This window comes from Lygodium microphyllum, chromosome 6, assembly GCF_053477565.2.
Source record: "Lygodium microphyllum isolate KBCC chromosome 6, Lygodium_microphyllum_v1.1.10, whole genome shotgun sequence".
Lineage (NCBI taxonomy): Eukaryota > Viridiplantae > Streptophyta > Polypodiopsida > Schizaeales > Lygodiaceae > Lygodium > Lygodium microphyllum.
This window is the reverse complement of record NC_141140.1, coordinates 152,182,867-152,327,045: the sequence shown is the minus strand read 5'-3', so window position 1 is coordinate 152,327,045 and position 144,179 is coordinate 152,182,867. Positions and strand designations below refer to the sequence as shown.

The 144,179-nt window shown below is 40.6% G+C and overlaps 1 protein-coding gene across 2 annotated transcripts; it reads left to right on the top strand.

The window, feature by feature from the left end:
* Nucleotides 1–49,882: 49,882 nt before the first annotated feature.
* VIP4 (leo1-like family protein) lies at nt 49,883–121,012 on the top strand. 2 transcript variants are annotated; one of them, XR_015691181.1, is made up of 12 exons: nt 49,883–50,205; nt 110,045–110,559; nt 111,353–111,476; nt 111,569–111,766; nt 112,373–112,552; nt 118,113–118,244; nt 118,459–118,638; nt 118,775–118,909; nt 119,109–119,213; nt 119,313–119,567; nt 119,673–119,878; nt 120,572–121,012. XR_015691181.1 is itself a non-coding variant. In XM_087680302.1 (11 exons), exons 1-11 carry the CDS (start codon nt 50,101–50,103, stop codon nt 119,811–119,813), a joined length of 2,070 nt encoding a protein of 689 aa, XP_087536428.1. In that variant the 5' UTR covers nt 49,883–50,100; the 3' UTR covers nt 119,814–120,027. The 2 variants fall into 2 exon arrangements, 1 of the variants encoding a protein (XP_087536428.1); XM_087680302.1 differs by lacking the exon at nt 120,572–121,012 and having other exon boundaries at nt 119,673–120,027.
* The last annotated feature ends 23,167 nt before the right edge of the window (nt 121,013–144,179 follow it).

Here is a 144,179-nt window from a genome sequence, read left to right as displayed (position 1 = left end):
AATCTGATGTGAGGCATTATTATACAATGTGGACTGATCACATGCATGAGAGAGAGAAAGTGTGTGAGAGAGAGAGAGAGGGAGATAAACATGGATAGTGAGTGACTGACTAAGATTTATATACGTGTGTGTGTGTGTGTGTGTGTGTGTGTGTGTGTGTGTGTGTGTGTGTGTGTGTGTGTGTGTGTGTGTGTGTGTGTGTGTGTGTGTGTGTGTGTGTGTGTGTGTGTGTGTGTGTGTGTGTGTGTGTGTGTGTGTGTGTGTGTGTGTGTGTGTGTGTGTGTGTGTGTGTGTGTGTGTGTGTGTGAGGGAGAGAGAGACAGAGAATGTAGAGTGAGAGGGAGAAATTGCATGTACAACCCTGAACTGAGAGAGAGGGGGGAGAGAGAGAGAAAGAGAGAGGTGTGGGCCATGGTGTTTTATTCTTTTGGGGTGATCGTATGAATGAATTCATGTTACATGTTAGAGAGAGAGAAATCGTTTACATGAGATGGAGTGCTATTTGATCGAGTGTGCTAGAAAGAGAAAAAGAGAATATACACCTAGAGAGAGAAACTAAGAAACTAAGAATGAGAAGAATGAGACGAGAGAGACAGACATAGAGAGAGAGAGAGAGAGAGAGAGAGAGAGATAGAGGTACATAGAGTAAAGGTAGTGGTGGCAATCATGGAGGTGGTGGGGATAATGGTAGTGGTGGTGGAGGTGGTGACAGTGGTGGCAGCAAAGATGGTGATAGTGGTGGTGGATGTAGTCGTGGTGGTGGTGGCGGTAGTGGTAGCAATAGCGATAGCAGTCGTGGTGGAGGAAGCTGTGGTGGTGGTGGAAGTCAAAAAAATCAAGGGGTGGAATAAGTGGACTATGTGGAACATGGAGATTGCCCAAAAAAGCTCACTCAAAATATCAATCAAAAAGCTCGCTTCTCAGACGCACTCGTGGTACATTGACTCATGTGCCTCAAATCATATGACCCTACATAAAGAATGGTTTGATGAGATACTGCAAGCTCTCATGGCTATGTATTGGTAATGATACACAACATGACATCAAGCATATAGGTGTTGTCCCACCAGTCATGCATGACGGGAAGAAAAAGAGTCTATATGATGTGTTGCATGTACCATTTATCACTAAAAATTTATTGTCTATTGGACAAATGGTAGAGTAGAATATCTGCAAGTCTAATTTAATAGATATGTTTTTTTTATTGAAAAGTATGAAAATGGCTACAAGTTGATCGCTAAAGGCAGAAGGGATGGGAGAATGTTTACCTTAGATGCTTCTATTCCTTAGTTAAAGGCATCTATGTTTGCTCATGATACTAAAGCAGTTAGAGATGTGAAAATTTGGCATAAGCGCATTAGACATGTAAACATACAACGGTTGAAAACCATCCAGCAAAAGGAGATTGTACTTGGTTTGCCAAAATTCAAGTATATGGAGTTAGGACATGTATGTTCTGCTTGCCAGTTTGGGAAGCAAGCAAGACTTCTGTTTATCAAACATGTCAGAAATAGTACTAGACCATTGCAGTTGGTGCATTTAGATGTCTAGGGTTTGTGTATAACACATCCTTTAGTGGTGCAAGATATTATGACTTGTTTATTGATTATTTCAACACATATACTCGACGGTATATTCTGAAGCACAAGGATGAGGTGCTATATGTTTTCAAGGACTTTAAACACATGTTGAAAAAGAGTTTGGATGTTATATCTCATGCTTGTTGAGATCCAATGGAGGTGATGAGTATATCTCTCATGAATTTGATAGGTACTTGTTGAGTATGGCATTAAAAGGTAGCTTGCATACAGGTATACACCACAGCAGAATGATGTGGCAAAGGGGAAAAATAGGTGCTTATGGAAGCTGCAAGAGTCACACTAAATGAGAATAATTTATTGAACTATTATTGAGAGTAAGTAGTTGTAACTGCAGTATATGTCTTAAACAGAATTCCTATAGCTTGTATTCATGATCTTACACCGTATGAGAAACTATATGGACACAAACTAGATATTAGCCATCTTAAAGTCTTTGGATGTATTGCTTATGTACATGTGTCACATGAGAAGAGGGAGAAGTTAGGTCCAAAGGCTACTAAGTGTGTCTTTATTGGCTATGCATTGGATAGAAAAAGCCTACAAATCCTACAATCTGACTACCTGTGAGGCATTGGTTGGTAGGGATGTAGTGTTTGATGAGCTAGCTTCATGGTATGATGGTCCAAATGTGGTTGTTTTTTATGGACCAACATATGATACTCATGCTAAAATTTGTACTATAGATAGTATCACTATTAGTAGGCCTTCAGGAGACACATCCTCTAATGTTAGTCCATGGACAAGTTGCTTGCATAGTCATGGTTCTATGTCCACTAACACGGATATGTTAATGAGAGGGAGATTAAGTAAAGTCAAAGGGAAGATGTTTGAAGATCTTATTGGGCCACTTAGTTCTGTTTATGAGTCACCTGACAGTGACAGTCTTGACAATGAACTTGGTATACCATTTTTTTCTAGTATATATCACCTCATGAGAGGGAATCACATAGTGCACTATAGTTAAGAAGGCCAAAGACATTCAAAATGTTGAAATGCATGGATCTAGAGCATGGCTATGGTAGATGGAACACAAAGACAATGTTCATGATGACATAGATTAAATAGACCAATTGTTACTCAAGTGAATTAGGTTCCAAGATGGAAGCTTGGACTCATAAACACAATCTTGAGTATGACACTAACTATGACTGAAAGGACAAATTACAGTTATATTTCATCATTGAATGATAAGAAGATGCATCACTTTATAGGCTCATGATGGTTCCCTTTTTCTCCACTGTGCATATGGGATTTAGGACGTCTCTTCCTAGAGCATACATCATTTGTCATTTCTCAACACAAAAAGCCTATCAATAGACTGACTTATAGTGGGGTATTCAGCCAAATGCTTTGCTTACATGACTAAAGTGATGGGTGTCACAAAGAGCGTACAAAGTTTAATGAAGCAATTGTGGTGATGCGAATTGGTGTGCAGCCACGGATGTGGAATACGCAACACTGGTGGGGCTAAAAATCACACTTAGGATGTGGTCAGGTTGCTTGAAGGCAAAACACCCATTGGCTATAAATGGATTTACAAAGTGAAATGCAAAGCAGTGGAATCTCTAGAGAGATCTAGCTAGATCTCTAGAGAGATACAAAGCACATCTAGTCATAAAGATTATGCATAGTTGTATGGTCTTGTTATGAGGAGACTTTCAGCCCAATTGCGAAAATGGCAACCATGAGAACTGGCATTACTTTAGTAGCATCTAAGGGATGGAAGCTTTGACAGATGGATGATGTCAGAAATGCATTTCTAAATGGAGATTTGATTGAAACAACTTGAAGGTTATGTATGCCCTGATTACCTGAATCATGTGTGTAGGCTAAAAAAGGCACATTATGGGTTAAAACAAGCATCGATAGCATGGGATGCTCAAATCAACTCATATTTACAACAACTTGGATTTCAAATGGGAAATGCAAATCATAGTCTATTCACTAAGCAGACAAAGAGAGGGTATCTAGTCTTGGTTATTTATATAGATGACTTTATCATTATTGGAGATGATGACCATGGTATTGCTGAAATTAAATCCATGTTATAGGCAGAGTTCAAAGTGAAAGACTTGGGAGAGCTTAAATATTTTCTTGGCATTGAGGTAGTGACTACACCTCAAGGAATTTGGTTGCTACAGAAATAGGTTGCATAGAATATGTTGATCAAGTATAAAATGATGGATTGTAAGCCCATGAAAAATTCGCTAGATCATAATGTAAAGCTTGGAGTTGACATTGGTAGTGAGATAGAGAATGTTACAATGTACAAGCAGATGGTGATCTATCTTATCATAACTCATCCTAACCTCAATTATTTAGCGGGGCTGATTAGCCAGTTTATGCAGAAGCCACATAAGCCTACCTAGATTCAGTCTCATGAGGATTATGCAATATGTGAAGGGTACTTCTAATTATGGGCCATTTTATGAGTTTGGAAAGCGACTTGATTTGACACGATAAACAAATGCTGATTGGGCTAGTTGTGCATATGACAGACGATCAACTAGTGGTTATGCTTTCAATGTTAGAAGTAGTATGGTCAAGTGGAGTAGTAAAAAGTAACCTATAGTTACTCTCTCTAGCACAAAGGCAGAGTATAGAGATGCAGCCTTAGCTGCATGTGAAGCAGTTTTACTCTTGAAAAATTGTTACATGACTTGGTTATACAAACGGACAGAAAGGTCACATTGCATTGTGACAACATGAGTAGTGCATTGTTGGCTAGCAATCTAGTTTATCATTCTAGATCAAAGCACATAGAAGTTCATTATCACTTCATCAAGGAAATGATACTTGCAGGAAAGATAGATATGCTTCATGTGAAGACTAAAGACCGGGTAGCTTACATATTTACCACATTACTTGGTAGAGATAAGTTTTTTCACTTCAAAGAGCTACTTGGAGTACAGCAACAGTTGACTTGAGCTTGAGGGAGAGTGGTGAGATTCAAGTTGAGTATCTACACTAACTTAGTTATACAGATGTATCTAGTTGTCACCGTCTTGTATGCCGTAATAATGAGTTGATAACTTAACTCAGATTAGAGGCATTTTATTAGTTAATGACCTTTTTTCATATAGTATATATTGAAAGGTAAGTGGAACCCAAGAGGAAGAAGCTTGGCGATGAGAGCTATGGCGGATGGAGAGCAAGAGCCAAGAGAGAGAGACTCAAAAGTGGGAACTCCAACAACCACAATGTGTGGCTGGGCCTTCCTTTATTCAAACTATCACTAAAAGAAGAAAGAATAAGTGAATTGTGACGGGCGCCCACCACCTGCAATGTGCAATGGTGGGTATTGTCAGTGTAGTAATACACAAGCAGCTAGGCGGAAGCGCCTTTACCCCCAACAACCTCCCACTTAAAGGCGAATCTATCCCAATGAGAGAGAAAAAAGAAAAGACTGTACAACATGTACACATGTACAACAGGATGAGGAAAAAGACGTCATCTCATCCAATGCCCATCAATCTCCTGAGGAAGGCAAAGCGCTCGGTAGTGAGGCTCTTTCTGAGCAAGTTTGCAGGATTCTGCTCAGTCAGAATCTTGACAAGGTCAACAGACCTGTCCTCAACGACCTCGCGAATGAAGTGATACCACATCTCAATATGTTTCGTCTTTGCATGGAAGACTGGATTCTTGGCCAACTGAATGGCACTCATAGAATCCGAATGCAGTGTAGGCATAGCATCTATCATACCAAGGTCAGCAATCAAACAACCTAACTAGATAGCCTCCTTGCAAGCCTATGTGGCTGCAATATACTCTACCTCTGTAGTAGAAATGGTTGTACACTTTTGCGCCTGGACATCCAAGAGATAGCCCCTCCAGCATAAGTGAACACATAGCTAGAAGTGGACGTCCTACTATCTGCATGTCCTACATAAACAGAGTTAGTGTACCCCACGACTCCTATATCCTGGCTGCCATAACAAAGACACATATATGCTATGCCCTTCAGGTACCTCATGATACCCTTCATGGCATCCCAATGTTTATTGCCAGGTGTAGCCATATAATGTGCCACAACCCCAACTGCAAAAGCTATATCGGGACGGATGGCTATGATGGCATACATAAAACTGCATGGCTGAGGCATTGGGTATCTTAGCCATCTCGGCCCTGTGTTCATCTGTCTGCGAACAATCAGCCTGTGAAACCTTCACATGAGAAGTTAATGGACAGCCAATAGGCTTAATATCCTCCATAAGGAAGTGCTCAAGGACTTTATGAATGTACTCCTTATGTGACAGATAGAGTAGTCCCTAAGATCTATCGCGCGTAATGCATATACCAAGCATATGAGAGGCATGTCCCAGATCTTTCATCTCAAAGCTCTTCTTAAGCTGAGCCTTAAGAGCATCTAGATCCTCATGAGCTATCCCTGCTAAAAGCATGTCATCCACATAGAGTACCAAAATCAGTAAAGAACCATCATGGGCTTTCTTCGTGTACAAGCACGAATCCATAGCACTATGGCTATAGCCTTGTGACTACATGAATGCATCAAACGTATGGTACCATTCTCTAGGTGCCTGCTTCAAGTCATATAGACTCTTCTTTAGCTTGCACACTAGGTTTTCCCTACCAGGGTCTGCAAAACTCTTAGGCTGCTCCATGTAAATCTCATCATGCAAGTCTCCATGTAAAAAAGCCGTCTTAACATCCATCTGGTACAAGTCTAGGTCAAGCTATGCAACCAAGGCCAAGACTAAGCATAGGGTGGTCATCTTGAGCACAAGAGAAAAGACTTCATCAAAGTCAACACCATGTTTCTACTTAAAACCCTTAGCAACCAATCAAGTCTTGTATGCCGGCTTGGGGTGTCGAGGGGTACCTTTCAGCTTGTACATCTACTTGCATGGCAAAGCCTTCTTACCCTAACGCAAGGAAACCAAATCCCAAGTATGATTCTTATGCAATGAGTCAAGCTCAAACTGCATAGCCCTCTCCCAAGAGTGACAATCACCCATGTGCATAGCCTCATCATAAGTGAGAGGCTCTCTTGTATCTGTAACCAGTACATAATCCATAGAGGGCGCAAAACGGTCAGGAGGTTATCTATCTCTAGTAGAATGCCTCAACTCAGGCTCTGCTGCTGACGGACATCCTGTCTAACATCAGCAAGTCTAGCATCTGGGCCATGAGCATCAGGTAATGCTGCACGCTGTCTAGCTAGCCGTGGAGCAGGCTGAACGCGAGCAGGTGGCTCCTCCTAAAAGATAACTCTGCGTACCTCGACCACTTTCTCAAGCTACATATGCATTGTCCACATGAAAGATGACATCATGGCTGCGGATCACTTTCTGCGCCTGCGGATCCCATAGATGGTAACCCATCTCTCCTGCATCTCCATAGCCAATGAAAATGCATTTGAAACTTTTAGGATCTAGCTTATTGTGTTTGTCCTTGGGCATATGGCAGAATGCCTCACATCCAAAGACATGCAAATGATCATAAGAGGGGGGCTTGCCTATCCATACCTGCTCTGCAACTTGAAAGTCAATGCCACTGCTAGGCAACCTATTAATGAGATGCATTGCAGTAGTAACTACCTCTGCCCAAAAGTGTTGCGGTAAGCCAGCCTTGCTAAGTATGCTACGGACCCTTTCCTGAATGATCCTATTCATGCGTTCAGCCATACCATTCTGGGGAGGGGTGTAAGGGGCGGTCAACTGACGCTTAACACCCCGCTCATCACAAAATTGATGAAAAGCATGTGATACATACTCACCCCCATTATCTGACCTTAGGCATTTTAGCCTTTTCCCAAACTAGTTCTCTGCCAATGCAAGCCAATGCTGAAATGTGTCTAAGACATCGGATTTTCTCTTTATGGGATAAGCCCAAACCTTATGTGAGTAATCAACTATGAAAGTAATAGAGTACTTTGCCCCACCGAGTGATTGACAGGGCATGGGCCCACATACATTTGAGTGCATAAGAGCCAAGGGCTTACCCATGTATTTCTTACCAGACTTTTTATGTGTATTTCTAGTCTGCCTGCCATACAAACAATGATCACAAGAATCAAAATTTGAAGAGTCAAAAGGCGGAAGATACTACAAAGCATGAAGCATTTTCATTCCTTTAAGAGACATATGCCCCAAATGAGCATGCCAAAGGGATACATGGGGAATAGAACCCATAGACAAAACATGATCCAATGTAGCTCCAGATACAAGTAAGGAATAGAGGCTGCCAGACTTGGCACCTCTTGCAAGCACAAGCCTGCCACGAGTAATCTTCCATGCAGAGTCTCCAAAAGACACAAAATACCCTACATCATCAAGATGTCCAGCTGACATAAGGCTGCAAGTCAACACAGGTACATGGCGTACATCATGCAAAACAAAAGAATTTCCAGAAGGAAACTGCAACCTAACATCTCCAATGCCCACAATGTCAAGAGATCTGTCATCACCAAGATGCATAGAACCAGACATGATAGGTGTCACATGAAAGGATGCACCCGAATCCAAGAGCCAGCACTGCGCATACATAGAATGTATCTCAGAAACCTGTAAGGCATCGCATGAAGAAGCTGCAAGTATGTAATCATCATCTAAATTAGTGGCCTGCATGACATTAACCTCTTCTATCTTCACACTAGACTTTGCATGGACTTTGCAAGTATAATATAGCGCTCAGAAGAATTTTCCTGCACTTTTTCTTTTCCCTTTTCCTTGCGCTTGTCATCGCGCATTTTATGGCATTGCGGCGTAATATGTCCTGCTTTCCCACAATAATGATAGGTAAGATCAGTCTTCCATCCACGAGACTTATTGTGACCACGTGACTTGGACCTGGACTTCTAAGAGTCCCTGCCCTTATGATCATTATTATGCCTGCCATGTCTGCCACCTCTAACAGTCAATGCATATGAAGAGCGGGAAGCATCATTGTTTCTCCTGTTGATTTTCTCAGTCAATAAAGCACTCTCAACATCTTTGATTCTCAGCCCATCAAGCTTGTTCGTGCATATGGTAGTACGGAAGACATCCCATGATTCAGGCAAGGTGCCAAGCAAAAACAACGAGTGCAAGTTGTCTTTGAACTCATTACCTTGTGACAACAAACTCTTCATGATAGCATGAAACTAACTGAAATGAGATGAAAGGGAGGTCCCCTCCTTCATGTGAAGGTCCATTAACTGCTTCAGCCAATACATCTGTGATGCAGGACTCTGCTGCACATAGAGCTCCTGAATCTTCTCCCATAAATCCCATGCACTCTAATTTTCATCTTCAACAACATTCCTCTTCTGCGAGTGACAAAATAATGGTAGACTTGCATAGCTCATCAACTTCCATCCAAACATCATCATCCATATCCTCAGGTTTAACACCCTTGAAATGCAAGGGTTTAATCTGCAACTTCTGCACCAAAACCTACCATATTTGGGAGTTCCAATACCCATACTTGGTACCATCCAACTTGGCAATGTTAAATAGAGCTGTGTCTTTCATATGACCAGCCATATTGTCCCAAATCAAAGCAAAAAAGCAAATTTGCATGTTGTTGTAATTAGCAGAAAATGCACTAAAACCACTGCTAAAACTGGCTAAAAGGGTGGATATCACCAACAAGAGAAGCACCTGTCTACCAAATATGACCAAGATAACATCAAATAGTAAGCATTACCCTCATAGAAATACTCAAAATCTATAGATTTCAGCTTGTTGTAATAAATGACTGTTGTATGTAAAACTGTCCCAAAATCAAGCAATCACTGATACATATGTCACTGCAACTGCCAGGTAGCAAGATACATCCAACAGTGAGTGTCCAGGGGCAAGAAGGTACCAAGAACTGTCAAATCAACAACCTGTCAGGCAAGAGACATCTCATAGGTCTAGAAGTCATGCATGTAATGGGTCTCGGGGTAAGAGAAGAGACCAAGCCAACTAATAGAGCAAGAAGCTCAATGCATAACCATCCAAGATGCATACAAAACTGACAAACCTGTGACAGAGATAGGTGCCTACCCCAATAGGCGTATCAAATCAGTCCACTACAGACATAAAGCTCTCAAGAGAGCAAATGCCTATAGCTATCCCACAAGCTCAAGCTCAAGTGTAAATAAGACTATGTGTACATCCGAATATACCAAGAGACTCCCACTGGAAGTAAATTCAGATGCAAAGAGAGCAAGCAACACTCGAATACATCAAATACATAGCATCAGACATGCCAAATCCCAGTAGGGTACATCCAGAGCATAAATCCCAAGCTATCTCAAACCCGTAAAGCATAAGCCTGAAAGCATTCAAAGAGCATGTAACTAACAACCAAATGTAATGCCCAGTAGATCCAAAATGCTCAAATATACCTGAAGACGAAGCTCCAAGTAATTGTCAAGCATGGGCAAACCAAGTGGCATCCATATCTGACCAAAGCATAAATGCAAGAAGCCTAAATGTCAAGTAGTGACAATAGGCATAAACCAGTCCAAAGCATGCCAACTAAAGCCAAATGCCAGTGATGACGACCAAGACAGATCCTATTCCAAGCTCAAAAGCATTTCGGAACCAAGAAGAAGCATTTGACAATCTCCAAATACATCGGTATGATCATTCAAACCTCCAGTAAGCACCCCGTATCCATGAACCAATGCATACACCAAGTAAATGAGCTTCAGCCCACTGTATTATAAAAAGAAATTTACTGTTAAATGAAGCTCAAATGGTGCTCAAATCTTCTTCAAATCAGTCCCAAAGCATAGACATAGCATCCCATAACATCCGAGCATCAATAGGCATCAAACGGGCAATGCCAAGAAGCATTAAATAGTAAATGTCAAGTGCTGCCATGTTTTGACAGTCCTGGGACTGTGTGTATACAGCAAGGGCTGAAGGGGGAGGCACTCGAATTGATCACTGGGAGCCAAGCACTAATGCCGGCGATTCCAACAATGATCGGGAAGGTTGCCAAGAGTGCCGGGAAGCCGAGGAAGAGCACAAAAATGCCAGGAGTAGGTCAGCCCAGCCCCCTAAAAATGTGCCGCAATTTGTGCTGGCTATTCTTAGGGGTTGGGGGGTCTTCAACAGTGCTCAGGGACACTTGGCAATATCGAGGGGGCTCCAATGCAGCCTGGGAAGAAGCCAATGAAGGTCCGGAAGCTCGAGTAGGAGGCGGGAGATCAAAACATACCTGCAAATGAAGGTGCCATGGCTACCATTGAAGCTCGAGTTGAAGCTCTTCTAATCTGGGTGACTGAAGAGAATGCTGGGCAAGCTCCAATGCCTTTGATCTGATACCAGTTGAAAGGGAAGTGGAACTCGGGAGGAAGAAGCTTGGCGGTGAGAGCTATGGCAGATGGAGAGCAAGAGCCAAGAGAGAGAGAGACTCAAAAGTGGGAACTCCAACAACCACAATGTGTGGTCGGGCCTTCCTTTATTCAAATTTTCACTAAAAGAATAAAGAATAAGTGACTGTGACGGGCGCCCGCCACCTGTAGTGTGCAGTGGCGGGTACTGTCAGTGTAGTAATACACAGGCGGCTAGGCACCCCCAACATATATGTGAATTAAACTTAATATCATTGTGTGTTACACAATGAATGAATAATGAAAGAAGAGAGAGTACACTGCTCTCGATTCATGGCTCCCATTTTTGTATATCTCTTCTCCTCTCTTTGAACACATTGCAACCCCAACTGCTAAAGAAACTCTTGCCAATGATAACTCCTATCTTAAGCCCATGTAGCAACTAGCCGACATCGACAAGGTTGAGGAATCGATGAGGGTAGCACATGAAGAACTGCACATCAATAAGACTGATGAAATCCTCAGCATTCTTAGCTTGTCCCCACTATCCCATGCTTCTCTCCCACTGAGGCCACAACAACCTACTGAAATCCCCATAGAGCCAACAATCAATTTGTAGCCCCACGAATAAGAGATTTCTCTCTCCTGATGCAAGTTGCTTGCTATATTGCTATAAATCCCTACTCAAAGATAGTCCTATTATTTGGTAAGCATTGAAAAACTCGATGGAAATACTAAACCCTACAAACCCAACCCGATTACACCATACAATGCCACTCAATGTTAGTGTTCCTCCAACTATCAATGCCTTAAGGATTAACACATTTTGAAAAGCAACCAAATGACATGTTGTGCTTCCAGTCGAAACCCTTGTCGACACTACACGGTGAGGGATAGTAGATACTCAAGTTGGTGTAAGTGTCATCAATCAAAGCAAACTCCAAGCCTAGGGAAATCTTAACACATTTTGGAAAGCAACTAAATGACATGCTATGCTTCCAATCTAAACCCTTGGTGACACTACAGGGCGAGGAATAATAGACAATCGAGTTGGTGTAAGTGTCATCAATCAAAGAATACTCCAGGCCTAGGGAAATCCATCGAACTAGTGCATTTAAATTTGACCATACCCAATGGATGTAAACAAACCCTTGGGAGTCTTAAGGTATTGGGTGATCAAATTTACTCGAGTACAATTCAAAGAAAATTTTATTGTCATAAATGGCATAGACTATGACATGTTGCATGGTCAACCTTGGATGCGCAAAGCACGTCTCATTGAAGACTAGGGCAATGGTTTAGTTTCTTGGAAATTGAAAGGAGGTAGTTTGCCGTCCCTATCGAGACCTAGATCCTACGCTATTGCAAGGTGATAATTAATGATCCATTGACCATGTGCCCAATGACCAAATACATTACCTCCCTCGAAGATGGGCAAGATTGGAAACACATATTTTCAACCCTTGAATTGCCATTCACTGGAATTGAAATATCACTTGGCCCATGAACACTTGAGTTAATAAGATTCACAACTTTCTATAGCTCTCACCATCAAACCTTCAATAAAGTTTGTTTCAATACCTCTTTTCATCATGACCTTGGACTCAACCACCGCTACTTTCAAAAGCTACCCAACCACAATAGACAAGCTACATTGTGAAAAATCCTTAGCAAGTGGTGGTACTACTTTCAAAATAGAATAGACACCAAGTTAAGCATTTTTTAAGAACTCATGACCAGCCCTACATGCCAATGGACTTGTACCCAATCCTCTTTGACTTCCACAATGACCTTTTTATCGTACTAATGCAAGACCAAGGAACTGATGCTAAGAAATTGAGTGACACCAAGGATGATCTGTCAATTTAGGACATTGAAGATTTTGATTCTGACTCCATAGATTATGACACTAATAGCTGCATCATTGAGCAAATATGCTTGGATTCCAAGCTCTCTCAACCTAAGACTTTGCTCATCGATATTGGGATCGTTAAGGTAATATCAAATTGGAATGGCTTGAATATCTCAAAGTTCTAGACTATGAACAAATGGGACATCACAACAATAATCCATGTTCAAACCTTTGGATATTGCTCATAGAAAGTGGCAATCATAAAGCTTGGGAGACCATCAAAGCAAGCTTTGACTCCAATACAAAGGTTGATAGCGATTTTGACCCAAAAATTCCCCAACCCACCCAGCCTATATACTCTAAAATGAAACTTCTAGTCCATTTGCCAAGAAAATAGTTGAAGAATGAGACATGTGGCACTACATTGGAATTTCACAATCAGAAGAAGCCTAGAGATTTACCTCCATGCTTCATGAAATCCAAGGAAAGTAATTGAGTAATCGTATTCCTTAGAGCTAAGCAATAAGAAGGAACATCCAATGAACCCATTGAGGGACAAAGAGGTGAACATCACAAAACTTGGGGAAGGCCCTAAACCTGTATATATATTGCGAAAGACCTCAATGAAGAGGATGAAGCAAGGCTTTTAGATTTGCTAAAAGAATATCAAGATGTTTTTGCATGGAGCTACTTTGACCTTAAGAAAGTCCCACTACAAGTCCTCACTCATATTAGGGGTAAAGGCACTTGTACCTAGCCGCCTGTATATTACTACACTAATAGTACCTACATACCTATACACTACAGGTGGTGAGCACCCATCAATATCACTTCATTCTTTATTCCTTCAATGACATTTGAATAAAGGGGAGGTCGGTCACAGATTGTGACTGTTGGAGTTCCCACATCTTCTCTCTCTCTCTCTCTCTCTCCCCACCATAGCTCTTGCTTTTGCTGATGTGCTTCCACTCCAGGATCACTCCCTTCAATCAGTATCAGAGCCAACCATTGGAGGAGCTTCTTCATCCTTTGCCCAAGCCCGGATTCAAAGCATCAACTCAAGGTTTCATGGCAACCATTATTTCTTTCTCTCGAGGTATGCATTGAGTTTTTCCTTCTTCCGAGCTTGTTCCAACTTGCTCCATGCTTGTTGAGGAGCTTCCCAATGCTTAACTAAGCCTTTTTGAATGCTTGTTGAACTAAGAAGCAAACATTTTATCCATTTTGAGTGGATATAGAGCATGCTGTAGAAGTTGTAGATAGCTATGGCAACTTTACAACACATCGTATTTTGGCCATAAATTTTGCATACGGTATCAGATTTAGGTGTTTTATGGCTAGAAACAAAGAGTGCGAAGACATTTGACTCAATTTTCTTGAAGATTTCATTGTTGTAATGACAAGGCTAAATGTCATTAATATGGAAAAAGCATATGCATCTTGTTATTCGATGCTTTCAGGGCTTGGTATTGATATCTGAATGTTTGCTTGACACATGTCTTGACATATGACTTGGACTGCTTTTGGGCTTGATTGAGCTTGCATTGGCTTAGTTTTGACAAAGATTTCAATGATGTGATATAATAGATAGTAAGATTTTCTCAAGAAATACTAAATGCCTATTGGTCTTCAATGCCATTCGAGTGTTTCAAATATGTATATTGATGCTTAGTATTGGTCTATGCACTTGAATATGCTATGGGATGCTCTTGAGATTTGATTTTAAGCTTGGTAATATTCATCTTGGCCTTGGTTGCTTCATTGGCTTATGTAGTTAAAAGCTTCAATAATATATTGGGTTTATGCTTCCAAATGTATGCTCTATGGATCTTGGATATCTGGATGTCATCATTATGATGTTTTGAGCTTTGCTTGCTCATTTGGCATTGGACTTTTGCTTCAGTGGGAGCTATTCAACTTTATGTATTGAGCCATTTGACACTTGGATATTTTACAAAGCATTTGGTTTATGCACTTGAGGATAATCTTATTATAGCGAGATAATGGGACTCATTATGATATGTACATGCTCTCTTGATACTTATTGGATGCAATTATCCTATTGTGGGCTAATTTGATCTCTTGGCTTGGACCTACTACTTATATTTGTCATGGTGTTGTCAGTGGTATTTACATACTTCTAGGTTATGTATTGACCTTTTACTCAATGGGCTATGTGTAATAGCCCCCCTTTAAAAAAATTTAAAATTAAGACAAAAAAAATTTTTCTCTCTCTCTCTCCCCGTCGACAGCACGTCGGGGAGAGAGAGAGAGAGGGAGTGAAGAGAGTGAAAGGGGGGGCATGCAGCCCCCAGGTGGATGGTGGCGGCCGTTAACGGCTGTCTCCCTCCCCTCATGAAGCCCTCCTCCCCCTCTTTAAAAGGGGAGCCCTCCCCTCCCTCCTGGATGGCAGCCCCCCTCCCTCGTTGCCTGCATCATCACGCCCCCTCTCCATCTTCGACAGAAACCCCCCTCGTCTCGTTAGGCAGTGAACCCCCCTCATCATCATCACGACAGAGAGAGAGAGAGAGAGAGAGAGAGGGAGAGAGAGAAAGGGAGAGAGAAAGAGAGAGAGAGAGAGAGAGAGAGAGAGAGAGAGAGAGATAGAGAAGCTTCTTCTCCCCCCTCCTTAAAGAGAGGTCACACTCCCCTCTTGAGATTTCCGAAAATATGCCCCTCCCCCCTTCATTGTCTTTTCTCCACTCAAGGAGAGGCAGCGAGAATCTTGCATAGGAGAGTGTGAGAATTCTAGCTCTCGTACACGTGCCTTCGAGTATGGCCCCGAAGCGTAGTTCCACAAGGATGGCCGAAAACCCTACAAGTGTGGATGGTGGCTCGAATCAAGATGGCACCGCAACCGCGAACGGTTCATCAGGCATCGATACCAATGGAATCAAGACATCACTCCAAACCCAGGTATGAACTTAGTTGCGATGTACGTAACAAGCAAGATAATTTCCATTGTAAGATGACATCATAATAGGTGAAATTGATTGGATAGTTGCATCGTAAATTACCAAAAACGTCTTGCAAGAATTCCTACGTAAAGTGCATTGCTCCTTGCACAAGTTCTTGCTTAAAATGCATTTCAGAGGACATTGAAAGAAACAAAGTGCATCTCCATATCGCAAGATGGATTCTAAGGTACATGTAATAATCAGCAGAAAAGATTAAAGTGCAGCTAGACTCATACCATGATCACATAAAGTTAGATCATTCAAGAAGGTTATAGATCGTGTAAATAATTACATAGAGAATAATGTTAAGATTGCATGCATAGAAGGTACCTTCACATGCGTGGCATAAAATAACATATGGATTATATCAAAATTGTAAGCATTGAAATGAAGGCATGGCATTACGTTGCATGCATTAAAGTTGTTGGGAAAATTCAACGTTGTTTGTAATCTACCAAATGGGACTGAGATCCAGGAGTCCCATGTCAAAGTCCTTGGTGACTTCAAGAGGGATAGATAAAAGCTTAACGCATGTGAGCATTATTAAGAGGGCTTAAGAAGATTATACTTAAGACGAAGTAGGAACTATTCTAAACAGAACCATCTTGACCAACCATGGTCAAGGGAATAGACAATCTTGATCAATTAAGATCAAAGATAAAGGTACATATGTACTTCAAGGGAACTAGGAGATAACCAGCAAGTTGACCAACCGAGGACTACAAGGTTGTCCATGATCTATCTTACGAGGAGACCTAAGGTAAGGATAATTAGGGTCAGTAGGGTACAAACCCTAACCCGAAGATAAAGGGGAAACAAGCAACCTAGCTTTCCAAGCCCCTGGAATCTCACCAAGTCGTGAACGACCCAGGACCGAATGCTGGCAGCATTTGGGAAGAAGGAATCACACCTTAGCAGTTGGTCGTATGAACGACCACTGAAATGATCGTGATTGTACACTTAGGTATATTGTTTGAACTTTTTTTCTCAAGGAACTAATTCAAGGCAAAACACTTAATGCTTCAGGTTAAAAGCCTGGAGAGAGTGGCAGGTTCAGTTACCTCTGCCTGCCTGGCCCTATCCAAGGGGGTTGTTAGCCGCGCTGGGTATATGGACGAAACCCGCCGCGAGAGGTCTCTCCGTGGGTGCTGCTTGGAGTGAGAGGATGCTTGGGTGCCAGAGGAGGCTCTGGCTGTAAATTCCTTGCCTTCGGATCCCGCACAAGAGGCCGACATGACTCGAGATGGGATCTCGAGGCCTGTGTACTAGTCTACGGGTGGAACTTAGAGCAGTAATCCTGTTGATTGCTGGGATAGCCTTCAGGCATGATACTTGATGTATTCCGGGATTATGATAAATAAAGAACAGATATTTGAAAAAGAAACTTGCTTGATATTGTTTTTGTGTCAGTGCCTAAGTTACATGAAGGAACCTATGTTTAAATTGATTAATTAAGGAAGCTGCTTTTGCATGTCAAACATAATGTGGTAGGTAATTAGATAACTAAGCAAACCGAGGAAAGTGCGGTGGACGTGACTTGGGTCCGTTCTATGGAAGGGTGGTCCCAGTTAGCTGGGAACTTTTCTCAAAAGACGTGAAAACGATACTATGAAGACCCTAGAGTCAGTAGAGTTAGAACCCCGATTTATGTTGTTTTAGGGGAGCGGAATGGGACTATGCCTTATGGGCAGAGAGGTCGAGCTTCGCATCCCTCTCATTTCCCCTTCTCCATGAACCAAGTGCAGCATAAATCCACTTCGACTCTGTTGTTCCTACTCAAACTGGGTCATCTGGAGCTCGACGCTAGCTACTTCCTAGAGACTTTGCTGATAGGAAAGAAACCCTGACTTCAGGTCGATCCTAAGTGGGAACGGCTAGATACTTCCGCTCAAGGCAGACTCAAGAAGACCTAGATCGCAAACCCTGTGACATTCCTTGCGAGTGCCAGGTGGCGCTTTCTAAAATCTCTTCCCGATGGGTTGCTAAGACGTGTCCCACAAGTGGATGAGCAGATACGTTACATTATGCATTACATTATGCATCTGGTAGTTCTCTTCATTTAGCCTTGAGAACTACCCTATTTATGATGTCTATGCCTATTACATATATGGTTTCTGACACATTGTAGTTGTGACAAGAATGATGATTCCAGCATTGTGCCTAGCAAGTCTAGTGTCAAGATTGAGGAGATTAATGTAGTGCAGCTTGATATATCTGATGATCTTATCTTGGCAGCTTCTTCTATGGATGCTTCACATCTTACTAATGCTTTGTCAGGATATACTCAGTGTTGGTTGATAGATTCAGGGGCTTCCTTTCATGTGATCCCTCATAGAAAGTGGTTTCACTCCTATCGCAATATGACTAGATCTATCCATTTGGATAATACCTAGTATTGGAGATAGTTGGTATTGGTGATGTCCAATTTCATTTTGGTTTAGGTAGCATGTTCACTCTTCATGATGTACGTCATGTACTGGCTCTCATAAAGAGCCTTACATATACTGATACCTTGGATGATACAAGTTATGTTGTCTGTTTTGGTGATTTCTCATGGAAGATTTCCCTTGTGAATCTTATTATTGCACGTGGTGCTAACTCTAGTACCCTCTATCCTTTGCTTATATCTCAGTCAGTTGACCATGTTTTGGCTATGGTTGTAATTCCACATGTATTTCTTTGGCATCATCGCCTTGGGCACATGTCTTTGAAAGGAATGAAAATGCTTATCAGCTTGTAGTATCTTTCGCCCCTAGACTATAAGTGTTTTGAGTCTTGTGATCATTGTTTATATGGTTGTAGTCTGGCATGAAGTGCATGGATGAGCCTTTGGCTCTTGTTCATTTGGATGTATGTGGTCCTGTGCCCTGTCAATCACTAGGTGGTGTGAGAGAAGTACTTTGTTACATTTATTGATGATTATTCACATAAGGTCTAGCTTACCCTAGTAAGAAAAAATCGAATTTCTTGTCTCTTTGGCATCGTTGCCTTGGGCACATATCTTTGAAAGGAATGAAAATGCTTACCAGTTTGCACTATTTTTCACCCCTAGACTATAAGTGTTTTGAGTCTTATGATCATTGTTTATATGGCATGCAAACACGTAGTATGCACAAGTCTGGTATTAAGCACATGGGTGAGCCTCTAGCTCTTATCCATTTGCATGGGTGAGCCTCTCGCTCTTATCCATTTGGATGTATGTGGCCCCATTGCCTATCAGTTGCTAGTAGGTGGTGCAAAGAACTTTGTCAGTTTAATTTATGATTACTCACACAAGGTCTAGGCTTACCCTATTAAGTAGAAATCAGATGTCTTGTCTACCTTTCAGTGTTGGGTTGTTCTTGTTGAGAAGCAATTTGGGTATAGACTGAAATGCCCAAGGTCACATAATGGGGATAAGTATGTCTCAAAAGCTTTTGAGGAGTTTTGCGATGAGCGGGGTATTAAGCATCAATTGACTACCCTCTACACCCCTCCCCAAAATGGTATTGTCAAATGCATGAACAAGAAGATTTAGGAGAGAGTTCATTGTATGCTTAGCTAGATAGGCTTACCACAACACTTTTGGGGTAAGGTAGTTACTACTTTCTTATACTTAATTAACAGGTCCCCTTGCATTATTATTGATTTCTAGGTTGTAGAGGAGGTATGGGCTGGAAACCCTCCATCATATTTTCATTTGCATGTCTTTGGTTATGCGGCATTTTGCCATGTTCCCAAGGACAAGCATAATAAGCTGGATCCTAAGTTCATAAAATGCATATTTTTTTGTTATGGGGATGTAGGTGAGATGGGTTATCAATTTGCATACTCACAAGGTTATCAGCAGAGCTATGATATTTTTTTTAATGACAAAAAGATGCATAAGCAGCATGAGCAAGTGGTTGAGCTATGCAAGGTGATATTTCAAGAGGAGCCTCCTACTCACGTATAGCTAGCTAGATAGCCTACAATATCTTATGCTTTAATGGCCCAAGCCCCATGCCTGTTGTGCAAGATCGGCTTGCTTTGAGACGCCCTATTAGAGCTAGGTGTCAACCTATAGACATCAACCTGAGAACTTTATGCCCTTCATGGATTATGTTATAGTGATAGATATAGGTGAGCCTCTCTCTTATGTGATGAGGCTATGCATAGAGATGATAGTTACTCATGGGACAAGGCTATGCAATCGGAGTTTAAACTAACCATACATGAGATTTGGTGAGGATTTAGTTCCTTTTCCTAGTGGCAAGAAGGCATTGCCATGCAAGTGGGTTATACAAGCTGAAAAGTATCCACAGACACCCCAAGCCCGATTATAAGGCTATATTGGTAGCTAAGGGTTTCAAGCAAGAATATGGTGTTGACTTCAATGAAGTCTTTTCTCTTGTGGTAAAAATGGCAACTCTATTCTTTGAAGAAAAAGGCAAGGAATGCATAGTGTCCAAGTTGAGAAAGATCCTTTATGACCTTAAGTAGGCACTTAGGGAATGGTACCACAATTATGGATTCGTGTTTATACACAAAGAAGGCTCGTGATGGTAGCCTTATGAAATTGGTACTCTATGTGGACGATATGCTTGATGGGAGGGCTCATGATCAGCTCGATGCCTTGAAAACTCAGCTCTAGAAGACATTTGAGATTAAGGACATGGGATAGGCCTCGCATATTCTTGGGATGCACATCATGCATGATCATGCTAAGGGGCTTCTTTATCTGTCACAAAAGGAGTATATTCAAAAAGTCCTTGAGTGGTTTCATATGCAAGATGTCAAGCCTAGTGGTTGTCCTCTACCTTCTCATGTGAAGGTTAGTCAAGCTGATTGTTCATAGTCTAATGAGCAGAAGGCCAAGATGGCTAAGATCCCTTATGCATCTGCCATGGGTAGTTTGATGTATGCAATGATAGCCACTCATCCTGACATAACATTTGTAGTGGGAGTTGTGGCACTCTATATGGCTACACCTAGTAGATGGCATGGGATGCCATCAAGGGCATCATGAGATACCTCAAGGGCACAACAGCTATGTGCATATGTTATGGTGGCCAAGATACAAGAGTCCTGGGGTACATTGACTCTGATTATGCAAGACATGCAGACAATAGGAAGTCCACCCTCTGGCTACATCTTCATCTTTGCTAGAGGTACTATTTCTTGGATGTCCAGGGTATAGAATTGCACAATTGTCTCTACTACCAAGGCCGAGTATGTTGCAGCCACTAAGGCTTGCAAGAAGTCTCTCTGGTTAGGCCCTCTTGTGGCAGACCTTTGTATTACTAATGTGGTCCCTACACTACATTCGGTTTCTATAATTGCTATCCAATTAGCCAAGAATCTAGTCTTCCATGCGAAGGTGAAGCACATTGAGGTGTGTTAACACTTCATTAGAGAGGTCATTGATGATAGGTTTGTTGATCTTTTCAAGATCTCAACTGACTAACCTACAGATCTGCGCATGAAAAGTCTCTCAGCAAAGTGTTTTGCCTTCCTAGTTGATGGGTATTGGATGAGATGATGCCTTTCCTCATCTTGTTGTACTTATGTATATTTGTACTTTATCACATTTTTCTTGTTCTCTCCTCACTAGGGGTACATTCATCTTGTTGGGGGGTAAAGGCACATGTGCCTAGCCGCCTCTATATTACTACATTGACTATACCCGCACACATGTACACTACAGGTAGTGGGTGCCCATCATTCTCATTCTTTATTCTTTTAGTGACATTTGAATAAAAGAAGGCTGGTCACACATTGTGACTATTGGAGTTCCAACATCCTCTCTCTCTCTCTCTCTCTCTCTCTCTCTCTCTCTCTCTCTCTCTCTCTCTCTCTCTCCTTCCACCACCATAGCTCTTGCTTTCACTCACATGTGTTTCCACTCTGGGCTCACCTTCAATGAGAATAGAATGAGGCTAGTGCCAATACTTGCTTTTCAATGCTTTGAAAAATCATGTATCAATTTTATGGGACCCATTAGCCCTGCTATAAAATATTCACAAGCAAAGTGCATCATAGTCGCCACAAACTACATGACTAAATGGATTGCAACATGCACCACAAGAAAGAATAATGTGAGGACAACTACCAACCTTTTATGGGAGCAAGTGATATCCAAATTTGGGCCTCCTATAGAGATCATGAGTGATCGAGAAACCCATTTCAATAATGAGGAAGTGGAGCACATGCTCTCCACATTTATAATCATTCACCACAAGTTAGCCCCTTACTACCCACGAGAAAATGGCCAAGCCAAATCAATGAATAAAATCTTGATCAATAAACTAATCAAAATAGTGTCAAGATCAAGATCAAATTGGGACAACAAGCTAATGGCAACACTATGGGCATACCCCACAACTTATGAGATGGCCACATATGACAACCCTTGTTTAGACTAACTTGTAACACATTTGCTATCATGCTTGTGGGATTCCTTATTCCTAGCCTGTGCATTGTGGTTCAAGGATGTTGGGAAGGAAACAAAGCTTGGATTGAGCATCTTTTGGAGCTGGAATGGCTAATGAAATCCAAACTCTTGGTCACTCATGTGCTTATCGTGGAAAAAGCCCAAAGGAAAGCATGGTTCAATAAACATATCCATCAAAAATGTTTTAAATAAGGAGACTTGGTTCTCCTTTATTCAAACAAAAGCTAAAGTTTAGAGGATTAGGGGCCTACTGTGCTTGTGCTATTAGTCTGATAGGAAATGTGGAGCTTGAAACTCTTGACAGTTGACCACTTCAATGGGAGCCAAATAAAGAAAGAATACACCCCATGTCATCCTCAATGTGAGAAATCTATAGCACCTCACAATATCGTGAAAGCTTAAAGCAAGAAAAATAATCCTTCATTGCAGGAAAATGCTACACCATAGCAAATCTTTCAAGTTTGAGTAGTCTCAATTAGCAAGCTAGATGAGGAGAAGGAGGACATCGTACCACCAGCATGCACTTCAAGCTAACTGCCACAAGGGAGATCCTAGTCAATGCTCTCATTGACAAAGGATCTAATTTTAACATCGTGTCTTATGAGTTTTGGAAGCAACTTAACCAACCCCCCTTAACACCATCAAATGCAAAGCTAAATCCCGATGGAGGCTCACTATACTTAGTGTTAAGCCAATGTAAATTGTTGGGGTAACAATTGAGGCTGAAAGCATCCCGATCCTTTTCTATGTTCTTTTAAATCGAGATGAATATAGAATGCTAGATTTTATTGGGATGCCCATTCAAATACAAAACCCAATGTCAAGTTGATTTTGTAGAGCATCACATTTGCATCTTCTTGAGAGAGACTAGAATAATCTCTACATTTAGCAAGAGAGACCTAACTGACAAACAATCGAGCTTAATTAAACCTAGCCAAGTAGTAACGTCTACAAATAAGAAAAAAGCCTATTGAAAGAGCTAGCCTTGGCCCAAAATTAATAGTTGAAGCCAATCAACAATTCAAGGAATCCATTGCATTATAGCAACACTCACAAAATAATCACAAAAACTCATTATAAGCCAAAAAAGAAGAATAGAAAGACCAAGCCAAAATCCCACTTCACACCCACATGGGTACCCAAAGCACTATTGAATACACAAGGCTATTAAGGGGGTAACAATTGCATTTGGATTCTGAAACAAATGCCTAATGCTTGCTAATGTCAACTCCAAAAACCTCCTCACATGTAGCCAAAACAAAACCATCCAATGATAGGCTGAGGATCCATGATGGCAAACCTGCATCCAATCAAACTATTTGGGTATACACACCCAATGTTGCCAAAAGTATCACTGAAATTCCATCCTGTACACTCGAAGAAATTGTGATGGAAACCCATAATCTTAACAATAAATCACCTTTGGGGACCGTGAACGAAAAACAAAAATGCATGTGTGATCATTAAGAACATGTATACAACATCAAAGCTATTACTAAAACCCAATCAATCCCTAAAATTGCTTTGCCCTTAATGAGTGTCACAAAATCACAACTACCAATTGGATTGAAATAAAATTTGAGTCACTGATCAATATATCAAATGGTGACATAATTGGCTAGTAAGATCAATCTTTTGGTGGCAAACTATTTCACTCAACTTAATACTACATTTGGAACACTTGCTTGAGCTTACAAGATGATTGATTTGGGCATTGCCAACCAACAAATGAAGGAACTTGTATCTCATTGGAAGACCATTTAGGAGGATATTGAATGCATCTTTTGCAAAAGTGAAGCTGTATGGAGAAATACCTCACAAAACTTCTAAGAAAAAGTATTAAAGACATGCAACTTATCTCAATTCAGGCATCGATAGCCCATGCAAGTATTCTTGCCAAAGTGGCTAAGATACAACAAAAGTATGAATCCAAAAATCTATTATTGAAGGTCTAGTACAGCCACTACCTTGACATTGCCATCAATCGTAGTCACTTAATGACCAATGCAACACAATGACATGTGGTGAGAACTATGCAACTTGACTTGACGCCCAAAATATGCCATACCCTTTTGCACTAAAATAACATCCCTTATTGGATTAAATGTTGCTAGAAGAAGAGCTTTATGAAACAACATATCTAGAAGTCTCTAATCGATTAACAAATGTGGTGGGCTATCTTTGTAAACTTCCATGCTGACCATTTGATTTAAATGTGCATGCAAAACTCTAGTTTAATCTAACATTCTATGACTAATGGCTTCCTCAAGCCACCATATCAATCAGTGCTTCTTAAAGCACATACACCGTAAACATAGCATTTTCAACTACTACTTAATTCTTCAAAAATAAAAAACACACACACACATACTCAAAACCGACCAGATCACAAGTAGGAAGCTGTCTATTACCACTCCAAAAAACAAAAAACACACACATACTCAAAACTAACCACATCATAGCTAGGAAAATGTATGCTATCACTTAAAGGGGGAAAACTCTAATGACATGGAGGATTGGATTTGAGATGACATGGAGTGGCATTGATTTCAATGAACAAAAAAGGCCTTGCTTTACACCCAGAGCTTGCTTAATTGCTTGAGTTGAATTTGAAATGACATGGAGTGCATAATTTGAATGAACCAAAAAGACATTGTCGAACACCCCAAACTTGCTTTGATTGTTTGAGTTGTATAAAAGATGTAAAATAGAAGTATGATCCAATGTCAAGTAAGTCATTCTACAATTGTGTTTGTATTGTATCAATGTTGTTTTACTTTCTTCTCGTTCTCACAAGTTGCTATTGTAATAATGTGCAGATCAAAATACTCTCTAGAAAATGATTGACCTTGAAACCCCCATTCCAATAAACAAACATAAAATAAAATAAAAGATGGTCCTTAGTGCTGAACACTTTGAGAAATGCGACTTGGAACCCACTTGTGGAGCCTAGGGGATCTTAACTTTAGGCTTATAACAAATTTTGAGGAGCTAGTAAATGATAACAAAATGATAAGGGAACTTGTCAAGTGTTGTGGTCTACAACTTCAAAAAAAAAAGTGTGCAATGAACCAAATCATCTACAAACATGTTAGAACTTCATCCTAAACTATGTCCCTACCACTAAAACTAGTGTGCTAACAAATTGAACACATGATAAAGGAGTAATTAGCAAGGTAACACTCACATCCATTTATAGATTTAGCCCTAGGAATACAATGGGAAATACAAGGGGCCCACAAGATTTCCCAATGTGCAACAACAATTTAAAAAATCAAGAGAGAATGCATAGCATGATGTGCAACTTGTCATCATGGACCAAGAATTGAGCACATCTACTAGGATCTTCCATCATATGTTCATTGAAAATAAATATTATTCTTCCAAATCTAGAGTTCCCAAACATCTATCGGAGGACATCCTTACTAATCAAATTGTGCGAAGAGACTTAAATGATGGAACTCATAAAGTCATCACAAAAGCACAAGGTGCACTCTTCGAAATTATTGATGTGAGTTCCTTGGAAAGTAGAGGAGTGATCATATGGATTCAAGTGTAGTAACAAGGGTAATTAGCATGGGACTAGGACTCCCACCTGATGCACCGCCTATTATGGGAGTTGCTACACTTCTTAGAAGAATCACTATCCCTAGAGACACCTCATAAGGACAATAAAAAATAAGAGGGTTAAGAGAGTAGGAGAAGCAACACATGGAGGAATTGAGGTGAAAAGAAAGGGAGCAAAAAGAGTGAGTTGAGAGAAGTAAAAAAGAATTATCAGAGAGGAGCCAAAGAGAGCAAGAAGAACAAGATAGGAGAAGTCAAACATCTAGTAAAGGACGAAGTAGACAACAAAAAAAAAGAGAGGGATAGAGAGGAGAGCATATAGAAGGTTTATCCACCTCATGCTCTAATGAAGATGACACTCCTGAGGGATGTGCAACTTTTCGACCCACCAAGAAAATGAAAAAAAGGAAGCAAGGATGATAGAAGCAAAGATAAGAGAACACATTGAGAAGGTTCATAAAACAATCTGCAGTCCTTGGTTAAATAGAAGCAGGAGATGAGAGATACAATCATTCAACATATCCAAGTATTCATGATTGAGAGGGAGGAAAGAGCTTAAGCAAGGGGAAAGAAAGAGGTTAACGATAGTTGTAAGAGCTTGGAACCATGAATGTTCTAGTAGTTAGTGACTCAAATGCAAGGTCTACAGGAGAAAAATGGCTAACTTGGAGAATATCACATCAAATGAATTAGCCTCTAACACTATGCAAGAGAACATGCAATGCCAAGAAGAATCCAGTTTGGGCTCAAGGGACCATGGTCTGCCACTAAGCATAGGAGAAGACTTAGATACCTTGGAAGTAGTATGTGAAGAACTTTAGAGGGACAAGCTAGAGGCACTTAATGGAAAATAAGCATCATCTTGGCTCTTGTTGTATCCAAAAATGGAGTTGCCACTAATACAACTAAAATCAAAGTCATTATGAACCTCTCTCCACCTATCAATCCAAAGGGGGTCTACTGGCTTCTTGGCCATATTGGTTATTATTGTTGTTTTGTACTCAATTATGTTGCAATCACTCGGCCACTTTATAAGCTACTAGTCACTTGGATATGGACTAAGGAATGCCAAGCTGCCTACAAAGCATTGAAGGAGGCTCTCATGATGGCACCTATTTTAAGAGCCTCAAACTAGATGATCATATTTCATGTGCACATCAACATATCCAAGATTGCAATTGGCACAATGTTGTGCCAGTCTGATAAATACAACATGGATTTCTCTATGAGCTTCACTAGCCAATAGATCATCGAAACTAAGATGAATTATTTGACCACAGAATGCAAAGGCTTAGCAATGGTTTATGCTGTAAAAAAGTTTTGCCATTCTCTTCTTGCTACACCTTTCACTTTCCTTGTGGACCATCAAGCATTGCTCTATCTTCTAAACAAACCCTGTGCTACCAGTCGTATTGCTCATTGTCTTATCTTACTATTAGAATTCAATTTTTCTATTTTTGTATGAAAGAGACAACATCACTTCATGTCTGACTGATTATCATGAGTGATTAGTAGTGAAAACGCCATATGAGTGATGATCAATTTCCCACCAATCGTATTGCTCATTGGCTTCTCTTACGATTAGAATTCAATTTTTCTTGCTTATCATTAGTGATTAGTAGTGAAAATGCCATAGGAGTGATGATCAATTTCCCAATGCTCACTATTCCATATTCATCAAGAAACTCAATTCTTTAAGGTCGATTGAATGCCTCAGTGGGCTGATGGCATAGTGCAAATCCCTAAAACAAGCCTACTAGAATGACCCATTGAGAAAGCATGATGTATGCACCTCTTAATTAAAGCCCAACCTTACCAATTAATTGTGCTAGTTAATTATATAGCCTAGGATAGGATTGTCTTCTTAGGAGATGCATTTACAGACAAGAGATTGACGTTGTGTTAGAAGAAGCTCACGGTGGCATTGCAAGGGGACACTTTGATGCAACCTCCATTGTAAAAAAAGTGCTTCAATCACAATTATGCTAGCCCACTCTTTTTAAAGATGTTGCCCAATTTTTTTAGCACTGTGATGAGTGCCAATGGACAAAATTTCCCACCAAGAAGGATATAATGGAACTTACACTAATAATTACATGCCAATCCTTTGAGAAATGGGGTATCGATCTCATGCGACCTATCAACCGAGTTGCTCAATACTCACATGCACAGTACATCATCATGGCCATGGATCATATGAAAAAATAGACAAAAACTAGGGCCACTCTAAAAATGATGCAAAAACCAATAGTCGATTTCTTTGGAAGTAGGTTATCTCATGTTTTGGATACCCCATCAAGATTGTTAATGAGCAAATGGCTAGGTATAAAGTATGAACAAGATCCTCATTAATGTATTGACAAAACGATTTCAACTTCACGATTTGATTGGAATCACAAACTCATGGCAACACTTTGGGCTTTTTGCATTGGCCGATAAGACTGTCACCAATGCCTTTTCACCTTACATATGACACTAATGCCATTATGCCAGTAGAGTTCTTAATTCCCAACTTGTGACTCATGGCAGCACTTTGGGCCTTTTGCATGGCCTATAAGTCTACCAAAAACTCCTTTTGCCTTACATACGGCACTAATTCCATTATGCCGATAGAGTTCTTAATTCCTAGCTTGTGCATTGTGGTCCAAGAGTGATGAGAAGGCACCAAGCCCTGGTAGCAATGCTTGGAAACACTCGAGTGCTTATCGACAGAAACATGACTCCTCACAACTCATGCTTTTTTCTACTGAGAAGGCATGATACAAAGCTTCGATTTACAAACACATCAAACAAAGATCCTTTGACAAGGATGTTATTGTCTTGTTGTACTCAATTGAAGGCCATAAGCAAAAATTAAAATTGCAAGGCCTTGAAGCTTTCCATGTTTGTATACCTAGCAAAAATTAAAGTTACGAGACCTCGAAGCTTTTCATGTTCATACACTTAGCAAAACAGGAATGTTGAGTACAACGACCAACCCATTGGACACTTTAATGGTAGCCAAATCAAGAAGTACTATCCACTTAGCCATCCATCACATGAACCACCCATGGAAAATAGCTTGTACTACGTCTAGAACAAATGCTCTATGAACAATTTGAGCGATGCCAACACCCGACAACCTTCAATTCATCAATCCACCGTCTTGAATGTTAGGGTTGTCACCATTAGCAACCTAGAGCCCACTAATGAGCCTCTAATCCCATCCTCATACCTTCGTATTCACCTCAATTCCACTTGCTCAATGATGGATAATGCTCACATTGAAGGATCTAACTATAATACTTTACCATACTACTATTGGCACAAGCTAGGGAAACTATCATTATAGCCAACCGATGGGAAATTGAATCCCTATGAGGATGACCTTCCACATCGTTGGGTCACTATAATTTAATGGTCATGATTGATACTAAAAGTATCTCGCTTCTCTTTTATGTTCTTATGAGCACCAAAGGAGTCGGTACTAAAATTCTCTTAGGGTGTACCTTCAAGTACTTGACCAATTGTAATGTCAACTATGTTAAAAAACACACTTATCTCCACTTAGTCAATGCTCGTGTTATCACCACCTTTTCCCTAAGGGAGGTACAACTTGAGACCACTCAAATTGAACATACCCTTCAGCCTAGCCAATTACCCCCAAACCATTTTCTTCTTGAACCAACTCCTCAAAGACCACATGTGTAACTAAGAACCTTTTAGCACACCATCATAGTGGTAGTGGCAACCAAAAATGTAATTCCAAGTCTCCACATCTCACACATCAAAAAACACCAGTGTCAACCCTCACACCAAAACTTAAGCTATGCTCCCAACCACGCATCACATTGCATTGGGTTCCTAAGATCCTCCTAGAAGTACAAGGCTACTATGAGAGTTGTCAAAGCCTTTTGTTACCTAAAGCACCCACTCTTGGATCCAAACCGACCCCTTCCACTAGCTCTTCTAGTCTAACTCATGCAAAGACCAAGCACCACACACTTATCACACTGAATAGGGCTCCCCTTAACCTTTCCTTTTCCTTCTCCTTCTCTATCTACTCTACCCCCTCAAGAGGACCAAATCCCCATCATTTGTCGGACTTGTTAAGTACCTACCATGCCTACACACTTGGAAAAGGATACACTATCTTTAGAAGAGGTTGTTTTTTCTAATATTCATATATTTTCCCCATATCAAATTAGTAGGTATCAACCCCAACTAGTAGCCACCCTTAGGAGACTAAACCATCAATCTACAAAATGCTCGAATATTTGTGGTAATCTCCAATAAGGCAATTATGGATTTCTTTATGTAGATAGACTCCATCTTTGGAACTTTTACCAAAGAGTAACCGACCCTGACATGCTCTTGCTAGTGTCTTAGTGGCATCCTACATGGAAAAAACATGAACACCTCTTTCACAAAAGCCTGACAGTCTAGGATTAATTAATGCAAGAGATCCATAGAAACAACTAGAAAACTGCCAAATACTTCTATCCTATGTGATGACTACGATTCTTAAGCACCCTCATTCTATCAACTATTATTTCGTAAATAAATGGTATTCTTTTCGACATGAAGTCATAATGCTTGGAAGAAAGATTGTCACTACTACTGAACATAGAAAGATTGTAAGCTTCCTAAAGTATGATACTGCAAGAGCACATCTCTTCGCACCATCATTGAGTCTCATCCACCACTATCTCCACCTTATGAGTTGCTTCACCATCCACTCCTCGACAAGCTACTATCTAAAGAAGAACTCTACATCATCAATCACTTTAGCTAATATTCACTCCTAAATGACCTCACATCATATCTTTGTGAGTTCCTTGTCTCCCCTAACAACCTGGATGCTCTTACCAACTTAGAGTACAATCCAAACTTCTACAACTGGTAGGTTCCCAACACTTCTATCCCTTAATAAATGGCTCCTATTGTATATACATATAAAACTGTCATTTTCATGATCCAAAAACCCAAAAATAACTGCACACACTAAACCCCAAGTCCCCAAGCTCAGAAGCTTCCCTTATTTCTATAGGAGAAGAAGTTTAACAAGGCTGGCCCTAAATCAAGCTTGAGAAGCACTACTCTCAATCAACCAATGAAAGAAGTCAACCAACAAAAGATCTAACCCACCCACAATAGAATTTCTTGTTATGGTAAAAGGCTAACCAAGTTTTAAAAAATATTGTAAGTAAGATTTTATTATAAATTCTTTCTGTGATAAAAATTAATATTGAATTTCCTATTTTGCAAATGGCATCCCAATGTCTCCCTACTATTAAACCTAACCCCCATAAGCATCAAGGATGCCCTTAATGAAGGTAGAGTTGTATTCTCTGCTCAAAAACTATGATATGGACATACAAAAATGGGATGTAGGACATCTCAAGTTCAAAGTACTGATCAACCTCATAAACTTGGTAACCATGCATCAAGTTTTTCTAAAATCTAGTCATCTAGTGTGGCCTGGTTGAGTATGTCAAAGCCATGGAGACACCCATTCATTTCCTGACTTGTGATGGTCTCATCAAAAACTACAACTTAGATATTTGAACTAACAAGTTTATGTACTCAATGAAAATAGGACAACATTGTGAAGACAAAGAAGCATCCATTGAGTTTACTCCATAATTGATTAAGGGAACCCTATGCATCAAGGCAAGTTCAAGAAAATATGTTAGAGCATCTCATGTGACTCAAGTAACTCAATAATTGGGGGAATCAATAATAGTTGCAGATGGGGTTAATTTGAATCATATCCTAAAGGAGGAACTTAGAGTCTACTATAAAGCCACAACCTACCCATCCAAGTGCCCAAAATGGTTCATGAAGGATATTTTGACATATAATCTAGTCAATCAGGACTTAAATGCACTATTCTAAAGTGCATCACAGAGTCTTTAGCGAAAGCCCACAAGTTCCTGCAAAAGAGCCCCACTGAAAAGCTCAACCCCACGGTCAAAATGAAAGTATGGTTTCATCAACTATGGAGGGGTCCTTACAAAAAATCTAACCAATAATTTAAGAGTTCCTCTCAAGAATGTTCTAGCTCTAGGATATGTTGATCAACCGCCACTGCCCCAAGGAAGTACTAGGGGGGAAATGAAAAGATACGCCAAACAAAATAAGAAAAGGAAGGAAAGGGAAGAAGTTGATTCTAGATCATAAACCTTTGACGAGGAGGTGACAAGCAAGCAAGGATCTATGATTAGGTTAGTTCATAAATGGTCTAAGAAGGATATAAAGAAGATGGAGGAAAGAATAGTACAATTTTTTCAAAGAGCTCCTAATAAAAATAGAACAAGAAGGAACAGGGACACAAAAGGGCAAAGAAAAGATTGGTGAATACTCACAAATTGACAAAGCAACCACACTAAAAAACCTAATAACAACCATCATAGAATGACTATAAATTTAAGATTGTAGACTTGGCCAAGGCAAAGACTATGGAAGGGACTCTTGAGAAGACCAAACAAGAGTAAGAGGAGCTTGCCAGGGTCTAATGTAGAAGTAACCACACAAGGAGGACTAGAAGACTTACAGAAACTATGTAAAGAGCTCAAGAAGGAGAAACTAGAAGCTGTTGCAATGAGTAGGCATGAACTTTAGGAGCAGTTAAATGAGACACATGAAATACATAGGAAGCTCATCATCTAGTCAGAGGAACATGCACAAGACCTCCAAAATCGACTCCAATAGAGTAATTCCATGCTTCAGGAGAAAATCACAAGAGTCGGCAAAAAATCGATATGAGAAAGAGAAAAATAGGAACATCAATAGATGCAAGGATAGTGAAAGCTTGCATGTGCAAGGCTCCAAGTAACTATAGCCATTTGACTAATTGGAGCTGTGAATTCAATGGAAAATCATATGCAAAAGCTCTATGAAGAAACACTTATGAAGATGTCCACTAAACTCAAGTATAGCACTGTGTAGTGAAAGGCAACATAAAGTGAAAATGGAAGCATATATGCAGGCTATGGCAAAGTAACAAGAAGTATTCAAAGAAGCTACCTTGTTGGCTTATATTCCACAAATAGAGGACATCAAAGAGCTCAAAGCCCGACTAGGCTTGGTGGCTGGTACCTTAGAAGGATTAGAGCAAATTCAAGGAATCAATCTACTGGCTAAGAAGCAAACCAAAGAAGATTTGATCTATCATCTAAACAAAAAAAGGTACGAGGAGAGAGAGTTAAAAGCAGTAGGCATTTTGCAACCGAAAATAAGCCCCTTAGAGCCTCCCATTGTCCTCGAGGAGCTGCTAGCCACCATGGAACCACCTACAGATCTGCCCAACATGCCAACCTTTGATTTTGGAGAATCAATGAAGCAACTGATGGAGGAGACCCCTAAGCACAAAGAAACTTATGAAGCCATGATTGAGGAGTTGAGGGCACAACTACAAAAGGTTGTCGATTTTCCCCTCCCATGTAAACTCTTAGTTGATGCAGAGCAAGTAAACCCTAAATAAGTAGTGCAAAAATATCATGCATAGGAAGAATCCAGCAATGCAGTAATTTTCAACTTCAAAGTGGATGAAGAAAACAAGTTCAAGGAGCCACTATCCCCAACACAATGTGAGTAATCATTCAAGCAACTAAACAACTTCAAAGTGGATGAAGAAAACAAGTTCAAGGAGCCACTATCCCCAACACAATGTGAGTAATCATTCAAGCAACTAAAAGCATAGCAAAAATATGGATAGGGCAACTTGATATAAAAGCCTTTAAGAAATCTTGACAGGCTACATGAATCAAAAGTAGATTACGATGAAACCATTGGAAGACTAGCCAAGACAACCGAAACAAAGATACCCCATTCTAGAAAACGACAAGACAGCTTGGCAGGCCATTGTCTACTCAAGCAACATCACGAAGGTGAACCCACTCCATTGCCCCTACCCTCGTCAACATGGCAAAGAATACAAGGAAGGAGAACATGGTAGCTATAACTTTCTCAAAATTCCCAATGTAAGAGCCAATGATAAGAAAAAGACCCACCTCTTCTAGCCCCCCTTGATCTCATCCCCTCTTTTACCATTTTTGTGAGACTATTCACCAACTACCCATATCCTTCTTTTATCACCACTTGCAACTATCTCCACCTTCTCATTACATTACTCTAGCAACCCATCACACCATATGAGGAGCAACTTCCACCACTAGTTTTTGATGTGAATATAGGGATTGAACGAGTGGCGATGATATGCCTTCATTTTAGAGCCACACAATTACATCCATATTTTATTGAGCTACTAGAAAATATAGTGGTCAATTAGCTTGTGTTGTGTACACATTCCTTCTACCCTTAGTCACACTTGCTATGCAATTCACTAAAAGAATATATGGTCAGCATGGGATGTCTCAAGCATGCACTCAGGTTAGTTCTTGAGGAGCATGACTATTCAAAATTATTCACCTAAAAATGAGAGAAAAAGGAAAAAGAAAAGAAGCACAATGACATGCTCACAACACCTAGAGGTGCATCTCCTAGCCCATGCCACCACACCACAACCCCATGGCACATCAAGGGCACGACAACTTGAGCATGCTCGATAGACCTATCACCCTAGGCATGGCATTGCACCCAATCCTACACCAACTGGGTCCTAAAGGGTGGGAGAACATTTTGAGTATGCTCAAACTTGACCCATCTCCTAATTGCAGAACATGCACACTCAACATGGTACTAGATAGGACACACCTCTCGAGGAGTGCACAACAATATGATAGGTACATGGAGCATTTGAAGACCCACCAACAATTAGTGGTCTACACTTTCTTCTTCCTATGAACTCCTCCATCTATGACAATCACAACCCTCTTGGTCTCCACCTAACCAACTCTCGATATCACCATCCAACTACAACCTCCATCAGCACCGTTGTGTTGGGGGTAAAGGTACATGTGCCTAGCTGCCTGTGTATTGGTTACACTAACAGTATCCACATATTTGCACACCTGTACACTACTATAGGTAGCAAGTGCCCATCATTGTAACTTCATTCTTTATTCTTTTAGTGACATTTGAATAAAGGGAAGGTCGGTCACACATTGTGACTATTGGAGTTTCCACACACTCTCTCTCTCTCTCTCTCTCTCTCTCTCTCTCTCTCTCTCTCTCTCTCTCTTTTTTCTCTCTCCACCATAGCTCTTGCTTCCACTCCACGCTTCCACTTCAAAACTCATGCCCTTCAACTAGTATCAATGTGCCCAAGAGCTCGACGAGACCAACCCGAGCTTGTGGAGAAAAGCTTCAGCTCTCAATTTTAATGGTACCCACGGATTCTTCACCCCGAGGTATGCATTGATCTCCTACTTCTTCCCTCCCTTGTAACTTGTTCTAAGGCATTATTCGGCTCATACAGTAGATATCATATAGTTCACGACACCACTTCATTCATTGTCTGGAGGTCACTTATGCTTCCCGAGATGTCTATTTGATGTTAGATCATCCGGGAATGTTATGCCAATGTATTGGAATTCTTTGGGACTCATTTGGCCACCCTTTTGCTCAATTTTGCAAATGTTTTTTTACTACTATCATAACCAAGGCTGAAGCCTATTTTATCAGTAAAAGCATAGACCTATTGCTCTTGAGTACTTACCGATTATTTCGGGTGATGTACCGATGCTTATGATTCATGTTACATGCTTGGTTATGCTTCTGGATTGCCTTTGAGCTGAGATTGGAGCTTTGAATATTGACATTGACTATCATTCATTATTATGTATGGTTATTTGATGTTCCAATAAGAGCTTTGCAAGACACTTGGGTCGGATGCTCCTAGGAGTATGCTACTTGGATCTTGGATGTATGGATGCCTTCCACATCATGTTTTGAGTGGTATCTATCGCATCTTCACTCACTGCTAGTCGAAGCTATTCCATAGCAATTGTAGTTTGTCTTATATTAATGATTGCCCCTCTTTTGTATTGATTTCTTATTTATGTACTTCATTTTCAGCATGTTGTAATTACAATTTATTGCATTGTTTATGCGAGTAGTCACCTTCATTGTACAATTCTTTACATTGAGTTTATGGATAGTTCATTACTTGGTTAGTACCCCTTGTTTTCAACTTGATCTGGCAGTGGTTTTAGGGCCATTTTCAGTAATTACATCAATCTTTTTTGACAGTTTGTGCACTTGTTTACCTTCATTATGGATGGTGGCTCAACTAATAGTACTATCTTTAATATTGACAAGTTAGATGGCACCAACTACAACCATTGGAAGGCCCAAATATGGCAAGTTTTAGTGAATAAAAAGTGAGTTAGGCCCTTGAAACAGAAGGGTGTCAAGCCCTAACTTATTGATGCAAATGATTGGGCTAAATTAGATGAGCTATGTAAGTCCACCATCATATTATCCCTCTCTAAGTAGGTGTTCTATAATGTTGTCTCTGATGGGCAATCCACATGGGAATTATGGGAAAAGATTCACAATGTCTATGACAATCAAAGCTCTACTTCTCAAATGTATTGGTTAAACCAACTCATGGAACTTCTCATGAAGGAGGACACTTCTATGTTAGCCCACTTAAATTAGTTCCATTCTATTATGTTTTCGTAGGGGATTGAATTCAAGGGCACTCTTCTTCCCTTGTTTCTCTTAGTTACACTGCCTGAATCATGGGATACATTTCATACTGCTATGTGTGCAAACATACCTACTAATGGGTTATAGTTGCAGGATGTAGAGGGTGCACTCTTGACTGAAGAGATTAACAAGAAGAATGTTGATGCTTCCCGCACCTCTCATGCTTTGACAACTAGAGGCACTAATAGTAGGGGTGGTAATGATTGTCGTGGTAGAGACTCTCAACAATCTTGCTCTAAGTCACGTGGACAATCTCGCAGTAAGTCCCATGGTCGTAAGTCCTCATTGACTTGTCATTACTATGGGAAAGTAGGGCATATTTGGCTGTAGTGCCATAAAATGCGCTAAGACAAGCGCAAAGAAAAGGGAAAGGGCAAAGCACAGGACAAAAATGATGATTGCAGCATTGTCCCTAACAAGTCCAATGTTAATATTGAAGAGATTAATGTTGTGCAGACTGATTCTGATAATGATTTTATACTTGTAGCTTCTTTTCTTGATACTTCATAGCTGATTGATGCTTTGTTAGGGTATACTGAGTGTTGGCTGATAGATTCAGGGGCTTCTTTCCATGTGGTCCCTGACAGAGAGTGGTTTTACTCCTATTGTAGTTTGACTAGATTTGTCCGTTTAGGTAATGATATGGCATTGGAGATAGTTGGTAGTATTGGTGATATTCAATTATAGTTTAGTTCAGGTTACATGTTTACTCAACATGATGTGCGTCATGTACTGGCTCTCACGAAGAGCCTTATCTTTGCTAGCACTTTGGATGATGTAGGTTATCTAGTTTCTTTTGGTGATTCCTCATGGAAGATTACCCATGGAAATCTTGTCATTGCCCGTGGTGCTAAGTCCAATACTCTCTACCCCTTGCTTATATCCAATTCGGTTGACCCTATTTTGGTAGTGGATGCAGTCCCACATGTATCTCTTTGGCATCATCACCTTGGGCACATGTTCTTGAAAGGAATGAAAATGCTTACTCGTTTCTAGTATCTTTCACCCCTTGACTATAAGTGCTTTGGATCTTGTGATCATTGTTTATATGGTAAGCAGACACATAACACGCATAAAAATTCTGGTATGACATGCATGGGTGAGCCAATGGCTCTTGTTTATTTGGATGTATGCAGTCCTATTCCCTACAAGTTGTTAGGTGGCATAAAGTATTTTTTTACTTTCATTGATGACTATACGCATAAGGTCTGGGCATATTCAATTAAGTAGAAATCAAAAGTCTTTGGCTAAATTTCAGCGTTGGCTTACTTTGGTTGAGAACTAGTATGGGTATAGACTGAAATGCCTAAGGTCCAATAATGGGGTGAGTATGTCTCTAAAGCCTTTGAGCAATTTTGTGATGAGAGGGGTATTAAGCGTCATTTGATTGCCCCATACACCCCACACTAGAATGGTATGACTCAACACATGAATAGGACAATTTAGGAGCAAGTTTGTAGTATGCTTAGCCAGGTAGGCTTGCCACAACATTTTGGGCTAAGACTATTACTATTGTCGTACAATTGATAAATCGATCCCCATGTACTGCTATTGACTATCAGGTTATAGAGGAGGTATGGTCTAGAAAATCTCCCTCATATACTCATTCACATATCTTTGGTCATGAGGCTTTCTGCCATGTACCCAAGGACAAGTGCAATAAGCTAGACCCTAAGTCTAGGAAATGCATCTTTCTTGGTTATGGAGATGCATGTGAGATGGGCTATTGCCTATGGGATTCGTAGGCTTAGAAGGTTATCCATAGCCATGATGTTGTTTTCCATGAGGAAAAAATGCATAAGCAGCATGAGCATGTCCTTGAGGTACATAGGGAGATATTTCAAGAGGGACCTCCTATTATTGTGCAGCCAACTAGACAGCCTATAGGAGTAGAGCAGTTGATGCCCAGTGGCCCAAGTCCCTAATGCTCCATAGGATATACAGGCCTCACAGCCAACTTTGAAGCAACCTACTAGAGATTCCCTCAAAGTATAAGAAACGTCATCAACTTGGCTCGAAAATCACTTGTTAGATTCAAGGTTGCAAGAATGTACACATGCAACTTGGAGAAGAAGAAGCTCCAAAGCACACAACACAAAGTGTATTGAGAGGTATCAATAGAGAAGATTTAAAAGACCAAGTATACCCTAGAGTAAATAGGCATATATACAAGGTGAATGAAAAAAGACCTCCTAGAGATTTAAAAAAGCACCACTATAGTCTTAAGAACAAATTCCCCCTAGGGGTGATGTGGTGAAAAAAACTTGGTGCTCATGTGCAAGGAAGTACCAAGCTTGGTAGACTATGATAAATCCACAAAAGGAAATAAGCCCAAAGCTTTGCAAAAAGATTCAAGCTACTATCAAGGCAAAGTCTTTGTGAAAAGATCTACAAGATTGTCCTGATGTAGCACAAGCCAAGTTATTTTCTCTTACACTGAGTCTCTCCTTGACATAATGATGATACTTCTTGGCGTGCTTAGTATCAGCATGGAATACCAGGTTCTGTACAACTATCAATGACATTTGACTCTATCAATGAAGATGGTGGTGAAATATGATTGTCCAACATCTAAGTCAACCACATGGCATTTCGGTTAAACACACTCAGTCATAGCTATGAAAGATACTTTGTACTCTGTTTCACAACTAGAAGTGGCCATGATGGGCTTGTTCTTGCTTCACCATGATATTCGTGAGATGCCGAGCATGAAACAAAAACCACTCATGCATACATGAGTGTTGTAACAATCAGCCTAGTCAAAAACCAATGTAGTCATAATGATCCCCTTGGGATAATGTAACCTAAGTTGCCAACTATCACTCAAGGAGTGAAAGATATGCTTCATTGTAAGCCAATGCTTGGTGCCTAGGCTATGCATAAATTTTCTCATTTGTGAGACTATAAGATAAACGTTAGGCCTCATAATGCATAGATAAATCAAGCATTCAATAACTTGCTAGTAGAGAAAGACATCAAAGCAATGGTATCATGAAGGCTCAAAATCAAACTTGACTCCATAGAAGTAGCAATAGATTTGTAATCCTCAATATCAATTCTTCTTGATAATATCTCTATATACTTTGTTTGGCACAAAGCAATAATTCCATCACAGTACTAATTGGAATGCCCAATTAATGATGTAATAAGTCCAAATCTGACATGTTAAAACCTAAATTCAACTTGACCCTAGAATCAACAATACACGTCTCATTAAGACGAGTGAGTAGCATATTATAGCTATAAACCACAATGATTAGCAACACATCACCTTCATGTCTGGCATATAAGTTACTATTAATTGGAGTATTTTGAAAACCCAATGCAATCAACATATTTTGTTGTACCAAGCTCAAGCAACTTGCTTCACACCGTACAATGCCTTCTTCAATCTATACACTTTGTTTCCCTTTGCCTTTTGAACAAGACTACAATGTAGAAATATATACACTTTTTCATGCAAATCACCATGTAAAAACATAGTTTTAATGTCTAACTGATGTACATTCCAACCATTATGATCTACTAGTACACAAATGCTACAAATTGTTATGGCACTACAAGTGGGAGAAAATGTCTCATCAAAGACAATGCCCTTTAGTTGAGTGTAACTCTTTGTCCCAAGTCTAACCTTATAGCAATCAACACTATCATCAAGCTTACATTCCAATTTGTAAATCCACTTAGTATTAATAGCCTTTTTTACAAGGGGGTAAGGCACATAAGAACCAAGTGCCATTTTTGGCAATAGTAGCATCATACTCAAATTGCATAAAGCAACCATCTGATTTTTTGAATTTTGGACCTCTTCAAAGGAAACAAACGCAACCTCATCACACATATTAGAAACAACCAAGACACAAAAATTTGATGCATAAGGGGCACTATGAGAGCCAAAACGGGTACGACTAGACAAAGCTATATCCAATTTATTGTCAAGTAATATTTGCACCAACCATTTTGGCACAATCTTGGACTATTCAATATATGCTCTCCCATTAACAAGTGTATTAGCAATAGGTTGATCTATGGGTTTATTAGAAACTTACATGGGCTAAAAAACTGTCTCATTTGGTGCTACATTAGACTATCCACCATTAAAAACAGGCAACAATTTGTCATGTATAACCTATGATCGTACATCTATCCCTTTGGTGTATGAAACTAAACACTATATAGCATCCTCCACAAAGACAATATTAGGATTGACTAAAATACATTTTCTTTTAGAATTGTGACCAATAAAGATGCATTTCACAGCCTTGCCATCCAATTTTTTATATTGTTGCGTACGTATTAATGCATAAGCCACACAATAGAAAGCACATAAGTGAGCAAATGATGGCTTTTTACCATGCCAAGACTCATATGGAATGCTTGTTTACTACATAAGCTACACACATAACAACTTCAAGCTAGAAACTATGCAATAAAACTTAACTCTTGCTTAAACATAGTGCCATATCTATAAGAGATTTATTCTTTCTCTCAATTACATAATTTTGTTATGGTGCATATGTCATTGCACACTAGTATTTTTATCCCATCTTCAGCTAGAAATGCATTGAACTCTTTAGACATACACTTTCCCATCAATCAGAATGGAGAGCACCCACTTTAGATCTTGACAGATTTTAAGCCATACATGTAACTATTTGAAGTGCAAAAACACTTTCGACTTAACTTTCAATGCATACGCCCATGCATGCTTGGAGTAATAATCAACAAATATCATGAATTATAGATAATTGCCAAGAGACATGTTTGCATTGAACCACACATATTACTATGTACAAGTTGCAGTTTGAGAGCAACTCTCACTAAGCAGTCCATTGGAAAGGGAGCATGTTGCATTTGATCAAAGTGTAGTCCTCAGAAATGTGTTTCATATGTGCCTCAAGAATAGGCAATGAAGACATCATGTCAAATTTCTACAAGCACAACAACTTAGAAAAATTCAAATGACTAGAATGTGCATGCCAAAGTTCTATATGCCAAACTTCCTGTGGATTTGTAATTGGGAATAGCATATTTTTCAAAGCTTATACAACCACAACATGGTAAACTAGATGCAATAATTACATCACCATACAATATCATAAACAATATATATTTCATCCATAAATTTTGCAATCAAGCCAAACTTGACAAGTACAAAAACTACTAGCAAATTCTTTTTTATCTTTGGCACATATAAAGCATCTAAAAGTGTGAAAGTATAGACATTAGTAATAGTCAATATAATTTTACCAACTATTTTAATGGGACAAGAGGAGTTATTGACACATGCGACAGTGCCACCCTTAGGGACAAACTCAAGAAAAGCGAAAAAATTGTGTTACAAGGTAATATACTTAGTGGCACCACCATCAAAGTACCACACATTTGAATCCACAACAAACATGTAAGAATCATGTAAGGAAGGGTCATAACTACATTATTGCACACATAATTCCTACTCGTTATCTTACATAACTTTTGTAGATTATGAATTAGAAGGATAAGTACTTGCAACAACCATGCCAGCCTATTTCTTTCTATCCTTTTTTGAAACTAGTTTAGGACATTATATAGTCTTTACAATCATTATTCTTCTTATCCTTATTAGCTTTCTTTGTTTGAACAATATCAACAAATTTCTACTTACTAGTAGAAAATGTAACTTTTCCTTTATTTTTTGACTAGTTCCAAAAGCCTAATTTGTAAAATCTAGAAAGAATCTATTTTGTCAAGATTGTTCTTCTTGTAGCAAAATAGAAACCAACTTATCAAATGACAAAGCATTGGGATGGCCTTTCATCATCAAATGGAGATTAGACGCAAAACTATAATAAGAATTAAGAAGACCATTAAGAATGATTTGCACAAGTAAATTCCATGGCAAAATTCCATTTGCAACAATCAACTACTCCTTAAGATCTTTGAACTTTGTCAATAAACTTTCCATAGATTAAGCTTTATCTATATTCACACTCTCTTATTGCTTATGTAAGTGAGCAACACGAGCTCATTTCTTCTATGATATAAATGATAAGTGTATTCCAAGCATCTTAGCTCTCTTACATGAGTGAATGGTTGTCAAAATCTCTGCACAAAAAAGGACAAAAAATCTCCATGTAGTACTAGCAATAGTACAAATGGAGCTCAAAAACTCTACCCAATAGGTTGAAGAGTAGATCCCTCACACATTGCATGAATCTCCTCCAACAACTCCTTATTCCCATTGATTTTGCAATGTAATATTTTGGTCCACCAATGGAAATCTTGCAAACTTCTATGGACATCTGGGCTTTTACTTTTTGTAGCTTACTCTTTTACTTATCCCAGTTAGGGGCTACATTTTGATTGCCCATATGTTTACAATCCTTTGGTTGTGTGGCTCCCTACCTCAATGTCTTCTTAGCTTGCTTGCCTGACGGGTCCACAGCCTCTTTCTTCTTTTCCATAATCTTGCCAACCTTGCTTTCTTCCTTGCCCTACATGAGAACCAATTTTTTAGCCCCATGCAAGGCTTCGACTTTCTCCTTACCTTGAGACTCCTTCTATTTATGATGCTCTTCAAATTTCTTAGAAAAATCTTTGCCATAATAATTGTATTGCTCATGGATGTAATAGGAATTGGGAAGACTCTAAACTTGACCTACAAAACAACCTCAAAAGCTTACCAACCTCAAAAGCTTACCAACCATAGACTTCGAAGGAAGCATCTATCTTGCATCCATAGTCTACACAAATTTGCATAGACTTTTTATCATCTCCTTGAATGATAAGTAGGTAGTTTAATCCCCTGCATTGGTACATTTCTTTGTTTCATGGATGCCATTTGTTATAGGAGTGTGAGGATCTTGAATCCCTCGGTGAGAATGGAAACAAGGAGTAACTAAAATTTGTCATACATGCATAAGCAACAAAATGAACATATGAATGCTCAGAGAAATAAGACAAGATGATGCAACTTTTTAAATCAAGAAAGGTAGTGCATACAATGTCAATGATTTCAATGTCATTACTTCATTGGGCATCACATGCCATGATGCACTCGCACCTCTACACTGTTTAGAGTAAAACATGCTAGCACTTTTTCAATGATGGGCATGTCAAATAAGTTTTCAATGAGGCTCTACGTTTTTCAATTAAACTTTCCATTGAGCATGCATGGAGGGGTCATATATGTGCCTATGAGCAAGACGCTTCAAACATGATTAATCCAGTACAATAATATGCATAAGGGGCTATCTTACTATATTGTTGTATGCAAAAGCGGAGCTATTTGTTCCTTGTTTGAATATGAATCTAGGTAGGTCCATACAACAATACACTAGTACTATACTTCAATAATGTAATGGGATTCATTGTATGGCATGAAGTCATGTGTGTTCAATGTAAAGCAATGGAAAAAATTTAAAGATCTTAACTATTGAATGTACAACAATAGTTAAGATGGATTTGCATAAACCTTTGATCATTCAGTGTGAGGCAGGCATGATAATCTCCTAAGGCAACACATTGCTTCATTGGTAGGAAGCCATCTATTAGAGAAGTGTCTGTATCTAAATGGAACATGTCGATAGTGTGGAAATGACACATTAAAAAAATCAATGCTCAAACAAATGAGCCAAAATGATGCAATTTATTGACAAGAAAGGCAATGGATGGATGCAATGTGAGAAAATTCAATGTCAATCCTTCATTAGGCATCTCATGCAGACAATAAAAACATTCTCATGCAGGGATACACAATTAAATCCGCCTCAACAGGGATGCACTAAATACATGCATGCAAAAACTAAGCAATTTATTCTTGGTTTTAATATGCTTCCACCTAGACTCCATGCAACAATGGTGTAGTAGCATGCTTCAATAATGCAATGGGATTCATTGAATGCATTTCTTGAATATACTATTTTGATACATGTTACAAAAACTTCCATGAAAATCTACATTTTGTTGCAAATATTGTGATATGGCAATGCAACCACTTCTTCCAAATACTAAACTACAAGAATACACAAACATGCTTCTCTAATGCCATAGTTTGATGATGCTCATGCTCGTATACATTTTCAAAATTTCTTGCAACAAGACATAAGGTTGCATTACAAAATTTCAACAAACAATGTCCTACACATTCTACTTTAAATCTTGTAAAGCTAACATTACATGTAGTAAATGACAAATAGCCTACAAATTGCAAAGACTTTCCCCATTATAACAAAGTGGATGCAATGCGAGTAACCATGTTGAATTAAAGAGTGCAAGCTAAAGCTATTACTTCTTTGTGGCAATGGAAGGCACAAAAAAAAAAAAAACCAATGTAGCATTGCAAAAATGCCTTGCTTTGTGCTTCATTGTACTTAACATGTATTGGAATGTATTGGAAAAATATGCTTTCAATATGTATTGATGAGGTGACGATGGTGACTTTAACAATATGGAATGGATAGCATGCAGACACAAGGATCCATGTCATACCATCACAAAAAGTACATGTACTTATATTCATGCATCCTCTTGATCATGAGGGCCATGCAATGAGTTGTCTTGGAAAGATGTGAAAAGTTCCCCCTGTTGAAATTCTATGTGAAGCCTCATTCTATTGATTGGTGGAACTTCTATGTTTGTGCCATGAATGGGGAAAATGGATGGTTCAAGAAGGTTTTTGATTATCTATTATCTTGTTCCTGTGACTTTCAAGCTTGATGCAAGATCTATATGCAAGATAATAATTTCAATAGAAAAGATAGTTGCCATTAGTGTGCTTTGCTCCATGTGCAACACACGATACATAGAGATTGGTGAATGCCTAAGGATGGGGTAATCAATCACATCTAAGATAATGTGCAAGTTTGTGGATGACATTGTGCTTTGTGCACTGGCTAATAGATGCTAAGAGTATGGGCACAACAAAAGATGGCTTTTTTCTCCACAAGGGACTGCCAAACTATTGTGGGACCTTGAATGTAACCCAAGTGAATATGGACAAGCCCCGTGGTGTCAGTGCTAGTAATTGGTTCGATAGACACAATAATTATTCCATGTCCTTTTGGAGCATTGTAGACATGGACATGCACTTTCTAGATGCCTATGTTGGCTAGGCTGGGGCAACACATGATAGTCATGTGTTCCATGATTCTGACTTCTATGCACGAGCACATAGTGGACAATATCTATCACACCGTGTACTCTAATGGCCCATTTTTGGTCAATTGAAAAAATGTTGGCACAGTTTGAATGGCAAAATATATTGGCCATCCCCAAGGTTTCTTGCAAAATGTATTGCAACATGCTATGCATTGAACAATATATGCATTGATGGAGAAGAAATGGTTAATCATAAATGTGTGAGATTGACCAACAATGATTATCCATTGCATGTGCATGCAACTTTGAATAGTGCTAAGATTTAGCATGACTACCTTGCTTGCCATGTGGTGGGTAGCACAATGGGTGACATATTATGTCATGGAGATTCTTGTTCTTAATCACATTTTTCTTATGCATGCATGAGAATTTTATGCACGTCTTCTCTTATATTTTTAGTGATCTATCACTCATGCTTATACTATAAACCATAACACAACCCTAAGTTTTTTTCTTGCTCTAGTGCAAAAGAACCAAGGTACGCCATTGTATTGCAAAATTATGACAACAACTTCAAACAACATTCAATTCAATAGCTATAGTACATTGCATAATTCTTTAAATTGCAACATTTAAACTGACATTGCAATTTAGGGATTACACTAGTGATTGGAGGATGTGGTATCCTCATAAAGAAAATGAATCAAGGCAGTAAGCTCTCACATAACCTCATTTGCGTCCCTCTCATTTTATCAACATGCCTGGTCATTGACGTTCAAGTGCTCCCTTTGCATAACAATGGTGGACTATAAGGCCTCCCTCTCCCATGTTGCATGCCTCTCCTCTACCTTTGAGAACTAATCCATTAATTGTTTCATGGTGTCTTCCAAATCTCTTCATAGCATTGTACGGTTCATATTCTCACTGCTTGTGCCTACTCGTGAAGGAATCGTCTATTGCAACTAGCTCCTTAATAGTAGAGCCTGCATTGTAAAGGATGAATGCACCATGCTCAGGTGTGTTCATTGGTTCTTGATGTGTCCAAGAGGTGATTCAAGAAATGATAAATTATTAGTGAGGCTCTTTTCATGCAATTATATACTCAATCTTCAACAATTTCAATTTGAAGTTTAGTATAGGCACTTGTTGTATTCATGGAGGTGTCAATCACGTCATCTCCACGATCCACTATGCCTTGTGCCACCTATACAGCTCTCTATGCCATCATATACTTTTGTGTCAAATGAGATTGGCAAATTTCTAGACTTCTTCTCCCTTAATGATATGTGCCAGCACGATGGATGGTCAAAAGGAGTTTGCTACTCGTAGTCATGGATCATCTTCCATTTTCAATGTACTCAATTCCAACTTGTCTTGCATTTTCTTGTTGTGTTTGTGCATTTCTTGGCCACAAATTCCCACCTTCAACCATTAGTTCTCATGTGTGCTAGCATTTTGCCAATCTTGATCGAGTCATCTAAGTCTAGCTTCACATTGATGAGGACCAAGGTCTTTTTGAAATCCCAAGGATCTAAGTTTGCAGCTTCAAAGTCACTATCAGAGTAGCAAGCAGAGGGTTCTCTCTCTTGTGCCTTTGGCTCCATGGCAATGAAAGTATCATTAGAAATATGCTCTCAAGGATTTATGGTAGATGATGTTTCTTGAGCCTCGCTCCCACCCTTGAGAGCAACAAGTGGTCCTTCAGGGGGGGGGACGAAGTTAGTGCTATCGACCATCCCCAACCTTCTCGCTGTTGGCCTATGCACATGGAAAAATGAAGCTCTGGGTTCACACAACAAATGTGATGCTGTAATGTGCGATATTCACTAGTTTAGTATTCTCTAGCATACCATCCATAGAGAATGGCGATCCATGGTGTCATGGAGAGGAGAATGGAATCAGCTTCGTTCTTAGAAAGGAGTGGTACATTACTAGCATGGATGCTCATGCTTAGTGTAATTGGGAATGTGCAATTGGTTACACCTCTCCATGGCCATGGTGCAGTCAAAGGGGGAAGTCCAAAGCCAAATGGGCCTCCAGACATAAGCCAAGGCCAAATAGCCTTACTATAAAAACTGCAATCTTTGAAGAGTAGGATGGCATTGGTCACAAAAAGTTTGGTGACACAAAAGTAGACACACATGGAGAAGTATGTCTCTCATGCTCAAGTTGAGATGATGGCACAAAAGAGTCATCAAGCTTGTCAAAGTCATCTTTGAGACCATTCTTGTGAAGACATCTTATTATTTGAGTTGACAATAAGAATCTGACAAGAAACATGTAACATTTAGGTGGTACAATACAATTTCTTGCTCTTCATGTTTATAAATAAATAAATTGTATGTGAAACATGTGTTCTTTATCACATAAAGAGTTCATGCATGTTCTTGTAATGTATTCTAGTCCACACACATTGTATTAGACATTTTTAGGGTGATTAGATGCACCCTCCATTCCACACAGCTCACCTCTCATTTGAGTTGAAGGGAAAGGACTGGCCACTCACCCCACCCTCTATCTCACTCTCTGTTGATAAATACAGAGGGCAACTCATACTCACAACCCATCCTCTTAAGATGAAAGCTCACGTCACTCAATTGTTTGTCAATGAAAATCACTTCGTATGTTGCTAGCATCAGGGAGTTGATGATGAGGTGTACCCAGGGAGGTAGCCCATATATCTGGTACTGTAGATTTTCTGGAGATCATGTCATCTGTGTTAGGGAATCATAGGTTTTGCGGTGTAACATCTTGAAGTATCTAAAGTCTCATTCTATAGAGACATTAACATAACCAAGAAAGACATTTGTAGACACATTGAAACATGGTCCTTTCACCAACATGAAGTGGTGGTTGTCCATTAAATGCATAAACCTCAGAATGTTACCCAACACGATATAAGAGTGGCATAAAAACACATGCATATGAAGTGTTGACATTTAAGACTTTGGTAATTGCAAAAATACTTCATATACCAATATTTAAATGAGATCCACATGTTCTAAATTGCATCACGTAAGATTTGTAGAATTTACATTTCCTGTTTGTAACATTTGTATTGCAGTCATAACTCCATCTAAGTAATTTTTTTATTTTCGGCATGTAGGCAACAAATTGCATGTATCATCATAGAAGTTGAAGAAGAGCCCACACCTAGTTGATTAGATTCTTGTTATATTGTATTACTGTAACAACACTTCCTTGCTTCGATTTTGATTGTCTTCAATGGCACTTCTGCATATTCAGAACCACATGGGTGATTCACTTCACTAATTTTTATTTTGCATAAACACAATGGCAGTATGCACAACACATGTTTTACTTGAAACATTGAAATATAAAGGTAATTTTTGTCTTGACTATATTTATTGAGAGACATGAGAGAATTATGCACATCAGGGGATCATCTATGAAAACATTAAGTTGATAGGGACAAATATAAATACTTTCACACAAGATTCTGCATTGTGATCTCATATTGGACTTATTTGAGAAAATGTAGCAACCAAATGAAGCCATGGGATAAGAAGATTGGGTTGATTGTTGTTGAGGTTAGAGCATGTTAAATGAAGCAATTGTCACAGGTACGAGAAAGTCTAGGATGATAATATCAAAGTGGGGTTGCCAAGGTGAGAGAATGTCAAAAAAGGTGACAAAGAAGCATATCAAATAAATAGTGCAACAAAATTGAGATAACATGCATGACATATTTGATGCAGAAGCTTTCCTACTATTGTTATGTTTTCCCAAGGTGTATTCCACAAAAGCATGACTATCACAAGAAACCAAAATAATAAACGAAACAACTCTCTCATGGCGATTGAATCATCCACACACAAGTCACATCCAAGGACTTGACCATAGCAAAGGGAGAATTTAGCCTCAATGACGACCAACCTTTCTTCCTGACCTATGTGTGCATCTATGTAACTTCGTTCATTAGTATGGCACTCAAACGAAGATAGCCCGATATCTATTTATCACAACCAATTTTGGATGAATATAATAAATACAAGAAACAAAATTCCTCTGCAACAATAAATTAAAAAACTATGCACTCATAACGTGAGTTGACACACAAGACTTGGAGATGGGTTTCACAAAAGTTGGCAGGAAGAGGAGCTGAGTACAAACATATAAATAGAAGGAGCAAAAGGGGTAGGGAAGGCACCATGCCGAGTCCTGCCTCCCTCCCCATGGCTACATGTACTTTATTCATGTGGTGGGCCTACTCTGACTCACACCCTTTACCATGCCTATTCTTGGGCAAAGGCATTAGGTCAATTCCAAAATAGGAGAAGGTTTTTGTTTAAGAAATGGGCCAGGGGAGGTATTCAAAAGAGAGAGGGGTTTTTAATGTAAAAATTGGAAACTGATCCGTGTGGCGTCGGACTGGTTTCGAAATTTGAATTAGAAAACTCCCCAAGCCACCCACCCACCCACTCAACCCCCCTCCCCCCCTTTTTGGAAACTCCCGTGAGAACAGCTCCCATGTCTTCTCTTAAGGAGAACTAAACCAACAAACCCCCCCCCCCCCCCCCGAACAGCTCCCATGTCTTGTCTTAAGGAGAACTAACGTGCGACTCCGAAATAGACCCTTGATTGGTTAGCTTTGCGAACCAAAGGCCTGCTACGCGTGACAGGGGCCTAAAGCGTCTCAATGCAGCGTCAGTAGGGGGATCGATCGATCGATCGATCTTTGATCTTGCGAAGCTGCTTGTCTCTGCACAATCCATAGCAGCCGTTTGTGTTTTGGACGAGAAATGGGGGAAGAGAAGAGGCACGAGATGATGGAGACCTTGTTTGGTGCAGAGTCTGAGGACTCGGAAGAGGAAGATCCCGAAGCTTTGGAGCGCCCCGCCTACTCTGTAAGTCTTTCTCTCTTTCCATTTCAGGTGCAAATTTCTCGAATGTTATGCTTTTGCTGAGCCAGCAGGTAGGGTTTTGGTTGACTAGCCGCTTGTGCCATTGAGCTTACCTATCATAATAAGATTAGCAGAGTGCTTGATCTGATCCTTTGGTTTATGCCATGTTTGCTAAGACAAATTCACTGTCATCGTTCGTCCTCTATATCGACCAAAGAGAAATCACAAGGATTTTAGCCTGTTACAATAAGAGTGCACCACCTAAAAATGACCAGAGGCTTGTACACAGAACATTGCCATACTCAGGAACACAGTCCTTATACATGCATGATGCCATTTCTCCTCAAAAAACCAGTTCTAGACAAGCAATTTGGTATAGTCGGTCTTGCTTCAAAGTTAAAAATATATTGACTTTCGGTAACAATGGGCAGAATTTCCAGGTTTTTTGACAGAAGTCAGTGAAATGACATTTGAGAGTCAAACTGCAACCTGCTGGGGCCAAAAATCTTAGATGAAATAACCAAGTTTGTTTCTTGCTGGAAAAAATTCGCATTGCATTGTTTGTGGCTTTGTGGAGAACTGGATGAGATGACTAAAACCTGCATATAGAATCAAGTCTTGCAAATCAGCTACAAGTCTCAAGCTAGTAGTGGAGGGATAACCTTACCAGATTGCACACCCATCAACAAGGCAAAAAAGCAAAATTGCCTATTTGGCTGTTTTAAGAGCTAGAAAATACCCAAAAAGATATGATAATGAGGCGATTCAAGTAGCAAAACACCCCTTGTTAGGCCCAAATAGGGTGATTGACAGTGAAAGAAGGATCTGGCCCTAACCCAAAAGGTCCCACCCCAAAGAGACCAAGGCATCGGGTCACGTGTGTCACTTAGGATTGCTGAAGGGCCTACCAAGTTTACAGAGGCGGCCAAAGGTGTCACAATGGATTGCCAATGGGCCTTCAATCAAAGCCGATGGACATTCCTATGTGACCTTTTTTCTTTCAAGGCTTGTTTGTTTGACTTGTGATAGCATTTTGTACAAAAGCTAGACTGAAATATACACAACCACAATCAAGGATGTTGATGTAGGTACATGAAGAGGTAGATGAGGGTAATTGTTGTATGGATTGTGTAGCAGCTTGGGATTCTAGATGAGCAATGTGCTTGTGAATGCTTTATTCAATAAGGAAAATAGGAATCATGGCACACAAAGAATTGGTTTTACTTTGGAGGGATGCCTACAATCCTAGGTTTTTGTAGTGGGCTATACGGAGTGAAGGTTTGATATTCAACAATGGCAATGTGAACTGAGAGAGAGAAAGAGTGAGCAGCAATGGAGAGTGAGATGCATGGCGTGTGGATACAAAAGAGTTGTAAATCTCTTAGGCTTTTGTGATAGGTACTAAAGTACAAGTGCTAAGGATGTGTTTACACCTGACCATGTATAAAAGACACGGTGGCCCTTTATTTCTAATAACCACCCAGCTAAAGGCAATGTGCCTTAAGGTTGAGAAAAGAATCAACTAAGTCTAAATATGTATAAAGCTGAAATACATATACTATCCAACTCCCATAATTTGTGGGGCAATGGGCAAACTATTCAGTTGGAAGACCCTTTGTGAGAAGATTTGTAGGATTATCATTTGTATATACCTTGACAAGGTCAATGCTTTTGCTATTAAGTACATTCCTGATAAAGTGATACTTTACTTGTATGTGCTTTGTCTTTGCATGAAAGACAGGATTCCGTACTAGCATGATAGCACTCTAACTATCACAATGGAGGATAGGAGTCTCAGTAATGCCAAGCTCTTCTACTAGACGTTGTTGGAGCGTTTGGGGTCGAAAGTTTACCACGGGGGTAAGAGACACTAGGGTAAAGGGAGATTCAGGGAGACGAGTAGACGGAAAAGAAGGGGTTTAAAGAAATAGAAGATTTAGAAGAATACTCATAGAGGTAAAGCTTGTCAATTTATTTCTGCATCTTGAGAAGATAAATCTCTTGTAGACAAAAAACGTGTATAAAACAATAGCTTCCTCTCTGCTGCTCAGACCGCCAATTTGATGCTTTCGTTGGCTCCGAAAGGGAGATAAAATTGACAGAAAAGGTGCATAAAACAGTAGCTTCCTCTTTGCTACTCAAACCGCTAATCTGATACTTCTATTGGCTCTGAAAGGAGGGTAAAATAGGAGGATACTTGGTTAGAATTCTCCCAGATCACTCATTTTTCTCCTCCTAGTTCGGAGTGCTGTTTGCTGCCTATAAACTACGATCGCGCGTTACGCGATTTCGCTAATCTTTCTTTTTGCATAAAATCCCAAAAAAATGGCTGAAAGGCACTTGCTTTTTTTTACATGTCATCTATTTTAGAAGTTATCTATAACTTTTGGTTATTTACAAGAAATAATATAAAAAATATCAAAAATAGATTAAACTTGTCTAAAAATCTAGTATTTTTGAAGCATCCACACTACGGACACTAACACTAATGACTAATATGGCATTGACTCTCTAGGTCAATAAGAAAGCCGAATGACGATGCACTCTAGAGTTTTTCACACTGTGTTCACATAGCGGCATGGTATCCACCCCTTCTTAACCTGCACATCCTTCGGCATGTGCCAAAGTCTTGTAATTCTGTAGTGTCAGAAGAAGTATTCTCTGCCATGTCAATGTCTTTATTTTCTACCTCTTTTTTTTCCATATTCTCATGTTCATGCTTAGTATCCAACTCCTTTAACTCATATGCTGAAGACTCCCTACGTTTAAAGAGCTTGATATGTTTTCAAGCCACTGGAATCCTTTTCCATCCATCTCATTTAATGCATAGGTAGCATTGACAAAAACAAACCTTACCATATATGGACTAAACCACCGCTTTGCTATCTTCTGACTGGCACTATGCTGATTTTCCAAGCTACTATCATAAACCAACACCCAATCCCCTTCTTGTATAGCTCGCGGTTGAAGTTTGTGTTGCTTATAAAATCTCTTCTTGTTCTTGATCCTTGTAGTCTTTAGCTTTTTCATGGCTGTCTCAATGTCTTCAGGCCTTCTTTTTAACTGTCTAATGCGTAGGACCAGCAACTCTTCTCTATTCAAATCCTCTTCCCATGGTAGAACACTCCAAGTAGCAATAGTCTCCTCAATAGGCATGATTGGCTGTTGTCCATATACTAATTTAGCAGGCATATGCCCTGTAACTGCACACTGAGTGGTCCTATTAGCCCATAAAACAAAGGGTAACATTCTTGGCCACTCTTTCATCCTGCCCTTGCATGACTTTGCTAATTTCTTAATGATAGGTTGATGACCTCTTTCACTTTTGCCATTTGCTTCAAGATTGTAGGTAGAAATTAAGGCCAACTTGATATCCAATCGTGAAAAAAAGTCAGGAGTCTCATCTACATCCAATTCTCCTCTACTGCAACCACTTTACCAACACAACCATACCTGGAAAAGACTTTTTCCAATAAGAACTTGCAAACTGCTTGAGTAGTCTTTGTACTAAGAGCTCGACCTTCCACTTGATTTGTTAAATCTTGCCGTGCAAGCACAAGATATCTCATATTTCATAAACTTGCAGGCATGGTAAGCAAATCAACTACCCATTTGTAATGCATAGACAATGGATAGGTCGGTTGCAATCCATCTCTATGCTTTACCATGGAATACATCTGATAGTCATTGCATGATTTCACATAATGCTCCATATCTTTATACATGTTTTGCCACCAATACTTCTCTTTGATCTTGGCAAATGTGCCCCAAACTCCTCTATGTCCAGCCCATAAACTTTCATGAAACTCTTGCATCACATGTTGTTGAGAAGCCCTATCTCCACTGGTTGTAAATCCTGTATAAACCTCAAAGCACCAATCTTCTTTGGAATGGTAAACTGCTGATTCGAATATGGAGCTGAAGAAGGCTCCAAAATCCGCACTCTGATCTTCTCGTTCAAAAGCTCTAGCAACTTAGGCAAAAATGCCGGAGGCACTGGAATGGGCTTTAAATTCCATAGCACATGAGGTACTGTAAAAATTACCATAGGTGCAACTATGGTCAGATCAACACATCCAATTTCATCTGGTTGAAACACAAAAGTTTTTCCATGACTTGCCAACATCTGCAAGAAACAAGCTTTTTCTGCAGGCAAAAGGAAGCTTGTATCACCAATTTTCAGCTCTTGTAAAGTTTCAACTGTAAATTTACGTCGTACTCCGTGTGGATCCCATAAACTAGGCTGTTGAGTCACTTTTTCAGCCAACCCATCACTTTCAGGGTAAAGGCAGAGCCGAAGACTTAATCTTCTTTGCAACTGTTTTGTACTTTGTATCCACCCTTGCTTCAGCCCTGTTTTGTAGCCCATAACATTCATACTCAGCAAAATCTTGAATGACTTCATACATCTCTAAAGTGTCAACATAAATAACCTCTTTTTTTGCCTTGTTTTCAGCATTAATTGTTGCAGAAATTTCAGCCACTATATCAACATCAACCAACCTTGAAATACCTTTATTTGCAGCCATCAAACAATATGTCTTTAACTCTTTTTCAACCCATCATACATATTTCTTTTCAGCCCTGCACATGGTTGAAATATTCTTAAAACTGCCAAGACTACATGCTGTCCATTCTTGCAATCCAGACATAAACACAGTTTCCCCCTTTCTTGGAAGTATAATTATCTTCCTAGAGGCACTGCCATAGTCTCCACTTACGATAGTGTTGTCTAAAAACCCTTAAACTCTCGTGCATTAGGTGGCATGGGATTATCACGCAGTCTATCTCGATTGCGGGGATGATTCACACAAACTGTGAGAAACTGTACCGCCTTTGTATTGTCTTTACTCTGAACCTGAGCATATGAAGAACTATCATCCAAGGCTTTTGTTTCTAGCCTTGATTTCGAAATATAGGGCTGCCCCAAAATCACCGGATAACTACATGTATTCTGCACAAAAAAATTATATTTATCCCTAACATCTCCAATAATCACGGGTACATTCGAATAAGCAGCATAAAGATCACTTGATGAATCGTTTGTTGTCCGCATGCGCCATCTCGGATCTACATTAAAATCGGCCAACCTCCACTCTCATACAAGCCGCGTGCCATAACATTGATTTTGGAACCATGATCCAAGAGAGTTATGCAATGCGTCTCTCTTTCTCCCACTTTAACAATTATTTCTGTTGTAGCACGAGCCCAATGCGTTCGTGAATGATGATTGCTTGGAATAAAATGAGCATCTTTTTCTTCATGTACTTGTTGATAGACATCCCCATTATATATAGCCTTCTCTCTATGCTTACTTCTGCCCATAAGACCAATTTCAGCCACAAGCTTGTTGTCTACACTTCCATTTAACCCATTTTCAGCATCAACTTGCTCCAAATCAGTATTACATGCATCGTCATATTCCCTTTGAAGTTGTTTCTCTATGTCTTTGTCAACTTGCATCAATGCTTGCAAAACTTCACTATTAAACTGTCTTTTTCGTTTCAGCATATCAATGATTGCATCATGAAATTCATGCTTTGCAATTCTAAGAACTTCACCAGGTGTGAATTCTACTCTACTGCCAAGTGTGCGATCTTCCAAGACCTTTTTAAGGTTTGTGGTAGTCTCAAGATCCGATTGTAACCTGTAACCGGGCTGCTTGCCCCTTTTCTTCCCTTCTTGTTTCTTCTCTTGAGATGCATTCCCCATAACATGTTCAAGTATGGCTTTTTCAACCTCTTTCTGCTGCTTCGTTTTACTTTGTGTTATGTGTTTAGATGGGCATGAAGAGGAAGGACCAACAATGTCCTCATCTCTTTTTTTCTTTTCTTTCACAAGAGCTTCTTGATTATGAACCTCAGCCAAATAAGTATAGGCTGAAAATGAATCCAGTGGTGCACTCCATCCTGTTCTCCCTTGTGTACTCTGACTCGCATTAGCCAATTTAGGCTTTATTGTTTTTCCTTTTTTCATGCAATCTAATGTCTGTATCCAAACGCTAGATTTTACTTCAGCTATGTCTCCTTTACGAGCTTCTTTGGTCCTTTCAATTCTCAACCTATATGTGGTTGCATCTATGGCAACAAATACTATCCTTGCTACCATCTCTTCCAACCTCTTTTGCATGCTACTATTTCCAAAATTTGGCTCTATTGGAAGACCAGTTTCTGTTGCATGTATTTTGCCATCTTTTCAAAAGACTAACCCTTTCACTTTCGCTTTACGGTAGGCTATACAGTCTCGCTTTTCATGCTGTAAATTGTCACACCAAATGCATATTCTCTTGTATCCTTCTTTATATGGTCTTTGGGCTGTTGCCTGACTCTTCTCTTCTACCTTGATATCTAATTTTTTGACATTTGCATTGATTTCTGTCACATTTAGCCTCTAATCATGCATGTCTTTTATTAATTCATCCACAACATTACTTTTAAGAGCCGGATCAACAGGTATAGCCGGCTATTCCGCCATAGCTACAGGTGCCTTGGCTGCAATTTCAGCCCACTTTTGAGCACTGACAGGTGTGGTGCTTGTACCCCATCTTAATTTCATCCGCTCTCTCTTTATCAACATATGCACTCCCTCAGTTACATTAGTCCAATCTGATTTCAGCCTCGTTTCAGAAGAGGCATATTCTAAACAATCAGTCAGCTTCTCTTGCAAGATAGGATCTATAGTCTTCAGAAACAAATTAATTTTCTGACTCTCCAATGATTGCTGTTCATCGGTATCCAACTGCGGATACCAACTTTCAAATTCAAGGAGCAAAGTTGTAGTAGCCAATCCTTAATTGGGCTTTTCAATCCAATCTATAAATGTCTTTTTAGTTATCAATCTTGCATTTTCCAGGGAAAACTCTTCTCTCAAAGTTTTCTTAAAAGCTGCCTAATCAGCATCTCTTCTATGTAACTCATCAATCCGATTATGCAATGCATGCATGGCCAAACGGGAGAAATACTGACTCTATGCATACTGCGGTACCCCATGAAACATCATCTTGTCTTCATACAACCAGATGAAGGCTGAAACATTTTGACCCTTAAACTGCTTCAATTCGTGTTCCACTGTTTGCAATGCATTCATAACTAAGGAATCAATTCTTTCTGCTTCTTACCGAGTTTGCATCTGCTGTTATAACAACAACTGCTACTGTTGTTGTTGCAACAAAGTAATCATCCGTTGTAAAGCATCACCACCACTTGAACTTGTAGAATCTCCCATCTTTACACACCTGCTGCCGACTTTCACATCGGGTTCACCACTGTCAGAGCGTTTGGGGTTGAAAGTCTACCATGGGAGTAAGAGATAGTAGGGTGAAGGGAGATTCAAGGAGAGAAGTAGACGGAAGAGAAGGGGTTTAAAGAAATAGAAGATGTAAAAGAATACTCATAGAGGTGAAGACTGTCAATTTATTTCTGCATTCTTAGAAGATAAATCTCTTGTAGATAAAAAACGTGCATAAAACAATAGCTTCATGTGTGCTGCTTAGATCGTCAATTTGATGCTTCCGTTGGTTCCGAAAAGAGAGGTAAAACACCAAGACGCCTGGTCAGAATTCTCCCAGATCACTCCTTCTTCTTCCAGTTTGGAGTGCTGTTTATTGCCTCTAAACTGTGATCGTGCGTCACATGATTTCGCCAATCCTTCTTTTTGCATAAAATCCCTAAAAAATTGTTGAAAGCCACTTGTATTTTTTTACGTGTCATCCTATTCTAGAAGTTGTCTATAGCTTTTGGATATTTACAAGAAATAATATAAAAAATAGGCTAAACTTGTTCAAAAATCTAGTACTTTTAAACCATCCACACTATGAACACTGACACTAATGACTAATATGGCATTGACTCTCTAGATCAATAAGAAAGCCGAATGACGATGCAGTCTAGAGTTTGCCACACTATGTCCGCGTAGCGGCACGACAACGTGAAGAACATAAAGCCTTTTTGCATGCCTCAATGGGGCAGCCACATATTCTGTCTCTGTAGTAGACAATGCAATACTTTTCGGCATTCTGGAGATCCAGGAAACTACTCCCCTTGTGAAGGTGAATACATACCATGAAGTAGACTTCCTGCAGTCATCACTAGCTCTTTGGCATTAAGATTCTTAATTACCACTTCTTTTAGGCTATGAATGTCCTTGTATTGCAAGAAGATTGGCTACTTAAGTCCTCCCAAGTGACAAAACTCTTTTCTAATCTTTCTTATGTATTTCCACCAAGCATTGGCTTAGCCTTTAAGATGAAGGGTTGCATAGTAGATTGTGCTTCATCACTACATCTCCAATTTATTTATCCACTCCTCCCATTCCATTGGTGAATACTTGTCTCCTTTGAATTTTGGGATGCTAATTTTCTCTTTGTATTCTCTATCATTGTAAGGTGGTGGTAGATTTGTGTTAGGCTATTCATAAGATGGTTGCTCCCATGAATCTTTATCCCCATATAAGAAAGTAGTATTTACATCCATTTGTATGAGTTCCATATCTTCACATGCAATGAAGCCCAATATAGTTCGCAAAGTAGTCATGTTGACTACAGGAGAAAAGATCTTGTCAAAGTCAATCCCATGTTCCTACATTACCCTTTTGCAACAAGTCGTGCTTTGTAGTGATGAACCATAAGTGACATTCATCTTGTAAACCCATTTGCAAGGTAGGATTTTCTGCCCCTTAGACAAATGCATCAAATCCCAAGTACCATTCTTCTTTAGAGATTCCATATCTTATAGCATAGCTTTTTGCCATTTCTTGCTGTCCTCTTTGTCCATTGCTTCCTCTGAAGCACTAGGGGCTAGGAAATCCATAGTTGCATCATTGAGATTGTCCCCTTTTGAAAGGGATGGAGGGAACCACTAGAGAAGAGGGTGGGGGATGGGAAGAAGTGTGTGAAATAGATGGTGCACAAGTGGGAATGGGTGTAGCAATAGACAATTGCCTCGAACGGCCTTGCATAAGAGAAGGGAATGGAGCCTATAAAACTCGCTCTTCTATCAACTTGTTGGGATAACAATCCCTGTAGAAGAATCCTTAATACAAACGGCCTACTTGGTGAAGACAACTCGGGTACCAAGCCTAGTGAGGCCATAAGCTAAGAGGAGTGGAAAGCCCAAGTTTGGGACATAAAGAGCTTGTGAAAGGGGGACTCAAAGCGTGGTCGCGAAACAAAGGCAAAGTGCCAACACCACTAATAGGCACCGAAACAATATCACTAACAGTGATATAACCCTCAAAAGGGTAATACAAACGGCCTACTTGGTGAAGACAACTTGGGTACCAAGTCTAGTGAGGCCATAAGCTAAGAGGAGTGGAAAGCCCAAGTTTGGGACATAAAGGGCTTGTGAAAGGGGGACTCAAAGCGCGGTCGTGAAACAAAGGCAAAGTGCCAACACCACTAATAGGCACCGAAACAATATCACCAACAATGATGGAACCCTCAAAAGGGTGTAGATTCTGCAATAAATCACCTCGTGGAGTCATATAACTAGAATCTCCACTATCAACCAGCCAAGGTCTCTTAGAAGATGAGGCAACCAACTGAAAAAGGCTCCTCCAACTAAACAATATGAAGGAACATTGGCTCATGGGTAACCATTGGAGTAGAGGCAGAAGACTCGGATGCTGTAGCTCCATTCTTTGCTCCCGGATGAAGGTGAGGGTATTTTCAATTTTTGTCCGTTGGATGTGTCCCCTTTCCTCAATATGGGCATTTAGGCTTCTCCAAGTCGGAGTCGGAGCCTGAAGAATTCTCTTGTGGTTTCCCTTTTTTCTTCTTCCCCCCTTCTAAACTTACCAACAAAAGCTTTGGTGGAGGTGGATCCACTTGCAACCTTTTTGGTGTGCTCATCATGCTTTAAAGCAAGTAGGGCAAGATACTCCCATAGAAGCTTCTGACGGGTCCTTGAGGTAAGAAGGTTGGTGTAGAAGATATTAAATTGGAGAGATGGTAGTTGAGTCAAAAGAATCATGGCTATATTCTCGAAAGAGATCATCTTGCCAATGGATACAAACTCATATCTCATATCCTCCAACTTGTTGATATGATCCTTCATGGAAGGAGAATCATCAACGACGAGCATCTGTAATTTCTTCTCAAGAGTAATTCGGTGGGCAAAATATATTCTGATGGTACAAAGAAGCAAGCTTTGTTCATACTTTTGTTGCTTTCCACAACCTGTGCATATGCATTGGGATAGAATCATATAAGCTCATAAAGAGGAAAGATTGGGCTCTATAGTTGAGCCGATCCCATAAGGTCACACGATCCATCGATGATCCAATGGTGGGATTTTCTATTAGACCGGGAATAGAGTGGGTAACAAACTCCAAAGATTGAAGGTATCAAGGATACACTCTATCTTACACGACCAAAGTGAGTAGTTTGCTATCACGGGGACGTGAAATTTTGAGATGCTCTAATCTTGCAGATAACATTTGATTAAGATATAAATTAAATGCACAAGGTTGTTTAGCGCATGTGATGCATATGGTAGTTATTTCATGGTAATAAGCCAAGGACTTTGAGGATGCAATGGGCGTCAAAGGAAAAAGTTGTAATAAGTTATATTTGACAGGTACTAGTTGGTACCTGGTGTCCGATGTGGGCTTGGACCAATTTATTGGCCACTAATATCAGTGACATTAGAGATTAGGCATTAATTAATTAATGAATACCAATCAAGGATACTTGGAAGACAAATTGACCCAACCAATTTAATTATTGATTGGTGGAATTAATATTTTGAGCACTTGGATGATTATTACATTAATTTTTAGAATTAATATTCTGAAAATTAATTTAATAAGCTGGATAATGTTAAAAAATGAGATTAGAAGGTTGCCACTTGGCAAAACTTGCCCATGCAATTGGGAAAAACGTTTTTAAGGGCTGGTGGAATTCTATTCCAGCCATTGTGAGAGAGAAGGAGGCTGTTAGAGAATAAGGAGAGGTTACTGATGTATATTGCAGCCACTAGGGATTAGTCCTACAGCATGTGACAGTAGTTTTGAGCCCCCTAGGAGCAGGTGATAGCAGCCCAAGGTCCTTTTGGTACAGATGATAACATATAGGATGGGGTAGTAGTCTTTTTGGTAGTTCTAAGCTGTAGGTGACAGCTTCCATGGCTGTTTGAGTAGGGCCTCAACAAATTTTCAGTGTTTTTCGCGATGAAACTCTGAAATTTCTCTCTATAGCATTCTCTCTCATCCCCTAGCCATCTCTCAAGTTATCTCAGCATTTTCCAACAGTTTGAGCTATGCTAGATATGGGTTGTCTACACTATTATTTGGGGATTCAATTCACCCAAAGTTAGCATGGCATCATCATATCACAGTGATAGTATGTGGACAAGCTTTTACATAGGTTTAACATGCAAGATTGCAAACCTATGTGCATTCCTATGGAGCTGGGCTTAAAGCTGTCTATGCATGATGGCAAAGAGATGTTTGTTGCAATTTACAGCTAGGCTGTTAGTTGTCTTATTTATCTTTACAACATATGCTTTGACATTTAGTATGTAATATCTTAGGTGAGTAGGTATATGCACAGCCCATAGACCATACATTGGCAAGCTGTTAAGTGGATCTTTAAATATTTGCAAGGTACTTAGTCACATGCATTATAAATTCCGAGGGGTGGAGACTTGTATCTATAGGCTTACAGTGATTCAGATTGGGCTGGTGATTCAAACACTAGGCAATCTAGTAGTGGACATTGTTTCTATTTGGGTCGTTTATGCATTTCATGGCTAAGTAAGAAATAGCCTACAGTGGCTACCTGTTCTTGTGATGCCAAGTACAAGGCAGCCTTCATGGCAATAGTGGAATGTGTATGGTTGCGTAGCTTGTTGATTGATTGAAACCGGCCTTCCTTTTTGAAAAGGGTGGTAATTCCTTGGTCAAATACTTAATTATAATAATTAGAAAATAAACATAAATTGGAACACACAATTTACCTTAATAATCTTGAATAGTAAACATCCTGTTGGTCCCAAAATTGGCACTCCTTTTGGCATTTCTTTAACTTCAATTGCCAATGGATGTATTACAAGCCGAGATTCCACGATCTCCTTGGCTGATCCAACAATGAGCAAATAATTTGGGCAATTTACCCCTTGTTTTTCACCTAGGAATTGCTCTACTAACTAGATCCCAACTGGCCAAATGCTGCCCCAAATTTTACAACGAATGGTTGGGCATCTGAAATCCCTGACAATACAACAACTTGCAAGTGCTGATTTTATTGCATAATGTCTTATCTTGTTGGCACAGGTCCCAAGGTGACTGGTAAACCCTAATTTCTGTAGAAATTTAGGGTTTACTGCAGAGATTTCTTAGTTGTCCACCAAATTTGACTGAGGTCTGCTCAAAATGGTTGAGAAATGCATCTCTTGAGAATGAGACGTGGGACTGAGACTTAGCCCCAAAAACGTTTTCTTAGTTTGCACAGGCATTTTTGTCAAGTAGCATCCTTCTAAACCATTTTGAGGATCATCTAGCCATTTAATTCTCAAAATTCAATAATCTTGAAAATTAGTTTCAATTCTTTTGACCTTGCACAAAATTAAAGGTGCCCATCCATAATTAAATTGGCTAGGCCATTTGCAACTTGCAATGTTCCCCAACTTTTATCGACCCTTAGACTAGCATTAATTAATTAATTAATGCTAGTGTCTAGTGTCACCACTGACACTTATTTGCCAAACAACAGTCCTAGGGTCAAAACTAATACCAACTGACCACCAAAACCTAGTTGACATAACTTATCACAACTTTTTCCTCTGACACCCACTACATCCTTAAGGCTCTTGGCCTGCTACTATGAAATAACTGCCATATGCATCACGTGCTAAATGACCTTGCACATTTTATTAATATCTCAATCAAATGTTATTGCGAAGATTAGAGCATCTTAAAATTTCACATCATTGTGTAGACATCTCCCTTAAAATCCTTGCAATCATCCTTGATTGCATTGTATTGTGCTAAAGGCAAAACGTACTGCATTGGAATTTCCATAAGGCATCACAGTCACAACATTGGCCACTGTTGTCTAACCATGCCACATGTCCCAAACCTAGTAAAAATTTCCCACCAACATAAACATGATATAAATCTGAAAAATAGTCCATAATTGTTACTAAAAATCCATTGGATACATCCATAATCCATGTTTCTTATCTGTTTTGACTTCACAACTATAGTAAAGCATATTCTCAGCATAAACCATGGTTGAAACTATCAATGGCATTTACTAAGTTGCTGTTGTCCATGGAACCAGTTGTAAACCATTGAAAATTGAGGAAAATCTGATCATAAATTGATCATTTGCTGATATGAGAACTGATCACAAATTGTTGCAAATATTATAAACTGAGGCAAAAGTTCATGCCCAACTGATCCCAAATTGATGGGAAAGTATAGTCTCGAAGCCGTGGTAACAACCATACTCATCTATATACATCTCATAGTGACTAGTACACTAAGTAGTGACCTTGTGATAGACATATTGTCAGCACAGTACCTTGGATGCATGTTGAATACATTTGAGATCCACTACATACGAGAGTTGTCCATAACTGGAGGAGTAGAAGGGTTACCTCCCCCTTGAGCATTAATTAATACTCCAGACCGTTGCTTTACTGAACTTGACTGAGCTCGAACTAAAGTTGGTTCTAACTGAAAGGCATCTAGGTTAAGGTGTAACAACTAAGGATGATTTGCATTTCCATCCTCTATTTTGCATCCATTGGTCAATAATTCGGAAACTTTACCAAATATATTCTGGAAACTTTACCTCTAACCTTTCTTTCATTATGTGCCAAGATTTGCTTAGGTACCAAAATCTCATTTAGCTCCTTAACCTCAGGTTGAATTTCAGTAGACATATCCTCTAGCATATCACCACGAAAAGGCCTCAACAAACTGATATGAAAGGCATTGTGTATCTGACAATGCGGAGGTAATTTCAGCTAACATACCACATTGCTAATCTTTTCCAACACTTGGAAGGGCCCATAGTATATCATGCTCAACTTCAGATACAATCTCTTTTTTCCTTTCATCTTTTTCAGTCTTGCCTTTTCAAAACGCAATAATACATAATCATCCTTTGTAAACTGCAAAGTACGTCTGTGGCAATCAACTGCCTTTTTTTTCTTTTCTTGTGATCTTAGAAGTGCATATTTTATCTTTGCATAGGCTGCATCCAAGTTTTCCACATAAGGATCAGCCTCAAAGATCTTATCCTTAGTCACCAAGATAGGTGGTATCTTCTTACAATCCTCAATCACCTCAAATGGAGCTTTGCTAGTGAAGCTATGTATTATATTGTTGTATGCAAACTCAACTAATAGCAAATACTCCTCCCACTGTGTCTTGTGGTCTGAAACGTAGCACCTCAAAAGATCCAACATGGTCACCATCTGCTTGCAGATGAAAGGATGATGAGAATTTCAGTGTGGTAACCATATTCTCAAAAATCCCTTCCAAAATCAACTGGTCATCCAAGGGTCTTGATCACTGATGATGATCGACTTTGGTATACCATGAAACTTAAAGATATGCTGCGAAAACAATCGTGTCATATGATGAGCCTTTATTTTTTCTCTCACAGAATGAAATGGACTTGTTTGCTAAACTTGCAAATGATAGTCCATATCTCGTCATTCCTTGTAGCTGTCCTAGGAAGCTCAAAAATAAAATCCATTGCAATGCTTTGCCAAGGCATATCTAGACTAGGCAAGCACTGCAACAAGCCCGACATCTTTTGTCTATCATGCTTTACCTTTTGACATATGATGCGTGTCTTGACAAATTGCTCTACATCATTCCTCAAAGCTGGCCAATAAAAGTAATGCTCCACTGTCTTGATTGTAGCATCAATATCTCTATGTCCTACATATGGAGAAGCCTGACTTTCAATGATAACTCTAGGCTTCAATTGCTTTGTGACACATAGTCGTCCATGAAACCAACCTTCCTTCTGTGTATGGGTGGTAATTTCACGATTACAACTAAGTTACGGCAGCAACATTTATTACAAAACTGAGAAATGCAAATTAACTTATAATCTTAGACAATAGACACCTTGTTGGCCCCAAAATTGGCACCCCTTTTGGTATTTCTTTAACTTAATTGAAGAAGAAGTTAATATACAATGGGATTCTCCTAATCCTTTTCGGTATTCCAACGTCCCTTGCTATCCAAAATGACCAACAAGTCTTCAATTTGATTTGCCCCTTGATTCGGGCAGTCAATTGGCCTTCATCCACTTTGATGGAGTCCGAAAATGTCCCAAATTCATTGATTTATTGGTCCCTCCACTTGAATTTGACTGAAAATAGCTTCAGCCCTTTTGAATCCAAGTCTTGGAGCTTCCAATTTCTGGCATGCTTTCTAAGGTTGTTGCTAAACCCTAATTTCTACTGCAGATTGGGGTTTACAGCAGAGAAATCTGAAATTTCTCAGCCTTTGGTGATCTCAATATTGTAATCTTCGGAGCAAGGCTGTTAAAAGACAGGAAGATGAGAGAGTTGAGGAGAGAAAGTTCAGACTTTCTTCGCGGAGAACTGAAGAAAATTAGACATTTGTTGCTGTTGCCCTGTCTCAACAGCCTATAGATGCCGTCTCCCGTTGTTGATTGGTTTTCTCCTGTCCTTGGCTGCCTTAGAAGATCCTTCAATGATTACAGATCAGACTAGCAACATCTCCTTCCTCTCTCTTGTTGGCTGAATGCACTAAAATGCCTCTCGCTAGCCTCTAAAGACGTTTTTTAGTCTTGCACGGTTAAATAGAAAATTAATCTAATAATTATTTCGGTGCCCAGAAAAATAATTTGATTGACCAATAATTAAATTGGCTAGGCAGCTTCCATTCTTGAGTGTCTCTGCGTCATCTTTGACCATCAGATTGGTGTTAGGTACCATTAAATGCTACTTTTCTAGTGTCACCAATTTGACACTTAAGGCCAAATGAATGACCTAGGCTAACAATCGACATTAGATACCACCAAGCACCTGTGTAGCACAACTTATAGAAACTTTTGCCTTTGAGATCCTGTGATTTCCTCAGCTCTCGAGCACGTAAATTTACTCTAACTCTAGTTACACCTCACATGTGCAACATTTACTTGACCATGTGATTAAAAATTAATCCACATGTTAAGCGAGGTTTCAAAAATACATGTCCTCATGACAACCCTCCCCCTTAAAATCCTTGCAATCATCCTCGATTGCACTGCCAGTGGCATCAAAAGCAAAATAGTGTACTGGAATTTCCACAAGGCATTTTGGTTAACACAACATTGCACATTGCTGCTCAACCATTCCATATATCCAACCCATGCTGAAAATTACTAGTCAATCATAACAGAATATAAGACTCACAAAGAATCTCAAAAACATTGCTAGATTATCATGTGACGTATCTATTTATCATGAGCTCAACTCACCTGGCAAAACTAAACCATAGCATAGCATAACCAAGCATAAACCATAGCCTAAACATCAATGGCATCATAACACATGCTTTTGTCCATGGAACCATATGTAAACAAGTGAAAACTGAGCATAATCTGATCATAAATCGATCACTTCCTGATATGAGAAACTGATCACAAACTACTGCAAATGTGACCCAAATTGATCACAAACTCATTGCAAAAACTAACCAGCAATCAATGCAAAAACTTATGTAAAATTGATCCCAAAATTGACCATAAACAGTTCTCAAGCTGATAAAAAATGGAGCTGAAACAGATCAGAATTTTTGTCTCAAAATTGAGGCGAAATTCATGCCAAATTGATCATAAGCTGATGCAAAAGTATAGTTTTAGTGCTCGGGTGAAACTCATACTCATCTGCATACATCTCATAGTGACTAGTACACGAAGTAGTGACCTCATGGAAAACATACTGTCAACACAGTATCTTCAATGCATGCTGAATACATTCAAGATCCACTACATGTGAGAGCTATCCATAACTAAAAAAGTGGAAGTGCTATCTCCCCCTCGAGCATTAGGCAATACTCGAGACCCCTACTCTGTTGAACCCGAGGGAGCTCGAAAGTCGGCTCTAATTGAAAGGCATCAAGGTAAAGTTGCTACAACTAAAGATGGTCTGCTAAGTCATCATCTTCCATCCATTTGGCATCCATTGGTGAATAATTCTGAAATTTCACAAAGTATCTCTTGGAAACTTTACCTTTGACATTTCTTTCCTTATGTACTAAAATTAGCTCGGGTACCAAAATCTCATCAAGCTCCTTAACCTCAGACTAAATTTTAGCAGATATATCCTCTGGCACATCACCATGAAAAGACCTCAACAAGCTGACATGAAAGGCATTGTGTATCTGCCAATGTGGAGGTAATTTTAGCCGATATGCCACATCGCTGATCTTCTCCAACACCTTGAAGAGCCCATAGTATCTCATACTCAACTTCAGATACGATCTTTCTCTTCCTTTCATATTTTTCAGCCTTGTCTTTTCAAAATGCAGCAATACATAATCACTCTTTGCAAACTGCAAAGCACGTCTCTGGTGATCGGCTGCCCTCTTTTGCTTTTCTTGCAATCTCTGAAGTGGATACTTTATCTGTGCATAGGCTACATCCAAGTTTTCCACATAATGAACAGCCTCAACGATCTTATTCTTAGTTTGCAGAATAGGTGGTACCTTCTTGCCACCCTCAACCACCTCAAATGGAGCTTTGTCCGTGGAACTATGCACTGCGTTGTTGTAAGCAAACTCAACCAAGGGCAAATACTGCTCCCATTGTGTCTTGTGGTCTGAAACTTAGCATCTCAAAAGATCTAACATTGTGGAATTTGCTTCCTCAGAGTGACCAGACCATCTGTCAATAGATGAAAGGAGGATGAGAATTTCAGCATGGTACCCATATTCTTAAACAATCCCTTCCAAAATAAACTAGTCATCCGAGGGTCTTGATCACTAATGATCGACTTTGATATACCATGATACTTAAAGATGTGTTGCAAAAACAATCGTGCCATATGAGCAACCTTTATTTTCTTCCTCATCGGAATAGAATGGGCTTGTTTACTAAACGTGCAAATGATAGTCCATATCCCATCATTTCCTATAGGTGTCCTAGAAAGCTAAAAAATAAAGTCCATTGCAATGCTCTACCAAGGCCTATTTGGAATAGGCAAGGGCTGCAACAAACCCGACATCTTTTGCTTATCATGCTTTACCTTTTGACATATGATGTATATCCTAACAAATTGCTTTCCATCATGCCTCAAAGGTGGCCAATAAAAGAAATGCTCCATTCCCTTGACCGTGACATCAATACCTTTGTGTCCTGCATACGGAGGAGCATGACTTTTATTTAGTGATAACTCTAGGCCTTAATTGCTTTGTGACACACAGTCGTCCATGCATCATTAGAAATCCATCTCTTAGCACAAATTGTTCATGTCTTTGGCCATTGCAAAGCTGATCATAAACATTAGCAAAGTCCAAATCAGCAACATATTGCTCTTTCATGGCATCCAACTCAGTGTGATAAACTATCCTACGATTGAAATTTGTGGCTTACGTAATAGTGCATTAGTCATAATATTCTTTTTACCATCAATATGTATAATTTGAAAGTGAAACATAGAGAGAAAATTTGCCCATCTCATATGCTTCTCTAACAACTTTGTCTGCGTTAGAAAGTACCTCAAAGTTTGATAGTCAGTCTACATTATAAAATTAGCCCCCAACAAATAATGTTTCCACGTAGACAATGCATGAATTACAACCTATAATGGAGCTTGGCTCGGAGCTGAGTCTAAACGCAATAGATAATACACACAGAGAGTAGAGAGCAGTCAAAAGGAGAGTGAGCACGACACCTTTGATATTGGATACAAAGACTAGTGTACCTCTTTAGGTTTTAGATAGATATATATGAAAGTACAAATGTGCTAAGGGTGTGTTCACACCCGTGCACATATAAAAGGCACAATGGCCCTTTATTCCCAACAGCCTCCCACCTAAAGGCAATGTGCCTTGAGAGGAGAAAAAAATCAGCTAAGTCTAGGTATGTACAAAGCTGAAATACATATATCTATTCAACTCTTGTCATCTGTTGGCAATGAGCAAACTGCTTTGTTGGAAGACCCTTCGTGAGAAGATCTGCAGGATTATCATCTGTATGCACTTTGACAAGCTCAATACTCTTGCTGTCAAGTACATCTCTAATGAAGTGATACTTCACCTGTATGTGCTTGGTCTTTGCATGAAAGATGGGATTCCGTGCTAGTATGATAGCACTCTGACTATCACAATGGAGATCAGGTAACTCTGTAATGCAAAGCTCTCCTACCAGACGTGAAAGCCATAAAGCCTCCTTGCTTGCCTTAGTGGTAGCCACATACTCTGCCTCTGTAGTAGACAATGCAACACACTTTTGTAGCCTAGAGATTCAAGAGACTGCTCCTCATGTGAAGGTAAACACATACTGAGAAGTAGATTTTCTGCAGTTCGCATGACCAGTATAGTCTGCATCCGTAAAGCCAACGACAGATGCCTTTTACTTTTCAAAGGAGATGCACAAATCCTTTGTGCCTTTGAGGTATCTCATAATATCTTTCACTGCTTCCCAATGCTTTTTACCAAGGTTTGCCATGTATCTGCTAACCGCTCCCACTCCCAAGGCAATGTCAGGACATGTAGCAACCATAGCATACATCAAACTGCCAACAGCTGAAGCATATGGTATCTTGGCCATTTCAGCCTTCTCATCATCAGATGTAGGGCTGTCCTCTACACTGAGTTTCACATATGGAGGCAATGAAACCCCAATTGTTTTTCCCCCCTCCATATTGAAACGCTGCAAAACCTTGGAGATATAGTCCTGCTGAGATAGATAGAGTAATCCTTTTGACCTATCTTTGAATATTTGCATGCCAAGAATGTGATTTGCATCACCAAGATCCTTCATGTCAAAGCTGCCATGAAGACTTTGCTTCAGTGAGTCCAAGGCATGAGTATCCCTACTAGCAATGATCATGCCATCAACATACAGAACCAAGATAATCAGGTTGCCATCTGCTACCTTCTTGGTGTACAAGCAGTGATCGACTTGACTTCTATGAAAACCTTGAGACTGCATAAATGTATCAAACTTATGATACCATTCTCTTGGTGCTTGTTTTAGCCCATACAAACTCCTTTTGAGTTTACATACTATCTTCACTTTCCCTTTTGCCATAAACCCTTCAGGCTGTTACATATATATGTCTTCATATAGATCACCATGTAAGAATGCAGTCTTTATATCCATCTGTATGAGCTCCATATCTTTAGCTGCAACCAAGCCCAAAATGGTTCTCAATGTAGTCATCTTGACTAAAGGAGAGAAGATCTCATCAAAGTCAACTCCATGTTTTTGCTTGTACCCCTTCGCAACCAATCTTGCTTTGTATTTTGGTGAGGAACCAGAAGTGACCTTCAAATCTTATAAACCCATTTGCATGGAAGGGTTTTCTGTCCTTTAGGTAACTGCACCAAGTCTCAAGTGCCATTTTTCTCAAGAGATTCCATCTCTGACAACATGACTTTATACCATTTCTTGCTGTCCTGTCTATCCATTGCTTCCTTGAAGCAAGACGGCTTACCACAGTTTGTCAATATGACATAATCAGCCACATTGTTTGCATCAGGAACGAATCTATCAGGTTGTCTAGTAGCCTTAGACGATCTCCTAACCCAGTGATCATTGTTTGTTGGCTATCGAGCCTGCAAATTTCCATTTTCAGCTTGCTGTCCTAGCATTTCAGCCTGCAAATCAACATTAACAGCTTGCTGTCCTGGCTGTTCTTGCACATCTAGTGGCTCATCATTATGGGCAATGACTGGCTGATCATTTCCAGCATTATTTTCTGTATTTGCTGCTGTGTGCAGCGGGCACATTTTGCTGTCCAAAAGATATTTCTTCCCGAAATAAAACCCAATAGACTTTCTCTGTTCTTTCCGGTTGTTTGTGCATGCAATCTTCCCGGAAGATAACATCATTGCTGCGTACTACTTTTCTTTTCTCGAGATCCCATAATCTATACCCCATTTCACCCTCATCACCATATCCTAGGATAATACATTTACAGGACTTTTGCTCAAGTTTGCTACGTTCTTCCTTACATATGTGCACAAATGCTTCGCAGCCAAACACTTTCAAGTATGCATACGAAGGTGGCTTGCCCGACCACGCTTCTTGGGGAACTTCCTCCCCTCCCCACCCCTCCCCAAAGACCTATTTGGTGATCGATTAATCAAGTGTACTGCTGTCATAACAGCCTTTGCCCAAAAACCATGAGGTAAAGCAATATGTGACATCATTGTATGGACCTTGTCTTGAAATGGTCCGATTCATACGCTTTGCAACACCATTTTGGGGCGGATTATGAGGGGTAGTGAGCTCCCTCTTTATCCCTTTGCTGTCACAAAATGCCTGAAAGGCCTTGGACACATATTCCCCACCATTGTCAGAGCGAAGAGACTTAAGTGGCTTATCAATTTGATTTTCAACCAATGTCAAGAATTTTTGAAACTTGTCAAGCACTTCGATTTTGCCACGAATAGGGTAAACCTATATCTTCCGTGTAGCATCATCAACAAAGGTGACAAAGTATTTATTTTCCCCTAAAGATGTAGATCAAGGAAGTTTGGTAGTATGGTTAACTCAAGGCATGGAACGATCTCATTGGCAAAGCTCGCTGTGCTTTTCAAAAGGCAACTGACCATGGAGGTGGCATTAATGATTCCAATTCTATGAGGCAATTATTACAATGGTGGTATAGGGGATTAGAGATATGATACGAGAAAAAAGAAAATAAGTCCAAAACCTCTCAAGCAGAATTTATAAGTAGGGCAATATATGAAGTGACAATGCTTAAAATCAGTATAACGAAGACAAGGCAAGTAACCCAAACGAGAAGGCACTTTCATTCTAGTTTGACTCATGTGTCCCAACCGGCCATGCCACAAAGAAACACTTGGCTGCTCGGTCACGGCAACAACATGGTCATACACACTAGATACATGGAGAGGATACAAGGTATCACTTTTACAACCTCTGGCAATCACTCTAGATCCCTTACAGATCTTCCATTTCATAACCAAAGGTGGTATGAAATCCATCGTTATCTAGTTGCCCTGTGCTAATTAAGCTCTTCTTGAGTTGAGGTGCATGTCGTACATGCTGAGGTGTGAAGACAGAAACATGCTGAAACTTCAACTGCACACTGCCAATAACTGCAATGTCACATGCATAGTTGTCCCCAAGATGGACAACACCATGTCGATCCCCTGTATAGTCAGAAAACCACTCATGATGAGGGGTGACATGAAAGGAAGCACTTGAATCTAGAATCCAAGTGTGCATATCATCATCCGTATTTTCAAGTAAAGTATGTGTACTAAAGTGTGAAGAGACAAAGAGTACGTCATTTCCACTGTCACTGTCATGAGTGACTATATTCACCTCTTCAATTTTGACACTGCTCTTCATAGGTTGACTCTCTTTCTTCTCTTCCTTGCTGTCATATATCTTCTTGCTGTTTCCTTTTTCTTTCTTCCATTTGTAGTAGTCACATTTAAAGTGACCCTTCTTGCCACAATGATGGCATTCAACATCCTTACCACGTGATTTACTGCGGCCCTTGCTATCAGATTTGCCTTTCTGCTGTGATTTACTCCTAGTATGGAAAGCACTGGAAGACTTACTGGAGCATTGTTCTGCCCTTGCTATCAGATTTGCTTTTCTGCTGTGATTTTGTCCCTAGTATGCAAAGCACTGGAAGACTTACTGGATGCATTGTTTTGCCGATTCATTTCTTCCATGAGTAGAGCACTCTCTATATCAGCCTACAAAAGGATCGCATTAGAATTGCTCATAGCAGTCTTGAACGTATCCCAACTCTCTGGCAAAGTGCAAAGCAAGAACGTAGCCTTAAATTCTTCGTCAATCATGAACTTCAAGGCAACCAGCAGGCTGAAAATGGAGTTTCACTCAAGTGAGTAGACATTGCTGTACCCTCTTTCATACACAAATCCAGAAGCTTTTTCAGCCAATAAACTTTGCTTGCGGCACTCTTCTGGGCATATAGTTCTTTCACTGGAGTCCAAATAGCATAGGCAGAATCCAAACCTTCAATGTTAAACAACAAGGCATCAGAAATCGATAGCTCGATGGTTGAGCGTGCAAGTTCATTTAACTCATCCCAATCTTCTTGTTCCATATCTGTGGGCTTTGCCCCTTTGGTCTTAATCGGCCTTGCTTGCTTCTTTTGCAACAGGATATTATAACACTATTTTTGCTAGTTGCAAAGTTATGAGCTCCTTCAAGCTTCTTAATGTGCATGTGATGACTGCTATCACTGCTGCCAGCCATGAATTTCAGCCCAAATGTGACCAAAAAATTCAGCAAATGCAGACCCAAATTGTCACACAAGTGACCAAGGTACAAACAAGTACCAACCAATAATAATAACCACAATGCAGAAATTTCAGATCTGCAAATAAATTTTCAGAAGCACTACACCTTGTGCTATAGCACTCCACAACTGTCTACAACTGTTCCAAGGACAAATACATCACATTACATGAGAAGTCCCAAATTTTAGCTGCAATTTCTGTTGTACATGCACCCAGGGGCACAAAATTTGACACGCATAGTCAAAAGCCCCAAAATTTTTTTGTTCAAAGCATCAACCATACATCTGCATTGTCTCTGACATACATAGAATAGGCCAATTTTGCCAAAATAGAGCAATTTCACCAAAACCCCCAAAATTTTCCAAGTGTTAGATGTCCAAATTGCATGGAATTAAACCCGCATGTATATAAAGTGACCAAATGGCGTACAAATTTCTCCCAAACAGCAAAAGCCCCAAATTGCACGAGGTCCAATGTGCATCAATGTCGAGAAATTGGGTAAATTTCAACCCAATTCTTGCATGTACATGAAAAGCCCCAAATTTTGGAGGCAAAATGCCACAAATTGCTGGAATTTCTGAGACAAATATCAGTGTTGTGTCTTGATCGCATCAAATCTAGACAAATCTCCAAATTTCTCGGGTCTAGTGTGTACAAATTCCAGTGAAATTGAAAAAAATTCACTAAAATATGAAAAGCCTCAAAATTCCTGGGCAAATGTGCATCGATTTTGCAATTTCTGAGTCAGATTGTCCAATTCTGCATTAAAGTCCCCAAATCCGGAAAAAACACAAAATTTTCCAGGCCAGATTTGCACAGATTTAGAAACTGTGCTTCCATGGGTGAACACCGTCAAAGGAAAGGGGCAAGAGAAAAGATTTGGGGATTTTTTTTTGATTTAAAAAAAATATATCGTGGGGTTCTTTGATCCGCCACGCAGATCGCCATGCGCCCGTCGGTCGTCCAGTCGCCTGTTGACTGTTGCCTTGTCCGCAAAGCTGTCGTGTGTCACCTGCACTGTGTCGTCTGCAGCACGCATCCTGTCGACTATTGCTCGTCAAGCCCGCCTGCAGCTCTTGCGACACCTGCCTATTGAGCACGCCTTGACTACCTTGTCAACTTGTCGTGTGCCTGTCGCGTGACTTTTGACCCTACAACTCTTCCTTATCACCTGTGACACCCGAGGCTCCTGCTGGCCTGCACCTCCTGCTTGCTTGTTACGCGGCTTGACGCCCGTCACAGGCTTTGGGAAGCGTGTACAACTTGTAGCTTTGATACTAGTTTGACAGAGCTTGACGCGGAGTTGAGTTTGAACGCGATGGATAACACATAGAGAGAGTAGAGAGCAGTTGAAAGGAGAGTGAGTACGACACCTTTGATATTGGGTACAAAGACTAGTGTATCTCTTTAGGTTTTAGATAGATATATATGAAAGTACAAATGTGCTAAGGGTGTGTTCACACCCGTGCACATATAAAAGGCACTATGGCCCTTTATTCCCAACAACCTAGAGCTCTTTCTTATAGACATGCAAATTCTTTTTAGTAGTGTGGAAAATTTGGCTCTCATAAGCCACAACTCGGCCATCTTGCATAAGAACAGTCCCAATATTGTTACCACATGCATCACACTAAACTACGAATGACTTCCTTAGATCGAGCAATATAAGCACAGGATTTGAAGTCATCTTTTCCTTTAACTTTTCATATGTTGAAGCGTACATACTTCCTGCAGTAAGAACGTAAGCCCAAGAAGCGGCGGATCTCATGCATATTCCTCAAAGGTGGCCATGATTGTATTGCTTGAATCTTTGTAGGGTCCATGTGAATACCATCAGCCAATACAATATGCCCCAAAAAGTGGATTTCATGCAAGAAGAATTCACTTTTCTTGTCATTGATAACTAGCCTATGCTCACGCAGTTCATTGAATACAATGTTCAAGTGTCTTCTATGCTTTGCCTTGTTCTTTGAATAGACAATCATGTCAGCAAAGAAAGTGTCCACAAATGCTCTATGTGGCCTGAAGATGCAATCCGTCATTCGTTAAAAGTGGTAGGAGCATTCGTAAGTCCAAAAGTCATAACAAGAAACTCATACAATCCAAAAGATGTCCTGAAAGTTGTCTTAGGCATATCTTCCATTCTAATCTATCATTCCATTAAAAGTGGTAGGAAAATTTGTAAGCCCAAAAGGCATGACAAGAAACTCATATAACCCAAAAGATGCCTTGAAATGCGTATTTGGTGATATCCACTTTTCAAATCTATACGGTTGAATATGATAGCCTCCTACAATCTATCCATAATATCATCGATCCGATGGATTGGAAAGTGATTATTTATCGTGATCTTGTTCAGAGCTTGATAATCAATGCACATACGCCATGAACCATCTTTTTTCTGCACCAAAAGCACTGGAGAACAAAAAGGAGATGAGCTGGGCTGAATCAAACCTTTTTCTAATAGCTCATTCACCTGGCTCATAATCTTCTCCTGTTGGGCTGCACTGACTCTGTAGGGTGGCTTTATTAGGTGGGCTACTTCCAGGGATAAGATCTATACCATGATCTTTTGACCTTTCAGGCAGTAGTTGTCGTCGAAGTGACTGAGAGAAGCAATCAATGTATATTTTCAGAAGTGGCATGTGATCCTTCTCTAACTTAGATATGTTCCCAACATTCTCACTATCATCTTTATCCTTAGTAAAAACCAAGTACACTGGAAGATGATTTACTTTAGAAATGGCAGCTGCAGATATAACATGGATAGATTCACCTTTCAACTTAACATCAAATGTGAGTATCTTTTCCTCATGCTGAATAGTGATATTTTTTGCACGAGAATTCAATCACTGCATGCATGTGGTGACACCATGACATACCAAGCAATATATCACAAGCCTCAAGCGGAGCATTGAACTCTTTGCTATCCACAAATCCTTGTATATGCAATCAAAGCTTTCTAATGAGTGGTGTGATGGGCTTTGCATGGCCTTAGCAAGTCATTCCAACTTCTCTCATGGATCCCAACTCATCCTCTCTGATGCCTAGACAGGTTGCCATGTCAACAAAGATGAGGTTGGCTCGTACACCATTATCAAATAAAATTAATGCATGCTGATTCCTAATTTTACCCCATGCTCTGCACAACTCAGTAGCATCATCACTGGGCTGGTCACTAACAACATTGGACACCAATTCCACTGATGTTTTGGGCTTCTTTTCTTTAGAATCTCGCTGATTTTTTGATTTTCCAGCTTGCTGCGTGTTTGGACAGTCCCTTGCAATGTGACCCTCTTGTTCACAAATAAAACATTTATTTGCAGCCATCAATTCCCTACATTGTGCCAATGTTTTCGAGCCCTTTCTTTGCTGTTTTGGCCTCTTTTGAGGTTGATTTTCAGATCTGCCCCTTTTCTCAGCCTTACACAACTGTTTATTAGGCTTCTCTCCACTCTCTAGGAAGCCCGAATCCTTCCTACGCAGCAAAGCATCGGCTATAGTAGTAATCTCTATGAGGTGAGACATGCTAGACATGATGGATTTAATGCAAAAATCCTTGATTCCTTTGGGTAGCCCATAAACATATTTTTCCACTTGCTTATGAAGGGGTATGGGGCGATAAGGCATAATAGGTAGCAATGCATCCCAAAACTTCTTATTATATTGCTCCAAATTCTTACATTCCTTAGCATCTAGCTTATTCCAAGCTGTCATGATGTCCACCTCAAAGGTACTTGTCAACCAATTTGATGCAAACATTTGCTAGAATTGTATCCATATTGACGGTGCTCTACCTTGCATCAAAAGAGTGGACCACCACTGTAATGCATTCCCTTTCAAGAAAGTGACTACCTTTCGAATCTTCGAGGACTTGGTGAAGTTTCCCCTTGAACAGGCTGCATCAAACTGTTGAATGAAAGTCAAAGCTTTCAACCTATCTTGTGCACCACTAAAGGACTCAAACTTCACTGCTTTTCCACCCTTATCATAGTCTTTTGTTGCCTCTTTGAGTGTCAAGTTGTCATACACTGGCTGCTGCAAAAAGGGTGCATTTGCTGACTTTACATCAAAACCAATGCCAAATGGAGCATTTGCACGATCGGCATTCATTCCTTGAGCCCCATAAGCATTCAGGGATGCAGATGCATCACCAAACATGCTACTTTGTGTCCCAGGCATCAAGCCAATGCTACCATACATAGGGTCTTGCATATTTCCAGCCATACCCGAATACATTGGGCCTTTCACGCCATGCATTCGTTGCTGCATACCTTAGGGATTTGTGCCATACATTCTTGTATGCGGTCCTTGTCCAACCATAGCATGAAAAATCATGCTTCCACCAAAATATCCTCGCTATCCCATCATAGCATGTATGCCCGCCTGTCCAAATCCATTAGATTGGCACTTCCATGATGGCCTTGCATTTGCATTTCTTGCCTCGTAGATACCAACTTTTTTGTTTCATTAGCATCTTTGGGAGCTTCAAATGAAGGGTTTGACATTATCTTTGATGCATCTTGCTATTCCGAAGTGTAGATGACGTCTTCTTCTTGCCTTGCTGTCCTTCGGAGCATTCAAAAATCGGGTAAATTGAGGATTCCTTGCTTGTGAATAAATACCCTAACAAAGAAACACAAATAGCAGTGTACGACAAAGCACAGATTAATAGAAGAACATAGGGTTAGGGTAACTCAAAGACAATGAACACAAAGAATGAATGAAGTGATATGACTAGTGAATATACGACAATGCTCATGTAGCAAACACACTATGCAATGAATGAATACTGAACCTCGAACTTCTGTATCTCAAGGATCAAGGTAGGGGTAATGAGCTAGAGAGTATGTCATACTCCGAATGCATCCTGAATCGCAGCAAGGTAGCCTCCGAGTGTTGAACAACAATAAACGCAACTTGTGTGTGGTTGGACCTGATGCAGACGGTAATCTAGAGTGAGAGTGTGCTGTAAACATAGGTTGAGGAGAGAGAAAAAAATGCAAACGCAAGCTAAGGAGAGAAAATCTGCAAATGCAGGCTGAGATGATGATGGCAACAGTTGGAGGAGAGAGAAAATTGGCAGGGCGGCAGTTGGGGCTCATAAACGCAGCAATATGTTGATGTGGTAGGCTATACAATAGCTGGATGGGACAACAGCAGTCGCTTGGCTGGAAACAACAACAAAATGATGATGGATGGTTGGAAATAGGTTCCCGATGAGTGAAGACTGCAATGGACAGCTTGGAGTGCGATGTCCTCCGCGAATGGGGTGTGGACAGCAAGCTGAAAACACCTAAGACTTGCAAAAACGAGACTTAGACTAAATGGAGGGCAGCATACCTATTGATAGAAAGTTTACGCCCTCCCAAGTAGGTTTGTGCTTATGGGATAGAGACACTCTCTAGGAATGCATTTCTTTTTAATAAACAAGGTTTTTTCCTTAATTAAGCATGTTTTGGGGCTGTTTAAGTGAAGCTAATGCATTTTTAGCTCAACATCCCCTCTTAGACCACCCAACAACGGTGCCACGAGAAGTAGGCCAACCAAGCCCTTTAAAAAAGTAATATTTTATCCCAAGGCGGCCCATCCCAAAGTAGCCAGAGTATCGAACAAAAGGTGTGCGTTGGTTGCCCAGTGGCCTACTAAGACTACAAAGGCGATGGTTATCTTGCCAAGGGAGCCCAAGTGATCACCCCAGAGAGGCCAAGGCATCGAATGAAGGGTACACGACGGCTGCCCGGTGGCCTACTAAGTCATGTAAAGGCGGATGCAATCAGCTATGGATTTTTTTTTTTTTGAGGGCTTTGTAGTTTTGATAGATTGAACATTGAGGGTTTCAAATTAGTTTTCGTTCTATTGAGTATCCTTGTGCCAAACGAGAGAGTGATAAGGGATGGTTAGACCCAAGACCTTCACAAAACTAGCATACTATCCCTACCATTACTGGGTGTTGGTGACGATGTGGGTGAAAAAAATATAGTAAAGATGTGAATCAAGTAAGACAAGTAAACAATCTAAGAAGAACTGCCTTGGAGATTGCTATGTGCAATGCTATGAATATGGTGGATCCAAAGTCAACCACTCCAAAAGACCAAAAAGAGATAAATGCGCACAGAAGCATGTTTACATGAACAAAATGCCAATGCATGGGTTAATGCAAAGGGAGATGCAAGATGTCATGCTCACGCAAAATGCAATGCAACTGTGTCACTTGGACAGCGCCCTCATAGAGGAACTATGCACTTGCCCAAGTACACTTTTACAATCATGTCATCTTGACAGTGCACATGAAGTTACAAATGTCCATAAGTACAATACAAAAGAATAAATGAATGAATGAATGTCTATAAGTATCATCACTATCACTATCAAGAGAAGTAGCCACCCCCTCTCAAACTGGAAGGGAAAGCAAGAGGGAGGCACCCTCTCCCCGTTAATTTGAAGAAGTAGGGGTGGGTGTAGCCAAGTTGATCCTGGGTAGAATGTATTGAAGAATTTGCCGGTTGACCACTTTGGTCAAAATGTCTACAAAATTATTTGATGAAGACACAAACTCTGGGTAGATATTGCTTAGCCTAACTTGCTCTCTAGAAAAGTGGAAGTGGACTCGTAGTTGCCACCCATGGGAACGTCAGGTGTCAGGATCTCGAGCCCAATCAGAATCACTGTATCCTTGCAAACATAAATTGGAACCATAAGTGAGGCCATAAGAATAAGTACATTGTATGAACACACACGAAGACATGCAATCCAATGGAACATCCTAGGTGCTATCAAATACTGATTGAGAATGCTGACTGAGTAAGCTAAGTTTAACCTAGTATGAATTAACCAAAGAAGTTTCCCTACAATAGACCTATAGGTATGCGCATCAAAGGGCTGATCTAGGGTATCCTTCCAACAAGTGGACAATAGGATCGAGAGGCGTAGCTAGTGGTCGTGTCTGATCCGTAGTGAACAATTCCATGAGTTGAAGTGCGTACTTTTGCTGTGACACAAAAATACCACCCCCTAGATCAAACTACCTTCATCTCCAAGAAGCAAGACAACAAACCGAGGTCTATCATCTCAAATGTAGCACTATAGAATGGTATCTGTGAGTCTATAAGAACTCTTCCATCCTATGGAATCAAGACCGCGGTGCTTGCTTCAGCCCATAAAGAGCTTTTTGCAAGAGGAATACCTTATTCCTCGTGTTCGCAAAAGGAAATCTTAGTGGCTGCTCCACATATGCTTCCTTCTCCAGATAACCATTTAAGAAGGCACTCTTAATATCCATTTGATATATTGGCCAACCGTGGTAAGTGGCTAGCGTGAGTAATAACCGAAAAGATATCAACCGTGCAATAGGTGCGAAGGTCTCTTCATAATTAATACCATATTTTTGTTGAAACCCTTGCATGACAAGGCGAGCCTTGTACTTGTCTAAAGTTCCATTAGCCTTTAGCTTGGTCCTAAAAAATCCACTTCGTCCTGATGACTTTCTTGTGGCTTGGATGATCCATCAATGTCCAAGTCTCATTTTGGTCAATACTCTCTAGCTTTTTCTTCATGGCCTCTCACCATTGAGGGTACTTAAGAGCCTCTTGCCATGTATTCGACTTAGAATGCGCTATGTAATCAGTTGTACATAACGATGCAAATGATGCTTGAGATGCAAGTTGGGCAGTTCTTCTAGGTTTCTTCGGAGTGGAATTTGGTGTTAAGATTCCTGAATCTTGCATGGTTTTCTGGTACCAGCGAGGTAACATGTCTTGCGGAGGGAAACATGGGAGCTGAAGAATCTTCAATGATGTGGAAGGATGAATCGGATCAGAATCCGGTGCAGAAGACTGCACGATAGCCCTCTCGTCAAAGATGATGTCCCTCCTGACAATCATCTTGTTCGTTTGAGGATTGAAAAAATGGTAGGCTTTCACTTCTGAGGAATATTCGATAAGGATAAGGAGGTCAGCTGGAGAAGTAAGCTTTCTTATTTTATCATCAGGAATGTATGTGTATGCACGACACCCGAAACTCTGAAGTGGGATATGATAGGCCAAGAGCCAAAGAATGTCTCATACGGGGTCTTCTGAGAAAGAGCTGCAGTTAGGCATCCGTTGAGAATGTATACCGCAATGTTAACAACCTCAACCCAAAGGTGCTTAGGAAGCTCTACTGTGGGCAACATAGAGCGTGCCATTTTCATGACTGTTCAGTTCCTACGCTTTATGACTTCATTTTGAGAGGGAGAGTTGGTAGAGGTGAGCTGGCAAGAGGTGCCTCGCCATTGTAGAAACTCGGAAAACTCATGGGAGATGAACTCACCATCAATATCACTCCTCATGCAACTAACACGACACTCGTCTGGTTATGAACCAACAACACCCAAGTAGAGAAATATGTGAAAGCATCGGACTTATGCTTGAGGAAGTACACCCACATTTATCTTGAATGATCATCCACTATCAAAAAGAAGTATAGCACGCCATTTAAAGCGGGAGTGGATGTTGGTCCACAAAGATCAACGTGAATCAATCTAAGAGGCGCCTGAGCTCTATGTGTAGATGGTTGAGGGTATGGTGTACGGTGTTGCTTCCCGAGTTGACATGCTTTATAGGCATCTCGAGCTAGCTTTAGGCGAGGAAGGCCCTCAACCATCTCACGGTGGGACAACTCATAAAGAGAGTCATAACCAAGATGCCTAGGTGGAAATGCCTAAGACGCTCATTGTTTGTAGGCTCTTGAGATGTGGCTAATGCTTGGAAGCTATGGAACATGGAGCCCTCGGCGGTCGGCTTGGTAAGAAAATGGGTTATGTGGTATAGGCCATTAGGTTGTGCCTCACCGCGAGCAACTACTAAGCTAGTTTGAGAGTCAAGGACCTCGACTGTGGTCATTGCAAAGAAAACTACTTGTCCCAACCAGCAAAGTTGCTGAATAGATAACAAGCTCACCCCAAGTTGAGGGACATAGTATACATTGTCGAGCGAAGCAAGCTCCAGACCCTTTTAGTGGCAAAATTGATGCAACCTTGAGCTTGGATCTTGACCAAGGAGTTGTTTTCTACGCGGATCTGCTCGTCGGCAGGGGCTTTGAAGGCGGAAGGAGCTTGGATCTTGACCAAGGAGTTGTTTCCTACGCTGACCCACTGGACTGCAGGGGCTTTGAAGGAGAGTTAAAGGCGGAAGCAAAGAAATGGCAGCAACAGACGTGAAGGACGTGCAGGCGTGAAGTGTATTTGAGAAGTTGATAGGAGAGAGAGAGAGAGAGAGAGAGAGAGAGAGAGAGAGAGAGAGAGAGAGAGAGTAAACATGATTTGTGTGTACCAACAATGTGTTGGTACACAAAGATGAAAAAATGTATTTGTACTTTAGGATTTATGGGTTTTTTACCCACAAGGGTGCATTCACATGTACAAATAAATAATACAATACATGGGAAGAGAACAAAGGACCTTTACACCCAACAACCTTCCACTTAAAGGTCTGAAGTGAACCTCTAACCAACTCCCACTAGTCATATGCAATTCTCATGCTGAGCCTTTGCCAAGACCTTTAGTGAGCATGTCTGTAGGGTTATCTTGTGATTTGATCTTGGTCAATATGACTAGACCATCTTCCAAAACCTGTCGGATAAAGTGGTACAAGACGTCAATATGTTTGGTGCGCTAATGAAACATGGCATTCTTAGCTAGATATACAACACTTTGGCTATCACATCCCAACACTAGTGTACTCATAGACATGCTGAAATCTTCAGCAAGTTTGCTCAACCAAATAACTTCTTTGGAAGCTTCAATAGCTAAAATATATTCAGCTTCTGTCATCGATTGTCAATAATGCATCAATAACATGTGCTTTAGTAATATGCATGTCTTGAACATGAAGAGCTAGAGCATCACTGATAGCACAAAGTACATCTCCATCTGCATCATATAGTTCTTCAATGACAACACTAGAGGTCACATTTACCTTCTCTTTGTCCTCTGAAGTCTCAGGTGCATCAGCCTTTTTCTCCTTTCTCTTCTTGTCTCCCGTACTCTTCTTTCTTTCCAATTCCTTTTTGAAGTATCTACAATCAGGCTTCTTGTTACCTTTATGGCTACACTGATAACACGTGATATCTTGCTGCTTTTCTTTCTCTCTACTCTTACTTCTGCTTCTTTGTCTTGCATTTGCATTCTTCTTATCAGCTCTACCTCTGACATTGTATGCTGAACATAGAGAATAGACCCTCTCACACCATCATATGTGAGGCTAGGATTGTTGCTCAAAGAAACCACAAGTGTTTCCCTTGATTCCAAGCCGTTGATATTTGTAAGGATATCATTCGTGACACCCATTTTGATATAGGCCACAACTTTCTTGTTCACCTTGGCCCAATCTTCATCAGACATCTATGCAAGCTTGTTTAGTTGCAATGCATCTTCACAATCTTTCAAGAAAAGAATACATTGCATATGATCTTTCCAAAGATCGAAACCTTGACCATCAAAATGTTTGATTTCCATCAAACTTTTTGTGTCAGAACTGGAAGAAATTGTAGCCATTTTACCAAAATCATAGATATCAGCCAAAGAATCAGCGAACACCCAAGCTTAACCACCAAATACACTTGCTGTACTTGCTTTATCAGAAATAAACCACTGTTCTTTATGCACAATCAGTCAATACAGAGGTTGAACCAGCAAGTACACAGGCATATGCGATCAGTATGCTTTGTCAGAGTATCCAAAACTGAATAAAGTGCTTTATTTCAGACAGTGTACAGCTCAGGGAGCACAATTTCTGCACAAATGAGAATTGTTGCAGGTGCTCGACCTGCCTTGACTGCCAGGCAGTCACCTACTGCTGCCATCTGCTGTCACGCAGCCACCTGCAGGCTGTCGCCTGCCTGCGCAGACCTGTTTCTGCAATCTTCTGACCCTGCGCAGTCAAAATGACTGCTGATGCTGCAATAAATGTAGTCGTCTGCTGCTGTCTCTGCAGTAAATGCAGTTGCTAGCTGCTGTACACGTGCAGATGAGAAAAAAAGGACGACTTGACCTGAAGAATGTCACCTCGATGTGTGTGCAGCTGCTCACGAACAGTTTGCTGCTGCTGCAGTCTATGAATAGCTGCTTCAGAATGCATGCTCGCAACCAGCTGCCTCGAACTTACAGCTTTGATACCAGTTGAAGGAGAGTTGAAGGTGGAAGCAAAGAAATGGCAGTAGCGAACGTGAAGGATGTGCGGGCATGAAGTGCAGGAGAGAAGTCACCAGTAGAGAGAGAGAGAGAGAGAGAGAGAGAGAGAGAGAGAGAGAGTTTACGAAAAAAAAAAAGAGAGAGAAAGAGAGAGAGAGAGAGAGAGTAAACACAATTTGTGTGTACCAACAATGTGTTGGTATACAAAGATAAAGAAATGTATTTGTACTTTAGGGTTTATGGGTTTTTTACCCACAAGGGTTCATTCACATGTACAAATAAATAATACAATACACGGCAAGAGAACAAAGGGCCTTTACACTGAACAGGCTCGGGTACGGAAGATGTCTTCTATTGGATTCATGTGATGTGTAGCTCCACTATCCACAATCCAAATAGGTGTTGATGTGCTCGGTTGTAACCGGTCTATGACTCACATAAAGCGGTAGTTCCTTCAATTAACACCTAGTCTTTACACACACACACACATAAGCAGAGACCTCACTTCCTCACTCAACACCAGATTGACCCGAAGACTGGCGCCCCTCTCGGTATTTCTTTATCAATTAAAAGATGAAAAATTACAAAAATGATAATGTTCCAAAATACATAACTTGTGAACAGTTGGTTTTCATCTCTTCTGAGTAAATCCCAGTTGCATAAGAACAATATAGTATGTCCAAATCAACATCCCTTTTAGGAAAGCATTTTCTGTGACCAAAACTCAATGATTCCTGTGCAAAATTGCAGTCTGCAGATCTCTAAATTCACTGTTCTTACTATCCATCGCACTTTTCTTACTATCCAACATGTGCAGAATTTACTGTTCTTACTGTCCAGCATGTGCAGAATTCACTGTTCTTACTATTCAGCATGTGACCAAAACTCAATGATTCGTGTGCAGAATTAGTCTGCAAATCTCTAAATTCACTGCTCTTACTGTTCTGCATGTCCAGAATTCACTGTTCTTACTGTCTAGCATGTGTAGAATTCATTGTTCTTACTGTCTAGCATGTGTAGAATTCACAGTTCTTACTGTCCAGCATGTGCAGATCTCACTGTTTTTACTATTCAGCATGTGACCAAAACTCAATGATTTGTGTGCAGAATTACAGTCTGCAGATCTCTGAATGCACTATTCTTACTATCCAGCATGTCCTACATTTTTTGTGGCCAATACTCAATGATTTATGTGTAGAATTTCAAAGAAAACACAGAATTGTACCTTCGATGGAATCAAGGTTGTTAGATACGATATGGTATGGTACGATAAAATACGGTACTAATTGGTACCTCATGATTTTATAAGGTACGGTACAATATTAGTACGAAAAAAAAAACTTGGTTATTTTGGATTATAGATAATAGAACACATGTTTAGAGCTAAAATAGCAATGTCACTTGAGTTAATAGGATGAATACATGAGGATAACAAGCAAAAATCTCATACACAACATGCGCAATGCGCTACTAGAAGATAGATGGGAGTGTATATGTAATACATCAAAGAACAAAGCAAAGTTTAGGGGGGATGGACAAAAAAGCTCTTCATTCTTTTGTGTGTGTGTGGGAGGGGGGAGGCGGGACGAGAGAGAGAGAGAGGCTTGCTGGCAGTCAGTTTGGAGAGAGAGAGAGAGAGAGAAAGAAAGAAAGAAAGAAAGAAAGAAAGTTATATTAACGTCTACAACAGGCCAAGTTGGCCTATGAGACCAAAATGTTGCATACAAAATGTCTGGGAGTTTTCAAAAGTCCCAATGAAGCTAATGTTTATGCTATGTTGAACTAAATTGAGTGGGTACAAAATGATATCTAGACTGGATACAATCTAGAGGTACTCCTAGTGTGGTGTGGAACTGCTCCTGGAGTGTTCATCCTAGGATGTCCCGCATGGGTCGGTCTAACATGGAGAGACTAAAGCGGCAGGGCAGGGCCCTCCGATGGCGGCGTAGTATTCCTTGTATCTTCGATATGTGTCTTCTGCGGGGACGGGGCCGGCGGGGCGTGGGTGCCGGGCTTTGCCTCTCGCTGTGGCTATTTCTAAGGTGGTCCCTCGGGGTTGGGAGGCTGGTTGGGCTGGTGGGGGCTCGGTGGTGGGGAGGGTAGCTGGTATTTGGTAGAATTTGTTGAGTGTGTGTTGGTTGGTGGCTCCTTGTCTTTGCTCTGTGGTTCGTAGGAGGTGGTCTCTGTGGCGTCGTATTTCTAGTAGAAAGAGCCCTAGGCATCTCTGGTCTTTGAATTCCATCACCTTGGAGAGTGGTCCGAATCCTTCGTTGAATAGGCAGTGGAAGCGTTTCCACTGCGTCCCCGGATTTTGTAGTACACTGGGCATCTACAGATATAGTGTTCCTCTGTCTCTGGCTCGAGATGGCAGAGTTGACAGATTCGGTCTTCTGGGGGGAGATGGTTGGCCCCGTATCTGCCCGTTTCGACCCGTAGTTGGTGTGAGGACGTGTGGATCTGTCTGATGGCACTTCTGACCCCGTGAGACAGGTGTGTGTCCATGTAGCTTGGGCGGGTGATGAAGCCATCCGGGGAGATGTGCAGGAAGTGCTCTCGGTAGAAAGCCTTCTTGGTTCCTAGTTCCGACGTGGGGGTCACCCATGTCCTGGCTGTGTTTGTCTGGATGATATCCATTCTGATGATGCGATTCACCTCCTCTCGGCAAAGCTCCAGGTGTGGGCAGTCTAGGCTGTATTGTAGTGGAGGGAGGTGGTCCATGTGCAGGCCATGGAGCCGTAGCCAAGTCTCTGTTCGGGCATACCAGCACTCAGTGTCCCCTTGTGTTGCTAGCTGTTTGGATGACTCCAGGGCGAGTCTGGGGTATCGGTGCCGGGGCGGGTCCCATATTCAGTGCAAGAAGGTCACGTTCTGGAAGAGGGCCTCAGCCACGAGGGGCGGTGCCCCCAGCTCTGCGCGGATGATCTCGTGTGGTACGGAGGGCTTGCTTCGGATCATCCGTGAGATCATAAGTATTGAGAGAGAGAGAGAGAGAGAGAGAGAGAGAGAGAGAGAGAGAGGGAAGGGATGCTCTTGGAATTGCATACTTATCTTGGAAGTTGGGAGAGAGAGAGAGAGAGAGAGGGGAAGGGATGCTCTTGGAATTGCATACTCATCTTGGAAGTTGGGAGAGAGAGAGAGAGACTTGGAATTATGATAATAAACATAAGGCTTAGGAGTTGGAAGATATTGTATGGTCTAGTCTTCAGAGGCAAAAAATAGTCTGTTTTTTGGTATGAAATGGTACAGATACGTACAGTACGGTACGAACTGTACGGAACGAACTAGTCCATATGTAGTACGAATGTAACGATGGATGGAATCAGGCCATCATGCGAAGCATTTTCTTTGAGAATAGAGAGAGAGTTGATCAGAGGAGCAAGCTCTACCTCCGTACTTGAGCCAGAGATGTAGAAGTACTCTCCATGGCTGATTTTCTTGCAGCAATTTGCCCTCAGCTCCTCAAAACTTTATTCTCCCATCTGCCTCTTATGCCTATTACGTTTTTTTTAATGCTCTCTCTCTCTCTCTCTCTCTCTCTCTCTCTCTCTCTCGGGAATTTGTGCGACATGACATACATGTAACAATTTTCCCGTTTAAACCTTCTGGTTTAAAATTCTTCATGATCGGTGCTAAATTTGACCTTGGCATAGACCAGAGAATTAATCTTTGTGCAAAAACGAAGATAATGGTGCGAATAGATTTTGGGGTCCAAAAATAGTAACTCCCTAAATTTTAGGGATGTGACCCCTGCATTCCTCAAGTTGTTCTGAGCAACTTTTATCATTGTGACCACATCAAAAAGTGTAATGTGGCTCAGTTATGGTGACTTTTATTGCATGAGCATTCTCACATGTGCATCTTCTGTCTTGGCCAAGCTCATTGTCCTGCACCATCTCCAGTGGCTAATCACACAGTCCCAAATCATTGGCATTCTATTCTTCAGTGCCCATTCAATATGTGTTGGGTGTAAAGGCCCTTTACGCGCTCTCCCGTGTATATATTACTTCACACATGTGAACCCACCCTAACAGGTGTAAGTGTATCATACCCTAAGTATAAATATATTCTTTCACTCTTTGTGTGTACCACACTGGTACACACCCATTTGATGACTCACTCTCACCCTATCACTGTCAAACACTCTTTAGCTTTGAGTCCTTAAACTCCTCGATTACTGTACTTGCTCTGAGGTCTCTTTCTCGATTTGCTTCCGCTTCGACTCAGCAAACTGGTATTAGAGCCAATGGCTCACGCAAGCAGGCAATCGGTGTGTTAGGTTGTTGAGGAGTAGACAAGCAGGTACGAGGTGACTAATCGTAGGCAATTGTAACAAACGTCAATCGCAGCGTCAATAGTCAGGCTAGGTGACTAGTCGTAGGCAGTTGTAACAAACATAAGTCGCAGCGTCAACAGTTGGGCCAGGCGATTGGTTGTGGACATGTGTAACGTCAGTTGTAGACTGATGACTGACGGATTGCGTGAAGATGAAGACCTGTGCGATGGGACTGGTTGAGACTGCGTGACGGGGTGTTGTTGCTTGACGCGGCTGTGTGAAGCGACTGCACAACGACTTGTGCGACGGATTGGAAGACGTCCACGTGATAGGCGCCATCACATGAACGACGACAGAAGGTTGCGACGGACTGGAAGGCGTCCACGTGACAGGCGTCGTGGCACGAACAACGACAGAAGGTCAACGCGGCATTTTTCCCTTTAATTTTCTTCACTTTATTTTCCCCTTCTACCAGGTGTTCACACCTATAAGCACAGAGTGTAAATCTGTGCAAGTCTGGGTCTTAAAATTTGGGGCTTTTCCCAAATTTGGTGCCTGATACATATTGCAGTGATCTCTGGACCATAAATTGTAGACATTGAGTGCACAGGTCTCAAAAATTTTTGGGGAATTCTCAAATGCAAGTGAATTTTTTTCTTGGATGAGCCAATTTCTTGGAAATTGTGCATTGTTGGACCCCGAAATTTGGGGCTTTTGCAGAAATCGTGAAATTTGTACAACATTAGCCCGCACTTGATGCTCGGGATGATGTATTTATGCAATTGGAGCAGATTCACTGCAGAAATTTTGGGGTTTTTCACATTGGTGATGTATTTTTGAGTCGTGTTGAGATTGGACAATGAAATCTACAGCAGATTCACTGCTGCGTGGGAGTCTTTATAGTTTTGGATGTTTCAATGTTGAAAAAGGGCAGTTTCTCTTGGTACATGCATTGCTGAATACTCATTATGTAGTGAAATAGTGGTAAATACAACATTTGGGAATTTTGATGGTGTACTATTGAAGTGGGAGCTATCCTTAATACAAATGTATCAGATTTGATTCGTGCACATGCTGTAATCAGTACTTGAAACTGAAATTTGCAGCTAAACATCTGCTTCTTGGACACTTTGGAAGTACAAGAGTGTGTACTTGCCGTTACAATTCAGAAACCTTGCTATTGACTGAAAGCATTCAGCCCATTATTGTAGTTGTGTATTGCTGAAAATGGCTGGCAATGCATCTACATCTGACACAAAGAATCTCTTTGAGATTCGTAAATTTGACGGAAATGGTTTTGATCTTTGGAAAGATCATATGGAGGGTATACTTTTTCTAAAGGATTGTGATGATGCTTTAGAAGAACATAAGCCTATTGCAAATGAGGATTGGGCTAAAATGAATAAAAAGGCGATTACTTACATTAAAATGGCCGTCAGAGATGACATCTTGGTTGATATAAAGGGGCTTGATATTGCCTATGTAGCTTGGGAAAAGCTTAAGGCTACTTATGAGAATACAACTCATGTCAATCAGGTACATCTCATGTGGAAGTTGGTCAACTTGAAGCTTGATGAGTCCAAACTTGCTTTAGAGCATTTGAATTCTTTCACTGGTATTTTGAGTCAGTTACAAGATGCAAGTTTGCCAGCTTTTGATCCTAAATTGAGGGCTATCTTCTTGCTCATGACTTTGGCCGATTCATGGGAAGCATTGGTTGTGTCATTGAGCATTAACCCCAACTTGACATTTGATGGTGTGCGTGGTTCTATTTTGAATGAAGAGATTAGACGCAAGGCAAGTGGGGAAACGGTGGTTCAGCCTACAATGTAAGAGGAAGACCTGAAAAAAGGTATAATGTTGCGAATAAAAACAAAAATCGCAGCAAAAGCAAAGAAAAATAGCAAGATGTAACTTGTTATCAATGTGGTTGCAAAGGGCATAAAAAGCCCAATTGTAGGTACTTTAAAAAGGAACAAGAACGTAAGAATCAGGCTAATGCAAAAGGCAAAAAGAATGATAAGGATGGCGGCTTTATCCCTAAAGAGAGAAAACGCAAATGTGGTATCTAGTGTTGTTATTGAGGAGATAGAAGATGATAAAGATGCTGATTTGCTGGTTGCATTTTCAGATCCACTTGCTATGACAGTGAGGACATGTATATCACTAAAAAAAATGTGATAGATGCTTTGTTGTCAGCTCATGATGGTTTGTCACAATCGTGGATTGTTGACAGCGGTGCTTCTTTTCATGTAACTCCATCTCTGGAGTGTTTTTCTACTTATGGAGAAGGTAATCTTAGAAAAGTTTACCTTGGCAACAATCATGCATGTGATATTGAAGGAATGGGCACCATACACTTGGCTCTAGAAAATGGTCAAGAATTGATTCTTCATGATATTAGGTATGTTCCTGGCATCAAGAAGAGCTTGCTTTCTGTTAGGCAGCTTGACAGCAAAGGTTACTTCACTACTTTTGGTGGTGGCATGTGAAAAATACAGAAAGGATCTATGCTAGTCACTAGAGGTGGTAAAAAGGGGACACTGTATTATCTCTACTGCAAGGCACTTCTTGGAAAGTTTATTGCAGTTGCTGAGGTATAGTCACACATAGAGTTATGGCACAAGTGTCTTAGACATATGAGCCAAAAGGGTTTGTAGGCACTCTCTTCACTTGGAAGAGTTGATGTGAAAAGTTCAAAGCTTGACTTCTATGATGATTGTATTTTTGGTAAACATGTAAAGAGTCCCTACTCTCATGGAGCCTCTAGGAAGGCATGTATCTTGGATCTAGTCCATTCTAATGTTTGCACCATGCTAATAAAAACTCATAGTGGTTTCTGTTATTTTGTATCTTTTATTGATGACCACTCTAGGAAGCTATGGGTCTACTTGCTTAAGCAGAAAAGTGAGGCATTGTATGCTTTTAAAAGGTTTTATGCATTGGTTAATACTCAAAAAGGCCTAAAGTTAAAATGCATAAGAACAGATAATGGGGGAGAGTATGTATCTAAAGAATTCAATAAGTTTTGTGGTGACAATGGGATTAAACGAGAGCTTACAGCTCTTACAATTCATGTTCTAATGGTGTGACTGAGCGAATGAATCGCACGTTATGTGAGAAGATTCGGTGTATGCTGTTCACAGCTAATCTCTCACAATTGTTTTGGGGAGAGGCACTTAAAGCCGCAGTGCATATTTGCAACCGATCTCCACATCGTGCACTTCACAGTGGCATTCTTGAAGAGGTTTGGTCTGGCAAACCTGCTTCATATGATCACTTAAGAGTCTTTGTCTGCGAATGCTATGTACATCTACCTGTTGATAGCAGAACCAAACTTGACATGAAATCTCATAGAGGCATCTTCATGGGTTATGGAAATGAAGGGGAAATGGGCTATCGAGTTTGGGTTCCAAGCATAAAAAAGGTGCTATGTAGTCGGGGTGTGATATTCAATGAGTCAAAGCTGCTGAAAAATGTCACATCTAATGACTTAGACAAAAAGAAAGTTAAATTTCAGCATGATCAGTTACTAGAGCAGCCATCAGCCATTGAAAATTCAGCTCCTTTTGATACTGATTATGACAATCAGCGTATCATCATTGAGCCAGATGAAAATGGGCAGCAAGGGGAGGCTGAACATCAGCTTGAGCACCAAAATCAGCATGCTGAAAATGAATTACAGCAGCCTGAAATTGTATTACAGCAACTTGAACATGCAGTTTTGCAGCCAAACAATGAGGTCGTCGGCATTCCCTTGGATGTGGATCCACTACCTGATAACACAGATCATTGGGTAAGAAGGTCTACACGTGTTAGAAGACCTATAGAAAGGTTTGATCTTTCTTTGGACTGCATTTTACTCACAGATGAAGGTGAGCTTCTTATGTATAAAGAGGCCTTATCATGTGAGCTAAAGAAAAAGTGGGAGCTAGCTATGCAGGAAGAAATGAAGTCATTGTATCAGAATGGTACTTGGGAATTGGTTACATTGCCCAACGATAGAAAAGCCATTCCTAACAAATAGGTCTATAAAATAAAATGTGTGGATGGCAAACCCAAATACAAAGCCAGACTTGTGGCTAAGGGCTATACACAAAAGGAGGGCATTGATTTTTAGGAAGTGTTTTCTCCTGTTGTCAAAATGTCCACTCTTCGAGTGTTATTTACTATAGTAGCATCTATGGATCTTGAACTTGATCAGATGGATGTTAAAACTGCATTTTTGCATGGTGATCTGGAAGAAGAGCTGTACATGAAACAACCCGAAGGCTTTGTTATACATGAAAAGGAGCATATGGTATGTAAGCTTAAGAGAAGCTTGTATGGTTTGAAACATGCTCCTAGACAATGGTATAAAAAGTTTGATGGTTTCATGCTCTCACATGGTTTTAAAAGGAGTAGTGGAGATCACTGCTTATATATTAAGAAGACTGATGATGGAAGCTTTATTATACTTGTGCTTTATGTGGATGATATGCTTATTGCTAGTAACATAAAAGCAAGATTAATGCATTGAAAAGGCAGTTGAATTCAGCCTTTTCTATGAAGGATTTGGGTGCAGCTGGTCATATTTTGGGCATGTGTGTCACACGAGATAGAGAGCAACAACTCTTATTTCTCTCACAAGAAAAGTACATAAGCAAAGTACTTGATCGTTTTTCTATGTCTGATACTAAGCCTCTTGGTGTACCTTTTCCATCCTACCTTAAGCTTAGCAAAGTAGATTGCCCAAAAGATAACAAGGCAGCCAATACCATGAAGGGTGTTCCTTATGCTTCAGCTTGTCGTTCACTCATGTATGCTATGGTTGCTACTAGACCTGACATTGCTTATGCAGTGGGAGTTGTAAGTAGGTTCATGTCCAATCCTGGCAAAGCACATTGGGAAGCAGTGAAATGTATCTTACGGTACCTTAAGGGCACACAAAGAAAATGTATTTGCTATGGCAAGGGTACGTTAGATCTGCAAGGGTATTGTGATGCAGACACGACATGTGACTTGGATACTCGCAAATCTACTAGCGGGTATATCTTTACCTTGATAGATGGGGCGGTTTCTTGGTGCTTTAGATTGCAAAAAATCTAAAGGTGCTTTGCTAGTAGATGATTGAGTGCATTGTATTATTGTATGCATACTCAACCAATGGCAAGTAGTGTTCCCAAGAAGTCTTATGATCTGAAACATAACACTTTAGTAGATCTAAAACAGTCGAATTGGCTTCTTCAGACTGTCCATCAGTTTGTGGATGGAAAGAAGATGAAAATTTCAGGGTAGTGTCCATGTTTTCAAACAATGCTTTCCAAAACAAGCTAGTCATTCTTGGGTCTCTATCACTCACAATTGACCATGACATTCCATGGTACTTGAAGATATCTTGCATAAATATCTTTACCATGTGTTTTGACTTAATCTTTTTCCTTACAGGAATGAAATGTGCCTGTTTGCTGAATCTGCGAATGATAGTTCAGATTCCATCATTCCCTGAAGAAGTTCTTGGAAGATCCAAAATGAAATCCATGGCAATACTTTCCCATGGCCTTTTTGGAATAGGTAGTGGTTGCAATAACCCTGGTGCCTTCTGTCTATCAAATTTGACCTTTTGGCATACAAGGCAAGATCTGACATATGCATCAACATTAGATCTCAAGGCTGGCCAATAGAAGAAAGTCTCTACCGCTTTGACTGTAGCATCAATACCATGATGTCCTGCATACAGTGGAGCATGACTTTCCAATAAAACTTTTGGCCTTAACTGTTTTGTAACGCATAGTCTTCCATGCATCATGATAAAGCCTTCTTTGAACACATAATGATCATGATGTTGGCCATTGATCAATTGTTCATAGATTTCAGAGAAATCTTCGTCATCAGCATATTGCTCTTTCATACCATCCAATTCATGGTGATAAGGAATTGAAACAGCTGACACCTGTGGTTTGCGAGATAAAGCATCTACAACTATATTCTTCTTGCCTTCCATATGTACTATCTGAAAATGAAACTTAGATAGGAAATTTGCCCAACGCATGTGTTTCTTTGACAATTTAGCCTGTGTGAGAAAGTATCTAAGTGTTTGATGATCCGTTTGCACTACAAAATCAGCACCAAGCAAATAGTGCTTCCAACTGAGAGTGCATGGATCACAACCAATAATTCTTTCTCATGAATTTGGTAAGTCCTTTCAATGACAGAAAGTACTCTACTCTCGTATGCCACAACTCAGCCATTCTGCATTAATACAGTACCAATGCTGTTTCCACATGCATCACACTGCACTACGAATGGCTTAGACAGATCTGGCAAAATAAGTACTGGATCTGTAGTCATTTCCCCTTCAAACATCTAAATTTTGATTTCTCTTTGTTAGTCTATTGCCATTTGACATCCTTCTTTTCAAGCGCATGTAAAGGAGAAGCAATCTTTGCAAAGTGTCTTACAAATCTTCTGTAGTAAGAGTATAGGCCAAGAAAACTGCGGACATCATGAACAGTTTACAAGTCTGGCCAAGAGACGATTGCTTCTATCTTTGCAGGATCCATCTTCACACCATCTTTAGAAACTATGTGCCCAAGGAAGTGAATCTCTTCCAAAAAGAATTTACTCTTCTTACCATTAATGAGCAATTTGTTACGCTTAAGCTCATTAAAGATTGCAATTAGGTGTTTTCTATGCTCCTCTTCATTCTTTGAAAAGATAATCATATCATCAAAGAATGTGCCAACGAAACTTCTATAAGGGCAGAAAATTCTATCCATCATCCTGTTAAATGTAGCAGGAGCATTGGTCAATCCAAACAGTATGACTAAAAATTCATAGAGACCAAATGTCGTTCTAAAAGCAGCCTTATGGATATTCTCTGGTTTGATTGTGATTTGATGGTACCCACTTTTGAAATCTATCTTGCTAAACATTCCTGCTCCCTGTAATCGATCAAGAATGTCATCTATCCTCAGAATCGGAAACCTATTCTTAATTGTGTTTTTATTCAAGGCTCTGTAGTCAATACACATTCGCTAAGAGCCGTCCTTTTTTTGAACTAACAACACAGGTGAACAAAACGGAGAACTACTGGGCTGAATTAGTCCCTTCTCTAAAAGCTCATTAACCTGTGTCATAATCTCTTTTTGCTACGCCGCACTGACCTTGTACGGTGCCCTATTGGGCGGACTAGTCCCTGGAATAAGATCTATGGTATGATCTTTAGACCTCTCAGGGGGTAACTCTCCTGGTAACAAATCTGAGAAACAGTCACTGAATTTATCCAAGAAAGCCCTTCTAGTTTCTTCTAGTACAGACACATTATTGTCAACTTCATTAACTTGCTTTGCAAAAACCAAGTACGTAGAAATATGATTTTTCATTACAGAAGTAATTACAAAAGTAGAAACAACTGGGACAGACTCTCCTTTAAGCTTCACATCTAACACATGAGTCTTGCCCCTATGTTCAAGAGTAATCGTTCTATTGTAAGTATCCAAGATAGCGTGCTACCTGTGGCACCATGGGATATCCAACAGAACATCATAGCCCTCTAAAGATATAATATGGAACTCCTATGTGTCCACATAGCTCTGAATATGCCTACGAAGTTTGCCAAGAATGGGGGTGAAAAGTTTAGTATGTCTTGAGCATGCGAAATCAGCCTGTCCAACTGGTGCCATTTTGTTACGTATTTGGTAGACTATCTTCTGACGACAACTTTGCCGATGGCCCTTTGTTCATAACAGGAAAATGGCACGAGAGATTCCGTTCGTCTCACCACCCAGCCTCGCCTAGAAGATTGCTGGCTCCTCCCCCTAATTCGACTGCCAGCCTTTCGCTTCAGGTGAGTCCTACTATTCTTAGACTCACTTACTCTCTAGGCCCCCCTTGACCCCGTTCGGGTGCCCAAGGCCCCCGGACGGTCATCCCTCGCGCATGTCTCCCATAAGTTACATTTATTAATGTAACATTTCTTTCCCCTTAAGAATCGGTTTCGTCCTCGAAAACAATACTTGGAAGGTCCAAATGTGAATTGGGAAACCTTTTCCTTAAAGTACTTACTGGCTCCCATGTTGAGCTTTCTTCTGAACAATCTTTCCATTTGACCAAATATTCTTGATAAATAGTATTCCTTGTTCGTCTGTTACGAATATTTAATATTCTTTCTGGTTCATGTGGATTAGATTGGTCATCTAATAGCTCCTCAATGTTATCATTTAAGATTAGATTATCCAAATCACCCAGCTTCTTCCTTGGCTTATTTACATGAAAAACTGGATGTGTTTTACTACTAGCAGGTAGTTGGAGCTTGTAAGCCTATTCTCCCACCCTTTTAAGTATTGTGAAAGGACCACAATACTTGGGTGACAGCTTTGGACATCGTCCCGTTTTCATGGTTTTAGTTTGTTCAGGCACTTTAAGATAGACCAATTCCCCTTCTTCAAAGGGGATGTCTCTTCGGTGAGGATCTGCATAAGCTCTAGCTCGATTTTGAGCTTTCTTAATATTTTATTGAGCAAATTTTAACATATTATTCATATCCTCTAAAAAGTCCTTGGTTGCCTGAACCTTTTCCTTATGCAATCCTACTGCATGAGGAGCTCTGGGCTGAAACCCATACATTAGCATAAATGGACTATATCCAGTGGAAGAATGCTTGGCACTATTATATGCAAACTCTGCTATCGGTACCCAATTAGTTTGCCTTTTACTTACATATGCCCTAAGCATATCTTCAAGGATTTGGTTAACCCTTTCAATTTGCCCATCAGTTTGCGGGTGGTTTGCCGTACTCATGCTAAGTTTAGTATCCAAATTCCTAAATACAGCACGCCAAAATTGACTATCAAATTTTCTATCTCGATCAGAAACTATATTTGCCGGAAGGCCATACAATCGGTATATGTTCTCTCTGCTTTATTAACCTGGCATTTATTACATTTGACCACATAGTCAAGGACGTCCTTATTCATTCCAGGCCAATAGAACTACCTTTTAATAAGACTATAAGTCTTATTAACTCCTGGATGTCCCACACTAGGGGTATCATGACACTCAAAGAGTATCTGGCGCCTTATTTCTTCATCTTTTGGGACACATACCCTACCCTTGTAGAGTAAATAACCATTATCAATGGTAAAATTCTTCCACTTGAATCCCATTTGAGCAACCCCTGATGCTCCATTTCCTTGTTGAACATCCTCAGATATTCCTTCCTCAGTGGAGGCCCTTCCATTTGGATCCCCATTTTCTATTGCTTCCCATATGTTGGAATATGCCGGATATACTTTTCTTTTCTATAACTTATCTCATAGTCGAACTCTTGGAGGAGTTCGGCCTATCTGGCTTTACGCCCTTGTAGATCCGGTTGGTCATTAAGCCACTTAATGCTTTCATGATCCGACTAGATCAAAAGTTTGGCACCGTACAGATAGTGCCTCCATTTCTTCATTGCATGTACTATTGCATACAACTCCCTCTCATAAACAGAATAATTCCGTTTTGCACGGTCTAATTTCTTGCTTTCAAAAGCAATTGGTCGACCTTCTTGTAATAAGACCGCGCCTATCGCCTTATCACTGGCATCGGCTTCAACCACAAATGGTTTATTGGGATCCACAATTAATAGTACTGGAGCTGTAGCAATTCTACCTTAAGTTTTTGAAAACTTTCATTTTGGTCTGTTCCCCAATTAAAGCTCTTCCCTTTCCCTTTAAGTTGGTCTGTCATTGGAACAACTATTTTGGCATAATCTTGAATAAATCTACGATAGAATCCAGATAAACCTAGGAAGATCTGCAGCTCTTCCAGGTTCCTTAGAGATGGCCATTCAATAATTGCCCTTACTTTTTTTGGATCCATCTTGATTCCCTCTTTCAAGATAATATGACCCCAAATATTTGACGTCTTGTGCGAAGAATTCACATTTAGTTTTCTTCGCATAAAGGGAATGTGTTTCATAACAATTGGAATACTAATCGTAAGTGTTCCAAATGTTATTCTCTTGATTTACTAAAGATCAAGATATCATCCAAGAAGACTACTACAAAGTGTCCTAGATAGGGCCGTAACACACTATTCATCAGCTTCATAAAAGTAGCTGGTGCATTAGTGAGGCCAAAAGGCATCGCCAAAAAATCATAATGTCCATATCTAGTACGAAATGCTGTCTTAGGAACATCCTGTGCCTTAATTCTTACTTGGTGATAGCCTGATCTTAAGTCTATCTTTGTGAAGAATTTTGCCCCTTATAATTGATCAAAAAGATCTTTCATTCTGGGCATAGGAAATTTATTCTTCACCGTTATCTTATTAAGTGCTCTATAATCAACACAAAGTCGCATAGAACCATCTTTTTTCTTTACCAATAAAATTGGCGAAGCCCAAGGTGAATTGCTGGGTTGTATAAACCCTTTATCAAGATAATCTTTAATTTGTCTTTCAACTTCTTGGTGCTGTGTTTCACTTAGCTTATAAGGTGGTTTAGAAGTAGGGTGTGTATCCCTATCTATGTCAATTGGGTGATTTACATCACCCCTATCTGGTGGAAGGCCACTTGGTAAATCAGAAGGAAACACATCTTTAAATTCATCTAGCAAACCACTTAATTCATTACTTACATTCAGCTCACAAACATAAGAAAATTGTTGCTTTATATTGCAAAAAGTAAAAGTGTTCTGTACAGGAAGGGACCATAATATATATACCTCACAAGCTTTCTTCTTTATCAGCTTTTGAACTTTAGTGGAACACAACAAAGGGTTGTCAGATACTTCATGCTCACCTTGAATCACAAAAGTCTTACCATCCCTTTCAAATTCCGGTGTATTATGATGATAACTACGTTTTAAGGATGGTTCCAATCCCCATAGCCACTCCTTTCCTAAAGCAATATCGGCTCTTTCCATATTCATAATTTGAAAATCAAGTTTATCTTTATAACCTTGGATCTCAATTTCCAAATTGGATACCATTGTATCCCATATTTTATTATCCTAACCTTGCATCATACGAACAACATATTGATGCCCACTCTTTTGTTGGGGAAGTTTCAATTTTTTGACAAGTGCATAATTTATGAAATTGTGGGTGGCAGAGTCATCAATTATGGCTCTAACCCTCTTTCCAGCTATCAATCCATGCACTCTAACTAAATCATGTGGCCCAAAAGTAGGCTGCCACATAGAAGTTGACATACAACACCTGTGTTGTACATCCTTGTGCAAGACCTCTAAAGATTTATACTTTCCATGCCCCTTTAATTCCAGGGTCTGCACTACATGGATTTGTTTTTCTTTTTCCTTGTCTTTGTCCTTATCCTTTCCTTTATCTTCCCCCCTTTTCCTTTGAGGGTAATTCCAAGCAGCATGGTTAGGGAATAGGCAATTGAAACACAGCCTTTCTTTTTTGGCCTTATCAAAGTCATTTTGACTTAACTTTGGCCTTACATATTGTTTCTTTTCAAAGGGTTGTTTCTTGCCCTTAAGAAATGGCATTTTCCTTTTAAATTTGCCTACAAATTTTGAGGTTTCAAATTTCTTAGTCTTGGGCTCCGTATCAGTGAGACTAGTGAGTATATTTGGACGCGTATTATCTTCATTGATTAATGCAAATTTAATTGCCTCTTCAAGCATCTTAGGTGAACTCATTTTCACTTCTTTTTACAGGCCTTATCTAGTCCCCTTATGAATCCTCTTGTCTTTTGAAATTCATCTATTCCTTCCAATTTGAGGATTATCTCACGATACTCCTCCAGATATGTCAGCAAGGGTTTTCCCTTTTGTCTGACATAATCCCAATCTTTCCAATTTCTTTCCATTTCATTTTCAGGAAGGAATTCTTTCTAAAAGACCGATTCAAATTGAGCCCAAGTTTCAGGTATTTTATTTGCCTCCTTTAAAGTTCTCCACCATTTATATGCCTTTGGCCCCAAGGTTAAACTGGCCTCCAATGCTTGGAGATGTGGTGGAGTATTCTTAAGTTTGTGCAAATCCTCCCATTTTTGGAGAAAATTAAAGATAGTATCTTTATTTCTGTCTTTTTCCTCCCCGAGAAACTGAGGGGGTTTCATATCTTTTAACACTGGGTTATCCCTTAACTTTTGGTGGGGTTCCTTAGGATCTCGCATAGTCACATCTAGATCTTTCGATGAAGATGGAATGTCCGAGGTTTCTATCTTATTTTTATCTCTTTCTAGTAACAAGGCTAATTGAGATTTTATTTCTGTGAGTGCTTGAGTTAGCTACTCCATTTGAACCCCGTGTGCTTGCACACGAGCAGTTAAATCATCAAATTGTTCTCGTGTAGCAAAAAATTCTTGCCATTGTTCTTCTTGAATTTCTGTTTCATGGGGATCTACCATAGGATGGTCCCCAGAACTAGAATCTTCCGTCATCCCCTTTTTCTCTTTACCCTGCATTAATACACTGGAATTAGAAAGCAAATATAAGAAGTTTGCGTACAAGATGAGGTACTTCCCTTATTACAAAGGTAGAACAGATGTCGATGGCTTTTATAGCTTAGTGGTAAAGATGGCGCGAAGAACGGTGCAGCTTTCCTTAGATTTGCACTAGTTATGTGCAGATTGCGTGGTATAGATTCGATGCATGATAATGCTACAGATATCCTTGATTGGATTGGCCCCTGATCTGTGCTTGGATGGTGAAAATGTTGTCGTAGAAAACAAAATCTATCGGCCAGTGAAAAAAAAACACCCGTGGCCACACTTTACAAGGTCGCCTGAAGAGGAAACGGACAAAACATTTAAAAAAAAAAAAACGCTATTGGCCACGTTTATGGAGTTGCCTGAAGAAAAAATGAGCGCCGGCCCAGACGGATTACGGGTCCAACTTTAAATTGCGAACCCAAACTCTTCGTGCGTTGCGTAGCTGGGCGAGAGGTGGCCGAGTGATAGTTGACACGGCTTTGATACCAGTGTTACGTATCTAGTAGACTATCTTCTGACGACAACTCTGCCGATGGCCCTCTGTTCGTAACATGAAAATGACATGAGAGATTCGGTTCGTCTCACCACCCAGCCTCGCCTAGAAGATTGCTGGCTCCTCCCTCCTAATTCAACTGCCAGCTGTCCGCTTCAGGTGAGTCCTACTATTCTTAGACTCACTTACTCTCTAGGCTCCCCTTGACCCCGTTCGGGTGTCCAAGGCCCCCGGACGGTCATCCCTCGTGCCTGTCTCCCATAAGTTACATTTATTAATGTAACACATTTCCTCGGGACGTATACCTAGCTTAGTTGCCAATGCCGGTGAGATAAAGTTTGCATGAGCGCCAGGATCAAAGAAAATAAGCACTATGGAATCTCTGATCTTTCCCCAAGCTTTGCACAATTCTATAGCATCATCAGTTGATTGATCTCCCACCATATCAGTCACTAAGCCAATGCTGGGCTTCTTTTTACTTGGCGCATCTTTATCCTCCGCATCTTTAGAAGATTGTTGTGGGCACTTAGAAGCAATATGACCTTTTTGTTCACATATAAAGCATTTACCAGCCATCGTTAAAGCCTTTCTTTCTTCAAATGATTTGCCAAAAATTGGCCTCTTTTGTCCTTTACCCTGTTTAAAAAAAGTCTGAGGTTGTGGCTGAAATCTTTTCTTCCAAAAAGACTTCTTTGTAAAGCTAGTCTTTTTTGGAAATTGCTTCTTCTTCTTGCCAGGATCCTGCTTAAATTGAGAATCCTTCTTTTCAATGCCTTTAAAGCTGTTAGCTTTTCCTTTCAACAATGCATTTGCCACATCAGCATTGTCAATTAACTGTACCATATTTGTAACCCTAGTCTTGGTACAATAATCCTTCATGGCTTCGGGCAAGCCACAATAGTACTTTTCAATTTGTTATGACAGGGGCACTGTCCTGGAAAAACTCACGGGCAAAAGTGCTTCCCAAAATTTCTTATTGTACTCTTCTAAATTCGTACAATTTGCCGCGTCCAATTTATGCCATGCAGTCATGACATCTACTTCAAACGTGCTAGTTAATCATGAGGCTGCAAACAACTGTTTAAAATGGATCCAAGTGGCAGGTGCATATCCTTGCATCAACAATATGTTCCACCACTCCAAAGCATTACCTTTCAAACAAGTTGCAGCCTTCTGCACCTTAGAAATCTCAGTAAAATTCCCTCCTGTGTAAGCTGCATCAAACTGCTGTATAAATGTCAAAGCTTTCAGCTTATCTTGCATACCACTGAAGGTTTCAAACTTTATTGCTTGATCACCCTCTTTATAGTCTTTAGGCTTTGCACTTTTTGGTGTCAGGTTGTCATAGACAGGTGGCTGTAAAAAGGGGAGTTCCTTACGCGCATTATCAGCATTCATTTTACTTGTCTTAGCTGCCATATGTCCACTAGGCTGAAAAAAAGCAGCAGCTGCATTTTGTACTCCAGGCATCAAATAAGGACTCTGCAGAGTCTAATAACCAGATTGTAGACCAATATTAGCATAAAGTGGGTTCACTGTCTCAATAGGCATCATTCTTGGTGGCCCTCTAGGCAAGTATCCCGGATAACCCACGGGATAATCCAGCCATTGCTTGAAAAATTGACCCACCACCAAAGTAACCAGGATACGTAGCAAACTGAGGAGGAATAGTCTGTTGTGCCACTTGTGCATTACTGCCTTGACCATTCACTCCCTGGTCCTGTGCTTGTGCTTCTTGTTGAACTGGACTTGTCTCCATGTTTGGTGTCTTTTCCACATGCTCACGCACATTAGAAGTTTGCCTTTTTGAGCGCTCCATGGTATGATGTGACGACTCAGCTCGAGAATCCTCATTATGTGACTTCAAAATTTTTTGCATCCGAGGATTCTTTACAAGCTGTTCGAAAGAGCCAACCATACTGAGGAGTTGTGCCACAAACAAGTTCTCTTGTTCTTGCTCCTCTTCCTGTGGTTCAATGTTGGTTCTAGAAGGTGCTAACACCTGTGCACCAAAACTCTTCTCTTCATGAGGGAGTTTTCCTTTGCCTTTATCCATGTCTACCATCTCTCTAGTCCTGTAATCTCTGTAAAACCTGTGTGTATGGCCTTTTCACCCAAAACTCGTCTGAGCTTAAATTCTTACAGAAAAGAATTCAAATCCCGGGGATGGAACCATGTAACCGGTCTATGACTCACATAAAGCGTAGTTCCTTCAATTAACACCCGGTCTTTACACACACACACATAAGCAGAGACCTCACTCCTTTCCTCAACACCAGATTGGCCCTGAAGACCGGCGCCCCTCTTGGTATTTCTTTATGAATTAAAAGATGAAAAATTACAAAAATGATAATGTTCCAAAATACATAACCTATGAACAGTTGGTTTTCATCTCTTCTGAGTAAATCTCAGCTGCATAAGAACAGTACAACAATGTCTAGATCAACATCCCTTTCAAGAAAGCATTTTTTGTGACCAAAACTCAATGATTCCTGTGCAGAATTGCAGTCTGCAGATCTCTGAATTCACTGTTCTTACTGTCCAACATGTCCAGAATTCATTGTTCTTACTGTCCAGCACACTGTTCTTATTGTCCAGCATGTGCAGAATTCACTGTTCTTACTGTTCAGCATGTCCAGAGTTCACTGTTCTTACTGTCCAGCACGTGCAGAATTCATTGTTCTTACTGTCCAGCACACTGTTCTTATTGTTCAACATGTGACCAAAACTCAATGATTCGTGTGCAAAATTACAGTCTGCAGATCTCTAAATTCACTGTTCTTGCTGTTCTGTATGTCCTGAAATCATTGTTTTTACCAGCATGTCCAGAATTCACTGTTTCTATTGTCCAGCATGTGCAGAATTCACTGTTCTTACTGTTCAGCATGTGACCAAAACTCAATGATTCGTGTGCAGAATTACAGTCTGCAGATCTCTGAATTCACTATTCTTATTGGCTAGTATGTCCTGCATTTTTTGTGATCAATACTGAATGATTCATGTGCAGAATTTCAGAGAAAACACAGAATTGTACCTTCGATGGAATTAGCCCATCATGTGAAGCATTTTCTCTGAGAATAGAGAGAGAATTGATCAGATGGAGCAAGCTTTACCTCCATACTTGAGTCAGAGACGTAGAAGTACTCTCCATGGCTGATTTTCTTGCAACAATCTGCCCTCAGCTCCTCAAAACTTTATTCTTCCATCTGCCCCTTATGCCTATTACGTTTTTTTTAATGGTCTCTCTCTCTCTTTTGGGAATTTTTTGCTACATGGCTTACATGTAACAATTTTCCCGTTTAAACCTTTTGGTCTAAAATTCTCCATGATCGGTGCTAAATTCGACCTCGGCATAGACTAGAGAATTAATCATCGTGCAAAAACGAAGATAATGATGCGAACAGATTTTGGGGTCCAAAAATAATAATTCCCTAAATTTTAGGGATGGTGACCCCTGCATTCCTCAAGTTGTTCTAAGCAACTTTTATTATTGTGACCACATCAAAAAGTGTAATGTGACTCAGTTACGGTGACTTTTATTCCATGAGCATTCTCACATGTGCATCTTCTGTCTTGGCTAGGCTCATTGTTCTGCACCATCTCTAGTAGCTAAGCACACAGTCCCAAACCATTGGCATTTTATTCTTTAGTGCCCATTCAATATGGAACCGGTCCTAAGGCTCAGACAAACCATTAGTCCAATTTGTTGCAATGACTGCCTCTTCTGGCCATGCAGAGATCCCGGCTTATTCCAAGAGAACTCTGGGGGTAAGAAGCAACAACAACAAAAGAAAAGAAAAATAATTTATATATAAGTAAATAAGAAAAGCAATTGTAAAAAGTATCACCACCTGGTGATATCGGCTGTGACAAGTAGGCCTTTGCGGTAACCTCATCGAGAGGCAACTCACAGATGTGGAGGAGACTTCTATTGGATGTCTCTCCGGAGACGATGTGGGCCTATGCAAACCAGTTAGATAAGCCCTTTGGAGTTGAAAACATTGTTGACTGAGATGGTTGACTGGTGGCAGTGTGGGTTTGACCTTTCCACTGTCCCTTACTATCACCTTACCTTCCTTGATGGGGGTTGCTTGACTGAGGGGCTGGGTTTTGTGACTTGGATTTTGGTGCTGTGCCTTTTGCGTTTGATCGACACTTGTTGTCAAAATGGCCAGTCTTTTGACAATGTTGACAATACCTATCCTTCTTATAGGTACATTTTGCCACCCGGATTTGAGTTGAGATTGGCAATTTCCTTGTGATTCCCTTGCTTGATTTTGATTTTGATTTTGTTTACCTTTCTCTTGCTCCCCCTTCTGAGAATGAGCAACAAGAGTCCCCTCTTAGGGATTACTCATATGAAACTGATCGAACATCCATGTATAACGCAATAGCTGACACTCAAATTCATAGAATGTGGGTGAATTGGGCAGAGAGACTACTTGTTGCATAAAATTGAAATATTTATGCGGCATCTTGTTAAGAAACAATGTAACTTGATCGTTAGAGGACTTAGGAGTTCCTATAGTGGAGAATTTAGCAAGGAGACGCCAATACTCAACCAACTTGACTTGCAAGTCATTCCGGCCAGGGATTTTAAAGTTTTGAAGCTCATAGTCAAGATTTATTCAACGGGTCCTAATCCTGAGCCACATAGCGGTCAGTCAAGTGTGGCAATTGCTCTGACGCCAAGTCAAAATGCTGAAGCTGAGAATGAAACTCAGGCAATAAGCCTGCATAAGCTCGACAATAATGGAGGTATTCCTAGCCTTCCATCAGCAGACGACCTCGTATGTAGCAAGTGTGAGATCGGTTTGGGGTTTCAACCCCTGCATAAGATCACATAGGTTCTGTGAGTCTAGGACATTTCTCATCAAGTTCGACCAAGTTGTAAAGTTTGACTTGTTAAAACGAGTCTTGTCATTGAATGTATGCTTGGCAGAAGATGTGGTAGAACCATGAGGTGTCGGGAATGTGGGGTAAGATGGATGTGGAGGATAAGATGGTGGTGGTGGTGGTGGTGGAGGAGTCTGATAAGGAGGAGGGGGAAGAGGTGGGTAGGTAGGAATAGCTGTCCATAGAATAGATGGCTTAGTTTTGAATAGTAGGACAAATGCACTAAACTTCTCCATGCATCAGCCTGTGCTTGTGCATCCCTTATCCCTCACCATTACCACAACTAGCCATCAGCAATCAGCCCTCTCTTCCTCACATAGCTGCCCATACCACTTTAGAGAACATTGCCAATTAGTGGAGGCTCACCCGGCTGCTGCCTAATCTACATCAGTTGGCGACCATATTTGGAGCACTGCTACTGCTCTATCCTCATTTTCTACTGGTTGCCTTGTTGTCCATGTACATGCGACTTGTACCCTCCCACAGTTGTGTTTTACATCCAAGAGAAAACATGTGGATTTGACCTGTTGATTCACCTTTGAGGTCTGAATATTTGTCATGGCTATTTTATTTCTTAATGCCTTAATCCTTGTTGTGTGCATGCCTACCACATCACCATCTTATTTGCTTGAAGTATATAGAGGCCAATGCTATTTTGAATTGTACCTTTTGATTGGTTTCTTTGTTTCCATCACACCAACTTTGAGAGCTATGGCTTCTTCATCCATTACTAGATACTCTTTATGTGTCCCTTTCATAATCATTGGAAATTCCTTGAAACTCCACTTGTCCATCATTTCACTGTTCTTGTTTCTGTTTCTGTTTTTCTCATCCATATAGTCAGTGGTATATCTACGAAAACTTTTTGCTGTTCCCAATCCTGTTCCCATTTCTGTTCTTCTTTCCATTTGCTTGTTTTTAATAACTATGGTCCCTTTCTGTCCTTTCAATTTATGGTCATCATAACCATTCTTGGCTGCTTTCAAATTTATTTATGTGCTATTTTCCAGGATTCCTTGTTGTGTTTTATGCTGTGTGATAGTGAAACTGACCCTCGCAATTGCATTTTGATTGAGATGATGATGACAATGGATGAAGGTTGATAGGTCAAGTGGCTAGAGCAATTGACTTCCCTATTGTTGTAGAGGACATTGACAAGCTTCAAATTGTTGTGATGTGGATCTCCATGTTATGTGATTGGGCTGGCAAGAGAGCGATTTCAGGCTAAGGCTCTATTTATGAATAACCCTTAAAGCTGTAAATAGTCTACGGACAACCAGTTCCAACTTTTGTTTCACTACAATTGAATCCACATTGCCACCTTGCAAGGGTTTAGATCTTTTAAGCTCTAAAACCTTGTTTAGTTGCAAATTTTGGAGAGCATAACTTTTCAACTGTTTCCTTTTGAACTTCTCATGGCAGTTTTCAAAACTAATACATGTGTGCCAAAGCCATGCTAAATCCTGATGATATGTCACTATAGTCCGGTAGAAATACAAACTCCCTTTGTTGCAGAAACCTTGGTTCCTTACAATCATATCATGAAAACCAAAACAATTACCGAATAAAGATAATCCAGTAAGGTTGCAAAATGGAAAACAATAATCTTTTTGGAAATAGAAAAATGCATTTTCATTTATTAGAGTAAAGTTTATATTTAGGGTAAGTATCTGTCGCTCGCTAGGAGGGTTGCATTCCATTTGCAGATAGATCCATATAGTACGATCTGTCCAGTCCAGTCCGATGTGTACGATCCGTCCAGTTTTCATCTCCCTTTTTTTTGTGGAGTTGGTGTTTTAAAAAATCCGTTTTTGGCTTTACCCTTGTCCTTTTTATCCTTATTGACCTCTACCTTACCATCTCCTCTTCTTCTACCTCTCTCTTATAAGCTCCTCTACTATTCTCTCTCGAATCTCCTCCATCCACTTCTCTCTACCTCTACATCCTTCTCTTCCTTGTGTCTCATCCCCTGTGTGTAGCTCTATTTCTATTTCCTCTTCCTTTTATCTCCTCTTCTTTCCCTTCCCCCACCTCTACCTATATCTCTATATTCTTTATCCCTATCACAATGCCTAAGCCTCTTCATGAAGCCTTCTCATACACACATCTTACCTTTAGTTTCCTTCTTTATGTACTACTTTTTTTGTACTTGCCACTTGGCACTTGGTCACTTGCCATAACATGATCCACCAATCATGATCCATCATGATTCATTGTAGCTAACTTCTTTTTTTGATCCATTGTACATGTTTTCAATCTTATAAGTAAAATTGGATTTTGGAAATTACTTGTGACTAGAGTCTTGGATTTAGATTTTGTCTCAATTTCTCATCATGTTCATGACTTATTGTTGAAAATTGAAGCAAGACATTTGTGGTTTGTAAAATGTATTAGTATTAGATGGATAATTCGTTGTGATACTCTATCTCATGAAGAGCCACTCTCATGTTAAAACACGTAATATTTACTAGCCTTATCTTTAAATTTATATGTATTTCTTAATGACTGTACCAAACAAGGATTCTATTTGACATGTTTTTGTGTACGTTCGGTACCGTAGTAAGTCCATGGATTGGACGGATCGTACTTGACTACCCTGCTCACTAGTGTTTTCAATTGGTTGTTGCTAGAAACTTGAATGTTGGACAGGCACACAATGCCAATATATCAACACCCATGGGTTGTATTGAAATCTACCTTTTTTCTCTCTCGTTAAGCCACAGTTTCATGCATACATTATGAAGAAATTATAGATGGAGATCTGTTTATAACATGATATTGGTGATTGATCTGGGCTCAGGCTGCATGTTGTTTGTTGCCTCTATCTTATGGAGACTTATTCTGAAATTAGGAGAAATCTATGAAATGAGTGCTTGCTAAGGTGTTTCGTGAAAAGGCTTTTTATGCGAATATCAGACCTTAATTTGGAAGGGAATCTACACTGTCCTTAATTTTGCGGAAGCATTGTTTGCGGTTGTCCATTTCTATTTCTCGAAGATTGCTATACAGTGAATATTTTATTGCTTGTTCAAGAATAAAAGATATTTCAGGCCTCACAATCTACAAGCTCTAATAATTGAATTGTTTATGATTGGTAGTGTTTTCTGAATAAGCCTTGTTGTTTGCTTTCAGGATGATGAGGCTGAGGGTGGAGGCCAAGTTGGGGTTGAGAGTGAAGGTGAAAGAGCAGGAAGTGACCTTGAGAAGGAAGAAAGTGAAGCTGAAAGAATCGAAAGTGAAGCAGAAAGGGAAGATAGTGATGCAGGCCATAGCTACGATGAAAGTCATGGTGCTGAGCGAAACAGGGATGGTGGGAGGAGTGTGCGGCAGCCAGCAGAAGAGAGTGATCCAGAGCAAAGCTTTGGTGAGGGTGATGAAGTAGAGGAAAACAGATATGGGACAGCTGACAGCAGGAGAATACAGCAACAGATAGAGGAAAGTGATGGGGATCATAGTTATAGTGAAGATGAGGCAGACCAGGGTAGGTTTGAAAAGAGGACAAGAAAGCAGCAAATCAGTGCCAGTGGTTCTGATAAGTCACATGGCCATGATGCTGATGAGGAAGAAGAGAATGAGGTCTTTCATAGAGCATCTAATGCCGAAGAAGATGAAGATGAAGATGAAGTAGAGCAAGTCCGAGAGGCAAGGTAATGATTTGAAAAACTTAAGGTAATATTTTGTAGCTTGGTCTAGTGGCCTGTATTATATAATTTACAATGTCAGGTCCTTGAGAGGCATGCTTGAGTAGTTTAGACCAGTGATTACACAAAATATCTAATTTTTCAAATGATGCACATTGAGAACATGTGAAGATGCAGGGATTCAGGAGCAATCGTCTTTTCTCTCTCCCTTGAGAACTGCCCATCTCTCTCTTCTGTGGGTCCCTCTTCTTCCATGTGTTTTTGTTCAACAAACATACTGGTTGTTAAAAAGGTAGACAGTGTTTTTGTTTTGACTGGTGTAGTTGGAGGTGGTTTTGCTGACGTACTGCCTTCTTTTGTAGCATCAGTTTATGCAAAATGGATCTCTTTATTATCAGAGGCTCCATTTATTGTGCTTGTGATAGTGCAATAACCTCTCAAACTATCTTCCAAAGTTACTATCTTAGATGACATTATCATTCTTAATGCGTTTTCACATGTAATCTCTTCAAAAGTCCAAGCTTATTTGATGATATTGTGATACCTTTGCTCTTGAGCATTCTTTGATTCTATGCTCAAGTCTTATTCTACTTCTTCATTCTCTTATGTATTGAAGTCTGAAGAAGGCTATACTCAGTAGTCATCTGTACTGGAGTCATCTGTATTGAAGAAGGCTGTACTCAGTAGTCATCTGTACTCGAGTCTTATTCTTCTTTTGCACTCTATATGTAGGGAAGCAGGCTATACTGAGAAGTCATCTATACTCGAGTCTTATTCTTCTTTTGCACTATCTATGCAGTGAAGAAGGCTACGGGGGCAAAGCTTCTGGGGGAGTTGCTGAATTACGTGATGTTTTTGGTGACTCTGATGAAGAGGATCAAGGACCTGCTGCTCAACCACACAGCCCTCAGGAGCAGGGAGAGGTATGTTTATTGTACAAACATTAAAAAAAGGATAGACGAATTAGATATCATGAAAGCCTTCAACTTCTCTTTCTGATGATGAATTCTTGCAGATGAGTCCTTCAGATGATGAAGCAAGTGTTCAGCGAGGTATCAGACCTGAAGACATTGTTCCTGATGAGGAACAACGTGAAGATCATTACGATTCTGATGAAGAGCAACCAGCTGAGCGTCGGGCACGTGAGAAGCCAGTTGGTCCACCTCTGCATCTGGATGTTCCTTTTGCTTCTCCACTTGGGCATCCAGATAAGGTAACATCAATTTGCAACCTGCCAGTTGAATATATAGTTCTTTCTTGTTTTGAAGCATTATTTTGTCCTACCAGTAGCCATGGTTATCAAATATTCAAATATGTGTTCTCTCCATCAATGCCCTCCGCAAATATGGTAGACATTTCTTCTTGGAACTTTCATATTGGAGGTGGCTTAATGCCAGTATTGACTGCTGGAATAATCGGTCTAAATGTCTGCAAACAAATTCATAGGGAGATCCCTGGGGGGCTCACTTGGGGGGCAGAGAGAGAGAGAGAGAGAGAGAGAGAGAGAGAGATTACGTTTACGAAAAAAAGAGAGAGAGATTACGAAAAAAGAGAGAGAGAGAGAGCAATGGAGATGCAAAAGATGGTGGTAATAAGCCATGAAATGTGTAAATAAATTGGCCTGCAAGATGCTTAGATGCAAAGTCCATGACTTTGTTATGACACTCTTCAAGTATGCTTTATCTCATGATAAGTTGCTCACTTTCCAGCTTGACATGTCTAGAAGGTGGGAGGGGAAGGGAACATTGGGGTAGGAAGGTACTAGGGAGGAAGGGAGGGAGCCTGGAGGGAGATTGATTGATTGAGTTGGACTTTGCAGATGCATGTTGTAAGGGTCTCCAATATCATGGGTATTGAACCCAAGCCGTTTGATCCCAAAACATACATTGAAGAAGAGGAACAATTTATAACAGATGAGACTGGTCACAAGCAAAGGATTAGGCTTGAAGACAATGTTGCACGTTGGAGATTGGCACGCAATCGAGATGGATCACTTTCTGTAAGTTCAAGTTCATTGTGAAGTTCTTTTGATTTTGAAATGACACCTGCAAGATCATCATTTATTACCATTTTGGGGATTAGTACAGTGAGCATGCTAGATTTCTATTTCAATGGGGCATGTGGAAGAGATGCAAGGTGTGAACATGTATAGATGTATGTGTTGTTGCATGGACTCATGCAAATGTGAAATCTTTGTATATATCAAGGAATGCATCTAAGCATGTAAGCACTGTTCTCAAGTGCCTGTTTCTCTTAAGTGTTGTTCATGTTGTTAGCAATACATGGGTATGCCATCTTCTGGTGTGAGCCCTATCATTAATTAGTGGGGGACATTATGGAGCTCTAACCTTTTTAGTTTCCTATTCTTGGTTTGGTAATTTTAGTTGTTATGTTGTGGTTGGACAGTTTTAGCCAATGGGAACATTCTTAGTCCACACTAAGAGTTTTGTATATACAGACCCTAGTGCTACTCTTATTCTTGCCTTTTGCTTTTGGTGGCATCCTCCCTCAATTCAAGCAGTCTCTAGCCACCCAACTAGGTCTGCGAATTTGTGCTTTCAGCAGTGGAGGTGCAGTTGGCTTTGCATTTTGGGGGGACAAGTACTTATAGCAACCTAGCACATTTGCCTTTTGGGTGGATAGCCATGTGTAGCATCCTGGCACGTTTGTGTTTGGTTGAACAGCCACAAAGGAGAAGGCAGTTTTGATGGATAGCCACCCAGCCACCTATTGCAACATTTGGGCTGCCAATAGGTGACATAAAGGACTTTATTGCATCGAGAAGAGTTGAGTTTGCAGGGTGGCGTACAGGCAGACCTGCTTTTGATGCTGCCTGGATAGACATGCATTTTTGGGTTGGGAGCAGTCTTGACCCTGTGGACTTTCCACTTCAGATTGTAGGGAGGCTGTCCTCCATTGAGCTCTGCAGTTACTTTTTTAGTTAGGATATTTGGCTGGACATCTGGCATTTTCCCTCTACGACTTATCCTAGGCATCATCATCCTTTATTTCCATGATGGTGTTTAAGAGAACTTAAGCACAGTAGAACATAAAGTTTTAAGCACAATAAATCGAAAACAAAATTCAGCAGTAAACTCACAACTGTGGAGCTAGAATGCTCCCACACTGAAGAGATAATGCTGATTGGCTCCAAATTTGAGTGTCCCTTGCAGTATTTCTTTAGATTATTGAAGAGCCCTTTGAATTTTTGTACAAAAATATGATTGCTCTGCTGATTTTGGTTTTTGGCTGAACAGCCTAATTACTATAACAGCAAATCAGTCCCGATTTCGCCACTAAATTCACTGTGGCTAACACAATGTGCATCATGCCCAAGGCCATTGAAGCAACATTTGTACTGCTTCTTATGCATGTCCCAAAATATGCACTGTACAGTATTTGGTGTATAGAACTTAATCGATTGATGTAGCTTTAAGTGCTACCCTGTTCACCCTCTTCTCGATGTCCTCCATGAGCAAATCAATACAACGGCTTGCACATGGAGTCCATACAATTGTGGGAAACTAGGCTTGAAGCAAGTGACCCATGCATCGACAATTGGATGCATTCTCAGTAACGACTTGCACCACATTTTAGGGGCCATCTACACGCACAATACTTTACTTGGAGAGAGAGAGAGAGAGAGAGAGAGAGAGAGAGAGAGAGAGAGAGAGAGAGAGGCATTATGATCATTTAATACTATAAAATGTGAAAGCTAGAAAGTAATAACTTTAATAAGACAATGTGTAACTCAATGATGGCTTATTGAATGTTGCGGTGGTTGAATGCACTTGTGGTTCTCCTCCCCCTCTTGCTAGTGTGTACGGCCCATAAAAAGAATATGCCAAGCGGACAAGACATGAGTATGTTGATAATGCCTTGTTTCCTACGGTCACTCCATTCATATGTGAGAATGGAGCAAGCATACTTCATCCATGTGTCTCGAGTAGGGTCAAAGGCTCTATTGATCTCCTCCTCCTCTTCATTAAATTTTCTTGGTTTGTATGTCATTGTAGGTGATATCTGTCCATCCTTCGCATGGATCCACATTGGCAATGGCCTTTGCCATCTTCTTCCATTGCTCTTGCTTTAGGACATTAAATGTGAGATTGCATTGAGTGATGGTGCATACAATCTCAATGTCGGCAAGTCATTGCATTTCTCTAAGAAAGACAACTGACCTGTGCATATTATTGGGGTACTTGAGAGAGAGTGGGTTGCCTCTTCCATGTTGCAGGAGCCTTTGTTCTTTACTGTTGTGGAGAATTAGCTATCAATACAATGTCATTTGCATACAGTAAGGTATCCAAGTACCAGCTAGTGGGGCCTCTCTATCTCCCTTCCGATATGTAATCAGAGATTCCATCAATATAGAGGTCAAATAGTATCGAAGAAGGGGGACACCCCTACTTCACCCCTATGGTGGATTGGATGGATGTGGAAAGGCCTTCAGGTGTTTGCACTCTGCCATTAACCCTCTCATATAATGCAAGAATCCCCAAATAAACTCCTAGGTACTTCCTTGGCTATGCATTAGTTTGTCTCTTGGTACTATATCAAAAGCTTTGTTGAAATCCACAAAGTAGCAATAGATCCACCGGCCATGAGCTTTGCCCTTTTCAATAATCGGTCTTAGTGTAAGGATGTGATTCAATGTAGAAAAGCCTCTTCTAAAGCTTGCATGTCCTTGTGCTCAGAGGCTTCACACTTTTGCCTATCTGCTCAGCTCTTGCTCAAGAATAGAGGCATATAGCTCGGCCAATGTGTGGCCAACCATAATATTCCGATAATGATTAGGTAAGGTAGGGTCACTTGACTTGAGGATAGGCACAATATTGTTAGTGCTTTAGCTCTCTAGAAGCCTTCGTACACATGGTAACCACGAAACATGTTTCATTGGCAGTGAAGTGCGAAACGGTTGAAACGTTTCATTGAAACGTGAAACACCTAGAGTGAAACGGTTGATGGAAACAAGATTTTTAAATGAAAAACAATTGTTTTTTTGGTGTTTTTTTGAGAGTTTTAGACACTTTGCATATATGATAGACATCCTTTATTGACATGAAAGAGTTTGCATAGTATAAATGTGTAAGTTGCATCTCATTATCTATAAAGGAAACTATATCACATATATTGTTCAGCCGTTTCACATGGTGTTTCGCTTGGGACTTGCCCAAAAGTGAAACATTTGGGGGTGAAATGCAGCATTTCAAGGGTGAAATGTTTCGGGGGTGAAACGTTTTGCAGTTACCTTGTTCGCGCATTGCTCCGTTAAATATGTAAGCTAGTTATCATGCGACAAAGCCTTTAGCATGGATCAAGTGTTCAGCCTCTAATCCATCATGGCCTTGTGCTTTACCTCTATTGAGTTTGCCAATAGCCTCCCAAGCCCTATCCTTTGTAAAGAACGTAGAAGTCGTTGGGCCAAGGCTAGCTGCATAATGCTCTGATGTATCAGAGGATGTAATTTGTGTGGCGATGTAATGGGTGTGGCTATGTGATGCTCTCTGAAAAGCTGCTAGGCTTCTCTAGAGTCTTGACTCAAGAATAGCTGGTATAGATCCTGCTCCAACTATGCCAAGAATGCTCTCTTCTTTCACCATATGAGGCTTCAGATGAGTAGTTGTGCTTGTCTGTGGGTGGTGGATTGTAGTGTTACCTCTCTCTATAGGCGAGCTTTGGCCTCCTAGCACTCATCATCATACCAATTGTTCTGAGTTATCAACCGACAAGCTACTTTTTGTGTGGACTGAGTGTGGTAAGGCTATGCCTGCGGTTGTGTACAGAGCATCACCGATATGCTTGGTGAGATTCTGTAATGGGATGTCGGGTTTTGCATCATGTAGTATTTTGATGATTTCCATGTAAATATCCCATGTCCTGAGAATGGTATCTTGGATGCCAGTGGAACCCATGATTTGTCTGTCCACGTGTGAACTGGATATCTATGTGAAAGACAGATAAGCATGGTCCATTGCAACTCCAACAAGGTGCGGTGAGACACTAAGATCCTAGATATGGGGTATAAGCATGGAAGGGGCAAGTACATAATCCACTGTGTTAGCGCTATATCAGTGGGGAATAGCATGTGAATGTGCCTGATAGAGGGTATCTATCTAAGCCATTGAGTGTGGCCAGTCCATGTGATGTGCCCATCTCCACAATTTACCTACCATACTCTATGAATTCCCCCATATCTTGGTAGGTCCTCTCTGGTTGTAGCTCTACCACATCTTGCTCCTGTAACATTTCCTCTGATGTGTCAAAGAGAGACACCTGATGACAGCCTGCTATGGCATTAAAGCTCCCTAGTAGGATGACGTCTTCCGCCCTTGAAAACTCCCATATATCCTCATCTAGGGCCATCTATGGCGATTGCCCCTTGGGTGGGGCATATGGAGACGTCAAAGGGGGAAAGTAACACATGGCAATGTAGAGAGTTCACTCTTTGCTATGTACTCTCACCCACATGTACTTGGCCTGCTTATCTTTGCAAACTACCTGGACCATCTGCTAAAGCTCCTCTTGTAACAGCATTGCTACTCCACCTGAGAGAGTGAGCCCTAATCTGATCCAATCCACAACACATAGTCATTGCCCAACATTGCTGGTGCAATGTCCATCAGGCCTAGGGCGTAGAGTAAGTTCACGGACCCAAAAGCCACTCCCACCCTTCATCATGCTGCGAGATGATTGGCCTTGTGTCCCTTTGTATTTATTGTTGTAGCTTGTGCTTTAGTGCAGAAAAAGTTTGTGTTTTCTAGCCAGTGCTATTTTATCATTGATTGGCAGTCTACTCGAGCGTGTTCGTTGGGGGCTTTTTAAAGTCCAACCTACTATCATTATATGATATGCTCAATTGGTTTGTATATAGGTTGAGTTCTTGCTTTTAGATTTTGTAACTTTAGAGGCTTGTGCTTATAGTTTGGGAACTTTGTCTGGAGGCTGGACTATGTCCATGGCTAGACATTCCTAGTAGCACGCGATGGCTTGAGTACTGGAGTCCAGGAGTCCTATTCTTTTGGGGAGAGGTAAATTTTCTCTATCTTAGATACTCTCTACTTTAGGGGGAGGTTCAGGTTGGACTTGGACATAGATGGCCAGTGTATGCTACTTAATCAGCAGATTTACTTCAGATTGGGATTGGAGGAGGATCACACACTGCAAAAATATATTGGTTCTGCTCATTTAGTTAAAACACAAGGATGTTGCGTGAATATTTTCAATTTTCGAATTCATTGTGGCCAGGGCTTAAGCCTGCAATCTGTGCCTTACAGCCTCTTACGCATTGGCACTTCATCAAAGCATATTTTTAGTAAAATCTGTTGGTAGCCACGCGTGTGTAATGACCCACCAATGGAAAGGAGGCAAATGGCAGGGCCCAAGTGTATAACTGCTTTAATGATCGCCACCTATTCTTTCCATTTTATCAATGATGAAATTTTATACCATCTTGAACATGCTCTTAAAATATAGTGGGGTTATTTGAAAGCAAATAAGAATAGTTGTTTTTTTAAAACTCAGCTTTTTACACCCATGTTGTCTATTTTTTTTTGCAGTATGAGAGCAATGCCAGGTTTGTGAAGTGGTCTGATGGGAGCATGCAGCTTCTTATTGGAAATGAAGTTCTAGATATATCTGTACAAAAAGCAAACCAAGATCAAGCTCATCTCTTTGTTCGTCATGGCAAGGTATGACGGTATCTTGGCGAAGACATTTGAAAAACCTTTACCCTTGGAAGAAAGTCACATGATTGCTTTTGCTTGTTTTCCACCTTATATAGGAAATGTCAAATTGTGTGGTCCTAGACGAGTTCATGTTTGGTCCGGCCTACAGCTTTTTCTTCTCACATCGTGATGACCCACTATATTAACGTCTTTCGTAGAGGAGTGTTCTTTTTTGCAGGGGATACTGCAATCTCAGGGAAGGTTGCTGCAAAAGATGAAGTTTATGCCATCATCTTTGTCTTCCAAATCACATCGATTATTAACTGCCCTTGTTGACTCGAGGAACAGAAAAGTTTTTAAAGTAAAGAATGTGATTACAAATAAAGATCCAGAACGGGAGAAAGAAGAGGCTGAAAAGGTAAATGCTTGTACTGTACACCTCATGAAACATTTGTTATGAATCACATGTGAGCATTTATAGGGAGTTCAAAAGTCTGACAAATAACAAAAGGAAAACCAACTTTCTAAGGCATCTTGATGGTGAATTCTTTCAGCTACAAGAGCAAAGAATCAGGAGTAAGGAGGATTTGCAGAGGAAACAAGAGAAGATAAATCGCAAGTATCAATCTGTGCGAGAAAGGGTTGAACCCCAATTATCACCTGGTTTCCTTGAGGGTGCATTAGAAGAGGTAAGAGCAGTCTGCTGGGCTAACATTGTTTTTTTTAAAGCTGTTGTTTGACCTAACCCACCACAAAATAAAATAACCGGTACAGGGAAGGGGAGGTTTCTGGGAAGCCTTCGGCATTTTCAGGAGTAATTTTCTTTTCTCAATATTAACTTGCGGATCCTCAGAATTACCAAACCATTGTTCTTCCTTTTAAATTCAGGACGAGGAAGTGGATGAGTATCCACAAAGTCATAATGCTCGAAGATTTCAAGAACAACTAGAGGCTGAGGGTAGAGCAGAGAGAAGGATAATCAATGCTAAACGGGTAACCATTTTTTCCAGTAGGCCAGGGAAGTTTGTTTCTGTGATGTCAAAACTCACCACTCGATATGCAACTGATTCTAATGCATTGCTACACTGACAGCAATCTGCCCCATCTAGAGAGCCTGTGATAAAGCGGCCAAAAGATAGGCGGCCTGTGCAGCCTAAAAGGAGACAGGAAGAATTGTATTCAGAGGAGAGTGAAAGAGAGCCTTCTGAATATGGAAGTGATGATCAGGAAGATATGATGCAGATGAATCAGATGGAGCAAGAAGAAGAGCCTCAAGGTGAGGAGGAAGAGGAGGAACAGGAGCAAGAAGATGAGGAGGAAGAGGAAGATTACAATCAGCATGGAAAGGTTAGGAAAGCTGTGATGTCTGGCCTTGTCCTGGAAGCAGTTTAGCAAGTTTTATTAATATTTATTCTTGAAATGGATGGAACTAAGTATCTCTTTTGATGACAGGCAAGAAGCTGGGATGATGAAGAGGATGAACCTGTAAAGAAGAGGAAGGAGAGGGACGACTCGGACGAGAATGAATCACCACCTAGAAAACCTGTTCAACGAAGGCGTGTGGTGGTCAGTGACAGTGAAGAGGAGGATTAAGCACAATTTCGTCTTGATCGTTTTTTGGGTTCAGTACGGTGCCTCCCAACTTCTGGCATGATCCAGTAGGTCCCATCTTTTTCCACAGTATCTACAAATGTTAATTGATATTTTTGAGCTGCCTGCAGCTTCTGTATCATATGGTAAGAGGTTCCTTCAACTTGATGTGATATGAAGAATCAATAGAGAAAAATGTTGCAGAAGGCTACCACAACACCAAGATATGTCATAATTGTATGTCCCAAGGTTGCAAGTTGATATTGTCTTGGGGTCCCAAAAATTGTTTCAAGTTGCCATTATTTAACAGTACCTAAGCAAGTGATTGTGATTGTCTACATATCATTTGCACATGCTTTTCCAGTTTAGCGCGTTAGTGCAGGTTGAAGCAAAAAGTAACCTTTGATAAAAATTGGAAGGTAATCCAGAAAGAGGCTGAAAAATTGCAAGTTTTGGATAGACCTGGGGATAAACTGTCCAATTTGCTTGGAGTTACATTTGGTGGTGCCTTGGATGTGGTAGTACGAGTTCATTTGGTGAGATATACATTATTGGCAAATCAGGAGCATAGATGAGCCAACTGATGCATTCATTTCATTGAAGGACATTGTATATGCATCCAAATTTACTTATTTTTTCACAGCAAACAGCACAAGGGTGGCTGGTTGATGATTGACCGTAACTTTGTATAAATACTGCTTTTGATAGAGTCACAAGTGACATCACTAAATCATAAGCATAACACTTCTTTTGGGCTGCAGGCTCTCTTTGGAAGAAAAAGATCATTCATGGTTAATTCATGATCACATTTGCTCTTCAGTTGGACAATTCACCCATACCATGTTGGATAGTTCTGCAAGCTTGACTTATCTAGCTTCCACCAATGCAGTCATCCAAAAAGGGCCTATTTATTCTCTTTTGGACGAATGATCCACTCATGCAGCTACAATTCAAACATGAAACTTGGTGTGCTCAAGATACTGATATGTGCAGCGTATTTACAACAAATGCAACTTGATAGCTGTAAAACATATTAAGGGTGATGTTGTGTGTATCTGAAAATAGTGTGATCTCTTTCCTGGTGTCTTGAACTTACATGCTTGCTAGCACTCTAAAAAAGATTGGAGATAACTAGCTTTGCCCATTTAATACATTGGTACAGATGTTATATCTGTGCGATAGAGTAGATAGATGCCCATGTTACCTTTAGCAATATTATATCGCTGTGTAACCTTGCATGACATATATACTAGAATGAGAATGTGGTTAAAGATTATGGGTGAACTGTCAAAATGTCACTTTTGGTCAAGCAGTAACTTCTCGTGTTACAAGTTACACGGCTGTCATGTGCTCAAATTTGAAGCATGGTTATAACAATGAGAAAAGTACAAGAAAAACAAAAGAAATTGAGATTTATGCAGTTGAGCCATGGAAAGATAGTAAGAGCAATACCTCATGACTGCCAAAATATCTAACTCAAGCTCAAATACAATATCCACAATTGCCAATAGATCGTTGTTGATATGTATGGGCAACTCCAGATAAGCAAGTGGGCATGACACAATGAGAACACGTGTGGAATGGTAAACTATTGTTGGGAAGTGTGAAGAGGGGGTGATATAAAACATGCATCCCATGGCAGAATAAAGGCAATGAAACAAAGACATCGATATCGGAAGTATATCAATCGATCTTGTGATTTGCATGATCCTCACACATTGTATTGGGAAATGATATGTCTAGAAATATAACACAAGGTGGGGATTATTTGTAGAATGAGATTGACAACACATAGTATGATCACGAAGTCCTTGCAAAATCGTGGCACTACATGATAAAGAGACGAGTACAAATAGATATTGATATTTGGCCCCAAAGGAGGATAATACATGATGGGGACCGTCTTTAGAATGAAAATTTCAACATAGTATGTGATCATAAAGTCTTTGCAAATCATGGCACTGCATAATAGAAGAACAAATATATTTGGATGATGTCTAGGACCAAAGGCTTAACATGAATGCATGCCATGATGCTAGTTGATCTTTTGTACTTATTTAATTTTCATCTTCATCAATGTGCATGTATACGTGTGTGGAGTGTGTTCGCTTGCACACGCCATCTACACATGGATCTGTGCACACATTGCATACATCACGTATGTGTGCATATTCAAGTATACATATCTACAATGTACTTGTATATACGTAGATTTCTACAAACACGCATGTCTTGGCTTTTGCCAAGCAAGTAGGTTCCGACCTCTCTATATATACACAAAATAAGGGTTGATCTCCACTAGGCACGGGTTAAGTGGGTTCCCAACTTCTCTTATATATATATATATATATATATATATATATATATATATATATAGGTTTCCTCTCTTCTCTCATATTGTTGGATGAAGGTCAAGTGAGGCTCATAGGAACCTTGCATTTTTCGATTCATTGCTTACATATCTTTAGTGAGAGTAGAGATCCCATTTTCGATGGAAGATAGGTTCTCCTATTCTATAGCATGGCCTCCATCCAAGTAACAAGCCAAGGCCCTTAAAGGTTGGGTCCCTAAATCTAGGTGGACTTCATGGCCTTGGTAGAGGCTATATCTAGAGAGAGAGGATTGGCTTAATAAAACCCCCTTAAAATATAGGGTCTTTGTTTGGAGAAGTTTGGTGCATGGACTCCCTCTTGGTGGTGGTATTTTGTGATGCAACATTTGCAATGGCTCTTTCTTCTTTTGTACTACAATTGAGGAGACTTTTTCGCATCAGTTTCTCTTTTCCTAAGTGCCAATGGTCTTTGTTGTTCGAGGTTTGGTGTTCTTCATGTAATATCCTATGTGTCTTGTGAATGCTTTCGAGGTATCCATGTGTCTATGAGACTACGTTTTGGGCGACTCCAAAGTGGTAAACTTTGTGTAGCCACGTGATGATTGTTTTCCACTTTTTGCACTTTTGGGCTACAAGGATAATTGGGTTATCAAGAATGCATTAAATTTTTATTCCTATTTTGGAGTGCACAATCATATTGACTACTTGAGAGGCTCCTACATTAGTAGTTAAGCACCATATAGTATGCAGGTCTCATTTTCAAGGATGGTTGCTTCTTGGCATGTGTAACGTCCCCGCGCCCCCCATAGGAACTCACCTCCCCCGGCCCCCCCCCCTTTTAATTTTTGACAAATTTTTTTATCTCACCCTCTCTCCCCCTTGCCGTGTGCATGGCGGGGAGAGAGAGAGAGAGAGTGTGTGTGTGTGTATGATGTGTGGAAGATGGGGGGGGCATGCAGCCCCCTAGGTGGCGGGTGGCACCGCCGTGCCACCTCCCCCCCTCCACCTATAAACCTCCCCTCCCCCCCTCCTCCTACTGGCGATAATAGCGGCCTCCCCCTTCCCTAGTTTAGCAGGCGCCTTGGAAACCCCCCTCCCCCTTGTGATTCGTGTGAAGGAGAAGGGAGAGAAATAAGGGGAAGAGAAGGAGAATAAGAGGAAGAAGAAGGAGAAGGAAGAGGAGGAGAAGAAGAAGGGTGAGAGAGAAGAGAGGAGGAGAAGAGAAGGAAGAGAAGGGAAGAGGAAGGGAGAGAGAGAAGAAGTGAGAAGAGAGAGGAGAGAAGAAGAAAGAGAAGGAGAATAAGAGGAAGAAGAAGAAGGAGAAGGAAGACAAGGAGAAGAAGAAGGGTGAGAGAGAAGAGAGAGAAGAGGAGAAGAGAAGGAAGAGAAGGAGAGTCTAGGGTAGATAAATAGAGAGAAGATGAGAGAGAAACATTAAGAAAAACAAATAGGCAGAAATAAAGGGAGAAGGTGAGAGGTAGGGAGAGTGAATTGATAGTGAGAAAGAGAGATAAGGGACAGGGATAGAGTTAGATTTTGTTATCCTCCCTCTTGACTATCATCATCACCTTACCCTCTTGATATCATATCCGAAATTTTTGGCTAGCTACTTACCGTGGCCCCCAAGCGTCGCGAAGGAGTGAAGACCGCGGGAGCTACCATAGTTGCTCAAGGGACAAGTACAGATGGAATTCATTGTGAAATTGGAGCCGTTGGAATTGCGGCCATTAGTGGAGCACCGGGTATAGCCAATGCGGGAATTAGTACAACTCCAGACCTCGTCTCGCGGAACCAGGTTCTCCTTGGCCTAGGGATGAACTATTGATTTCATCGGGTATAGCCAATGCGGGAATTAGTACAACTCCAGACCTCGTCTCGCGGAACCAGGTTCTCCTTGGCCTAGGGATGAACTATTGATTTCATTCCGCCACATGAAATGATAAGGTTTTCATAATATGTCACATAAAATGATAGACTTTCACTTAGTTTAGTGCATGATTCGTTAACTATAATTCATGGTTTACTCCCGTGATTAAAATAAATACATGAAATGTTGGTTTCCATTCATAGGATGCACTGTACAGAAGCATAGAGGACTTGTCATCTATCTTGCATTCCATGCGGAAGATAGGTCTTGATCTTGCATACCACAAATAGGTTGTCTTATCCTATGATAGCCAATGTTTATGTTTGGAGACCGCATGAAATGTTAGGGTAAAATTGCATTTAGAATACTAACAGGTTCTTAGAGGTTCATGGATCGCTTACAAGGAAAGATTTTTATGCATTATATGATTATCCTTTACCTATGCTAGAGCATAGAGGTGATAAGTGATTTGAGTTTAAACTTTTATATACTCAAGTCACATGAGACCCTGCACTTTAGGAACAAGTACTCATTGCCAGATATGAAGAGAGTTAAAGATTGTTTAGGCTGTACTAATATATTAAAATGCACCATGTGCGTGCGAGATAAGTTTGATTAGAAAATTTTGCATAGCATCGCACTAAGAGAGGATGGAAATAATGTATAACAAGTCTTGCAATATATTTAATGTGCTTTAAAGATTACCAAGTATGTTAAAAGACGTGCAAGAAAATCAAGGATTCACAACTTGGAACTCTAGGATAAAACCCAAGGGAAAGAGAGATTCAAAAGAAGTTGAGTGATTAAACACACGTGCTTATGAGTTGTTTTTAAGGATCTTGTCTTAGATTATTGGAAGTGGATATCCTCCAGGTTTAAGTTAGGCTAGTAAGCTGACTCTAAATGGAATGTGGATCAAGGCTTATGCTTGGTTGTTTTGAAAAGGATATTTCTAAGTGAATTGACTGGTTGCCTTGGTAAGAGGAGATCCTACTGAGGACAAGTGGTTTATAAGCAAGGTGATTGCTTGATGTAGAAAATGATATTTTCTTGATTGGAAAACGAAAGGGATGCTTTCCCTAGAAATTGTTGCTATGCTGGTTGCTTTAGCTGTGGTTGATTTCCTAAAGGAATAATTAAGGAAGGATGGCACTAGCTGCCCCCCACGAACCGCCAAACCCTAACCAAGGGGGTTGTGAATCTGCGCCGGGAATGTGGACCGAACCCGCCGCGAGAGGTCTCTCCGTGGAAATCACTTGACATAGGAGGACGCTTGGGTGCCAGTGGGGGCTCTGGCTGTAAATCTCAATGCCTCCGAGCCCTACACAAGTGTTCTACGTGACTCGAGATGGGATCTCGAGGCCTTGATACTAGTTACAAGGCGGAATCTTGGGAGGATAAACTTTCGGGGTTTATTGCCGGGAGATGGAAGGATTTTTCTGCGGAGACAGAAAGGAACACTTAATGCTCCTGTATGGGCAGGAGACAAATATTAATCTTAAGATAAGTTAAGTGTTTGATCTTGTTTTATCTTGTCTTCGTGTCAGTGCCCTAAATTATGTAAAGGAATATGTGACTAATGGGTTAAATTAAGGAAGCTGCTTTTATGTGTCAAACATAACATGGTAGGTAATTAGATAACTAAAACAACCCCGAGGGAAGCATGGTGGATGTGACCAATGGGTCTATCCTACGGAAGGGTGGTCTCGGTTAGCCGAGAGCTTTCCTCAAAAGGAAATGTTAACGAGGAATGTTAGGGAAGGAGGAACGATGGCCTTAGACAATGTTGGTTAGAATCCTGATTCATACCGTTTTAGGGGATCGGAACGGGACTATGCCCTACGGGCAGAGAGGTCGAGCGATGCATCCCTCTAATTTTCCATTCTCTTTGAACCAAGTGCGGTATGAGTTTGCTTGGGTCCAGTAGTATCTATGCAAAGTGGAGCGGTTGTAGACCGATGCTAGAAGGCTGTTAGGAAGACTCGACTACTAGGAACCCAGACTTCAGGTCGATCCTAGTGGGAACGACAGGATAAGTTCTGTTGCGGGGCAGACTCGAGAGACCCTAGTTGGCAAACCCCGGTGTCATTCCTTGGGAGTGTCGGGCGGCGTCTTCTAGATTGATCTCTCGATGGGCTGCTAAGACGTGTCCCGCGATTTGAGGGGTGGGCACGTTACAGCATGCTTTAGTCTCTTCAGTCTCTTTGTTATACATATAGCTTTCTTATGACTATATTTTATATTCATTGTAATTAATACAATTGAGAGAGAGAGAGAGAGAGAGAGAGAGAGAGAGAGAGAGAGAGAGAGAGAGAGAGAGAGAGAGAGAGAGAGAGAGAGAGAGAGAGAGAGAGAGAGAGCAATGTTTGCAAAATGTCAAAGTGGCCTATGAGACCTGAGCATATAGTACAATTGTAGTGATATCCCAACAAAGTGTATAATCAAGGTATATCTGAGCAAGTGAATCATATAGAAAGATCTATGTTTAGAAGTAAGTACTAAATCTGAAAAATGAAGATGCAATCTTTGCTTATCCAGGGATCCCCTTGTAGGGTGTTGTAATAATTGCTCTAGCATGGTGTCTTGATGGGTGTCTCCTACGGTGGACAATGATGCCTCATATCTATCAATGGTGCCAATGGCTAGATCATTGCCCTAGGGGTTAGGGATGTCTTCCTTGACATAGGGATATGGCTCACTCTAGGGTGGTCCCATGTGAGGGTGAACTCCCTAAGGTTGAGGTAGTGGATGCTAGTGGAGAGGAGTAGTCCTCATTGATAATGGTATAAGGAACTCTGTGAGCACTTTTTATCTAGGTGGATTTGAATTTATTAATCCCTTGTCTATCAAAAGAGTCTCCTTGTAGTATCACAACTTGAGCAAGAATAATCCTTGGCATCTTTGGTCAATGTATGACCTACATAATGGCCTAAAACCATCTCAAAATAGGTAGTGGTATCTCCCTTTGTTCTCATAATAGAAAATGCAATGGTGCATATAATGCTCTTTGGATTCTAACTCTATCCCATATAATTGGAAATTTGATCCTTTGGCATAGTGCTCTCATATCGCCCCATTTTCGTCTATAGCTAATGACACGATCTATTGATCTAACTAATGGCGTAACAAAGGCTATGTGAAAGGTGTGTCCATGCATGATCGAGGTACAATGAATTTGTTCGAGGAGAGGCGCAATGAGTGTGTTTAGTAGAGTGCCATCTTTGTGCCTAATTGCCGCACAAGGCTTACCCAAGTCCTCTTAGTATCTAATCTCATGATGGCCATCATGATCACTCAACTTAGTTCTAGATGATTATGTCCGAGTGTAGATAGTCAGAACTACAATCAAAAGGGGGGAGTGCATTTATCCTCACTCCATGTAGGCTAGCTAAGTGTATTTTTGGGCATACTAGCAAATTGTATCCTTTGCTACTAGTAGTTGCTTGGAGGACACGAATGTTGGGTGAGAATATCTCACTTGTGGGAGGTTCCATAGTCTCTGATGGAATGTGATTGCCTTGAAGAGGGCATGTGTACTTAACTATGCAATTCCTAGCTTTAATCTAATGATCTCATGGGGTATTGATGGATTACTCCTGATCATACGTTTTGTCATCATCACCAATGGTCTCTCCATGGGATACCATCAATCGTAGAATTCTCTTTGGTCCTTCTTGCCCTATAGGAAACCCTCTTCTTGTGTGGTAGAGGTTAGGCTCCTAGATCTCTCCTCCATAAAGAAGTATTGGGGTGACCAATGTATCAAAAAAAGATTGAGTACCTTGGGTTTATAGTATCAGAAGAAAGAATTGCAGTAGATCTTGCCAAGTTCAAGGATGTATAAGAATGTTCACCCCCCAACGATAATCAAAGAAGTGCAAAGTTTTTTAGGATTGACTAGATAGTACTGAGTCTTTATTAAGGATTATACCTTGATTGCCACACCTCTCACTGACCTACTAAAGAAACATATTGGACCCCAAGTGAGAAATCTAGCTTTGAGAGACTCAAGCAAAGTTTAGTAATAGTCCTCTTTTTGAAGCTTCCAAACATAAACTGAGGATTTGAGGTTGTAATAGATAGAAGCTCTCTCACATTGGATTATGTACTTATGCAAGAGAGATATCTAGTTTCTTATTCCTTCAGTAAATTGAAGACTCATGAAAGAAACCATGTTACCCGTGACTTAGAATTGTTGGATGTGATCCATGGTCTCAAGTTGTGGAGACATTACTTGCTTGGAAAGAAATTCACCTTGGTAACCAGATTATAAAAGCCTCAAATGGATCTTTACCCAATTGGATCTAAATATGAGACAACAAAGGTTGATTGAAGTCTTACAAGAGTATGGCTTCGAGATTAAAAGCAATAAAAATGTAGGTGTAGATGCTTTATGCCGCAAGGCATTCCTCAATGCTCTCATTCTAGACGAACTCATAAGGGAAGAATCACTAGCAACTATTGTATCAATGCTAAGTAACCCTATCATCCAAATGCCAAAAGAAGAAGTTGCAAACTATTGGGATAAAGGCTAACAACCAATAGAAATCGAACGGGGACCCCTTTTATAAGTACACAATGTACAATTATATATAAGTGAAGATAACAAAGAATGATGATACCATTCATTTTATACCCACATACCTCTCTTGTGTTCTTCTCTCTCTTAACCCTCTTGTACTCCATAGCTTCTACCTCACATCCCACCATTGCTTTCCTCTCAACTGGTATCAAAGTAGTGTATGGTGCTTGTGTGAGCTCGTTCTTGGAGTGAGTACCGTGAGGAGTGAAGCTTCCTGTTGCGAAGGTTGAGGATTCAAGCTACTTCTTTGATATTGATACTTGCTACCTCCACATTGATAGAGGTACTATTCTCATTGCTAGGATCTAGATTTGAGTTAAGTAGGTGTTTGAGCCATTGAGGCTTGATTTGAGGCTGCAATAGCCCACTTTGCTAGTGATTTGGCAGTCATTTGTGGCTAGGTTTGAGCCATTGAGGCTTGATTTGAGGTTGCAATAGCCCACTTTGGTAGTGATTTGGCAACCATTTGTGGTTGGGTTTGGAGCAAAACATCTTGGCTTTGGAAGCTCGGAAAGAGATCTTGGTGCGTGGTTTTGACGTATACAAGCACACATCTAGCTTAAGCATAGGGGCAACTTTCTTTTCAAAAGCAAGGGGGGTTTGATCAAGGGATATGCTTGGATTTAGTAGGGGACTTGTTTAAGCTCAATCTCTTACTTGTTTTGAAGTAGGCTTGTGTTTATAAAGAGAGACAGACTTGATGATTTGTCAAGATAATAATGTTTATAGGATGTCCTGAATAGCTGGATGGTCCAAGAGGCTATTTATATTAAAAAAAATGGATGCGTTTTCATGAGTTGGGGTTCTACCCATGTTTTATCATTTGGAAGCTATAGAGTATCTATTTTATCACAAAAACCTTTTAATACAATTTAAAGATTAGTCGATATTGATAGTTCACATTGGGAGGTTTCCACCAGACTAATCCCAACTTTGGACCACACACTAATTTTGATGAATTTGTCATCTTGGAGGATTTTTCATGCTGGCTTATGCTCACTTTGCAGAGATTATGTGGGATGAAATTGATTTATGAAGGCAGTTTGCATGTACTCGGTCTTTGATAACTAGCTGTTTTATGCTCAAAAGATACCTAAAATACTTGGGATAGCTTGCGAAAAATTAATGTATTTAGGATAGCTAAAATATCACTTTTATATTAAATTTATGTTGCTTTGATATTTGAATAATCATTTGTTGGCTTATGGGGTACTCCATTTGTAGTCTATTGGTCCATTTTGAGCTAGCAGTTGGGTATACCTTGTTGTTTCAATGTGCAAATATAGTTCAGGGAATACATTGTTCAATATTGAAAAGCTTAATGATACAAACTTTTCAAATTTAAAAGAGAAATATATAGTGCATTGGTCTAAAAGAAGCAGGTAAAACTAATCAAATGGAGTGGGATTAAGCCTAATGACATGGATGTAGATGTATAGGAGAAATTAGATGAGCTAGCATGCTCTACTATTATGTTAACACTCTCAAAGTTCATGTATTTTAATGTGAAAGACATGACATGTGTATAGGGTGTATGAAAAAATCTTGGTGACCTATATGAAAATGAAAGTGCAGCCTCATAGGTTGAAAGAACTCATTGATCTCCACATGGAGAAAAGGAATTCGATGTTTAATCACGTGAATGGGTTTAATACTATTTTCAACCAATTGACATCTCAAAATCATGTCTTTCATGATTCAATTGAATGCCATATTCTTGTTAGTCACCTTGCTTGAGAGTTGGGATACTTTCAGGATTGCTCTTAGTAACATTGCACCTGTAGGTGGTCTTATGAGTACTAATTTTGGGAGGAGCTTGCTCACTAAGGAGATGAATAGAAAGAATAACGTAGGGTCAAAGAAGTCTAGTGCACTTATGGTGAGAGGAAGAATAAATGCTAGGGGAACTCTCATGAGAGAGGTAAATGAAGAAGCAAGTTACATAGTAAAAAGGATGTAGACTGCTACTTTTGTAACAAGAAGAGACATATAAAAAAGAATTGCTACAAGTGGAAGAACAAGCAAAAAGGCAATAAGACAAATGAAAATAATGGCAAAGAGAAAAGAAAGGTAAAAGTTGAGGGGATTAATCCATGCGGTAGTGATGATGGTGAAATCATATTTCGGTGATGCATTCTTGGGTTGCCGTGGATAATGATATGTCTTAGATTGGCTTATGAATTTTTAAGCATAATTTCACGTAACTCCATATAGGGAGTGGTTCTCTACTTACAATGCTGGAAAAAGAGGATGCATTCGATCATCTTAGAAGCAACTATGCATGCAACATAGTTGGCATTAGGGATATACATTTGTCATTGCCAAATCTTCTTCTTTTGTTTTTCAAAAAGTATGACACGTTTTACACTTGACAAGAAGTTTGATCAATACATGGTAGCTTGATGATTATGGCTATAGAGTAACCTTTGGTGATTGTGTATGAAAGCTTTATAAGGGATCTATTGTTGTGGCCAAAGGCCCAAAATCTAGTACTTTGTATCATTTGCATATTTTTGGTGTTAAAGACTATGTTGTAGCTATTACAAAATAGTCATATGTCTTTTTATGTCGTCACTATTTGGGGCATATATTAGTAATTGATTGGAATGAAAGCTTTGTGCCGTTTAAACTATCTTTGAGAATAGTTTTTAAAGCTCGATGTAGTGTTGAGAAGAAGCGGATATGTGCAAATTTTAGGTGGGAATTTAAAGTCGTGACGGAAGCTGAATATGAAGATTTGACAATTTATAGACCAAGAAAGAGAGAAATACAAAACTTTGGCCGTTGCGGTGGTTGCAAATTTTTAGTAATTTTTTCAACAATCGGATTGAAGAGAGGCAGTTTCGCGACCATTCAGGATGTGAAGTCAGTTAGGCAGGATTTTTTGGATCAGAATTTGGGCGTCGGACGATCGGGACAAGAGGCCGGATAGTGCTAAAGTTAAAATGGCCAAAGTAATATCCAATTGGGCATGGCCCTTTGGGGGGACCAATGGCCCCTCTTTAAAAAAATCGTGATTTGGGGGGCGGGGGACATTTTGAAATGGCATGATTGCAGCCACCGCCCCCCTTTGTGTCAATTTTGGAGGAGGGGCTATGGGGCTTACAAGCAACCCTTGAATTAGACATTGGCAATGATCTTTCTGCATTTGTCGCTCTTTGTTGCCGGTTATTGATCAGGAAATGGATGCCTAATGAGAAAGTTGCAAATCTTGTATTTCTCTCGCCTCCCTCTCTCCTCTTGATGGCTGTTCACACATGAATCTGTGGAAGAAAGGGAAGAGTTGATGCGAGATGCTGATGGAATAATTGTACTGGAGTGGAGGAGATCGTAGATCAGAGTTGAAGAGAGCATAATTGGAAAAAAATAAGTGTCAGTGGCCTCCCAACCATTAAATACGCGCCTCCAAAAGTGGGTTTCTATGTGTAAGCACTCTTTTATTCGTTTTATGAAAGATATTTGATGAAATTGTTTGTAAATGGATTCCTTTGATTGAAAATGTTGAACTTTATTAGAAACCATGAAGAAAACCAAAAAAATTAGTCATTTAATAATTTAGATCAAAATACACAAAACCTGCAATTATGCGATTTTCATGAAAATGATGAAATTTGGGGGGTTTGTTGTGATTTTACAATTCATATGGAGTAGAAATGAATATAAAATCATTGTTCAAAAATTGCGATCAGTCTCAACTTATAAATAAAAAATAGTAAAAAATGTAAAAAAATTAGTTTTTACGCTAGAAAATTAAGGAAAAATATATTTTATGTTCGTCAATGTACGACATGGATGTAGCATGAGGGATAAGCCTCAGTTTAGCTATGTCTTCATGTTAAAGTCTAGTTTTACCGCTTTTTACAAGAAAAACTCATGGAAAAACCACTCTTTATACCTACCAATGATGCACAACCTAAATTGTAGGGGAGAAGAGGGGTTTTGATGTAGATTAGTTGCTAAAAATATATGAAATTATGATCTATTTGTTTGTGCATATATGAGGTTTATAAATTAAGTTAAAAGGGGTCAAGCAACACGAGGATGCTTGGGGCTAACCCTTAGCAATGCAGCACGACGTATAGGCTGAAATCATTAAAAGTAATGTTTGTTGCACTCCACAATGCTGATTTATGAATCATAAATTGTTTAACCACTATGGCATTCACAGTTGCATTGCACATATCACATGGTAATTCTTGGGTGCATTGCAATTGGTTACTTATACACATGACCCACATTGAGTTGTGAGACACCTAAGTTGTAGGTTTAGACATTTGGGTTCCTTGGAAAACTATTAAGTGAGAAAATATCTCATCTCTTGGATCATTCTAAAATAAGAGTGGAGTTTGTGATGCCTGTGTTATTTATGATAGCAGTGCATCAAGGGGCCAATCCTCGAGGTGTAGGAGAGCTGTAGTGGGGCCACAACATTCAACTGGAGGGGTACCTCCTTCCGTTTGTGATTATGAGGCATTTTATACTGATCTATGTGTAGGGACTCCCCCTAAGGAGTGTGGGGCTAAATCATTTGACCACAATTAAAAAAAAACATGAGATTTACAATAGCAATTAGGGCAGTGTGTCCCTTATACGCTCCTGGCTATGAGGCCGAGGGGGTGTGGTTTTTAAGTATAGAGAGGTCTAGCTAGTGCTTATAGCCAATGTCAGGGGCCTATTTTAGGTCGCGACAGGTGGTGCGTTTGCTGGGAGCTGCTAGTAAATGGTGGTTTCTAAATCTCAGTCAATAGGGACTGATTCATTAGTGTATGCCAAAAATCAGTGAGCTAGACTCACAAGACCGTCAAACCGAGCTTCAAAAGCAAGAAAGAGCTAAACAAGCTAGACGGTGGGCCAAAATAAATAGAAGATATTGTCTACAAAGGAGTGGTCCCATATCCTTACAAGGGCCGGGTCTTTGTAATGCTAGCTCGATACATAGTCCGTTAGGGGGAGGAAGCTCTAGTATTTCCCCCCTTTCAAACAATCTACCCACTTCGAGTGGAGTGATAGTTCTAGTTGTTTGAACCCCTTTAGTGAATCCGGTCGTTACCATGGCGGCACAACCCATTGGAATTCTTGTTGGAATGGCGGATTTGCCAGCCTTAGGGTTTCCTCTACCCAATTTTAATGGGTTAGTAGAGGAAGATGTGGAACTTCACATTAATGAATTCCAGAAGTTAATGTTTAATTGTCAAATTCAAGACAAAGGACACTTGATGATGTTCTTTAACATGACTTTGAAAGGATGAGCTGTAGTGTGGTATCACAGCTTAGAGGCTGGAACCATAACTACGATTGACTTATTCTTTGCGGCCTTTCGAAGAGAGTTTACCTCTAAAAGGGGAGGTCAGTTATTGACTACGTGTCCTTAATGTTACACGTCAAGAACCTCATGAGAATATTTGTGGGTATGCCAAGAAACTGAAGGAGGTATTCTATAAATTGCAAACCTATATGTGTATTCCAGCTATTGCTCAGTTGCAATATTTTCTGAATGGGATAGACTTTAACATTCAAGTATAGTTGAGTAGTGTTGCTCTTGCCGACATTGATATGGCTATTACACGAGCATAAGAGGTAGAATCACAATTACAAGCGGCTTATGTCTCTAGGTCAAACTGGAATCCAAGTTTAGGGTTTGGAAATACTTTAGCACTGACAAATGGAGGTCAGGGGATGCCCATGAGTCCTCCTAATGGGAGAGGAAGCATAATTCCAAATGTGCCCACGTTGCTAGCTCCTTCTAGTGTGACCATGCCTATGACTAGTCAAATGGCTCCACTGACTGTTGGAAGCCCAATGATAAATCCTACCGTTGTTCCAGGGAATCAACAGCCAATCCCTAATCAAGTGGTTAGGCCAATGGAACATTTCGATAGGTAGACGATCATGGCTATGAGTCAAGTGCCTTGAATGTCCTTGGTGAAATTAAGGATATGATGAAGCACTATACTGATATGATTAGTGAACAATATAGACAAATAGCCACTGATGTAAATTTCCTTAAGAAGCAACAGAATTTGATAGGGATTCGACGTCCTGAAGAGGGTGCCCCCTCAAAATTCAGTTATAAGTGGTGTGGTGGTCAACATTTCCCAAGGAATTGTCCAAATGTTAAATGTGACATATGTGGGAAGTTCGGCCATTTAGCTAGTACCTATTGGAGTAAGATTAGCTTTCTCCAGCAAGGAAGTAGACAACTAGATCTAGTTAATCATTGAGCACAAGGGAATAATCTCCAGTAAGATGAAGGACTGAATCAAATATTACAAAGAGGGGAAGCTACGGTAGAGAAGCTACCTAGTGGCAGTGGAGTTAGCCTTATAGAACATGTTTGCATCAATGGCATTGAAGCTTCTAATCTACGGGTCATTACGAGAGGTTAAAAGGGTAAAGGGACTGACAAAGCCAAGGTAAAACCTATCGAGGGAAACCCCAAGTAAGATGATAAGGGGATGCAAGCCCTTAATCCCAATATGGAAGGCAGACCTCTCAAGACCATAGATGGTAAAGCCGACCCCAAGAAGGATAAGGAGTCACCAAAGAAGAAGGAAAAAGCCAAGAAAGAAGCACAAAGACCGGTTCAAAAACCAAAAGGGAGAGTGGTCTGGAAAGAAAAGTGAGCTCTTGCTAGCTATCATGAATTTGATTTAGCGAGTTCTCTTTGCAAAGTAAGCCAGATGTAAATCTTCTACAGTTGCTTAAGTTGTCTCTAGGAGTGCGTAAGGAATTTAAGAAGATTCTATGCACTGGGTATATCATTGAGCCCTTGGGAATAGCACGAGTAGGAGATGATTGGTTTGAGTATGCTGAAAAGCATTGTCTGAGGGTAGCAATGTATATTGATGGAATATTAGTGGACCATGTTATTGTGGACACAAGATCCTTCGTTAACATTATGAGTTCGGAATTGATGGAGAGATTGAGATTAAAAATAAAAAAATATGCCTCCACGATCGTGCGAATGACTGATGACAGTTTAAGACAACCCAAAGGTTTCATTACTAAAGTTTATGTGATGGTTTCCAAAGTAAGATGCATTTTGGACTTTAGGGTCATTAGGTTTGCAGAGCGACCTAGCTATCAAGTATTACTAGGCATGCCATGGATGTTACAAGCAAACTGTTAGGTTGATATACACGTTAGGCGATTGATCTTTGGTTGAGGTGCTAGATGTGTAGTAGTAGATGCCTATCATGAATCTCCCCAGAGTGAGAGAGTTCCTTTATCTTCGTTAGAGTTTGATATGCTAGATGCTCCATCTGCTAGTGAGACATTATCAAGTGATGAATCCAATGAGGGGTCCACTACAGAGGATATCTACCAAGTGACTTTGAATGAGCCAATAGAGGCTCAAGAGAGGATAAGGGATGCGCATGTAATTGAGCTTGACCTCAGTACGATGAATGATTCACGACCAATTACTTTAGGATCCATGCTCAGTTCAAAAGAAAGGAAGGACTATGTGTCCTTGATTCAAGAATTCTACAATATCTTTACTTGGAGTTATGATGAGCTGAGAGACATTCCTCCCAGCTTTCATACGGTTCCTTTGAAGCAAGGTACTCGCCTTGTGTGTGACAAAAAGTAAGGCATATGCCTTTTGAATTAAGAGACATGCTATTCGAAGAATTGACAAAGCTATAAAAGGTTGGCCTAATATTTCTGATTCAACACATGAAATGGTGTTCACCAGTTGGTTGTTATCAGGAAGAAGAAGAATAATCAGATTCGGCTTTGTGTAGATTTCAGAGAGCTTAATAAATAGATGGTTAAGGATTACAAGCCGTTGCCATTTATTGATCAGATTAGTTATACATTGCTCTTAATCCTAGAAAGTGCATATTTGGAGTATCCTATGGGTTGTTACTTGGCTATGTTGTTAGTTCAGTTGGTATCATGACCGACCTTGAAAAGATAAATATTATTATCTCTATGAGCCTGCAATGTACTCCAAAAGAGGTCTACAACTTTCTTTCATTAGTGGGATATTATGGAAGATTTGTTAATGCACTGGCAGAAAGAGCATTGCCATTGATGAACCTTCTATCTTTTAACTATATGCTTGAGTGGAATGAATCCTATCAAGCATCCTTTGAGGATGTGAAGTAGGAATTAGCGAAAGCACCAATCCTAAAAGCATTCAGAAGAGGTGAAGTTTTATACATATTTTCAGTAGCGAGAATGCATAGTATCAACTGCTGTTTAGCTCAAATTTGGGAGGAGAAATGGTATCATCCAATTGCCTTTGCTAGTAGGAAATTGGGGATATCTAAAGTTAACTATACATACATGGAGAAATTGTAGCTTGGAATGGTCTTTGCAGCAAAGAAATTTAGGCATTATATTCTCTATGAGAAGGTAGTATTCTCTACGAATGCACAATAACTCAGATTGTTGCTAAATAAGTTGTAGCCACTTGACCATTTAGCAAAGTGGTTAACCACTTTACATGAGTTTGATTATGAAATTAGGAGCAAGCCACGGAAGCTATAGGGTATTGTAGAATGTCTTGTGGATTTCGGGAAGCCAAAGGAATTTCTGGTTGAGGGAAGTGATATTGAAGGACTATTTAAAATCGATAGAGCTTCCATCCCTTCTTCCTGGTATGCAGCTATAATGCATTATTTATCTATAGGAGGATTTGTGGCTGCTTTATTGAAGTTTGAAAAGAGAAAAATCAAGCAAGAAGTATTACACTTTCCGATTATAGTGGGTGTCTTGTATTAGAGAGGAGTAGATGTTATCTATCGTTGTTGTGTAGTACCCAATGAGGTACCATTTATTCTTGAGGAGTGCCATGATTCCGCATGTGGGGGACATTTTGCTGGCCGGCTTATTGCCCAAAAAGCTCTCAGTGTTGGATATTGGTGGCCATCAATTTTCCAAGATACTTTCAGTTATGTTAAGCACTATGATGTCTGTCAAAGACACAATGCGAGGGAAAATCGTAGGTGACCTCTAAATCCCATTTTGGTTATGTTATCCTTTGCAAAATGAGGTATTGATTTTGTGGGATCAATATACCCTTCATCAACTACATGAAAGTGGTATATTATTGTAGCAATGGAATACTTTACAAAGTGGTATGAAGATCGAGCAATGGTGAAGGAAAATGCTAAGGAGATGGCCAGTTTCATTATGGAGCAAATTGTTTTCCGTTTCGGCCCACCAAAGGAGATTGTGTCTGATCGAGGGACACACTTCTTGAATAAGGCTATAGTGGCCCTGACTGAAGCTTTGAAGATTAAGCATAACAAGACTACCCCGTATAATCCTCAAGCAAACGGTCAGGTTGAAAGTACAAATGAACAAATGGTAGGAATCTTATCCAAGTTAGTATCGAAAAGCAAGCGCGTTTGGGATAAGAAATTATATGTGGCAGTGTGGGCTTACAACAGGACATTCAAGAGAGCCGTAGGCCACATCCTGTTCAAGCTAGTGTATGGAGAGGAGTGCATTTTGCCACTAGAAATAGAGCTCCCCACTATGTGTTTTGCCCTCAATCATTCATTGGGAGAGGAAAAAGCAACATAGGAACGATATACTTCTCTGGCACATCTTGATGATATTTGGTTTGCAGGCTTTATTACATCAAGAAGTAGAGAAGAGGAGAATGAAAGCCCTTCATGATCTTTGGGCTAAGAAGTACAAATTTGTGAAAGGTCAGCTAGTGCTGATGCTCGTCTCAAGAGCTCTTTCTAGAAAAATTAGAACCCAAATGGGATGGAACATACAAGATTTTACGTTTAGGAAAGAATGGCTCTATGACCCTTCTAGCAGATTTGTAAGGGGTAGAGTTTAAGAGTAAAGTTAACTTTAATAAGATGAAGCCTTACTATGTGTAAGAGCTGACATTGGGCTTGGTGCCTTCGTAGATCCTTCAGGATTTAGCTTTAATATGCAGTAGGTACCAAGACGAGCGGATGGGACACATCATTTCCTATCTGGAGGATTTGTACCTTGAGCAATGTTACCACCAAGGTTGAGTGATCCGGTGGAGCAAAGGGTATTAGGTTACTGAGTGGCAAGACAGATCCTTTACGTGGGAAATTAAGGTCTACTACCACCATTGTCAACGACTTCTGACTAGCATTCCTATCGAGTTCAGCGAGGAAGGAGGGATTGTGCCTATTATATATCCTCTCTCTTAGCTTGATTTTGATTATCATAAGTACGAGTGAGCTGATTATTATGGCGTGGCCTATCAATGAAGCCTGGGTTTATACTCTATATTTTGATGGAGCTTCCAAAGGGCCTGCTAAACACTCAAGCGTTGGTGTGGTTACTAAAGATCCTTGACGTAGGGTTGTCATAAAGATGGGAGTCTATTTAGGACCCTCTTTTACTAATAATATGGCAGAATACAAGGCCTTGATCATGGGGCTGAATGTAGCTGTTAACCCCAAATCGAGATGGTAGAAAAAGGAAGAAAAAAGCAGAAAAAACATGGAAAAAGAGCAAAGACACGCAGGCGACCTCCAAAACCAAGCCAGGGAAAAAAAAAACGCAATTTTAAATGAAAGGCACCTTAAAAAACTTGGAAAACTCTTGTAAAAGAGCGCCAGGCTCCCTCCTGTGCCAATTGTAAAATACTAGACGGGTGTAGGCTAGAGGCATAAGGCTAGAAGAGGGAAATGGAAAAAAGGACCTTGCCACAATGGCCGGTCATGTAAAAAAGGGATGGGTGCCCATGGGATTTTAGGGCTTGTATATAAAGTTCAAAAAGTGAATGAAAGCTTATTCTTTGGTGTGTGGCTAACAAGAGCTCTCTTCTTCTTCTTTTCTCCTCCTCTTCTTGCTTGTATGTGCTCTTGAGAGAGGGAGTGTGAGAGTGTGAGGGAGTGAGTGTGTGAGGTGAGGAATCAAGAGGGTGAAGCTCTTTACAATTTCCTCTTCTCTTCTTATCTTCTCTTCTCTTCTCTTTTCTCGCGCGCGCGGCTATGGAGGATGGAGCTTGGAGATGGAGGAGGCTTGAGGATGCTTGAGCTAGCATCTAGGATCGTAGAGCTAGAAGTGTGCGAGGGAGGAGGCTACTCATATCGGTATTAAGGTAAGCTCACTACACTCGTAGGATCGACGGCGCGTCAGCTAGGTGAGAGATAGCCATTAGAGCTCGCTGGGAACACTTGAAACAATAAGCGGTCCGTGGGTCTTGGTGGTTGAGCGAAAGCTCCCACTACATTTTGATTCCATTGTTGCTGGGACCACGGATTCAAGCTTGAGCACTTGCGCGCCTCATATCGAGCATCGAAGTAAGGGATTCATCCCCGAAACGGAGCTTGAGATAGGTAGGAAGTTGGGTGTTTTGATCTTCGAAACAAGTAAGTATTTTGAGGTATTTTATTTGTATGAGGATTGGAAAACATGGAGAAATCATTTCAGTTTTATGCTTTTGATTCTTGTTGTATTTAGCGTAGGTTAGGATTAGGAAATCGAACCGGAAAAGGGTAGGGTTTACCGTTGCAAAACACGGCAAACAGGGAAAAAATCGTGCAAAAACTGGTAAAAAGTTTGCTTGTGATGTCTAAGATCGGCAAGTGAGTGATTGGGGGCACCAACACCATACCCGGGAAGGGGTATAAGAGCTAAGAGGCCAAGGGAGAGCTCATTTGTGACCATTTTTGTGAGAGAGAGAGAGAGAGAGAGAGAGAGAGAGAGAGAGAGAGAGAGAGAGAGAGAGAGAGAGAGAGAGAGCCATCCCACGATTCGATTCGATCGCACTATCGACGAGCCTACCGCTCTATTCATGTATATGAATCCCTTTCCCTATCCCCCTAGATAGGATCTGGAGGTTATTGCTTACTATGATTGCCTAAATCGCACGAATCGACCAAAATCATCCCTTCACTGTTGTCGTGCTGCCGCACTCGGCCTGTCCGAGTGGCCTTTTTTGGGCCGAGTCCCAGAATCGGCCCTTGGCTCCTTACCATTTGGCCCACTCAGCCCGAAACCCTAATCGGCCCTCGGCCCCGTCCGAGTCAAACCACCCGAGCCTATTGATTGGGCCCATCTGAGCCAACAATTTGGCCCTTGGCCCATCCGAGTCATCCTGTCCGAATTGACCATTCGGCCCGTTCGAGCCAAACTGTCCGAGCGACTTGGTCCGAGTCACCCACTCGGCTCGTCCGAGTCTGCTTTGTCCAAGTTGGGAATTTGGCCCTCGATCCTGTGTCTCGGCCCGTCCGAGTGACCCACTCGGACCCTGCAATTCGGACCAATTGGGCCGAGTGTAGATTTTTATCAAATTTTCAGAAATTTGACCTGACCCGGCTAGAACTCAGTAGCGCAAACTGTCGAAAGCCCTTAGGACGCTCAGAACTTGATTCTGGCACACGAAATAGGCAAAATCATAGGGCGCAACTGCTTAGCAGCTAGAAGTAGGCAGTTGCGAGACCTAGAGACTTAGACGCAAACCGCTGAGTTGTAAAGCCTGATTGGACCAAAAACGATCCAGGCAACATATTAGAGAAACCCTAAACCTTGCCAAGACGGCTAGAAAATTGACCAACAAGCCTATCAGGCCCGAAACAATGCGAGAGTGCGTAAGACACTTAGAAATTGGTTGCTGTACTCACCCTGAATTTCCGTACTTGAAGTACACTTAAGGAAACTGAAAGCCGGATTGAGGACAAGTGCACAGGAAAAGACACACACATTGAGTGGCCATAAATTGAGGATTGTATTCAATAACTGAAGGAACTCACCCAGATAAACCACTCAAGGAACCCACCAGTAGGAGAGGACCCAAGACATAGACAAACCATCAACGCGCAAAGTAGGACCAAGCAAGGGGCACCGACGAAGTGGATTTGACAAGTCTACTGAACCTGATCGATAGCTTGGTGGAGCACGAGAACTCGACAATGGCAGAAGAAAGTCCAGACCGTAGATCTAACAAGGAATTTGACTTATGAGTCTTTCTAGATGCTATTCAGCAGTTACAACACTCATGCCCAGAATGAGCACCACGGCAGGACAACAGACGCTATCATCACAGATCTAGAAGAGGAGAGAAGGCTAGCCCGCAAAGCATTGCAAAGCATGAATACAATAGGGATCAGCAGGCTAGGAGCCAAAGGCAAAGCATGGAGTTGCGAGATGTGCAGCGGGTGCTGAACCTGGCTGGCAGAAATCGAACAGACCATGAGAGAGCACTAGAAGGAGACTTAACGCTGAGCGAGCTTCTCATGAAGCGGCTGCTCGATAACACGACTGCAGAGCAAAGTGCCACGGCTCTAGCGACATTGCTACTCGCAGGATTAGGAGCAAACCAGGACTCAAAGAGCCAGTCTAAAATCCATATTATTGCCAAGCAACTCGATAAGTATCAACCCCATGACGATCCATACAGCTTTGTTGAGCAGTTCGAGCAAGTCTGCGAAGCCAACGGCCTGAACGACCTAACTCAACGCTCTCAAGCGTTCGGGATTTGCTTGGGCGACAAGGGTAGGTCGTGGTATATGAGCTTAGATACCGCAGAGTGAGCCAACTTCGGTGGCCTCAAGGATCTCTTCATTAAGAGATTTGCCGAGCTTAGATACTCTGATAATCTACTAGTACGCTTGATGAACATCAAGCAGAAAGAGAAGGAGGACATTCGCGATTACGTGACCCACATGAGGAGTCTCTTCAAGAGAATCCCTACTGGAGAGCGGCCAACTGAAGAGCAGTATCAACTGTATTCATTGGCGGGATTCGGAACAAGAAACTCTATAATGCTTTGGCAGTCAACTCGAGCTTGCAGCGAGACGCGCTAGCTAGGTTCTTTGAGGAAGCCATCCAAGTTGACAATCAGCTGAAGGAATGAAGCTCTAGGAGCTCGAACTCTGACCAAACCAACTCGCGAAATTTAGAGAGAGCGTCAGCCTCGAGTGAACGATCAGTCCCATCATCTCAGGATAAGGGGAAAACCACTGAGACGAACCAATACTTAGCTGACGTTAAGATGGAATTAGTCAAGTTGCAAGACATGTTGAGACAACCAACGTGCCCACACGTCCAATGCATGTATTGTGGCGGAAACCACTTGCCAGCCGAGTGTCAAGACCTTAGGTCAAGACCTTGCGCTAACTGCGGTAGGTCTGGTCATGACGTCGTGCATTGTAGATTGCCAAGAAGATTTCCATACTCACAACCATATGGCTAGCCTTACCTAGGGAACAGGCCGTAGCAATTTTTCAGAATGGGAGCCCCATTGGCCCTCCCTGTGCGCCTAACGACATTAAGCCGACTGTTCCTAGGATGGAAATAAATCCTACATGCATTCCTAGACCGCTTGGTCCTTACGTAATCTATCCATCGAGTGATGCTCCTGTCCACTACGTGGAAGAACCAACTGAAGAAGAGACCTACGTATACCCTTACATCTCGCATGATGACGAGGGCAACACAGTCCTTATGGATTATCAACCAGTGCCGGTGATGGCATTGGGAAGAGGGTGACGTAGAGGCCTAGGAGGGCAGACGCATGATCCAATCATTTGTTGGACTTGTGGTCACCCAGGACATGTCTCATCACGCTACCCTGAAAGGGAGTAGCAAAACAGAGATAAGGCTCACCAAAGATGTGCAGAGTGCGGAATCACTCATCTCTTCGTTGATTGCCCAAAGAGGAAGCCATCTTCTAGTTCAGCCAACGTGCCATCTATCCCATTAAGACTGTTTGGTGTTGAGAACCTCGATGGGGAGGCCACGCCTATCCCATTGTGGGTCATGACCAAAGCGGAAGCCATATTCTAGTTCAGTCAACGTGCCATCTGTCCCATTGGGGCTGTTTCCTTGATTGCCCAAAATGGAAGCTATCTTCTAGTTCAACCAACATGCCATCTGTCCCATTGGGGCTGTTTGGTGTTGAGAACCTCGATGGGGAGGCCACACCTATCCCATTGCGGGTCATGACCCGTGCCCAAACGAAGCAGGCCAGTATCTCTCTGCTAGGACCTAGCAATCTCGATGCAGCCTCGATAGGAAAGAAGAGCCGTAGACGGAGGAGGAAGAGGTTGGAAGCTAAAATCGCACTAAAAACAGAGAGTGCTACAACTCTGCCTACTAGAAAGAAGGTCTCTGACGCAGAGGCAGAGACTTCAGCCCCTAAGACGACCGCAAAGGGAAGTGCTAAGGTAGGGGAATACCTGCATCCGAAGCAATAGTTAGAGGCCATAGAAAAGGTGAAGGAATGGGTGAAGGAAGCTCAAGAGCATCTAAAAGGCGCAAATCCCATCATAGAGGATGAGATCGATGATCTCTTTAGCATAAGCATGCCAGTCTCACCTGCTCAACGAAAGTCGGGAGAAGCAACTGCACAACAAGCAGTGCCGCTAAGGCCAAGCCTTGATGCTACAGGGCTGCAGATCAGTCATGGCCATTGGCTAGGACAATCCAGGTTAGGAGAGAGACGAGCACCCAATGATCTCCTGACCACGTTGGTGACTACTCCTGTAATACTTAGCCTGGGAGATCTGCTTAGGCAGCATCCCACCCTATGGCAAGATCTTAAGCATTGGGTTGAAGGGTCACGAGAGCAGGTCATGGCAGACTCTCATGACCATAACGTAGAGACACAAATACTGAGTTTGATGATGCACT

What these genes read in the sequence shown, in the direction of transcription:
- VIP4 (XM_087680302.1), top strand. Translation starts at nt 50,101, where the DNA reads ATGGGGGAAGAGAAGAGGCACGAGATGATGGAGACCTTGTTTGGTGCA. An exon ending in CACTTGGGCATCCAGATAAG is followed by an intron (nt 111,767 to 112,372) that starts GTAACATCAATT and finishes TGGACTTTGCAG; the next exon opens with ATGCATGTTGTAAGGGTCTC. An exon ending in ATTACAATCAGCATGGAAAG is followed by an intron (nt 119,568 to 119,672) that starts GTTAGGAAAGCT and finishes TTTTGATGACAG; the next exon opens with GCAAGAAGCTGGGATGATGA.